This window comes from Pleurodeles waltl, chromosome 11 (genome assembly GCF_031143425.1).
Source record: "Pleurodeles waltl isolate 20211129_DDA chromosome 11, aPleWal1.hap1.20221129, whole genome shotgun sequence".
NCBI classification, from domain to species: Eukaryota; Metazoa; Chordata; class Amphibia; order Caudata; family Salamandridae; genus Pleurodeles; species Pleurodeles waltl.
Genome location: NC_090450.1, coordinates 90,732,639 through 90,854,534, shown reverse-complemented (window position 1 = coordinate 90,854,534; position 121,896 = coordinate 90,732,639). Strand labels below are relative to the sequence as shown.

The window sequence follows — 121,896 nt, the reverse complement described above, 5'->3', positions numbered from 1 at the left end:
ATTCTAACATTGCCATTCGAGTTGCAATTACTGGAATGTCGGTTGGGCTATGTGCTCCGATTACCTGCATCAGAGTAGACATCCTGTTTGTGTTGTGACATGTTAATAAACGTAAACATGATATATCAGGGAGTATAAAACAATGGAAGGTGTATTATGTTGTAGCGTGTGCAAGGAAGTCTATAAAAAGAGGTTTATGCAAAATTACCTATCTGAAAAAAAATGTGTGAACGGAGATACACTATACAAATTGGAGAAAAAAAAAATCCCTTTGCTGAAGTGTTTTTTTCCCTAATAAAAATGAACAAAAATAAGGCGAGTTACAAACATCAAGCAATTTCAAGAATAAGAGTGCTTCCATGCACAAATATTGTTTCAAACATGATTCAGTAAGTTCTCCTTCCAACAAATGACAGACATTTCAAATAAAATTTCAGAACTTTAATGTACAGAGACAAACAATTTTAAATGACAATTAATCCTTTTAAAGAATGGTCACAATTAAATGGTCATTGACCTATCTGTCATTGTGAACTCTGCCTGGTTAACCGAAGATCTAAACTGAACACTAATTTACGTACTTCCTCTGCTATTTTGGTCAAAAATATTCTGTCCAAGAAAAGAGAGACGGGATTCCTCATTCCAGTCATTTTGATGAAGCACGTTGGTTAAGTAAAGTATTTGTTGAACATGTTGTATCCAAATGTTCTGTATAGATTGAGTTTGCACTTTTAAATTACTTTTATACACATCATACATTATATACATAATATGTTCTTAAGACAAACAAAGTCTATGCATCAAGGTGTTTGGTAAGTCTGCGTGTTTTCTCCTTTTTATTTTTGTTCCCATGCTTTTTCCAGGGCTTTCCTGCTGCGGGTTCAGCATTAGCTCCAGTGGACGGCACTGGCCCAGAACCCGGCTTGTACCCCATCACACTCTGAACACCTTTAGTCAGGGCACGAACATTTTCCTGCAGAGAAATATAAATAGTTTAGGTACAAATAGATTTCTTGAAAATATTTCTAACAGCACCAATACGATAATATTTATTTATATGAAATAATTATGCACTTTTTTGTTACACGGCAAATATTGTTTTTGTTTCAAAATACAATGCTTAAAGTAAGAAACTATAGTTGTAGAGCCAGCAAAAATGTATCACTATTGGCAAAACTAAAATTGGTGAAACTACAAAATACAATTGCTTTGAGAAGGTTCAAAGGGATTCACACCCTGACTGCATGCAACAGCTGGGTTCATGGTTTTCTGTGGGTTCTGCAGAAGAACTTGCTATATTAGGTTCATTCATGGTTGTCCGATACATTATGAGTGAGATAATATGTATAGGGTGCATGCCCAATGTTGGTTCATAACAAAATATAACTTGCTTGTAACATTTAAGTTAGAGGACTTCACTTTTGAAGACTTGAGACATATGAGGAACTTTGTGAAGTTGGCGAATTTGCGCCAGGGTAAATAGGCTTTAGGGATTAGAACCACCCCAAAAAATTATCAAATGCAGACTTCTTTTTGAGCAAAATAGATAAAAAATCCTCATAATTGTTTCTTATTTATTTTTTATGAAAATAAAAAAAGCTTTTAGCCGGAAAATAGTGTTGAGAAACAGGATTTTCTGGTAAAAAGTTAGCTAGAGGAGTCATTGGAAAAGAGTACAACTTCGATACATGTAGTAAACTTCAATCTTGCCCAATCCAGATGGCAGATTAGGAAAAAAAAAAAAAAAAACTCCCAACCACAAATGCACATGCTACGCAGAACCCTGCCCTAGCGAAACTTTAAAAGATTCATGCTGCAGAACATCAAGATACTCTGTCTATGGCTGTATTCTTTGGGGGGGGGGGGGCTTATATCTCTCATGTATATTCCAGAAGTGGTGCTGCATTTGGCAACGAGCAAGTCTTTTTAGAATGGTCTACATTTTTCAAAATGGGATAATGTGACCATTTGGTGGAAATGTTGCTTACCTTCAGGAAAGACTTCTGGTGGATACAATATACCTTCAGATTTTCACCTCTTGAATACCCCTTCAGGTGCCAGACTGGTCCGGAAATCTTTTCTCCAAAGCTCTTCCCAGATCGTAGGGGGTGCATACTCCAATGCCAGATGCAACATCCCTGTGATTGTGCGGACCATGTAAGCTCTCCTAACATGGTACCAATGTCAGCTTGCCATCCATTTGTTCTGCATTATCAGAGCAGCAGGATGAGAATGACATCAGATAAGATATGTAGTGCAATAACAGAAAATTGGAACCTTAGTATATTGGTCCATAGCCATTCATCCAAATGGGAGGTATACGCAGACAGACAGAGTATCCACTAGAAGTATCATTACCAAAGATAAGTTACTTTGTCTTCTGTTGATACTTAAACTCTTACAGAAAAGCCAAACAATACCGACATACAGGATGGAGGTCCTTGATGGCTGGTTATACCAGAAAGTCATGTAGCACAACTCACCTACTGGGACTTCCCTAGCCAAGGCAGATTTTGAGAATATGGCTCTCAGAGTGTGCCCTGATGCTATCTGGTGTTGCCTGCCTATATAAATGTGCAATACAATCTTGCCCAATCCAAGGGGCTAGAACGATTCAATATGGCTGTGGCATAACAAAAGGAGGAGGAGGAGGAAACATATTAGTCAAACCTTTCAAGAATCGTAAAACAGTTGGGGACTTGAAAAGGGGTGACTCATCTGGGAGACAAAAGAAAGCAGATAGGGCCACTAGATACCCTTTCACCGTACCAACAGCACATCCACGTGGATCAAAGAAATGTGAGCAGCAGAATGTTAGGCAGCCGCACTGCGAAAGAGTCAATCTGGTAATCTGCACATTAAGTGAAAAATCTGTGCTGCCTCATGCAGTAAACAGATTTAGAGGAGGAATGAGAGGTAGATAAGATCACATCCACCAAGTTATCACATAGGTGGAAGGCATTAAAGTTGCCCTTCTCTATCTCCATGCATGAAGGTGCAGGGTCTAGCAATTTGGGTGGAGGACTGTCTCTCTGAGTTAGAGTGAAGGTCTACCCCAAGAGCAAGACAGAGTAGGGGAACACAAGAATAGGTGAAGAAGTTCTGCATACCACACTCTTTTTGGACAATCTGAAGCCACTAAGGCAATATGGGCCAGGTCTTGAGGGATCTTTTTCAGAAACTAAGGAATCGGGTGTATGGGAAGAAACATGCAATGAAGAGGAAAGTTCCATTCAAATGAAACAGTCACCCCCAAAAAGTCCTTGCACCAGATCCATGTGGGGGCATCCCCATTAATTGGAGATGTCACTTGTGGCTAGCAAGATGACTTGAGTAATGTTTGATGGGTAGGGCATAGCCCTTTTCCAAAAACTGTAAGACCCACTGGCCAGAGGTTATGGGGGAAGAGGAGGAAGGGGAGACTGCCTGAAAGGTTGTACAACCTCTACCCTTTTCATGGCCCCTACAGTGGTACAAAATTGGATTCTGGCCTGAAACGAATGATGCTGATGTTGGCTGCAAGGGAACAGACAAAGTGAAAGGTACAAGTAGCATGGATCAATGAATGACCAAACCCGAGCTGAGGTTTTACTAAGCAGGTAGTTAATATAATTCTGTACGTGAAGACAAAAGTACAGAGAGACAAACAAGTCTGATAATAGTCAATACACTGATTACACCGAGAGAAGGTACAAGCATCACTGGTAATTTAACCAGGTTTGTGCTGCTGGAGAATTACTGAAGCAATAACCCACATAAACAAGGCTTCTGTAGCCTCGTCATTCCCCAAATTAATGGCCCAATATCTAATGCTGGAAAGGGCTGCTGATGGTATTACCACTGGATTCTTTTCTGCTATACTTATAAGCTAACATCCTAACCAGACAATACATCTATTTGGGTAGGGATCTCCTACAGTAGGGTGAGGAACTGAGTTTCCCCCATCTTCTTCAGCTGCTGTTTGTATTTCACCATGAAAGGTCTACCAAAATCTATCCCAATAAAAAGATTTGTGGTGACATGGTTTGCTAGCAAAGTGTCAGAATAAACATCCCATCCAGGAATGAGCTATCACTTCCCTGTGCACAACTGAATACTGCAATAAAGATGGATGCATAGACTACAGTGTACAATCAAACATTATAGTGCATATCCATCCGTCTCTTGGCCCTTCCTTTATACTCAAGGTATGAGTACATCATGCATCTAAAATGACCGTTTCTTCTTTAAAAATAAACTAAGTTTTTAAACATATAAAAATTAATATATTTGTGAAATGCATTACACAAGAGGCCTTAGAGGATATATTAATTTTTCTGCTCAACAGTAGCATTTTGAAGAATTTTTGCAGATTCAATAGCAGCAACCTGCATTAAATCTACAAAAGGTCAAGAAAAAAACTAAATATTAATACTTACACACTACAGCAACTTGAGCTAGACTCACTTAGGTTTGACCTGTGAATCGATAATCAAAAGCAAGGTGAGGACATAGAATGGAAAATAACTGGCCCAAAAAATGCCTTGATGGTCTAATAGGAACTACTTTTCATTGCCCCTTGATAACTTATCTCTATAGGAAGGATTGTCATTGTTCTTACTAAGTTCAGTAAAGGCACAGGTTTGTCTTTAAAAGATACTAAAGGCCAACAATTCTCAGTGATCGGGGATCATTCTGTATTTAAGTGTTTTTAAATATCAGTAGCTTTTTTAATCACAAGAGGTTTCCAACTGTGAGGCTCTGTGGTGGTGGACAGTAGGCATCACTAGTGTTTCTTCATCAAAAACTGGGAAGCTAAGAAAATCCCTGGTTCGAAGTCTCTCTATGCTGTAAGTTGTACTAGATATTCACACGAAAAAAGAAGTACCCCCCCTCTCCCCACATTTGTCCTACTGTAACTGGAATCAGCAACTGGTGCTCTGAAGTAGGATACATAGAGTTAGAAACTATACTTACAAAACCGCACAGTTCTGGTTTACTGAAAACTGTGGAACCAGAATCTGCTCTTTCAACTTTCCGGTCCAGGATCGTACAATCAGAAACTACAATGGCCAAGGCATTTCCAATAACTTCCTTGAATGTCTACCAGCATTGATCAACTGCTTGAGTGTGACCGTACACTCGGGTCTTCTGTTAAGCAAGTACTCTGTGCCTTGCTTATGGTACTCGTCGCCTCAGGCCCATCTGTACGTGCACAAATACGTCCCGGCCTATGTTGCTGACAGTCGCAGACCCCATGACAGAACACTGCACTACTCTCTTGTGACTGTTGCAAGGATGCTGTGTCAGAGGATGAGGACGACGAGACAGGGACGAGAAGTGGTGGTAGAGCGGCGTTGGTTTACACGTACACACTTTACACATTCCCTCGGACATAAGCCAGACTACTCGTGCCAAGCTACAAAAGATGAACACAGGTTAACTTAGCTGTGTGACTCCCTTACCCCGACTACAGTGAGGGTCCCTACTTGGACAAGGTGTGAACCACTGCCAACTAGAGACCCCATTCTAACAGTAAAGAATCCTCAATGGTGAGGAAAGCCTCATGCTGTCCAACAAAGAAGTAACTTTCATTCATTTTAGCAAATTTTGGATCAAAAGTCATACGTAGGTAGTGACAACTGAGGAAACTGTTGTATTACACTTCTTTACATTCTCTGAAGATGTTGTTTGTTCAATGGTTTTTAAATCCAGTTTCCCTCTGGTTTAATGTATAACCTCTGCAAGCAGAATGTCCTGGGTCATTAAACTGCTGTAGGGCTTTGTCTCTATCACTAGATTCTTCCGGTCCAGGCTGCTTTGTTAGTTTATGTTGCTACCCTGTCATGTCAATTATTGGCTACAAATCTTCTGAGGATAACAATAGTTTCCTCCATAGGCGGTGAGGTCTCGTCCCCTTCTGAGTGCTTCCTCTCAACCCCACTTCCACTCTTATAGATGCTTTCTCATACCGCCAGTCCACTTCCCCCTACGCAAATGCTCTAAAACAGAAGGGAATAGACCAGCTCAGTATGGGCCTTCTCAGTTGGCCCTGCCACACTGCATAGCCATGCCCACAGCTACTGCAACAAAGTGGACCCCGGGTGATACAAGACAGAAAAACTCTGGTAGCCTGTTAGAGAGCAGCTACAGGAAACAAGTTCAAACATTAGGGAAAAACATCTCTCTGGTGAGTACCTGCAAAAGACGGGAAAAAACAGGCCGAATGGAAAACACCAAAAGAGCTCATGGCCACAGGGAAAACTACACAAGTTCATAAACCAACAAGACTGGCATAGCCCTTCATGTTGTTGAAGGGATACTGCCTGCCTAGCAGTAGGGATATACTCAGCTAGTTAAGAATCTGATGAGGACGACAGAACAAGGAGGTCATGTAGCCTATTTGTGGCAGTTCTGTTCAAAATGCTAGATTTTAATAAAAACAGTGGTTGAAATAATAAACAATACAATTATAAATGTTTAAGGCAGTACAATGTTAAATTATAGAACAGAAAATCACTGCCAATATGCAATTATGAACCATCAAAAATAATGGGAGTAGAAAACCATTTTGCAAGGTCAAATCTGGGAATACACTTTTGCATCACTATTTCTTACCTGGTGGAAAAAAGTTTTGTCAACAGTATTTTCAATTTGTTTTGCTTTCTCGTTTCCGGTTGGCTTCATTTTAGTTGTGGTCTGCATGCTTTTGCACTCAGAAGTGCTTTTATGTTGGGGCTGAAAATCAGATGCATCAATGCCAGGTGGAGGATGGCAATACAAGAGTTTTCCCTAGAACAATAACAATTACAATTATATGTATTTGAAGCTGATCGAAGTATTTATAGCTAGAAATGTTACCGTTAAAAACAAACCATGAATCTTGGAAAAGTGTTGGAAGTTTATTTTTATTCTGGTGTATATTTTCTGTGCAGTTTGCAACCCTTGATGTAATTTCTCCCTTCTAGAATCAACAGATAGAATGCTTTCTTCTAAGGTAACTTAGATCTTAACAATTTTCAGTAGCCCATGTATTACTCGTGTCCTTTTGTACCACAATGCCTCCACTTCCACGTCATGTGTTGCATACTTCATCTTACACAACAAAATACATTAGCAAACTACAAATCATACTTAGGATCACTGCTACATGCCCAGTAGCAGTTATGCACAAATAACAGAAGGGAGACCTATGAACAGTCAATTACAGTTCAAAAATATACATGCCTTCATCCTTCCATTCTGAACTAAGTTAAAACAGCCTTGCTTCTATCTCCCCAAAGTGGGATATATACTGCACCCATACATCTAGACAGTAGCCATTACTTAGTCTGTACTTCAAGACTGTTCACACTAATGTTAAGAGATGTTTGACAAGCAGAAACCCTGTGTTGGTGGCTGCCAATAATAGAGATGGGGATAAGCCTGGGCCTAGATAATCATTTCTGTTGAGACCAAGCGCAGAGAGCGATTACCTGGCCATGATGAAGAGGAATCAACACTGAATGGAAAATGTATACAATGGCACAGCTGACTAAAGATATGCGTGAAGTGTCACCTCAGTAAAATCAACCACCCAAGAGCCATGTGATCTTTGCAGCCTACACTAGAGATCATGTAGCCTCAGGGGTGATTTCCTATCTGCTTTTGTGGAGCGCCCGTGCTGCTAACTACTCACCCTATATCTTCAGGAGACCTTTCATATCTGCCAATGGGTGGTACTCTGCTGGGTGTGCTAACTGTTAAAAACTAAGGGGGTCATTCCTACCCAGGGTAGGGGACCGCGGATGCACCGCCAACAGGCTGGCGGTGCATCCCAGGGCATTCTGACCGCGGCGGTACAGCCGCGGTCAGAAACGGAAAACCGGCGGTTTCCCGCCGATTTCCCGCTGCCCTGAGGAATCCTCCATGGCGGCGCTGCTACCGCCAGCCTGGTTCTGGCGGTTTTGACCGCCAGAACCTGGCTGACGGTAATGGGTGTTGTGGGGCCCCTGGGGGCCCCTGCAGTGCCCATGCCACTGGCATGGGCACTGCAGGGGCCCCCTAACAGGGCCCCACTGAGAATTTCAGTGTCTGCATAGCAGACACTGAAATTCGCGATGGGTGCAACTGCACCCGTCGCACCCTTTCCATTCCGCCGGCTCCATTCGGAGCCGGCATCCTCGTGGATGGGGGTTTCCCGCTGGGCGGGCGGGCGGCCTTCTGGCGGTCGCCCGCCCGCCCAGCGGGAAACTCAGAATCACTGCGGCAGTCTTCTGACCGCGCAGCGGTGTTCTGGCGGGGGAACTTTGGCGGGCGGCCTCCGCCGCCCGCTAAAGTTAGAATCACCCCCTAAGTGTGTTCCCCTTCACTCTGTACGATTCCAGAAAAATCATAATTTGTGGTCATTTGAATACAAAGTTCTTAGTAATCCCACTTTGAATATACGAAGCCCGAACTGTGCAGGGTTTGTTGTTGCAATGTCATATACACCTCCACTGAAAACATTTATGACCTGGAACAAGCCAGTTCCTTAACAGGTCTCATTCTGGACTGTGTCTCGACTCAACAATGGGTTCCAGATCTCCAGTTACCCCACTGAACTGGACTTAGAGAATTGGGTACCCTATATTTATCTTGTTACTTGGTTGGAGCTTTTTTGATGGGTAAGTAGTTACAAAATATTTGCACTATTTTACTAGCCACTAGGGGGGTGTCTGAAGCCAATGAGTTGTCCAGTTTGCAGCAGTGCTGAATTTGTGCCGGTGGTCGACAACAACCCACCTTTTTCAAAACACTGGCACATATTTATTCACCACGCGGTGGTGGAGTACGCACATTTCTTTTTTTTTAATTTTTTTTAACGAGAATTCCTCAGTGGTGGATTGATATCCGTTTTACAACCTAACAGGTATGTACTGTTGTCACTGGCATTTGGCAGAAGTAGCAGGTGCCAAGATGGCACTAGCTGTTGTGGACTCTCGAAAAACTCTTTAGACCCTAATACTTTTTAATTTTTAAATTAGGCGGTGGTTTGCGGGCAGAGACAACTCTTTGTATCATATGGCCAGATATATTTTAGTTATCATGCCACAAACACTGTTTCTCCGTTAATACATTTGTCTCCCTGTCTGGAAGTGGTTCAATATAATTTAGAAAACTATCATATAACATGTTATAAAAAGTTTAGATATCTCAGCAGCAGCCGGTGTTAGCACTATCAGGTATTTAACTCCTCTTTCACTTATGCTGCCACTGAACAGCATAGCTCCTCATCTCTACCTACCCATACAGTAAGCCTTCAAAACCCATAGAGAGTCCAGTGCCAACAGTATTTCAGTTATCCAAGTTGAGTACAATAGTAATGGTGGCTCTGTGACTGCAGGGGTAAACTACAGCAGGGGTTCTCAACCTTTTGACTTCCGTGGACCTCCACTTTATCATTACTGGAACCGGGGGACCACCACGGAATCATTTTTGGAATCCGGGGACCCTCCCACAGGGTCATTACTGAAAGTGAAGGGACTAATCTGTTAATATTATTAAATTTTTTAAGCAGGCGCAGACCCCCCTGAGGAGGGTTCAGGGACACCCAGGTGTCCCCCGACCACAGGTTGGGAACCACTAAACTACAGTGTACAGACAGGATACTAGCCAGTAACTGCCAACTGCACAAGGAAACATTTTTTTGCACCAGAGGAATTTAAAGATATGTCCACATCCATACTATGTAGCAATGAGCGCCAGTTACCAAAATCATACATGAAGATATTGGACTATTTGAGTAGGCCTATTTCAGAGAAACGTTTCTACAACTCTGTTATCCCCTATGTCTGACTTGACATTTTATCATGCCTTAGAGTCGAACGGTTGGATATATCTACCGACACAGTGCATAGAAAGCATCTGCAAATGGCAATTTACAGAGACAAATTCTGCAAACATTATGTTCACAGAAAAGCTTAGCTAAAGGTTAACTTGCAAAGAAAAACATCAGAAAATTACTTTTCACAATGGCTGTGCTTAATTGGAGTAAACATTAATTTGGTATCCTGTGAAAATTATGCCACAATGAGGAAACACATATTTAGTAGAGCAACAGAGACAGCAAACTCGAAGCCTTCACAACCTTCACGAAGGTCGAAAATTTGCAACTTCGCCTTTGAAGGACAGAGTCCTTGGTTTATTCTTACAGGTCATTAAATATTGACCTTAACCCTGAGAAGGGAAGCATTTATACAGGCACAATTTAGTTTAGATAAACTGTCTCTGTCATTGGGCAATAAGAGGAAAACAAGCTGAGTTCTTCTATGCCTTGATTTGGCAAACTCCTTTAAGCACTCTGTGGCTACCCACAACTGTCTGGTTACCGAAAATGAGATCACAGAGGGTAGAAGGAGGCACATCAGAAGGACAAATGGATACTTGGTCCTCCAGACCAGGAATGCCACAGCTGGTTGTCAAGGAAGGTATTCCTCATCTGGGGTACAGTTAGGTCTAGGGTAAAGCAGAAGGTGCTGAAGATCTAAAGACACTCCAGCATCCTTGGTGAGAGAAGTTATAAGAGCTGACTTTACTACTTATTTTCAATTCTCTGTATCAAGAATTGTAAATTCCTTCCACAACATCAAACAGATGTTCAAAAATATAGCTAGGTACTAACTGCCTAGCCGAGTAGGTCACAAACTGGCCCACTTTAACATGTACTAAGTTTTTAACTAATGAAGCAGTTCGTATAATATTAATATCATTCCAGACTGACAAAGAGTTACAAGAAAACATAAGAATAGTTAATAAACAAGCACTACTTACTGTGACATAGTCCTTCAATACATATCGGGCAGACCGTGGCTGGTCTGGTTGGCCATGAGCAGTCATAAATCCTCTCATATCTGTAAACAAAAGGCTACCAAATCACTTTCAGAAACACAAATTATAATTTTCAAGTTTGCACCTAAAATAAAGAATGTAGGGCCTTATATAGAATTTGTCGGTCAAAATGTCAAACTGTCGCAGATATCATGACGCCGTATTACAAGTTTTATAGCCAAAAGCCATAAAGCACTTGTAGTACTGCAGACGGGAAAACTGCAAGGTTTGCGACAGAATATCATGTCCCCTAAACATCAAATAAGGCCCTTAGTCTAATATGTGTAACTGAAAGTATGTCTCATCCCCATTCTTACAATTGGAATATATCTGTGAGAGCAAGACCAGCAAATAAATTCATTATTCTTGCTAGTTTCTGAGAAACATTATGAGGAACTGTGACTATGAGACTCTGGGAACATTTTGTTCACCTAGCTTATGTTACTCAGTTTACTCGTACACCCGCTACCAGAATATCAAGATAATTTCCACTCACACAAAATTCCATATTTATTGAAATAGTAAATTGCGGTGTGTTCTGTGCACATGTATCTCACGATGATCATCTGCAAGAAATACCTAAATCTACTGAGCCATTTGAAATAGAGTCATCAGCCATTTGCTATTTTGATAAACAATGCTCTTCTTGCATACACTGTTCAATGGTGTGCCTTGTGTCAGTTTACAATTTGAGAACAAAAATGGGTTAAATTGTCCTTTCATAATAAAAATGCTATTTGGGTTGGATGGTCTGTTTTGTCAATATTCTTTTAAGAGGTTTTTGGGTGACAGAGTCTTTCCCATAGGTGCCAATCAATTGGGTCCTGATAAAGGTCAGGATGATGTAAATGTGTTTTTAGGGGGTAGAGACGTCCGCGGGCTCACCTGCTGACTGACATACACTGTAGAGCCAAAAAATCTGAACTTTAAGTAGGTGTTTTTTTTTTCTTTTAACTTAAACCACTAACCAGTCGACAGTGTTGGTTTGTTGTGTCTGTAAATAGCACTGGTGTACTAATTTTAAGGTTCTGGGCGGTTTCCAAATGCATACGGTATGGCAGTAGTTTCAGTGTTTCGCAAACCATGATCCCGGTCTGCCCAAACATATGGGGTGTTGTGTTTATTGTAAGGAATTCTGAATTGCTGAATCATGTACAAATTCCTTATAGCACTTAGTTGAATATTATGCATTTCAGATGCCGTACTGAATGCGAATGGTACAAATATATACATTTATTTTGTTATTTTTATATTATTATTTTTTTTAGCAAAAAGGGCTACATATATTGATTATTGACTCTCAGTTTCAGAAAAAGGAGAAAAAAACGTAACCCTTAACTAGCAAACCTATGTACCTCGCAAAAGTGTTCAACTAAGCTTTGGTGACCTGATTTTGAAAATGAATTTCCAATTCCAAATCAAGTATGGTGGAAACAATAAAAAATACTGACGGATATGGCTAGATCGCTAGATCTGGCTATTGCATTCTCTCGAAAAAATATAAAAATTAAAGTGTCCTCATTGAGGGAAACGAAAAAAAAAAAATCGCTTACATAGATAGACATTTAAATCATATTTTAAGTAAAAAAAATTAAAGAAGCAGGCATTTTACAATAACTTTTCTATTGCCTTTAAAAAAATGTGAGAAGAATCAGTAAAAAAAAATTGGGATACAAATTACCCCTTCCTAGATTTTCAGATTTGGCAACTTTGTTTTAGAAATGTTTGTAGGTTCTCCAACCATTTTTGTACAACATTAAAAGCTGACAAACTATTGCAAAGTAAGTAGACTTAAAGGACGCACTTTTGCAGTGTCTGCTGCCTATTCCACACTGTCTAAAGGACTTCAAAGTGATAATCAGTTTGGAACCTCAGTATACAGGTGGACTTGGGTAGGTTGTTTTTCGATTTCTTTCAAATAGATGCAGGTCTTTCTGGGGTGTCTTGGGGGGAATTTGGGTAGTCCTCCAAATGACTCCGGGTGACTACCCAGTTCTGATGCATTATAATTATGTACTTAAATCACATTCATATCAGCTTACAGCCATAAGAGGTCAGAAACTCCTCCGAGGTTGGTGCACGGTGAGGGTCTTCATCCTCTCTTGGCCTTATGATATTGATTCCATATGTCGCTTCTAAAACGTGTCGAGGGATACGCTGACAAACGTAAAGTTAGTCAAGGAAAGCTAGTTTGGTTTCTACATGCAGTATTTACACGTTTTCAAATGGTTCTAGATCAGTGGTTCCCAACCTTTTGGTTTCTGTGGACCCCCACTTTAACATTAATGGAACCCAGGGACACCCACGGAATCATCATGGGAATCCGGGGAACCCCGCCTGAGTCATTACTGGAAGCTGGGGACCTAATTTGTCAATATTTGTTAATATTTTTTTATTTTCTAGGCTCTCGCGGACCCCTTGAGAAGGCTTTGCGGACCCCCAGGGGTCCCCGGACCACAGGTTGGGAACCACTGTTCTAGATCATGCAGGGAAGATACAGCAGTCATTGATACGCAGTACAGATTACTCATGTCTTTTCACACATCACCAATTAAACTATACATGTGTGTTGAACTCGGTTATCGTGTTACTACAATGCAACAGGACAAAGAGATTGGCTTTGGGGTGTCACAGCAGGCTGAGAGTCTAAGCATGGCCCTCAGGGACACAGGGGCCCTAGCATGCTTTGGGGGCGACCAGTCCCTCCTGTGTACTGCTCCACACACTGAAAATACTGTCTGATCAATATAATCAGATTAAAACTGCATTCAGCTCTAGGCCACCTGAGGGACAGTGGATCTTTAACATGCAAAGCATTCGAGGACGGAACTGGAGATGGACATCTAACAAGCAGTCTGTGGGAAGGTATGTCAGGGCTTCTTCTGAGAACACAAGACTAAACCCACTAACCAAAACAACTGTAGTAAATCATAACTTGAGTTCCGGAGTATCATACCATTTACCATAAAGCACTTCAGCATCGACAGACTTGGTGTAGCCAACCACTTAGGACAAAGGATATCAGAGAAATGGGTGGAATATGGTCTCTCATTTGGTCAATAGGCAAAATTCCACTGCAAATCATTTCCGCTTTTGTGGCAACAAAGGAAGGCATTACTAGACCAGGACAATCACAGAGGCAAAGACCAGGTTCCACATACAGCGTCTGAAAATGAAGATTAAAAAAAGCATTGATATATATTTTACTTAGTTTTATGAAAGGTGCCCATTTTCACGGAAAAAGACCAGTTTAATACTAAATAAGGAGGTTACCTCATTCATTAGATTATGTATTTCTGGCATGTCCTTTGTAGACTCTTCATTTCCTATAGTCACAGCACGTTCTGCACTAGCAACTGGACAAGTCTATGAACAATCAGTAACATCTATTATCCAAACCTAGGAGGAAGACTTCTTTGCTTGACTTCACACAGGACAGCTGTAGGAAAGTGCCACTGTTGGCATGGTTACCTACCCCCCCCCCCCCCAACACACTTTTGCCTAGTGTTGATGCCAACTTTGATTGAAAGTGGGCTGGGACGCTACTAACAAGGCCCCAGCCCGGGGTTCTTTCCCTAAAACTGTACCTTTGTTTCCACAATTGGAAGAACCCTGGCACATAGTTAAGTCCCTTGTAGAAGGTACCCATGGTACCAATAGCCCTGTGGACAGGAAAGGTCTCTAAGGGCTGTAGCATGTATTATGCCACCCTAGGGGACCCCCCCACCAAACACATACCCACTTCCTTGCAGCTTGTGTGTGCTGGTGATTAGGAAAAAGACAATGTCGACATGGCACCCCTCTCAGGGTGCCATGCCCACAAATCACTGCCTGGGCATAGGTAAGTCACCCCTCTGGCAGGCCTTACAGCCCTGAAGCAGGGTGCACTATACCACAGGTGATGGCATAGATACTGTAGGGGCATATGGTTCATGCATCTAAGTCCATTCTTACAAATTGGAAGTGCAGTGTAGCCATTTTGAGTATACAGTCTGGGAGTTTGTCATTACGAACTCCAGAGCACCATAATAGCTTCACTGAATACTGGGAAGTTTGGTATCAAACTTCTCAGCACAATGAACCCATGCCGATACCAGTGTGGGATTTATTTAAAAAATGCACACAGAGGACATCTTAGAGATGCCCCCTGTATGTTAGCCAAACTGCTAGTGTAGGTCTGACTGGCGTGTGCCAGCCTGCCACTTTTAGACAACTTTCTGACCACATGGGGTGAGTGCCTTTGTGCACTCTGTGGTCAGAAACAAAGCCTGTCGTGGGCGTAGGTGCTTCACACCTCCCCCCCTACATAAACTGTAACACCTGGCTGTGAGCTACAAAGGCTCAAGCCTCGGGTTACAGTGCCCCAAGGAACTCCAGCTAGTGGAGATGCACCCCCTCCCCCCACACACACATTTGGCGGCAAGTCAATCTGGAACATTAGGGAAAACAGGGAGGCATGACCACCCCAACCATGACCACCCCTGGGTTGTCCAGAGCTGAGGTGACCCCCTCCCTGCAGAATCCTCCATCTTGGTTTGGAGGGCAGGGACCAATAGGATTAGGTTTGTGCCTCCTCCCCAAAGGGAGTGGGCACAGGGAGGGTGTAGCCACCCTCATGGACAGTAGCCTTTGGCTACTGCCCTCTGACCCCTAAAACGCCCCGAAATCTAGGATTTAAGGGTCTCCCTGAACTCCGCTCACCAGATTCCTGGTGAACTACAAGAAGAAGGACTGCTTAGCTTAAACCCCCAGCAGAGAAGAAGGAAGACGACAACTGCTTTGGCCCCAGCCCTACCGGCCTGTCTCCTGCTTCAAAGAACCTGAAAAAACACCAGCGACGCGTCCAGCGGGATAACAGACCTCTGCCAACTCCAGAGGACTGCCCTGCACCCAAAAAGGGCCAAGAACTCCAGAGGACAGTGGCTCTGTCCAAGAAAATCTACAAACAAGGACTCACTCCGGTTGCATGAGTCTTGACTCCTGTGCACCTGACGCCCACGGCCCGTGTTCAGGTGGTCCACCCAGCAAGAGAGGGTCCCCAGGCGATTGCGAACAAGTGCCCACCCTTGGCTGACCTCTCCACGATGACGCCTGCAGAGGGAATCTCAAGGACCCCCCTGACCGCGAAGCTCAGGACGAAGATATCCAACCTAAAACACACTGCACCCGCGCCCCCAGGTCTTGGAGAAACCGACCCCCTGTGCCTCAACGTTCAGCAGGTGTCCTCTTCCTTGTCTGACCGGTGGTGTGCCCGAAACATCCCCCTGGTCATCGCCTGCAGCCTCTGAGTGACCCCGGGGTCTCCTCATAGACCAGCACTGAAAATCTGACGTCCTGTTTGCACCCTGCACCCGGCTGCCCCTGTGCCGCTGAAGGTGCATGTTTGGTGCTTACCTGTGGCCCCTTCAGTGCTAATCTAACCCCCCCTGGTCTGCCCTCCGAGCCGTGGGTACTTTCCTGCAGGCAGGCCGATTCAGAGTACCCCATCTCCATAGGAGCCCACGTTAAATTTGCTCAACTTTGACATCTGCACCCGACTGGCCAGTGTTGCCGGTGGTGGGTGTTTGGGGGTTAACTTGAACCCCAACCGGTGGACTTCCAAAAACCCAGATACTGAAACTGTAAGTGTTGTACTTACCTGTAAAACGACCCAACATTTCTTCCCCTCAGGAACCGTTTCTGAAAATTGTAGTTTCCATTTTTAAAACAGATTAACAAAGTACTGCTAATACCTGTGTTAAATACGAAACTTTTAAGGTACTTACCTGCAACTTGAATCTTGTGGTTCTAAAAATAAATTAAGAAAATATATTTTTGCTATATAAAAACAATTGGTCTGGAGCTAGGTCATTGAGTGTGTGCTTCTTCTATTGTCTGTGTGTGTACAACAAATGCTTTGTCTACCCTCTGATAAGCCTAACTGCTGGACCCCACTACCACAAAAGAGAACATTAGTATTATCTACTTCAGTTTCTGTGAAGCCTCTGGGGAAGCCCCGGACTCTGTGCACACTACATCTCACTTTGATATAGTATATACAGAGCCAGCTTCCTACAACCGCGAATAAAATGCGTTAGAATTTCAAACTCGGGTAAGTTATTTCTCTAGTACTAAAAATGAAATATTCTTGATAGAAGAAATCATGGTGACAGAAAATGCTAAGACATAATGTGAACCAGTCCTCTTGGTATGGTGGTTATGCTGAGTTTAGAAAATGAGTAATATATTTTACCGCAAAGAATCCCCACTCTGTTCCTTTCCTCAAAAAATATTTCAAATCTGTCCCCTCAAAGTAAATTATTGCTTTGGTTTTGTCCACAGCAACACCACCAAACATTTAATTCATGGAATACAAGCACCAATTTGGTACTGCCTGAAAATACAAGGTTTCAATAAAAAGCATGACCAACCAGCTCGAATTACATGTGGAGAAAAAGTAGAACAGAAGGAACATAGGAATTTCTCCTACTAACTGTTTATCTTTCACTCTATTTCCATTGATTTTAACATTGTTTGAAATATTTCCAGTTTTTCAATTTTGTAAATAGGTAAACCATCTACTAATAAGCTGGAATCACAAGTGGCAATCGCCAGGCTGACCAAGTCTGTTTCTTAATGGCAATATACAGCGAAGTATGGGGAAACGGGGAAGGCATTAGCCCAGCTATTCCTTTGAAAGAATATGTAAACACTAGGCCTATTGTACAATAGTGAGCAAAAGCCATGTCTGTTCAATTCATTCACTAACATGCTTTGTCAAATAGACTGTCAGCGTACAACCATTTTCTACTTATATAGGTTAAAAGTGGCAGTGAGCTTAAATGAAGGCAGAATGAGCTGAACCAGAACAAAACTGAAACTGCACCTTTGAGGCTCAACTACAAGTTGCACTGTGCTGAAGTAACTGTAAAACTGCATGCAATTGTACCATTACAGTACAGTAAGGGGCTCATTACGAGTTTTGAGGTCCCAAGGCTGGACCGCCAAATTCGCGGGGAGGACGCCCCCTTGCTTTATTACAAGGTTTCCTCCGGATTGACCTGGCTGACCAGCGAAAACTTGAAATGGAACGATCTGGGCTACCAGATAGCACTTGGCTCCCTTATAGGAGCCGAGTGCTATCTCGTAGCACAGAGGAGGCGGACAGCACCCTCTGAATGTGCTCTGTCTGCAAAGCCCACTGCACTTGTCCTGCTTTGTCCTTCTCATGGTGGGGAAACCACCATGAAAAGGCTGGCAAAAAACAAGGTTGTAATCAGCAGGGCGGTGCCGAGTTCGGCGCCGACCTGGCTGATTACACCCAAGACTGCTGTCACCCCGTCGGGATCTCTGATACTGACAGGGACAGCGGTCTTTAGGCGGGTCCGCCCGCCTAACTCGTAATGTGGCGTTTGGATCGCCATGGTGGTCAGTCTGCCAGCCTCGTAATGAGGCAGAGTAAATATTCATCAGTACTGTCAATTACAAGTAAGACTCCATGGTGTGGGGTATTGTGGTGTAGAGCTGATTTTTACGTTGGAAAACTACACAGAATTTCCAATTCCACAGAGTTTTAACACCTACAATTACCAACTGCTCTGAGCTCTTAGCGGATAATTCATGTATGTGGAGACCTGTGAGGGGGGAGAAAGAGTAGGGGATGCAAGGGGGAAGTTTTTCTGCTTCTACCTTAACTAAAAAAATTATTTAAAAAACAACCTACACACACAAAATGAGGCTTGCAGCTGCTGCAACCAAAGCCTTTGTGTTATTTTTTCACGCAGACTTACTTGCAGGAAAAATCAGGTACAGTTCTACCAAACCTGGAAAAAGTGATGTGAAAATACTTGCTGTAGGAAGTTGGCTCTGTATGTGCTATTTCAAAGTAAGGAATAGCATGCACAGAGTCCAAGGGTTCCCCTTAGAGGTAAGATAGTGGCAAAAAGAGATAATACTAATGCTCTATTTTGTGGTAGTGTGGTCGAGCAGTAGGCTTATCCAAGGAGTAGTGTTAAGCATTTGTTGTACATACACATAGACAATAAATGAGGTACACACACTCAGAGACAAATCCAGCCAATAGGTTTTTGTATAGAAAAATATCTTTTCTTAGTTTATTTTAAGAACCACAGGTTCAAATTCTACATGTAATATCTTATTCGAAAGGTATTGCAGGTAAGTACTTTAGGAACTTCAAATCATCAAAATTGCATGTATACTTTTCAAGTTATTGACAAATAGCTGTTTTAAAAGTGGACACTTAGTGCAATTTTCACAGTTCCTGGGGGAGGTAAGTTTTTGTTAGTTTTACCAGGTAAGTAAGACACTTACAGGGTTCAGTTCTTGGTCCAAGGTAGCCCACCGTTGGGGGTTCAGAGCAACCCCAAAGTCACCACACCAGCAGCTCAGGGCCGGTCAGGTGCAGAGTTCAACGTGGTGCCCAAAACACATAGGCTAGAATGGGGAGAAGGGGGTGCCCCGGTTCCGGTCTGCTTGCAGGTAAGTACCCGCGTCTTCGGGGGGCAGACCAGGGGGGTTTTGTAGGGCACCGGGGGGGACACAAGCCCACACAGAAATTTCACCCTCAGCAGCGCGGGGGCGGCCGGGTGCAGTGTAGAAACAAGCGTCGGGTTCGCAATGTTAGTCTATGAGAGATCTCGGGATCTCTTCAGCGCTGCAGGCAGGCAAGGGGGGGGTTCCTCGGGGAAACCTCCACTTGGTCAAGGGAGAGGGACTCCTGGGGGTCACTCCTCCAGTGAAAGTCCGGTCCTTCAGGTCCTGGGGGCTGCGGGTGCAGGGTCTCTCCCAGGTGTCGGGACTTAGGATTCAAAGAGTCGCGGTCAGGGGAAGCCTCGGGATTCCCTCTGCAGGCGGCGCTGTGGGGGCTCAGGGGGGACAGGTTTTGGTACTCACAGTATCAGAGTAGTCCTGGGGTCCCTCCTGAGGTGTTGGATCGCCACCAGCCGAGTCGGGGTCGCCGGGTGCAGTGTTGCAAGTCTCACGCCTTTTGCGGGGAGCTTGCAGGGTTCTTTAAAGCTGCTGGAAACAAAGTTGCAGCTTTTCTTGGAGCAGGTCCGCTGTCCTCGGGAGTTTCTTGTCTTTTCGAAGCAGGGGCAGTCCTCAGAGGATGTCGAGGTCGCTGGTCCCCTTGGAAGGCGTCGCTGGAGCAGGATCTTTGGAAGGCAGGAGACAGGCCGGTGAGTTTCTGGAGCCAAGGCAGTTGTCGTCTTCTGGTCTTCCTCTGCAGGGGTTTTCAGCTAGGCAGTCCTTCTTCTTGTAGTTGCAGGAATCTAATTTTCTAGGGTTCAGGGTAGCCCTTAAATACTAAATTTAAGGGCGTGTTTAGGTCTGGGGGGTTAGTAGCCAATGGCTACTAGCCCTGAGGGTGGGTACACCCTCTTTGTGCCTCCTCCCAAGGGGAGGGGGTCACAATCCTAACCCTATTGGGGGAATCCTCCATCTGCAAGATGGAGGATTTCTAAAAGTCAGAGTCACCTCAGCTCAGGACACCTTAGGGGCTGTCCTGACTGGTCAGTGACTCCTCCTTGTTGCTTTCTTTGTTCCCTCCAGCCTTGCCGCCAAAAGTGGGGGCCGTGGCCGGAGGGGGCGGGCAACTCCAGCAAGCTGGAGTGCCCTGCTGGGCTGTGACAAAGGGGTGAGCCTTTGAGGCTCACCGCCAGGTGTTACAGCTCCTGCCTGGGGGAGGTGTGAGCATCTCCACCCAGTGCAGGCTTTGTTACTGGCCTCAGAGTGACAAAGGCACTCTCCCCATGGGGCCAGCAACATGTCTCTGGTGTGGCAGGCTGCTGGAACTAGTCAGCCTACACAGACAGTCGGTTAAGTTTCAGGGGGCACCTCTAAGGTGCCCTCTGGGGTGTATTTTACAATAAAATGTACACTGGCATCAGTGTGCATTTATTGTGCTGAGAAGTTTGATACCAAACTTCCCAGTTTTCAGTGTAGCCATTATGGTGCTGTGGAGTTCGTGTTTGACAGACTCCCAGACCATATACTCTTATGGCTACCCTGCACTTACAATGTCTAAGGTTTTGTTTAGACATTGTAGGGGTACCATGCTCATGCACTGGTACCCTCACCTATGGTATAGTGCACCCTGCCTTAGGGCTGTAAGGCCTGCTAGAGGGGTGTCTTACCTATACTGCATAGGCAGTGAGAGGCTGGCATGGCACCCTGAGGGGAGTGCCATGTCGACTTACTCGTTTTGTCCTCACTAGCACACACAAGCTGGCAAGCAGTGTGTCTGTGCTGAGTGAGAGGTCTCCAGGGTGGCATAAGACATGCTGCAGCCCTTAGAGACCTTCCTTGGCATCAGGGCCCTTGGTACTAGAAGTACCAGTTATAAGGGACTTATCTGGATGCCAGGGTCTGCCAATTGTGGATACAAAAGTACAGGTTAGGGAAAGAACACTGGTGCTGGGGCCTGGTTAGCAGGCCTCAGCACACTTTCAATTGTAAACATAGCATCAGCAAAGGCAAAAAGTCAGGGGGCAACCATGCCAAGGAGGCATTTCCTTACACTTGCCCACTCTAAATCAGGCAGAACAAGGCTCCATGTGGAATTTACCTCCGCCTGACTCAGAATTGGGGCCTATGACTAGGCATGAGAATTAAACACACTACAGTTTGATTTGTGGAACAGTAAAGATAGTGTAACTCACTCTAAAACACCTTGTGAAAGTCACTCAATCTCTTACAGCAGAAGCTTCTGAAGTGGAGGGCAAAAGAGAAAAATAAAGCATCCAAGCTTTTGGCCCTGGCCCCCATCTGTTCCCTTTAATGTTTTTCCACCAAGCATGGCAATCTCGTACTCCATTTCCAACTGACACCGTCTTTGTGGACGGCAGTCAGGCCTGACTAATTTAATTTAGAGATCTGGACATCTTCTGGGACGGTCTTTGGGTCTCCAATTCTCACTGATGTTGCTGTCTGGCGTGGAGCTGTAGTTCACTGGCAGGGAGGTGAAATGACAACCCGTATCTTGGAAGCAAGGATGGTGGACTCTTGTATGGCCCTCGTAGAAAGTGTTTTGGTGTGTGATGACCAGAGTGTTACTATTACTTTTCGATATGTTGTTGCACTTAAGCAGGTAGTGGAGTGATGAGGAGTTAGAGATATCAGGCTTAAGGATTTTATTATTATGTCTTCTTGGAAAGCTGTGGGATGCAAGGACTGACTATGTAAGGCAGTGTGTTGTAGTCCTTCAAGGTGAGTAGCAGATTGCTCTTTTTGTGTCCCTGTGATCACGTACTTGATCTTGTGCACACTATCATTCTGAGGAAATAGGTTCCTGTTCTATCGAGGGTATGGTCTAGTTACACTAGGTCTATACCCTCTTTGTTCGAGGGGATGGTTTAGTTTATAGCTCGCTGTTATTCTGCATCGTCTGGTTGGGGAAAGCAAGGTCTATACCGCCTCTTTGAATTCCAAGTGAACTTGGACATTTCATATCTGTTGAGGGAGGGAATTCCACAATTTTGCCTGTTACCCATGGACTAGTAACTGGCTAATTTATAAGTGAATATTCCAAACAACATTAAATGACAATGCAATCCCTAAAATTAAAATACACTCAGCCAGGATAAGGGTTTCTGTGCAAAAATATAATTTATCAAGAAGTAAAAGATAAATTCAACATTTTAATTGTTGCACTGTCTCCCTAAAACAGCTAGCATTTGCGTGCTTTTTTTTAAATTCAATTACACTCCGAACACCTCAATACCCATTATTAATTCGTGCAGAGTTCATTTGAAGTATTTCAAGCAGACGTACAGAATAGCGAGGACATTACACCCGGGGGTATCTGACATTGACTCACTTAAGCATTCCAGTTAAGAGTGAAAAGGGCAGCCACTCCAAAAATTGATTCTTGTATGGAAATGAAAGAAGTATTGGATAGATATGTCCATTCATGGATTATATTTTTCCACAGATGTTAAATGAAAAGAGCCCTATAAAGTCCAATGACAGTTTACGCCAAGGACTGTTGGGTACCCCAAGTGGACTCAGGGTAGGTATGTTGGTGCTTTTAACCATGTAACTGGAGTTATAAATGGCGCAAACCCTTACCTTGTGAGTGATCAAGGAATCCATGTCTGGGCACCAGTAACTATTTCTCATCCTATTCTTTGTAAGCCTTCTACCGATACGGCCCTCATAAGTCAAGTCAACAATTTTCACTCTCAACCTAGTTGGAGGGACAATCTTGTTTCCCCGGATTACTCTCCCATTCTGAATGCTTAGTTCATCTTAACTCCCTAACAGGATTTCATGATTTCGTCCACATCCTGCGTACAGGACTACCCCTGGTGAAAACTTCTCTCACACTGTTCATGGTGACACCACCCTGCACTTCCTTCAAGTGCCAATCACTCTGAACACAGCCTTCTCATGAGAAAATCAGGACAATATATTATTTCATGACTTCCTCCTCCGGTTCCTTAGCTAGGGTGCAACCTAGACACAATCAGCGTCAGATGTTCCAATCCTTATTTCATGGAAAAGTTGTATCCTTCTAATCCCAATAACCATTTAGCCATTCTGAAGGCAGAGCCTTTCGCAGTAAATACATGGATTAATGGTTTAAGATCCTTGCGAACAGTAAATGCAAGCACAACAAAAAGAATTTAAAATGTCCCATGGTCCACCAGCTTGCCAATGCTCCTTTTTCAACTGCAGAGCATGTATTTTCAAAATCTGTTAAAGATTCTGTAGCAAAGGAGATCACACGTTCTTGCTAGGAGCTAGGGTCAGTAGTAAGGATGGTCTTTCTACTTATATTAAAGCTGCACAAAGTGGATGCTTTCAAAATCTCCCTCTTTATTAAATAAAGTAACTGCGTTTTGGCACTCTTGGGACTATATGTAGGGGGAATTGTTCCTGATGAGACTTTAAACAATTGACAACACTTGTGAATCCTGAGACGAAGAGTAAAATTCACCAAGACCCAGACCTCAGTTAAATCTTAGTCTTGGGGAGAGAGACATTTCTCACTGCCAAAAGTAAAAATAACAGATGGACGAAACGCTGAACAATGCAAACATCCACCCCCAATCACAAAGTTCTGGGTTTAATCTATTGTTGTTTTTTCCCCATCACGCCACCCCCGTTTGGACTCAGCCATATACAAATCCATCTTGACCCTGTTCCCATATGAACAGTCCAGCCCGAACTGCCCCTGCAACCCAGAGCTCGATGGCAAATATGATCAGTGGCCCAATGTGCTTTCAATAATTCCACCAAGTATACAGTCCCAGGCCTGACGGTTCTTATTCCAATTAAAACTAAGTGAAAGGCCCACATTCATTTTTTTAGCATATTTCCATTTAATTCTGTCGGATTTATTTCTTTGACTGTAGTGCATCAGAAACTGCGATCTTTCAAAGTTCAAATCATTGCTGGGTTTCTGGAAGTCACCTCACAATATTTACAACTACATTTATTGAGAACTTCTCTCCTTGCCATCAGTGTGCAGTTGTGAAATATAAATTATACACAAAATCTTTTTGTAGTAATAATACTCTAAACCACAATAATTTCATTTAGGACAGGTACCTGATCAACACTGTTTAAACCTGTGTTCATTTGCACAGGGAAAAGGAAACATTACGTACCTGAAAGTGTTTTGTGTGTCCTGGTGTGGCAGACACGGATACCTTCTTGTTTCCAAGGATTGTGTTGATAGTTGAGCTTTTACCCACATTTGGGTAACCAACCTGGAGAGAAGGGTCAAAGTATTTTTTTTTAATGGCGTTATTGAACGCAACTCCACAAAAGATAAGCCTCTTTATCAACTAGATTGTAATATGAACAATGCAGTTACAATAATTGCTCGGAGGACTGGGTACGCATTTCCAAAAGGAACCACACACAAAGTGTGGCAATTTTCAAAATTTCCTAAAGATTACGGTATGATTCAAGCTTTTAACACACATGTAAAAGCTAGTCATGCTACTGGTGGATTGAGGGTAGATTTAAACCTAGCTGCAAAAAACATGTGGTCTTACATAGGAAAATAAATGGACTATGCTACAAGGCTAGAGATATTAAAACTTATAATGGATTGTTCCCTTTCAAATTATGTAAACAAACTAAGTACATAAGTTAGAGGCACAATTGATCATTAAAACATAAAATTGAAATTCAAAGTATTAAAACCACTCAATATAGCACTAAACCACAGATGCAAATTAAACTTTTCTGAACTTGACAAAAGTCATCGAGGTTTTGAATTTACATTACAAAAATAAGAAACGTGACACCATCCTTTGAAACAGCCAATGGACAGGTAGATCAATATTCTAGCGGTCAGTCTATATATATATTAGACCCCACCAATTACACATCAAGTCTTACAATGCAGAGGTAATTTAAGATTTTTTTTTCTTGCTTTTTGTCGAGTGTGTCAAATAACAAATCACAAAGCGTCCATGCTAGAAAGTGAAGAAATAATAGGTCCACTACTTGCCTTTGGCTTCTGGGTGTCCAGTCTGGCCACTAGAATAAGGAACACGCAAGATGTTGCTTCAAGCACTGATAGTGGATGAAAATAGTAGGTCTGCAGTGAAATATACTCTACACTCAATTTTCCAATATAAACGCACAACCTTTGACTATCATTCGATACCGACAAGAGCAATGAAGCAACAGAATATGCTGTAAAGTCAGTGAGAATTGCAGACAAAAGAGAAAGAGTTGCTAGCAAGTCTTCACCAAATATGTATATTTACCAGTGATGAAGAAGTAGGTTTTGGTAGCAGATTGTTGATGCAGAATGAAGTGAATCCTCCTCCTTCTGAGGTGTAAGTCCACGGTGTATATAAACACAGAGAAAAACGTGTTCAAGCACTCATGGGGCGAGTATGAGCCCAAAAACACTGCAAATAGTGGGGAATCTTACATTCACCTCAAAACGGAGGAACATCAGGATGTAAAAGTGCACATCCTGGACATCTAGGAACAGCATCCATTCTAGGATATCTAAGTCTTGGAGAAGTAGATATTAATTCTTCCTCTTAAAGGAATTCAAAGCTTGTGTTCAAAATGTGAAGCAATCCTCCCTCCCTTTTAGAGAGCCTGCACAGGCTCTCTTCTAGTGTTTGATAAGAACATGGCCTATAAAACATTTGGGAAAAACGTGTGCGCTTCTTATTTCAGAATAAGCAAATGTGGGAGGATGAGGACGCAGAGAGAGGCAGAGTGGTTATAGCAAAGTGAGGAGTTCTCGGGAACAGAACTAATTCCTTCCACTGCATTAAGACACTCTCCACTCTACCCCACAAGTGTACAGAATAAAGGAAAGGGCAATCCGCTAGAAAGGCGTAATGCAAGCATGTATACTGTCACAGTGGTAGTGGGTTGACTTCTGCTGCATCAGCCATGAGGAGGAGGAAAACTGAGAAAGCAAAGAGATTCGGACATTGGTGCTGACTTAGTGAATCATTAGGTTTGTTCACCTGAAACATTTTCCCCAATTCATAATTCTAACATTTTAGATAGAATACTGTTGGCAACCCTTGCGAGAACTACCTGTGCGCTATGTAATGTACTCATGCTTTTACAATATCTGAGGATTATGCTTGAAAGCGTCCAGACCAGCTGTGTCCAATGTAAGTGCAGAAGAACCAGATTTGCAGGAAATAAATCGTGACCAGAAGAAACACTGCATTTATAGCGATAATGGCCAGACTGCCAGAATGAAAATCTGTCTCAATGAGCCTGAACTACTTGGACTTGAAATCAAGAGGCAAGTTCAGAAATGCATTTTTTTCAATGACCAGATTTCCTGGAGCAAAATGTGCTCTACTGATAACTTGGCCAGTGGGACAAAGGTCAGCTTCTTTGCCTCTATTCCGCTCACCATTGAGACTGGACAAGCTTCTAACAATCTGCCAGGATAGGGTCCTATATGATACGCAGACACCTCTGTGTGGCCTCGGAGTTCCAGAATTTGTGTCCATCTATGATACTCCCGCTCTTCAGACTGGATGGGGTTATTTAGGCCTTCTCCATCTATGCTGCCGTAAAATGGAACATCTCTGAATCCTTCAGAACTGCCACAACCTTGCTCTAATTTAAGAAACAACTGAAGACACGCCTTTCCAAATGGTACTACATAGAGACACTTTAGAGAGGAATTACCTGGTTATTGTAGCTCCCTTACCTCTTCTCTGAACAACTATTTTGGGTTATAATCTTTTCTGCTAGCCTGTGGAATGCTCTACTGGCCCCGGCTACATCTGCACCTATAAAAATAGCCACATATATGTGCATTCAACCAGTAGATTTCCTATGTTAGTGGGCGAAGAACATTCCTAAGATGATCCACATAAGGAACAGTCATCATCAGTCGTCCAGCCCACTTTTCTTTTGCAGGCCTTAATGTGGTCATTCATCTGTGTTCATTAGAGAGACAATGTTCCTTCTTCAGGAGAAAAGATTCTGGTGCCAGGGCCAAAGCATTTTCAGCCTAGAATTAGTGACACCAGTGACTCTACATCTGGGCACCAATAGACAAGCAAACCAGTGACAGACTCCGGGTAGAGAAGATGACTCATCTTTGAAGGGTTGCAAGATAAAGGCCTTTAGCATCTCAATCTCGGCTTTACTGCCACGAAGAAGGACAGAAGCTAGTCAGCATTTCCAGAATAGTTTGGCTGAAGCAGAGAGTTGTTGGATGATACATGGTGCCAAGGATAAATCCCCCTCAGTGCTTTTACTGAACTAGGACACGTGGTGCTTTAGAAAAGAGAACAGCTTTGAGCACCACCTATTCCTATTCTTGTGTTGCTTCAATGAATCCTCATTGCATCTGGATTCCCTCCTCTGCGTCCTACTCGGAGCAACTTTGTATTTCACCCTGAAGCAAGCACAAACCAGACATTTTTTCTGGCAGTCCAAACTGAGGAAAACTTCAGCATTCCTTCATGATGGATAAGGGATACATGCTACTGCACAACTCATGCTTCGGAATGATGGTCATGACCCAAGCACCACCACCATGTGCTCGCACTGGTCATCCCGATTCGAGAACAGTTTGAGAAACCTTTCAAAAACGTTACAGTTTTCTTGACAACGCAGTCAGATGCCAGTTCCCAGAAGACCTTTTGGAACTAGACAAAGAAACCTTTCTTGCACGGATACCAGGTTACTGAAAGAAGGTATTTTCTTGTAACCTGACTAGCGGGAGCTTCATCCCTACTGAGCTGTCCAATGAACAACCAGACCCCAAAACTGCAGAAGGCCAGATGAGGCGCATCCAGATTTCGAAATAATATCTTTGTCTGGTTATCTGTGCCACTAGGACTTTGTTGATAGATACTAAAGAAATTCTGAAGAGTCCTGATGTCTTCGGATTTCACACGACCACAGCTCAAATAATAACACTCCCACGGGGCTAATGTTACGTAAACTACAGTGACTGGCGTCTAAAATCCTGACAACAAACGATGCAAACACATCTTGGTGTCCGCTGGGCATGCTCATTTTACTCGTATAAAATAGTCATGTTCTTTCAAGATAGAGCACTAATTGGGCACTCAGTTTAGCGAGTGCTATTTTATTATGTATCATTCTCTTAGATTTGTAACTCGTATTGTTAGCCCTGAATGAGCAACTTTGCTGCCTCTGGAATAGCAAGGTTCTAAATGAAGTAAACTTGTTCTCCAGCTACAGCACAACTGTAGTGTTGGCCTTGGACATCGCTACTCAGAGAGGATTCTACATAGTAGACACTGGTAATAAAAACAAAAAAGAATTTAACAGAGAAGCCAGCCTGCCTCCCCCTTCTAGAATGGCAGAGGCCTTTCATTCCTGGCAGACACCCTCTCTTATTTTCTCTTCTCCTTTGTAATCTTTTCTCAGAACTGTCAGGGGGAAAAATTCAGCATCCAGTGGGCCTGAGGTTTGCGGCCTGTCCCGGTTCTTACGAGAGCAGAACCCTTACTGAATATACACAGGCGTTTCAGGTTATAACTCCTCTCACCGAAGGATTCAGGAAGGATTATTAATTTGTGAAGTTCTCTGTTCAGCTGCACTGCCAACTAATGAATGTTATTTTTACCTGGGTGGGTGGCAGAAAGTAACAGCTTCTGATGATGGTCGAATTTAGAAACAACACCTTAGATGAATCACAGATCCTGGTTTGTCCTTTTACAAAGAGATTTGCAGACATACTTAATTGAAAATTACCAGGCAGAGTTGCCTATAACCACATGGGAGAGATGAAAGCTGGTCTCCACGTCTGATTCGGGCCTTCTGTACAAAAAGCTTCTACCACTTTTCTACGATTGCATTAAAAATGCAAAAATATATATCCTCCTGTACATACCAATAAGACAGACCTGTATTAAAGCCTCACTCATTTTCTAGTGTGACGTGTACGGAGGTAATGGGCTGGTGAATTTACACAGAAGCACGTGAGGAATAATTTAAAAACCGATTCAAGATTTCTTGGAGATTAAAAAAAAAGGCAGATACTTTACTTGTCTTTTATAATCCCTATCTTTGTTCGATCACCAGACAGAAAATAGGAGCATTAGAAATACTGAGGAAGAGATTCAACTAAACCTTGAAAAGGAGTTGTGTGAAGAAACAACTAGGGGGCGCTGCGCTCTAAATTTTGTGGAAATATTCTAAACGAACGGACCTAGTTTTAGGTTTTAGAGGCAGGATGAGTCTGATTTACACATGGCTGTTCCCATAGCAAAGCCACGCTAGAATGATGGAATACAGCCACAATACTTTGTCGGCGGTTTAGAGGGGCAAGGCCAAACATCATATTGTTAACAAACGCTAAGAATGACAGAAACACTGCATTTGAAAAAGTATTAAAAGTAGATGAAGCACTTACCAGCCCCACTGTGAGCTCTCCCTTTTTAATCTTCTGTCCATCGTGTATGCCTTTAAAGATCTGCAGTAACTCGTCGCTTGTCACGAGGTGGCTGTAGTTGCAGATAGTTTTGCATTTCCGTGCATGTCTGCCCGGCTCTGGAGCATCCTCAGGGTGTTCACCCAAAGACTGTGCTTCTTCGTTCCCCCCTTCATCCTCGGAGCAGGTCTGCCAATCATCACCGTCCAAGCAGTCCTCATATTCATCGCTTTCTTCTTCTCCTGGTGGGTCTTCCTGCCCGTCGCTGGGACACAACGCCGAGCCTCTTAAACCACTTGAAAGTCTCGAGTCCTCCTCGCTACTTTCACCTTCAGATTCGGATTCACTTGGTTCTTCGATTGCATCCTCAAACTCGTCTCTCTGACACAAGAAACACGAGTGGAATTAGTGTTCTAAAAAATACAGTTGTTTGATGAAGGGGCTGGAGACAATCATGTGATCAAACAGTTACCGCCGTATATCTTTAATCTAGGCTGCTTTAATAAACATAAAATGCCTGGCGCACGCCGGCACTGCGGAGAGGGGAAAATATGTTTTTTTTGTTCACTGCCTCAAAACCCCTCTCCAAGGCAGAGAGCTGAACCCGATCACTAGCCCCATCCTCCTTAACACCTTGTAATCCTTATCTCCACTGCTATCCGTCCTCTTCTCAAACATAGACATCCGTTATTGTTCCAGATGCTCCCATACTTCCCCATAAGATCCGCCCCTCAATCTTAGCTGAATACCCCTTGGCAAGGTTCGATAGTGAAGGCTGTGTACCCAGGTACACTGAGCTTCCTAGGTGCCCATTCCCCGTATGAGTACACTCCTCAACCTACCAAGTGCCCCGTAGCTTTCAGACCCCCCTCAGACGTCTGTTCTCAGATAACATGCGCTACTACGGAACAGGATCTTGGGGTGTGATGCTCCAGGTCTCCTCCCCCTAAAGTATCACTTCAAGTAGATCTTCTCAATGTCACTTAGAAATATCATGACATCTATCAAAAAGCAAGGAAGTAATTCACATCTCACGCTTAAGGCATCGCAGACACCTTTGCCTTTAATAAAATAAAACAACAAAATGTTTAGATGTGCCTAGTTTATTGTAAGTGCTAAAATAGCATATGCTGCACTTAGGCAGTCTATTTCAAGAATGTATGCATCAGTGGGCCAAGTGATAGGTATCAGTGGACATGTACAGTGCTGTACCAATGAGCATTGGCGTAGCTTCCGGGAAGGGGGGGGGGTTGTTTACATCCCCCTAACAAATAAGCAAATGTATCTTTTGATAAATAGCTGGGTATAGGGGCTTTTAGTCGGTACGGTGAGGTGTCTGTCCGATTTCACCAGGAATTTTACGCACACAAACAAAAACGCACACACTCCCCCTCACCCTGTTTGGGAATATTAAAACAAGCTGGTTATGTCACAGAATAATGTGCTTTCTCTCACTTAGTGCCCCTACCACTCTGTATTCATCTCCCTTTGCGCTGCCCCAACCCCTCTTGTGCTCACTGCTTGTCATATGTATTTACACATTATGTGCCAGCGTGATTGTTGGGGAATCTGAAGCTCACACCCGCCCAATCTTACTGACCAAGCTACGCCCCTGCCAATGACATCACTAACCAGGACCATGTGCAATCCAGTGGACGTAGAAGCGGATGTCGCTGACACAGAGACCATGCGTCTGGGTCTCACAGTGGGTATCGCCGATCACACTCAATGCAGCTTAATATCGGGTCTCACTGGTCCTATGGAGTCCAAGCCTTAATGGGCCTAGTAGGATGCACTGGTGGCCACTGTGCGCGCATCAGCTGCCCGAGCAACACTGGCCACATAAATCATGAATCCGTGGGAGTAGTAATGCGTTTTGCTGGCCCCACCGAGTACCTGCATCAAGGGGCTTAGCAAGGGCATAAGTGGCTCCAAAGCACACACGAGCCGGCCTGTAGAAGGAATCAGTGGGTCCACACAGTTTATGCACAACCCATCAGCAAAATAATCAGCAGGACGAATCGGCATAGAATAAAGTCCAGCGTTACATAAGCAGCTTGAGTTTATATCAACCCGAGTGCCTTAACAATGCCTACATCAACTAATGAGCAGAGCTGCAGGACTGGGGGTGTGCCCTCAAACGGGTCACATGCAAAAGTGAGGAGCACGTCATCAAGGCGATGCGCATCAGAGGGCTGATGAACAAAACCGGGCCTCCAAACTCTAAGCAAGTATCAAGTGAAGGATGAGAAAGTCTGAAGGGCCACGTGCGACAAAATAAGCCACCGGTCTTCCATGCAACCAATCACAAGCAAAGAGGCCATGTAACTGGGACTATGTACTGATGAAATGCTAGAAACCCGGTCACCGCAGTGCGTGCATAAAGAGATCAAGCACATCACCTAATCATGTGCAGCTCAAGTTTAGGGCGACAGTGCCACGAGGAACGAGACCAAGTGCAGGAAGAGTGATTATTTAGGGTTCTGTGCAGCAGGAGACGTGTGATCGTAGAACATCAGAGGACCCCGGTGAGTCACTAAAGAGATAATGCAAGAAGCAAATCATAAAGTTTCAAGTGAAAGAGCACTTCACCAAACCCACCGCAGCAGGGTGTAAAGCAGCAGATCAGGGAGTTATATGGCCATGTGCAGCAACGGATCATCATCAGGGACATGTGCAGGAAGAACTGAGCCCGGTGCCACAGCACATCTACAAAAAGAGCAGGTCACCAGGACTATCTGCGAAAGGAGCAGGGGTCTAGGGTTATGTGCAGCGAGAAAGCGTGTGCAAGAGAAGGTAGCCAGAGGCCTGTGCAGCCGCAGATTTTGTGCACTAAGAGTGTGACCGTAGAACCAATTCCTAGGAACCAGGTAATAGATGTGTTTACAATGAGATTTGCATTTGTGCTTTTATCTTCACCAATCCGATACAGCATGAGGGAGGAACTTCAACTTTGCTTACAGTACAGGATACAATTGCACCCTCTTGCTCTGGGACGCATAACAGCGTGGAAAGAAAAGCAGTGGTTAATTTGTGCTTTATTGTTTCCGGTTTCTTCTGCCCCAAGCATTTACTGAGAGCAAAAGACCCATATGGGAAGGACGGAGGAAGAGAAAAACGAAAAGGCATCACAGTGGGAGAAAGCTGCAGGAGTAAGCTGAAGGGGCAGGGAGTGGCTTTAAATGGACTGAAGAGGCCCGAGATGGCTTCAGGATTACGCTGCCTCTGTATTCTGTGCGCACACATTTAAATGCAGCAGCTGCGTGTTTAAGAGGAGGGCTTTCAGCACTGGCACGTTTTATTTACAAATTAAGCACTGAAGAAAAGCAATCACTCGGTTTCCCGCAAACCATGGCCCAGCAATCACATTCACAGGGGCATATTTATACTCCGTTTGCGCCGGAATTGCGTCGTTTTTTTTGACGCAATTTCGACGCAAAACTAACTCCATATTTATACTTTGGCGTTAGACGCGTCTAGCGCCAAAGTCCATGGAGTTTGCGTCATTTTTTAGCGTGGACACCTACTTTGCGTTAATGAGATGCAAGGTAGGCGTTCACGTCTAAAAAAATCGACTCCGAGGCATGTGTGTCGGATTTATACTCCCGGGCAAAATTCACGCCCGGGAGGGGGCGGGTCAAAAAAAATGACGTACTGCCGCTTTTGCGCCGTTTTTTAGCGCCTGCAAAAGGCAGGCGTTAAGGGACCTGTGGGCTCTGAAGGAGACCAGAGGTGCCCTCCCATGCCCCCAGGGACACCCCCTGTCACCCTTGCCCACCCCAGGAGGACACCCAAGGCTGGAGGGACCCATCCCAGTGACATTAAGGTAAGTTCAGGTAAGTGTTTTTTTTTATGGCATAGGGGGGCCTGATTTGTGCCCCTCTACATGCCACTATGCCCAATGACCATGCCCAGGGGACAGTAGTCCCCTGGGCATGGCCATTGGGCAAGGGGGCATGACTCCTGTCTTTGCTAAGACAGGAGTCATTTCTATGGGGGTTGGGAGTGAAATAAAATGGCGCAAATCGGGTTGAGGCGAAAAAATTACCTCAACCTGACTTGCCCCATTTCTTGACGCCCAAGCCCCATATCCCCCTACGCCGGCGCTGCCTGGTGTACGTCGTTTTTTTTTAACGCACACCAGACGGCGCCGGCGGCTAACGTCATTCAATAAATACGGCGCCCGCATGGCGCTTCAGAATGGCGTTAGCCGGCACTAATTTTTTGGACGCAAAACTGCGTTAGCGCAGTTTTGCGTCAAAAAGTATAAATATGGGCCACAGTATCTTGAAAAAGGAGTGCTCCGATCACAGTCCCCCCCTCCACTCAATGATCAACAGACAGCCTTTCGTGCACCTTTTTCCTTCCATCATTGGATGGATACACTGTAGACTTGACCTTCTTCAGACAGGTCCCTAGAAAAAACACCTCTTGGTAGGGTGTCAATACCCAGTAGCTGGAGCATATTATGCTTAGTGGTTCCAGTCCTCAATATTCCCTCTGCCAATGCTGACTTTAGTAGCCAATTATCCAAGGAGTGGAATGGGAAAACTCAGGCACTTGAGGGGTGCGGCCACCATAGGCCAGAGATTAATTACAAATTATTGGAGCTGAATCAAGCCCGAAGGGAAGCCCTCATAACTGGTAGTATGGTGGTAATGGTGACCGTGAAACGAATACTTATCTGTGTTTGAGAAAGGAGGTTAAGGAAGTAGGCATCATGAAAGTAGAAGGAGACCAGAATCTAACCCTAGTGTTTGACACAGCAGCAGGGCCCGTTTATTATGTTTCTCAAACTATACAGCCATGGTCTCACTCACGGTATGGCTTAGCTACTATTGGAAAAAATATCTTTAAAAAAAAGTTATTTTCTCTAGTCTTATGGCCCCTAAAAAAAATTTGTCAGCTAAAACTAAAATAGAGGTTTAGTGGTACGCAAGCCTATCATACTCTACACAACAAACGCAGGGGCAAGATTAGAACAGCTACACCAGGAGCTCAATACGGCAGAAATTGTTTCCCATGAAGTCCTTACAATAGAATTCTCCATGACAAAACAGGTTAACATCACATAAAATCTTGCTAGCATTTTATAGCAAACATCAAAATCGTCATTGATAATGTGGGCAAAACTTAGCTGCAAATGGCCATTAATCACATTAACGTGACTTACTAATACTTATGACGCAAAGTAACTCAAGTACAACAACCCTAGGCCTTCAAACCCCATGTTCCTGTGACTCATGAAGGCTTCAACAATGTATTAGCCTTAAATTACTCAAACGGAATGAACCCATTATGATCTGTGCTCAGCAAGTTGCTCAAAACCAAAGCTCCTACTGTGGGAGTCAACCTGTGTGCACCTTGTTAGCTCACTCGCCTCTGGAATTGAGTCCACATATCTGAACATTGTAGTTCTCCCCCCTAGCAAATGAACTCTGTCTCCCCTTGGAGGATTAGAACCATTTCTAACAATTCTTCCAGGTGGCATTTCTAAATTAAGTGGTGGAACGAGCAATAACCACCTGGTTACAGCACTATGCACTTGGAAACGTCCTTTTAGGATTATTTTCAAGCATCTGTACCATATGATTTGAAAGTGAAAATTGCTGCTGGATGCGTTTATCCTTCTTAATATTCAAGAACCATTCCACACCAGACACCAACTGATGGCTAGCGTCACTACTAATTAATTAGGAATCAATCGCAAGGGTAGACTGATTCTTTCCTTGCGATTACATGCAAACTAAGAGAAACAAGTTTCACTAGCCCTCAACTCGGTGAAAATGCCATATTGTCTCAATTTAATTTCGACAAAATTCTGAAAACTCCCCCCCCACAAAATAAAGTAAACCATTTCAAGTACCGAATCCTGGGGCAGATATGTAAAACTAAAATGCCATATTGTCCAAATTTCATTTCGACAAAATTCTGAAAATCTCCCCTCCAAAAATAAAATAAACCATTTCAGGTGCTGAATCCTGGGGCAGATATGTAAAACTAAAGAACAATAATAATGTGTAAAAAAAAGTTTGACCCAGTTTTCCATCTCTACCGCAACCTAAGCAGGATCTTCCGGGAGGAGAGCAAAGGAAACAGAGGCCAAATGAGTAATCATTTGAGGATAAATGGAAAAAGACAAACATGCACCACCATGGGGAGAGAAGAAAATAAAGAATCAGGAGTAAGGTTGCCCCAAACACTCAACAAAAAAAAGAAAATATAAGAAAAAGAGGATGAAGAGAACAGCAACGTGAAGGGTGGAGGAAGAAAATGGAAGTAGATGGAAGAGATGGTTTTAGAAATGATGAGGACAATTTTAGGAAGAAGATGGACACAGCAGGCATGAAGGAGGCACTCCTCTTAGAATATCGACAGAATTTGGAAGTGAGGTGAGGTGAGGTGAGAACAATGCGGGTGGGGGAAGGAGAGCAAGGGGACAGGGTAGTAGGAAGAGGAAGAGTGGTGGAGGACAACAGAATGGATGAGATTCCAGAGGATATCCTACAAGAAAAAGAAAGAAAAAAAAAGATACGGTATGGTGGAATAAAGTGATCCTTGATAAAAACTGACTTGTCAATTAATTTTCTTAAGTCATGTATTACAAAGAAGTTCTCAGCTAGTTTAATACCATTCATGAGGAGGGAAACACATTTAGATAAATGGAAATGTCTTATACCAACGTCACCCTTCTGAAGGGGGGAAAAACAAACAAACTGACCATCCATGAATGTGGCTTTTTTCAGGTGGTGAAATATATTCTACTGTTACACATCGATGGGAGGAATTCACTTTCCCTGACCTCACCAAAGACTAATTAACAGCAAAGAAATCCTACAAATAAAAGAGCAGAAGGAGCTAAGAAATATGACCACTTCTCACCCATCCTTGTGGCCCTACAACGACTATCACTAGAACCCGGAATATTTGTTCATGATCCTAAGTATCACAATAAATCTGAGCATTTACCAAAGCCAGCGTATTTAAACTCAACACCACCTGGGACGACGACTATGACAAAAAAGCCTGAATGGTCCTGCAGATTCCAGATACAGCAAAACAAAAACTGAAAACTAGGTCTTTTCTAGATTTACCTCAACACTGTGCACCTTCCTGCCTGAAATAGTAAGGGTCTGATTACGACCTTGGCGGAGGGGGTTACTCCGTCACAAATCTGACAGATATCCCGTCCGCAATATTACAAGTTCCATTTTATCCTATAGAACTTGTAATACGGCGGACGGATATCAGTCACATTTGTGACTGAGTAATCTCCTCCACCAAGGTCGTAATCAGGCCCTTTGTCCTTCTCCATTGCTTTTGTCATTTCACAACAAGCTGAAGACCCATCTTTTCAAAACAAAGTTTTAAAAGATCGGAGACCTATCCTCTACCTGTTGCTTCAACTCTTATAGTTCAACTCCTTAATTCTACTGTACAATGTAAAGCACGATGATGCCTTTTGGTTGGTTTCCAGCTCCAAAACATATATTATAGCCTTAAAGCCTGCAACAGCGGGATATACAGGCCATGAAAGGCTGCGGCGAGGGCCTTTTACAAGGGAGCGGGCTGGAAGGCTTTTAGAACATTCCACCCCATGAGGGCAGAATGTTATAATTAATAAAACAAAGGCCTTGCGGAGCCCAATGGGACTGAAATCCCCCCAGGCTCTCAAAGTCCTTTGTTCACAGCAACAGCTGTGAACAACAAACATGGGAATGTTGATGCTCTATGCTTTTATCAGTCACTAGAAGCCAGGAGCACTCCATTGCTTTCAAAGAAGCTCCCAACATTTCAATGTTTAAATATACATAAATACATTTGGAAGCCAAATGTACGCTGCAGGCAGTCAACATCCACGCACTATAATTCCAACAGTAGGGACCTCCACGAACACCAACATTCTCCACTCTCGAACAGTCACTGGAATCAATGAGTTAACCTCTAAGAACCTTTCCCATCCAAAGAGGAAAACAGTGGAATGAGCTCCAATGCTCGTGTACAAGGAGTATATCGATTTTAACTTCAGCAGCGCTTAGAAACTCTTTACAAACTAGATCTTGTAGCAAATGTCCTGCACAATGTCGTCTACACTTACAGCAGCATGAATCTTGTAAATGTGCCTTTACAAAATGACTGTAGTGATACATTTATTAGATAATTGTTAGCAATGACTTAAGCAGGCCACAATTCATGTGAAGTTCCTAAACTAAGAGACCACGCTGCACCTGTACTTGGTCCATATGAAACCTATTGCTAGCTGAACATTGCCATGTGCCCTCACCGCTGAAAGATATAATTTATTCAATAACTGGTGTCGAGGAACCAATCGAGCTGCAAAATGGAACAAAATCGTAAAATCCTATTGACGCCACATTCAGAAAGCTGCCCTCGCTCCGAAGCAACCTGACTGGTAAATGATAAGGGATCGAGGGAGCATGAATGGAACACCCCTCCTCACCGGACACCTCACCCATGAGGTTCTCGCCTTTTTGCCATATGGTCTCTGCATCCACTTGGAAATCTTGAATTACCGCAAGCCTCGCGCTGTGCAGTAGGAAAGGTAGCGAGAGAAAGCAACACAGCAGTGTACAAGATGGCGGAGGGCTTACACAAAAGAGAAACCTAGGGAAACAGGAAGAGTGGGGACCTTGCAAGACCTTGTATGACAGGCCTGTTATACCACCGAGCTTTTTCTCCGGTGGGATGCAGCCCTTGGAGGCCAGTTTTGAAAGCCCAGAGCAGTTCCATGCGTCTGTCACTTACCCCAGCTTCCCGAGGTTAATTGCAGAAGGCACATGATGGAGAGTGAGAGAGAGAGGGAAAGAGTAACGAACGGTATAAAGAAAGCGATTAGAGAGGGAGAAGAAAAAAAAAGAGGGAGAAGAAAAAAAAAAAAGAGGCTGCATGGATGGAAAGAGAAACTGCACGAGGAGATGGCTGGGAAATGGGGAAGGTTTGAGCATTTTTTTCGGGCTGGTTTGGTTTCACCCATCTGACCCTGCTTGCACCACAGACGATTCTTTATTTGGAAGCCCCGTACTGGGGCAAATCTTGCAGAGGGGCTTGCATTACTGAAAGGTGGGTTGTCAGAACTGCAGGCGTGATGGGGTGGATGCATTGCAATTCTTCAAGGGAGGGCCTGCATGCTGTCTGTATCTTGGTGTTCAGATGTTCGTTGGTTCAAAAAAGGCCACTATTGTGCTTTTCAAAGTTAACAGATTTCCTGAACATTACAAAAGTTAAGCGCCACAGATCGACTCCGAAACCGACCAAGAAATCAGATAAGATAAGAAAATTAATGTATATGACCTTACGCTATTATCTGCAATTTGAAAGGATAAAAAAAAAAAAAAATTGAATATGAAGAACGACACTTCCATTTGACTAAAAACAAACTTATCACTGCCACGTTATCAAAAAAAAAACTGAATGTGGATTTAAAGGCTCCATTATTCATGAGTACAAATCAAATTCACAAGATCTGACTGCCGACACCCCTTACTGATGGGGTCAGCCACCGGCTATTTTGCTTTAAACGACTGTCCCCCAACACTCCACAAGGTGTCAGTATTAGACAAAGGATATATACACATTTATTACACTCGCAGCATCCGCACCAGGGCATTCGAGGAGCAACAGTATGCTCTGTTTTTTTGGTGCTAACATATTGAGCTGTTTTACTCCCACAAGACATCCCTCAAAGGACAAATGAACAAGATAAGAACTGAAAGCTCTTGTGTGCACAGTACAGTCAAGCTGCTGTAAAGAAATCCCAACTTTTTTTTAGGACGTGTAGTTTTTTTTTTTTTTTTTAAATCAAGCTCTACTTGTGTTACTTTCATGCTAATAAGTTTGTGTAAAAAGCATTTCAAATCGGCTTTGTGAGGTCAGGTTTACAAGGCAGAAGTTTCCCGGGCATCACCACAGTCGCACGGTTCTGAGTGAAGCGTCATAACAAGCCATACCTTCGCCTCTTCGGCCAGCCTCAGGGCTTCGGCCAGTGCTGACCAGAACACCACTTTGATGCCTTCCTTCTCAAAGAACAGGGCCCACGCCCGCCGCTGCTCCCGGGTCATCAGGTCAGCCTTGTTTACAAGGATCATGTTTTCTTTCTCGACGCTCACTTCCTTCACATAACACTCCTGGAATCAATGAGAAGGAAACGGGACCAGGGCCTGGTCAGATGGTGTCACGGCTGAGCACAGAGATAGTAAAAAGAATTGACAGTTTCGATCAAATGTTCTAATACATAAAAATTGGCATCACTCGAGCTTTCATAATCCACCCGAGGAACTCAATGAAAAGCCAAAGCGAAGGGACACACAAAATAGGAGAAATCATACAACAACGTAGCGATGGCGTTTCCCTCCGCACTGCCACACAATGTTTCTTTATAAACGAGCCATGAGTGCACGTACATAGAACTAAAGGAAAATAAAATCACATACGAGTCGATACATATTTAAAAATATGACTAGATAGGTTATTGCTCTTTTCTAATCGAAAAGTTCCAGAAAGGCTACATCTGTGGATGTGTTAGGACCGACAGATTTCATTTGCTTACTGCTTCAGTGATATTATAAAACATGCTATAGTTAAATAAAACAAACATAAGTAGGGCAGTTAGCACCTCTGAATCCGTGTTTTTGCATGCATGCAGTGACCGGATGATACCTGGAGCTATATTCTAAGGATGCAACAATAATGTTCTCCTGTCACAGGAGCACAATAACTAATTTAAACCTTTTTTTATACGGCTGGATATGTCAAAAATGGGTCTGAAGGGTCCGCTCCACACAGGTTTACGGGATTTACCCATAAGACATTCATATACAATTAATCTACATAAAACTACATTATAGAATGGATATCTTAAAATGTGGTGTGGATCTGGCCCTCTTGGACACGGATTAGAAACCTCTGTTCTTATATGACTTATCTCCGACTTGTGCCCTGTAAGATCAATGCCTCACGATGTTCTGTCAGTTTATACCAGGGCCCTCTTCTCACTGGTATGAGACTTACTATGACCAATAAATGGGGTTGGAGCTCCAATACAAAACTGTGAAACATCATCCTCCGATGAGTTCAATCGTAGATTTAAATAAAGCCCATGAAGGCCCCTTAACAACCCCTGCCCTTCCTCACCCTGCAGACCCAGTGGTGACTTATGCATCAAGGTCCTTAAATGGAACAACTTGAGCACATTTACCATGCAAGTGATTTAAGTCAGATCCGGCAGGAGGACCAGTACCATCAGAACATCTTGGGTGATCCAGTCTTTCTTGATCCCTGTAAGACTGGATTTAGTTCAAACCACTACTGTTGAGAATCACTAGAGGAACCACTCGGATGACTGAGGCTAAAAGGTTCAGGAATATGTGGGGCGACCAGGCCACGTGAAACACGTGGGCAGTAAGTGGAGTGTTCAGCTGATCTGGGACCAGACTGATTCAGGACTATTAAAGGCCCTCAGACGTAGAGAGGTCTGACCAGAAAAGGAAAGGTTTTGCCAGATCTAAGGAGAACCTCAATATGTTAATGTTCTCCTGAACTCAATCTGGGATGGGTCTTTGCTGAGGCCCCAAATGACAGATTGCTGGATGCAGCATTATATGCCTATCAAATCAAATCATTAGCATTTGTAAAGCGCGCTACTCACCCGTGCGGGTCTCAAGGCGCTAGGGGGGAAAGGGGGGGTTATCGCTGCTCGAACAGCCAAGTCTTTAGGAGTCTCCGGAAAGCGGAGTGGTCCTGGGTGGTCCTGAGGCTGGTGGGGAGGGAGTTCCAGGTCTTGGCCGCCAGGAAGGAGAAAGATCTCCCACCCGCCGTGGAGCGGCGGGTGCGAGGGACGGCAGCAAGTGCGAGGCCAGCGGAGCGGAGGGGGCGGGTGGGGACGTAGAAGCTGAGGCGTCTGTTGAGGTATTCCGGTCCCTTGTTGTGGAGGGCTTTGTTTGCGTGGGTGAGAAGACGGAAGGTGATCCTTTTGCTGACTGGGAGCCAATGCAGGTGTCTCAGGTGTGCGGAGATGTGGCTGTTGCGGGGTACGTCGAGGATGAGGCGGGCCGAGGCGTTTTGGATGCGTTGCAGGCGGTTTTGGAGTTTGGCGGTGGTCCCGGCGTAGAGGGTGTTGCCGTAGTCCAGGCGACTCGTGACAAGGGCGTGGGTCACGGTTTTTCTGGTGTCGGCGGGGATCCAGCGGAAGATCTTGCGGAGCATGCGGAGAGTGAGGAAGCAGGCGGAGGACACGGCGTTGACTTGCTTGGTCATGGTGAGAAGAGGGTCCAAGATGAAGCCGAGGTTGCGGGCGTGGTCTGCGGGGGTCGGTGCGGTGCCGAGGGCCGTGGGCCACCAGGAGTCGTCCCAGGCGGACGGGGTGTTGCCGAGGATGAGGACTTCCGTTTTTTCAGAGTTCAGCTTTAGGCGGCTGAGCCTCATCCAATCTGCGACGTCCTTCATACCCTCTTGTAGGTTGGTCTTGGCGCTGGCGGGGTCCTTGGTGAGGGAGAGTACAAGTTGGGTGTCGTCGGCGTAGGAGGTGATGATGATGATGTCGTGCTTGCGTACGATGTCGGCGAGGGGGCTCATGTAGACATTGAAGAGTGTCGGGCTGAGCGATGAGCCTTGAGGTACGCCGCAGATGATCTTGGTGGGTTCTGAGCGAAACGGAGGGAGGTAAACTCTTTGGGAGCGGTTAGCGAGGAAGGAGGCGATCCAGTCCAGGGCCTGGCCTTGGATCCCGGTGGAGCGTAGGCGGGTGATTAGGGTGCGGTGACAGACGGTGTCAAAGGCAGCCGAGAGGTCGAGGAGAATGAGGGCGACTGTTTCACCGTTGTCCATCAGGGTTCTGATGTCGTCTGTGACTGAGATGAGGGCGGTTTCCGTGCTGTGGTTGGTTCGGAATCCGGTTTGTGAAGGGTCGAGCAGGTTGTTGTCTTCCAGGAAGGTGGTCAGCTGTTTGTTGACGGTCTTTTCTATTACCTTGGCTGGGAAAGGTAGAAGAGAGATGGGGCGGAAGTTTTTCAGGTCGCTTGGGTCAGCCGTAGGTTTCTTTAGTAGGGCGTTGACTTCAGCGTGCTTCCAGCATTCGGGGAAGGTAGCAGAAGAAAAAGAAGAGTTGATGACGGTCTGGAGGTGCGGGGCGATGATGTCGTCGGCTTTGTTAAAGATGAAGTGCGGGCAGGGGTCCGAAGGGGCGCCGGAGTGGATAGAGTTCATGATGGATTTGGTTTCTTCCGTGTTGATGTGGGTCCAGTTGTTGAGGGTGATGTCCGGGGAAGCGGGTTCAGTGGTGTATGGTTGGGTCTGGTGTCCGAAGCTGTCGTGGAGGTCGCTGATCTTGCGATGGAAGAAAGTGGCGAGGGATTCGCACAAATCCTGTGAGGGCGTGACGGCGTTGGCGCTGGCGCTGGGGTTGGAGAACTCTTTGACGATGCTGAAGAGTTCTCTGCTGTTGTGGCTGTTTTTGTCTAGTCTGTCGGTGAAAAAGTTCCTTTTGGCAGTGCGGATCAGGTGGTGGTGTTCGCGTGTAGCGTTCTTGAGGGCGGTCATGTTGTCAGCGGTGTGGTCCTTGCGCCAGGCCTTCTCAAGGGCACGGCAAGTTTTCTTTGATTCTTTGAGGGTGTCAGAGAACCAGAGAGGTTTTTTGGTGTTGGTCTGTCGATGCGTGCGTTTGAGGGGAGCAAGGTTGTCAGCGCAGTTGGAGATCCAGTTTGTGAGGTTGAGAGCTGCGTCGCTGGGGTCGGTGGTGAGGGTGGGTTGGTTGGCGGCGAGAGCGGAGAAGAGTTGCTCTTCAGGGATCTTGTTCCACTGTCGACGAGGGATGGGTTGAGTGCGGAGGTGGGAGGTCTCGCGTCGGAATGTGAAGTGGACGCAGCTGTGGTCGGTCCAGTGCAGGGCAGAGGTGTGGCTGAAGAAGACGTGTTTGCTGGCGGAGAAGATAGGGTCGAGCGTGTGTCCGGCGATGTGGGTGGCGGTGTTCACCAGTTGTTTGAGGCCGAGGTTGGCGAGGTTGTCGAGCAGGGTGGTGGTGTTGGGGTCGTTGTTTTGTTCCAGATGGAAGTTGAGGTCGCCTAGGAGGATGTAGTCCGGTGAGGCGAGGGCGTGCGGGGAGATGAAGTCGGCGATGGCGTCGCTGAAAGAGGCGCGAGGTCCGGGAGGACGGTAGACGAGGGATCCTCTGAGGGTGGTCCTTGGGTCGGTGCGAATCTGAAAATGCAGGTGTTCAGCGGCGAGGGGGGGGTCTTCGGTGGAGGTGGTGACGCTGATGGAGTCTTTGAAGATGATGGCGACACCTCCTCCTACTTGGTTGGTGCGGTCTTTTCTGGAGATCTTGTAGCCTTCGGGGATGGCGGTAGCGATGTCTGGAGCAGAGGAGGCGTTCATCCATGTCTCCGTGATGAAGGCGACGTCCGGGGCTGTGGAGTCCAGGAGGTCCCAAAGTTCAACGGCGTGCTTGTGGACGGAACGAGCGTTGACCAGGATGCACTTGAGGTGGTTGATGGCGCGTGGGCTTGTGGTCGTGGTAGTTGCGTGGTGGAAGATGCGTTTGCAGGAGTTGCAGGCGAAGGGTCCATGGGTGCGTTTGGGGTGAGCTAGGAAGCAGGTTTTGGAGCGCCCTGGGTTGAGGGCGTGGAGGGTGGTGGGGTCGTAGCGGATCAGCGGGGCTTGGGGGAGCTGGGGACCAGGGGTCGTGGCGCTGGGCGCGGGCCAGGCGCGGACGGGCGCAGACGGGCTTGCCTCTGGCGCGCCTCCGGCACGCCAGCGGCGTGCCCGCTGCGCGCGCCCGCTGCGCAGTCGCGCAGCGGCCGCCATAAGAGGTAGGAGGGGGGGGGAGGGGTCAGCTGGGGGCGAATGGGAGCTGGGGGGCGGGGGCGTGCAGGAGGTCGCGGCGGGAAAGCGCGAGGGAGGGGGGGGGACAGGTAGAGTGAGAGGAGCTGGGGGAGGGGGTTTAGGGTGGAGGAGGGTGAGTGTTAGGAGGTTTGGAGATTAGGGAGAGAGATAGGAGTAGGGTTGTGAAGATAGGGGAGGGGGGGTTGTAGAGGTGGGTGAGGGAGAGAGGTAGAGTGAGAGGATAGGGAGATAGGTAGTAGAGGGGGTGGCGGGAGGGGGGGAGAGATAGAGAAATAGATAGAGAAAATAGATAGAGAAGTCGATAGATAGGGAAATAGATAGATAGACAGATAGGTAGGTAGGAGGAGGTGGAGAGTGGGGGAGTTAGATAGTGAGATAGGGAGCTAGAGGGAGTTGATACGGAGGGAGTTTCTGGGAAAATATTACTCCGTCAAGTATCATTAAAGTTTATTTCTGGGATTTGTTAAAATCTGGTTGCTGTGTAAGGTATTACTGGATGTGTACACCACTTCCAAGTTTCGCCTACAGTCTTAGTTCAAACGAGGGATACTAATGATGCACCAAATCTGTTTACATAAACACTTGTCCAAAAATACAGCACTTGGAGTGCAGAACGTTTATGTCTTGATTAACTTACCAAATCTTGGCACCTGAATAGGAGAGGATTCCTTGCATCGACAATCTGAACTACAACATCACTGAAAAGAAAACACAATATTGAAAATATTGGGCATCAGCCTACCTTATAGCTAAAAAAATAGTCTGAGAATCACCTACAAATGTAGGTAACAGGTAGCTATCAGGACTTGTAGCCACTTTTCCAAATATTACCACTGTAATGGGAAAAATGGATGGCAATTCATGAAATAAAGTAATCACCTATAATCATTTTACTCAAGTGTTAGATAGAGGTAATAAGCAGAGCACAAACACAAAAACAGAGCTTTTCAGACTGAGTTTTGAAGCAGCGAAGGACGGCATGACCAATCGAGCCATATTAAATGAAACCTTCAGAACATAGAAAGGAAATATCTAACACATTTCAACACAAGAATTTCTTCACTGCTTGTGAAACGCTGAGTCCCCTGTTAGAGAGCAAACATTATTAATAAAATATGAGTAACTAAAGCAAAATAATTAATGTGTACTAATAGGCCTAAATAGACACTCAAGTGGGGTAGTGTTTTTATCAGGACAGGTGGGGAAACACTGGGTGGTAGGAATTTTGTGGATCCCAGCATATTCCTGTAGTTTGTGTGACAGAAATACAAGAAAATATTGAGTTTTTATTCAACATTTCACCTTTGCAGGGTATTCTGGGTAAGAAAACTTTGGGGAATCCACACAAGTCATACCTCTGTAGACTCCCCCGGATGTCTAGTTTCCAGAAATGTGTGGGTTTAGTAGGTTTCTCTAGAAGGCCGCCAAGCCCAGGACCAAAAACGCAGGTGCGTGCCTTACAAAACAAGCTGGTTTTGTGATAGATAATTTTGATGTCTCCACAATACTATTTGGGCGGTGGAATTTGGGGCTGAACTAAATTGGGGAGCTCCCAAGAGAGCACTCTTCTCTGTGCTTGCCGTCGCATGCACCTGCTCTCTGGGTTGGGCTAATCCACTATTACCCCGTTGCACAGACTGTGCTTGCGATGGGACAGCAGGACTGTCCTCATCACCTCCCTCAGAATCAATGGAAGAGGAGATATTGAATGGGACTCCTCCAACTGAAAAATCACTCCCAGAGTCAGCGCCATTGTCCTATCCTTCAGATGCTGTCTCAGTATCTGTCAGTCAGGTGAACTTTATTTTGGCCACAGGGACCACAAAAGCACATAGCAGCAATAAATAAATACAGAAGGTTCTATAAAATAAGGACAGTACATTTAACTAAATAAAAAAAAATAAATTAGGTGCACTCCCAGAGTGAATTGATACATTCTTATTAAACCATTATATAGATAAAAAATTTACTCTAACAATCCAACTAGCCCCAAGGAACTAGGCAACAACAATCACTAACGTCAAGCGAATGACTGATCTGAAGGGATATGTCGGACCATTTCCCTTCTCTAGGCACTGTGATTATGACCAAGAAGGCCTCAGATTTGCATGTCTCTTTTAGGTTGGCAAATTCACATGATAGTGTGGAGTGAAGTGCAACCCCCAGATCTTCAGAGTCTACCGTTTGCCAATACAATTTTTTGAGGTCGATTTTTGATGGAAAGGAGGCAGCAGTTGGAGTCCCAGAGGTCTCTAAGCCCAAGAAAAAGTAACCCCTTGATGTGTCTGAGCCAGGGGATACTATGAGAATGGTCAGCTTCTAAAATGATCTGCAGGGCTACAGTAAAGGAAGCAAGCTCTGGGGTAGTCCAAAGATGCCACCAGTACAAGAGGGGACGTAGGTGGGCCTTGTGGCCAATACGTTTCATGCCTAGTTCCTTAAAAAGGGGGTAACAGTTGAGTGCTTGGTGGGAGGGACACGAGATTTCATAGGAAATTATTTTTAGAGATCGTTATTTCTTGGGCTTTGGCATAGCCCCATAGTCCAGCCCCGTAAAGAGCAGAGCTCACAGGCTTGGCTTCATATATCTGGATTGCAGGGCGTATTGGTTTGGTGTGCGAGAGATTAAAATCCTTTATTAAAGCCCCTATTTGCTTTAGTTTTAGTGCCTGCTTTGCAATATGTGATTTCCAATAATTTTTTTCAGTTAATATTAGGCCCAGGTAACTAAATGTGCCCACCTTTTCAAGTGGGGTACCCTGGAGGATAAACTTCCCTCTGAAAAATCTGTGGGGATTGAGCATCATTATCTTTTTTGGAGGCATTGATTTCAGGTCCCCGCATGCAACAAAATTCCTCAAAGCATATGAGGAGTTTCCATAATCCGCTTGGGGTCTTCGATATCAGGAGTGTTTCATCTGCAAAGAGCAAGACAGGAATGTTTTTGTGCCCAACGATGGTGCATCAGCCTCCTAGTAGAGAGGGGACAATATCATTAATGTACAAAGAACAAGGTGGGGGCAAGGACACACCCTTGCCGTACACCCCTAGATTCTGTCAGTTAGCTGCCACTTATCATCCAACCTACCCACCCTATATGCTACAGATATGATTCATGATGGCCGTGGCGTCTGAAGGAATAAGCTGCTTGACTATTGCGGTTAAGTAATTAACCACAGACTTGAGTTCTGACACCTCACCCTTTAAATCTTGTATGCATCAGATGTACTGTGCATGTGTCTGGGCTAGATTCACATTTACGGCTACTGACCCACCCACTCTGATGCCTGGGTTGTCATATGGGTCTGAAATATTGATTAAAGGGCTAAAGCGGTTGGTACACTGAAAAGTGTCACTAAGATCTAGTGATGGCTCATTCACTGGGAATGAGGGAGCGTGGATGATTACATTCCCACCCTCCCCCTGCCCTAAAGTGGCTGTGACCTGTTGACCACGTTTTACAAATATGTCAGCAATTTGCGTGTGACCCGCCCCCTTACTGACTGGGGAGCACTCTCCCCAAGTTTCGTTGGAGCCACTATCCAGGGAAGAGGTTAGAATTTCTTCGCATTCACCCAGAAGGTTGTCATTTCTGTCCATAACAAAGTTATTAGCTGCATGCTAATGCCTTTTCTGCTTGGTTTTTAACACCGTCCCCGCCCCACCCTCTGTTGCTTTCTTCCTTTTACCCATCAAAGGACTGTAATTAGTGGATAAATGTTCTATAGAAAGTTAGTTCAATGACAACCTGCAGGAGGATACAAAGATAAAAAGGAGAGAGTCAACAAGGCCTACTTGGAGATTGATGTTAGGGGTGTGTCCCAGCCCAGCCTCCTCCAGGCGTAGACGGGCCCGTCCTTGGCCCGGGCGCAGCCCACGCGCTACGAAGTGCTCCCACACACTTTATAGCGCTCGTTGGTCTGGTCCAGTGGATGCAGGTACTGGTGAAAAAGGCCGCCTCCTGGGGCCACAAAGCACTCTGGGATATGTAGTCCCACTCTGGAATTCAGCACGTCCAGTGCTGCGAAGTGCCCCCACGCGCTTTAGAGCCCTCGTTAGTCTGGTCAAGTGGATGCAGATGCTGTTGAAAATGGCCACCTCCTGGGCCCACAAAACAGTCTGGGATATGTAGTCCCACTCTGAAAGCGTCCAGTCAACAGTCATGCCTTTGGCATAATGGTTTAGTATCATTAAGGTATTGATTTTGAAGCAGTTTATATACTTTAGGTGAAGTACCTTGAGTGCAGATGTCCACCTTGAGAAAGAGCAAAATGCAGCCACTCACAGTGAGATTAGTCATTGGCTTCCACAGGCTGACTCATTGCCCCATTCGGTATGCTTTCAGATTGCTGCGTCCTATGCAGATTCTTTCGTTGGACTGGGAGCGGTACAACCTTTAGAAGGGGACTGAGACCCAACCGCCTCTAGGTGCCCAGCACCCTAGGCCCAGCTGCAGACATGGAAGAAGGATGAGGATTAAACTCCTGCACCCGAGACCCTGTATCTGCGGTCTCAGTCAGTGATCCTACGTCAGAGCTGTACTCTATAACCAGAGTGAGGACTTGGGCAGCAGTAATCCAACAAGATGCCATCTCTGCTACTGGCTAAACTGTTGCTCTAAAACACTAGCCTACGTCGACGGTCACAACATTGTGGGGGGAGGGGGGGGGGGCATAGTGGCCCCCAGAGAAACTATACAACTATTTTAAAAAATGATTGCCCCCACAGGAGGTCGCCCTGCTCACGGGTGACCACCCTTGTCAATTTTCTTATTCCTTAAAAAAAAATACTAATTAAACCCCTGGGGGGTGCGATCGGGTGTAAACCTACCCTTACATTTTTTTTTTTTTTTTAAATATGGCGGGGAGGGTGGGGTTTGGAGGTGGTGGAGGGGGGGGGGGGGGGCTTGGGGGGGGGGAAATGCCTGTTTGCCGAGGTGGCCAACACCCCACAAGTGAAATCCCTGGTATCTAGTGAGGGCCAGGAAACCCATTCGGGAAGGCCTCATTTGAAATGGGAACAGTCTGCCCTTTTAAACGAGGACTTCCTGATTGTCGGGCAGGCCATTTGGGCTGTTTTCCCTACTGGGGCAGGAAGCGGCTGCAAAGCCACTTCCTGCTCCGGTGTAGAAAACAGATAGTGACATCAGCGCAGACGTCACAAATGGCCGGGTGGGGGTTGGGGGATCGGAGACACAGAAGAACTTCTGTCTCTCCCGGGGTATTTTTAAATAAAAAAAAAATAAAAAAAATCCTCAGCTGCGATGCACCCGTGGATTTTTTTGTAAACTCCCTCCCTGGTGTCGGTCACTGGTCATGACCTGCACCAGAGAGGTAGCGTGGTGTCGGCCACACTGTAGGGGTTAATACATGGATTCATTTTATTATGGTACCCAAAAGGATTCTCTGGTGTAGTGCAGGTGGTGCATTAATCACAAGTAAGCAATAGGAAACTTTACCTTCACATACGATGAGAAAACAATGGCGATGCTTCCATAGTATGGGAAGGACAATAATAAATTGCAGACAAGGAGATGTAAGTGACGTCTGATCAAAAATCAAAAGTGGTGAAAATAAATTTAGTGGGGGGGGGAGACATATCTAAAGAGACTACCAAGCACTTCCCCCCCCCCCCCCTCCTGACCACAGCATAAATGGACATGCCAAGATAGTTACCAGTTTACAACCTTTCAGGAACAGTCTCGTTTAATAAACTGCTTAGGATGCTCCTATCACGTAACTCTCAGAGGACACATTTCCACTGAACAGTGAGAAGAGAGGTAAAACGAGTGACGTAGGATTTCCACGATATGTTGCACAGTGCCCTTTCTATTTTTGTCCTCACGTCATCGCTGTAAAATTTCCTTTTGCAAGCGTCATAATGAGACCCCGAGGTATTCCCGCAGAAACTACTCTCATGAGATCTGCTGCCCCTAAGTAGGCCAGATGCAGTAGTGATTCCACGAATCTAATAATAACTACCAACAAGGTTGCTCATTAGCATGTAGGCAGAAACAACTAACAGGCAAAGCTTTTGGTACAATGACTCAAAGGAAATCTGACATTCTGCGCTCAGCTGCTGGAGCACTCTTTTTATGCCTGGATCCACGATTTTCATGAAACTCATAGCAAAATTAGTATTGTGTGCTACAAACAATGAGTGCTCACAACCATGTGCAAAGGATGTCTTACCTGTTTACAACTTGCCAGGAGGCTACAGGGCAAGCAGGGTTACTGCCCCTCAATTGGTGTGGTTGATATATTCTCCCACTGCCGTCCCAGGGTCTGACCTTGAGTGTTCACTTAAAGTGAACACCAACTACAATCTTTCAGCATCAGACCCTCAGCGAGGCAGGGCAAGCACCGTGAGGCCTCCCAGGGAGGTAGCATGGGGCTTGAGACTCCAAGCTCAACAGGAACCATGAGGCATGCAATAAGGATGGTCCAATCAGGTGCTCATCTTTTCAAAGGGAAGTACTTTACTGTATTAAATGAAATACCTCACATAGGAATGTGTTAGGGGCCACAGGGTTTTATTACTGATACTACAGGGAAAACAGCCAAAAACGTATCAGGATTAGAATAATCTCACAGGTGAAGACTCACTGTGAATAGTGTGCACAGACCACTCAGTGAAGGCCAGTGGGCCATTCCTTTAATGCCACACCCACTGGCAACCCCACCATGTTTTTTCCTAAAGCCAAAAGAGCCCTAATGCGTGTTCAGTAAAAGTTCATCACTGCAGTACTTACCCAAATGTACCGACAGTGAGGCTTCCACCTTGAGGTCCTCTCTTTGAAGTGTGTATGTGACTGTCCTGCCCTTCTCCAATGTTGTTTGTCAGCACCGACCACATTGCAACGGATGAGGATGCTGCTGCTGGCTCCAGCAAGGAGGGATGGTGGAAACACGGACACAAAGCAATGGTCCCTGCACCAAACAAGTGAAGTTCCCACCTTCCAGTGTTGGCAATTCTTCAGTGAGCCTCCTCATGCTGATTGAGTCAGCCCTAAAAGTGTGGTGCCGAGCTCAGTATCTGGAGGCTTTAAATGCAGTCACTCATTCTTTTGGTTGGCACACCGATTATGGTTTAAGCAGAGATTGGGCGGTAGTCAGGCTCATTCCAGCACTGTAGTAAGCGTCTGCATTGCTTCCTTCCCTGCTTCTTGGGTACAGTGCCCTGATAGAGACCTAGCAGTGATCAGTGAAGCAGGAAAACCAACTCCATAACTTGGTTTGGCTACTGCATTGATTTCATGCAAGTCAGCACGTGAGCTGTTCCTTCGATTCAAAAACATCAGGAATACTCTGGGCAGTCTCTTCCTGCAGGGGTACCCTACACTCCCCTCTCTTAGTAGACAAGGCATGCTCCTGTACTGAAGTAGTCTCACGGCCCCATCAGAAGCTCCATGCACAATTTGCAGGTGACGCTATGCCCTCTAGGAGACTGGCTATCAGCGACAACAGCTCTGGATCTCATGAATTCCTCTAGTACACTGCAGAGCACAACAACTTCAGTCAGCAGGAAATCAGGAACACAATGGGGAAAGTTCAGTCCCACTTTTAAAGTCAGTTGCAGACCAGGAATCTTGATTCCACTGTTAGGGTCCTGGGACCTGTCCAAAGCGTTTTCCTATGTTAGAGTATTGCTCCACTGTAGAGGAGACACAGTCAGTTTCAGGTGATGGTTCCCATAGCTGGCAGTAACAAGTGGTGCTTCAAATAGGAGCACAACAATGTATGAAGAGCTTGCACCAAACAGCCATCAGCCTTTGTAAATATCACACCTCTGGGGCAGGCCTGTGTATTGAGGATTCCCTCTGCACAACAAAGGAGACTACTGTCTACACCTTTCTACACTCTCCATCAAGTGTTCAGGAAGAGAATCATCCGCCCTCTGGTGGAAAGATCACTGCTGCAGAACTAAAGCAAGCATGAGCCAGTCTCTCCACAGCTTACTTAGGTTATGAACACAAAGTTCAGCAATACACCTTGGAAGTCAGTGAAGATAGTCACTCAGCCTCAATATTAGGTCATGCTTTACAAAGGGCAATACAAAATAGATCCCACTGGCCTCACTGTCACATACTTGCATTCAACATGCAGCATCAGTACCCTGTCACCATATACGTTTCCCGTGCACACAAATACACACATTCGTGCAAGGCTGGTAGGCATCTTGATCCTCAAGAAAAGGAAAAAGGTCTGTTGAGTACTAGCGATTAGAAAAACGGAATGCTGGCAACACTCCATGATTATGTCCAACAGACAGTAGCCCGGTGTACTAAAAAGGAACACTTGGTGTATTCACCCAAACATTAGGAGTCATGCCATGCATGCCAGAACCTCAGCATGTGCATGCATGATTGTTGTATTGCTAGTGACAAAATATATCAAGATACCAATGAAAACAACAGCTGTGTTCACTAGGTGCTAGGGCAAACATCTAAAATCATACAGAGGCTATTCTTGTCCCAGCACATCCTAATACCCCATTTACTTTCAAGTGGGCGGTCTTTTTATATGTTTACATATATTTTTGTGTTTGTCTTCGTAATAAAAGGGAGGGACTCACCACTGAGACTACCATGCCTCAGGTTTAGGGCAAAATGTAAGCTACAAATGCGTGTAGATTTGTCAAAAATAGCCTGGTAGTTACTGAAGTTCAGGTTGTAACTAACAGAACATGCGATTCATTGTTTAAAAGCAAATGACCTCGACTAAGCATAAACCTATTTTTCTGAAAAAGGATTTTATTATTTTTTTGTTGTTGCATTGATTACATACAGCACTACAGCAGATTTCTGTGGCATTTATTGCAGGTAAGCAATTCTAAACATAGGTGACATGCAACAATATAGAATTGGGGAGACATTTGGCGGGGGTAGGACACGGGAAGGTTAGAGGAACTAGCTGAGGGACAGAAACTTGAAGGAAGAATAAATGATTTTAGACTAGATAATACTTATGTCTAAGGGACACAAACTCTAACAAGGTCTCGTGTTTATTTATACTACAAGTCGATTATGACAAGAAATGAAGTTACACGCCCCACCACGTTTCTCCCAGGACATTAGCAGTGGCAGAAGATCTGAGGGGCAGGATGCAGGCTTTGCAATCTTTAAAAAATATTAGTTAGTCACAGAAGATGCCTCTGTAACCAGTAAGCTTTTATCGAGTCACGAGATCGAGCGACACCTCCTCTTTGTGATAGTGCGCCTGGGCATCGAGTCCTTAATTAGATTGTTTTCCCGCAGGAGGGTGAAGTAAGGAGTGAAGAATTGTACACGTACAAATATATATAGTAAGTAAAGATGTCCATGAAAAGTATATACATATCTACATAATAAAGTAGAATGGCTAAAGGCTTCTAGGGAAGAGGGAAGGTGCATGTGAATTTGAAGCACTACATGCCACGAACAGATGTATACTGGGTAAGTGACATTTTCAGTTTGACAGCATATGTAGCTGCATAGACTGAAAAGCAGTCCCTCACCTAAGTAAGCGGTAGCTAGCCTGTAGGAGTTAAGGTAGTCTGAAATAGTGTTTTAAGCACTGCTTGACCAACTTTGATTGTTGTCAAGATAACACATCCACACAGTATTGTTTAGTAAATGTGTGTGGTGTGGCCCACATGGCTGCTTTGCATATGTCTGTCGTTGGTATATTTCCTAAGAATGCCATTGAAGCTCATTTCTTTCTAGTAGAATGTGCTTTAGGAGTTACTAATAGTTGCCTTTTAGCTTTAAGATAGCAAGTTTGAATACACTTTACTATCCATCTGGCCAATCCTTGTTTTGAAATAGGATTACCCTTATGAGGCTGTTGGAAAGCCACAAAAAGATGTTTAGATTTTCTAAAGTCTTTCATTCTGTTTATATAATACATGAGAGCTCTTTCGAGATCAAGAGGGTGGAGAGCTCTTTCGAGATCAAGAGGGTGGAGAGCTCTTTCAGCAACTAAATCGGGCTGTGGAAAGAAGACTGGCAATTTCACGGACTGATTAATGTTAAATGATGAAACATTTTGGATTTGTCCTAAGTACTATTTTGTGTTTGTGTACTTGGAAGAAGGGTTGTTCTAAAGTGAATGCTTGAATTTCACTTACTCTTCTTAAGGAAGTAATTGACCCAGGAAAGCAACCTTCCATGAGAGAAATTGAAGAGCGCAAAAATGCATGGGCTCAAATAGTGGACTCATAAGCCTTGTGAGCACAATGTTAAGATTCCATGCAGAAGCAGGTGGAGCTCTAGGTGGAACAACTCTTTTAAACCTTCCCTAAAAGCTTTTATGACAGGAATTCTAAAAAGAGCGGTATGTTATCTGTTTTGGAGGTAGGCCGATATTGCTGATAAATTAATTTTAATAGATTAATATGCAAGATTTGCTTTCTGTAAATGAAGCAAATAACAGACAATATCCTGTACTGATGCTTTAAGTGGAACAGTGTTTTTAGGTTGTCAGGAATATACAAAACGTTTCCATTTATTTGTGTAGCACTGCCTGGTTGTAGGTTTACGTGCTTGTTTTAGAATGTCTATACATTCTGATAGAAGCTGTAGGTATCCAAATTGTATGACCTCAGGAGCCAAATCGCCAGGTTGTTCATACGAGGATTAAGATGCCTGATCTGACCTTTGTTTTGAGATAATAGGTCTGGTCTGTTTGTGATGTCGTACTACCAACAGATCCAATAGTGTTGTGTACCAGTGTTGACATGCCCATGTGGGAGCTATGAATATCATAGTGAGGGAAGTGTGACGGATCTTGTTAACCAGAAACAGAGTTAATGGAAGAGGGGAAAAGCGTAAGCAAATATCCCTGACCAACTCATCCATAGAGCATTGTCCTTGGATTGAGGCTGTTGGTATCTGGATGCAAAGTTTTGGCATTTTACGTTTTCGCTTGTTGCAAAAAGGTCTATGTTTGGTGTTCCCCACATCTGAAAGTAATATTGAATTACTTGTTGGTGAATCTCCCAATTTGTGTATTTGTTGCTGCATCCTGCTTAAGAGGTCCGCTAGCTGGTTGTGTATCCCTGGGATGCATTCCACTAGCAGGTGAATGGGATTGTGAATTGCCTACTTCCAAATTGTTTGTGCTAGAAGGGTTAATTGTGATGAGTGTTCCCCCACCCCCCGTTTTTGCAGCCAATACATTGCTGTCATGTTGTCTGTTCTTATTTAGACTGTTTTGTGTAGATCTGTGGTTGGAATGCTTTGATAGCTAAGAACACTGCCAGAAAGTCCAAGTGGTTTATATGGAGTTTGCTGGATTGAGTCCCATTTCCCCTGCAATGTAAGATTGTCGAGCTGGGCACCCCATTGATCATTGATGCATCTGTGTTGATTATGGTCTTTAGCACAGGGTCTTGAAATGGCCACCCTTTTGGTCAGTTGGTTTGATTCCGCCATTGCAGAGAGTTGTATGTTTGGCGGTCCAACAACACTAGATCCGGTAGTTGACCCTGTGCCTGAGACCATTGTTGCGAGAGACACTGTTGCAGTGGTCTCCTGTTTAGACGTGTATTGGGACACTACTGCTATGCATGATGCCATCATTCCCAATAGCCTCATGACAAACCTTACTGTGCAGGTTTGATTGACTTGTAATTGGGATAGGAGAGTGTGGATTTGGGGAGGCTAATGCTGACAGTATTCAGAATTGCTCCTAGATATGGTTGAATTTGTGCTGGCTGAAGGTGAGATTTTTGGTAATTGATTGTGAACCCTAGTTTTTGTAGGTTATCTATTCTGTATTGTGTGTGCTGTTTCTTAAAGCCTGAGGACCTCAACTAAGCATGTCTTCTAATGGGGCCGCTAGTGTTTGTTCCCCTAGCTGCTGTATCAGCCGCATCTAGTTCTGTTCGGATCGGATTATTAGCAATGGCTTGTCCTTTTTTCACTACTTGTTGTGCTCTTTTCTGGTGTTCCCTTGGGAGGTATTGAAGGAACTCGTGCATCTCGCCCCAATGTGCCCTATCATACCTGGCTAAAAGAGCTTGAGAGTTAGCAATTCTCCACTGATTTGCAGCCTGACTTTCCACCCTTTTGCTTGCTGCATCAAATTTGCGGCTTTCATTTTCAGGGGGAGAAGCATCCCCTGTGGACAGGCTATTTGCCTGTTTCCTGGCTGTACTGACCACAATGGAATCTGGAGGCAATGGCTGTCAAATTAAGACTGGATCATTTGGTGCCGCTTTATATTTTTGGTCTATTCTAGGTGTCAATACCCTGGCCTTTACTGGTTCTTTGAAAATGTCACTGGCATGTTTTAACATACCTGGTAACATTGGCAAACACTGATATTGTTTGTGAGTTGAGGAAAGTGTGTTAAATAGAAAGTCCTCTTCTATCGGCTCAGAGTGCATCTGTACATTATGATAGGTGGCTGCTCTGGAAATGACCTGATTATAGGCTGTTGTATCCTCAGGTGGAGACTGTCTTGTGGGATACAAATCAGAATCATTGGATGGGATAGGGTCAGAGTCATACATATCTCATGGATGCATACTGTAAATACTATCACCCATGTAATCCCCATGTGAAGAAGCATGAGAATGTGTGGAAAACTGTGTGGGTGAAGTTGGTGGTCGTGGAGTATGGGATGGTGGAGAAGAGGGACAATAAGACGAATGCGGTGGAGAAAGCTGTACAGTCTTTGGCTTGTCTTTGTGTTTAAAGTTCATCGCCAGTGAAGGGCCAGTTTCCAAGCTTTTGTGGAATGCTAGTTCTCTCTTTGTAATTGAAGGAGAAGAGGCAATAATCTTTCCAGTCTTTCCTCCTTTGTTTTTGGTCCATGACCTCAAGAATGGGTCTAATGTCTGCTTCATCTGCTTCCTGTTCTGAAGATGAAACTTGTTTGCTCCCCACTAATGAATACTCTGAAAGCTTGGTGGTAGCATGCTTCATATGGCCCAAAAGTGGGCTGATCGGAGGGGGAGAGTTTTTTCAGCTCAGAAGAGGAAGCTCCGCCCTTCGACTCAATGCCAAAACAGGCGTGACAGTCTGTTTGTGGGAATGAGTCTTGGCCTTTTTCGGCGCCAGACCTGAGGGTCGGTTGATGATCTGTTGTTTTCAGGTTGATTCATGGCCAGCAAGCAGTGGTAGACCCAAGGCCTTCTGTGGTTTTTTAGTTTGTTGCTGATGGGAAGGAGCTGGTGTACTCATGTACTGCGCCGCAGGGAGTATGTGGCTGTCCTCATCTGAATCTCGGTTGGAGTCAGAGTCTCGAATGGAGACTGCAGTCTGCGCCTGTTCATCACCAAAGATGTCGGGTGTTTGTTCTGTGGACTTCAACGCCATCTCTAACTGCCTTGCTCTTAGATCCTGTAAGGTCTTCTTTTTCTTTGATGGAAAGGACCGACACGCCTCGCAGGTATCTTCCTTGTGTTCAGGAGAAAGGCAGAGGTTGCACACGAATGCTGGCTGGTGTAGGGGAACTTGGCGTGGCACCGAGAACAGAATCGAAATGGAGTCTGATTCATGAGCTTGTGACGCAGTAGGCCCGAGAAGAGTGCTGGTGCCCAAAAAGGCGTTTACTTGATCCCGACGCTACAATTGGATCAAGTGTAGTCAGAAACACGTTTGAAAACAATACCGATGTTGAGGAAAAAGAAAGAGAACTTCAGATAGTAGCAAACCAAAAGTTACAGGAGCGAAAGGGAACATGTCCAAATCCGACAGCGGAAAGAAAACAATCTACCAAAGGACTCGATGCCCATGTGGACCGAGAGGAGGAGTCTTGTGACTCGAAAAAAGCTTCTTCGAAGAAAAACAACTTGTAACACTCCTAGCCCAACACTAGATGGCGATATATGCATAGCATGTGTATCTGCAGCTACACATGCCATCAAACATATATATGCACACACAAATTCAAACATCACTCTTTGTACATGTATATATTATATATACTCTACAATATGAATAAACAGGTTATATTAGTTGAATTCCTGCTCTGGTTGGCTGCAGGAAATGGACTGCGGCCAAACTCTGCCCAACTTGCACTACGTGCCCAACCCCCTCCGTGTACCGCCTTAAACCTTGCACATCCTGTGGCCAGACCTTGGGCATAACCGGAGTGTGAGGGCTGCACAAAGCTAGACACTGTTTGCCTTTGCCCGAGTGGTTGAGCTTTTTTTTCCCCACTGTATGAAAATTGCAAGTTGGCTTTGACTCCAGAGACAGGAACAAGACAGTGGTCGAATCCAGCACTTAAAGTGGTAGCTACTGAATTCAGGAGTCAACTCTGGTTTGACGGTCAGGCACTAAAAACAGCTCCGCTTTCCTCAAGAGTGCCTTATATTTCCTTGTGTCTAAGTACCTCTCACCACTGCCCTCTAGTCTCATCTTTCGTGGTCATCCCACACCCCATGGCTGTGGAAAAATTTGTTTACAACACAAAACTCAAGTCAGAGCTACCTCTTAAGTATAAATATGGCTGAAGAAAAAAAAAAACAGCCCTAAATCAATCATATTGTGCCAAAAATACAAAACGTGATTGACAAGATTGACTCACGAGTTGAAGTGGCAGAGATAAACAGAAGTGTTAACCCCTTAAATTCTGCATTTTCACCTTCTCTAAATGTGAATACTTACTGAACTGATCTACACTAAATCACAATCAGAATGCTTTGAATAAAGTTCCAATTTAATTTCAAATTTGGTGTCAATTCGTTCAGCAGTTGTTCTATCTTTTGGTAGCATTTCATGTGGGCGCTAAAATTTATATTCAACCAATAAAGTTTTTTCCCCAATGGACAGACCTTCACAAAACTTGGCATGTCGAAGTTTAGCTGACTGATTTAGTGGATTGTTATACTTCTTTTAAATCTGCCTAATGGGTCAAAAATTATAGGCAAATCAAAAAAATGCCTGTTCAAGAGAAAGTGTGGCTGAACCAGACCTACAAGTGGAGACTGTCAATACATGTAAAACCATCAGGGATCCTTGAGAGCACCCTCTATCTGCGTTCATTAACACTAATGTTGCAGAATCAGATGGGGAGTGTTCTGTTACCACAGTCCTCAGAAAAGTAGGACCTATGGAGTTTGAGAGTACAATTTGTTAGGACTGGGAGATGAGGTTTGTGAAGATTGATCTGGTACAGCATGCATGTCCGCTACGCTTTTCTTTGCCCCTTCTCGTGAGCAAGTCTTTCTCTTTTTGCACTTACATTTTCTTTTTACATAGTGCAGGGAAGAAAGCATGGATAATGATCTCAGGAAATTCATATTTTTTAATCCCGTCGGAAATTAAACTGGAGTCTCTGAAAACAGGCCACAGCCAGGAGAAGTAATCACATAATTGACGCATGATGCCTCTTTAATATTCAGCAAAGCTGGGAAGTTCAGCCTGAAAATATGCAATTCTATTGTCGATACACAACTGCGAATGACCGCTCATCAGACAGTGGCATTAAAAGATAAACTGAGGGGAATGTGTGAAATACTAGTTCCTTGGTTAATAAACAATGCTCACTAATCACAGATGTCAAATATAATGTGCATATGTGGCCTCATACGGTATTATTAACAGTTGTAGTGCTGTGACAGCACAGTGTTAAACAGTACAGTGATACACCTAAGCCTGCACTGTAAAAGTCAGTACACACCTGCTCACCTCAAACAATAGTTGGTGACCAGCAAAGAAAACTGTATCAACCAGTATTAAAGCAGAAAAAAGATTAACGTCTCCAGTAATATCCATGTGGACCTTTTAGCGGGAAACTAAAGGTTTGACAAAATGGATGTTGCCAAACAGACACCATAAATCTTTGAGCCAGGTGTCTCAAAATAACCCAAAAGGGACATGGAAGGCAGAAGCCGGGAAAGAATCAAAAAGTTCCATAAATAAGCATGCAACTTAACAGCACTCTGAATACTGTGAAGCAGCTCTTCTCTACCTGAAATCCTAAAAAAATATTTCTAGTGCAGGTGTGAAAGAAAAGGGACACAAAATACCTTTTTCTACAATTGTAACTCAGACTATCTCTCCCAAAAATGTTTGTCCTGTGCACAAAAATGCCTATGTAGGGTTCTATTCTCTAAAGAAATTTTCAATGGAGGTTTCTGCTTTATTTGAATCACTTAAACTTAGTGTGTGTGTGTGGTCACCTGAAATGGAAAAATCCTTTAGACTATGTAGATATGGGAATGTCCCCAGCATGATAAAGCCCTGCCCTAAGTAACCGAGCTATTTGGTAACTAGTACCATGACCTTATCTAGCTGTGCGCCTGGCAATGTGGTCTTCAGGGGTGCAGCAAGTGAAGATCTAGCTGACACAACAGTGTGTCAGTCTCATGGGACATATAAATTAAGCAGTGGGGGCAGCATACAGTTGGCAGGGCCACGGCAATTATGCATTTGTGCTGCGATTTTTGTGCAATTATAAATTCACTGCAAGTGTCATACAATCCCTCATCTGCCATACAATCTGCATATTTTAACAAAATAAAGTTTTTAGCTCCAATGGTTCAAAAGTTACTAACAATTTAGCAACACATGCTGCCGCTTAGTGGAAGGCCTCTTGCATAGCTGGACATGTCACCTTTGTGTTGCTTATTGCTATATTTGGTTGTTAAACTGGTACTTATGAAGTGCAACCAATGCCCAAGACAGTGTTAGCCAAGTTTTAAAATGACAAAACAATGCAGTAATACTGTTACAAAATGTGCAGGATAAATTGCCTTTCTTGCTGCATAATTTACTCAAGGCAATAATTTGGCCCTCTCTTGCTGCAAATTTCCAGTGACTCTGACCATAGGTTTCAAATAGATAGCCATAAACAGACCATAAAACTGTTTGGGAAAACTGTGGTGCCTTCCAGCCTCTCTCAAGTTCTCCTTGACTGTAATGCTCAGATCCTCCGTGGACATCCACAGTGAATGTGCATGTGTACTGTGAGTATGCCATGCTGTTAGCAGGGCTGCGTGTTAAATGTGAGTGTGAAGCCTAGGCGCTGCGCACAGGAGCATCAGAGCAAGCTCAAAAATTGCAGACTAACATAGTGAGTGTAATCAACACCTACCCAAGCCTGAGGTGGGTTTTCAAGCATCCTCGACCTAACATTTATCCATTTATCTTATGAAAAGGTGTGACAGCTGGTATGATGGTTACTGGAGTGTTCCGCAGCTACCATCCACCATGGCTTGTAGTACCCCCGCAGCTACGAGTGACTGACATATAAAACACCTCCAGCCATGAGGGACTGTTCCAATCCGCCAAAGAAAATACTCCGTTCATGGGTCGAAGTGACCGGTGCCAACTCAGCCGACCAGTGCAGTTTCCAGTCAACGTGCCAGCAGCGTCCATAAGCAGATCAAAGGGGGTGGTATCCTGTGAGATGCTGACCAGTGTATCGGCACACAGAGAAACCTAAGATGGCAGGGTGGCTCTGTATGTAACCTAGGAACCTGGAGACATGCTCATCATATTTGAAGAGACTACCCAGAGAAATCTGGGAACTGTTGAACTCACACAAGTGCCTCATGCATTGAACTAAAGTGGTATTACTTTAAAGATTCAGTGCTGGTACATTTTAAAGACTGACTTAAGAGTTACAGAACCCTGGAAGGTGCTCACAGTCTAGAGTAGTGGTTCCCAACCAGTGGTCCAGTGACCCCCTGGGGGTCCACAAAGCCTCCTCAGGGGGTCCACGACTGCTTAGAAAATTAAATGATATTAACATAGTAGGTCCCCAACTTTCAGTAATAACTCAGTGGGTGGTCCCCGGATTCAAATTATGATTCAGTGAGGATCCCCAGGATGCTGTAATGAGAAAGTGGAGGTCCACAGAAGTCAAAAGGTTGGGAACCACTGGTCTAGAGTAAACCTGTGATTGTGTTCAACCTGTGTAGAAATCCCCCTAGTATTGTGCAGAACCTTATAAATTTGTTATCTCTTTGTTTAGTATTGCGTTTTAGAGTGTAGTTTCACAAAACTAAACCCAGGCTGGACAGTAATTACTTTGTCTCATTCATAACTGTTGAGTTTTGAGATCCCATACATCCGCTCTGGGAAACCTTGAACTGCAGGTCAATTTCTGAAGGGATGTTCAGTTAGCAGGACCATAGTATATTACGCTCCAGGTCCACAGAGGTAAAAGGTCTTAAACTATTACGGTTGGGGTCCACTAACACCTGCATGCTTCAAGATCCCAAACCATTTCTGAAAAACAGTTTTTACTATTTCTAAACTCAGTTGTAAAAGGTGTAGGAGAGATAATTGAACGCAGTCAAGGGTAGGAAGTTGCACTGCAAAGATTTCAGGCAAAAACGTACGCCAGGTTCCCAGCAAATTTCTTCCTAAACCTTATAGAGTGCTATGGGCCCTGCCCTTCAGATCATGGATATGAAGGAATTGATATGTAACAATACATCTGCTGATTTATATAAAGACCTGTCTGGTGGAACAAAATCTAGAAAAATCAAAAGTGAAGAGCCCAAATGGTTAACATGATGCCATGTCATTGATTTAACATGCTTTAGGACTAAAAGTAGTCTATGAACATTTTGTTCAAGAACCCAATTGACCTCCTCCGCACAGCACACTATATTGTGGGGCTAATACCTTCGTTCTATGACTCTCCAAAGCTGACGCCAGAAATCCAAATTACGTTCAAAGGGTGTCAAAATCAGCTTCTGTTCCTCTTCCAGCCTAGCATTAAATAGAAAAAAAGATAATTTAATCAGCTAAGTAATGGAGCTCAGTTTCTGACTCTTTAACCATGCACACACTTGAAGTAGCAACATTAATTAACATTTTTCTAGCTATCGTAACGGAAAGTTTCAATTCTATTAAGGACTCGGAGGCGAGGATTATGCTTATCTTTCTCCACTTTATTGAATAGCAGCCAACAACAAACAATAGCTACAACTCCCATGAGAACTTGGGAGAATGGAGTACAGTCTCAACCAATAAAAAACAGGTATTTGGAGCCAATCAGGAACAGTCAGTCCATATGGCAGTCCTTCGTCTGTGTTTCATCCTCCTCTTTCGAAGCGCGAGCCAGTCAGAGAATCGTCAAGTATCTTGTTTTACTGTGCAAGATCCTAGAAAGAATGAAAGAGTTTAAAAGAGGAACAAGCTTTTTTTTTTTAAATGTCTGATAGAAAATAACTTCTACAAGTAGAGGTCTTCCCTCCCTCTCTCTCTATTCTTTTTTTGGTAAAACAAACAAATTTATGCTAAATGACAACTGAAATATAACCAAAATTACTTACTGAATACAGGGAGGGATCCATTAAAATTGCAGTATTATAAAGGTGATCAGGGTGGGATAATCCTCGCCGCAGTCTTTAATAGAATTGAACCTTTCCGTTATATCATCTAGGAAATTTGTAATTCTATGTAAGGACCGAAGGCGAGGATTATGCTAGTTCAAAGCTTGTTCACAACTAATTGAGTGACATTCAAAACTGGTTTGAAATAAAACGTCTTAAAAGTAGAGTCTGAAGACCAGTCTGCTGCATTCATGATATCTTCCAGACGAGCACCTAAGCTGAATGCTTTGGAGGCCATAGCCCCACGAGTAGAGTGAGCACCGAAAAGAGAAAAGGTAATGCTTCAAGCATGATCAAATGAACCCAGCGAGCAATGGTAGGAGAAGTAACAGCTTTGTGTTGTTTACGCAATGCAATAAGGAATTGACGTTCCCCAGGAGATCGGAGCTCTGAGGACATCTCCTCATATGCTTTGAGGCATCGTACAACATAGTTTTGGGGCGTCTGGAAAAGCAGGATAGGAGATTATTATGGTATTTGTCTTTGTACGTCTACTTACCGTAAATGAGACTCCTGAAGGGGAAAAATTTCTGTGTGAGATATCTAAAGCACAGGCGTTGAAGTAAGCTAATAACAAGCCTTTGGAAATACTGTGATGTAGTGTATATGCGATGTTCTATAATTCAAAAATTAATAAACAGATTTGATCCATAAAGCACGGGCGTCAGAAACTCTTCTACAAGATATTAAACAAGGTAGCATGGCTAACTTACCCAAGAGCTCTTTCCTGGAAAGATACTGGTTATGTTGCCAAGTTAAAAAGAGATTCAAAACTTGATTGACATCCCAAAGGGAGGAGTAGCGGGGTTCAGGAGGTAAAGAAAGTCTTATGCCCCGGAGAAGACGACACCCTAGTTTGTTCTCCCACAGGAAAACCATCCACCAAAGCGTGTCCAGCTGAAATAGTGGATCTGTATGAGTTAATAGATCGATACGCAAAGTCTTTTGAAGCGAGGTCCGCAAGAAAATTGGGAATATGGACTACATCGGCTTCCACGAGATTGAAAGCCCTTCGCAAACACCAACAGTTCCATCTACCCATGCTGATCTATAGCGCTTACAGGTACTGGGAGCCCATGCTTTGGATAGTAGCTCTTCAGCTTGTTGCGAAAGTCCCGGGACCGACCATCGTCCCCGGAAATCCGCCATGCCATCAAGGATAAGGAGCCCTCTAGAACCATTTGATGAGGTGTACCGTTCAGACTGAGAAGAAGCGAAGGAAACGGGGGGAGTCGGATTAGAGAATCCCACGAAAGTTCCAGAAGAACTGGAAACCAAACTTGAGATTTCCAAATTGGAGTGATCAGTACTATGGACGCCAACTGACGACATAACTGGGCAGATGTTCGAGCGATCATCGCAAAGGGAGGGAAAGCATATGCTTTCTCTTGACTCCAGTCCTGCAGAAAAGCATCCGTGGCAGTGGCCAATGGATCTGTTCTCCAACTGAAAAACCTGTGAAGTTGGTGATCCAATCTGGATGCAAAAAGATCCACCAAAAACGGACCCCAAAGGTGAAGTAGACGAGAACACACTCCTGGGTGAAGTTTCCACAAACGGGAGTCACTGAGGTGTCAGGAATAAAATTCGCAACCTGATTCCGATTTCCCGGAAGGTATTGTGCGGTCACCGAAACTTGATGGTCCAGGCAATATTGCCAAAAACTGGACGCCAGATTGGAAAGTGCCTTGGATCGAGTGCCGCCTAGATGATTGATATATCGGACCACAGATATATTGCCCATCTTCAAGAGAACGCTCAAATGGATAGTCTTTGGTCCAGCACTCGACTGGAAATGAACCAGCTAAACGCTTGAGACAATTTATGTGTAGATTCTGTTCCTCCAGGGACCAGGTTCCCCGGTGGAGAAATCTCCACACCGAGCACCCCAACCTGACCTGCTGGCATCTGATTTTATTATGAAATTCAGAGCGGAACCGAAAACAGCTCTGCCGTTCCAGGCTTCCATATGTGAAAGCCACCAATGAATCTCCACTATCACCTCTTGCAAAACGGGTACTTTTTGAGAATACATTAGACCTTTGCGAAGATGAGCTGCTTTGAGACGTTGAAGAGCTCGATAATGCGGAGGACCCGGGAATATCGCCTGAATGGAAGAAGAGAGAAATCCTATGAGGCGGGCAATTTGACGAAGGGAGACTTTTCGTTTGACATGAGTACGATGCAACTCGTGACAAATTTTCGTCATTTTGCGAGATGGAAGGCTTAGAGTGGCCCACACTGAATCGATAGTGAAACCTAAAAAGACCGCTCTTTGAGAAGGGGTTCAAAGGGATTTGGACTCTTTTATGATAAAACCTAGGCTCTTCTGCAAGTTGACTGTGACTTGAAGTTGGGCTGAGAGTTGCTTGGGACATTGGGCCAAAAGTAACATGTCGTCAAGATAGATGATTAGTCGAATCCCTTTAGCTCTGAGATGTTCCACGACAGGTTTGAGTACCTTTGTGAAGCACCAAGGTGCTGAGGAAAGACGGAACGGAAGGGTAGTTAACTCGAATGACTGATTTCCCCGAAATGAATTGAAGAAAACGTCTGTGAGGTGGGAAGATAGGAATAGTGAGATAAGCGTCTTAAGTCGAGACGAACCAGCCAGTCTAGAGGATGCAAAACATCTTGAAGGTGAATCCCTTCCGTTTTGAAATGACCGTAAATTAGCCACTTGTTGAACTCCTTTAGATTGATGACAGGTCGCCGACCGCCATCTGCTTTGTCTACCAAGAAGAGATTGCTTATGAACCCTCGAGGATGCGGCACCGCCAGACAAACTGCTCCTTTGTCCAGCAAGGCTGCAACCTCTTTGTCCACCAAAATGGCATCTTGTGAGGAAAACACCAGGGGATTCGGGTGGGAAACCTGCTTGGGAGCCCCTACAAACTATCTGGAAGCCATTTATTGTCTGCAAGACCCATGCATCTTGTGTAATTTGTCTCCATGCGTGGATAAAATTTGCCAAATGACCCCCTACTCTTAGAAGGGAAGAAGGGATAACACTTACTGTAAGAGGATGTTGATGCAGATCCTCTACCACCGCGATGTCTGAAGCGTCTGCCTCTGGTTAGGTAGAAATTGGCAAAACGGTTCTGGTCTTGAAACTGTCCTTGCCTGGAGCCTTGTTCTCTGAAAGAGTTGACTGACTGTGCAGGCCTGCCTCGACCAGCCCCAAGGAAAATCCAGGTAAGAAGCACTTTTTTCATAGAAGACTGGGCTTTGTCCAAGGAGGTGAAAGTATTTACAAACTTCCCTAACTCTTTTATAAAGAGTGCTCCAAATAAGTCTCCTCGAGCTGAAGCACCCTCGGTAGAATCGGCTAGATCTCCTAGCTTAGGATCCACTTTAACAATGAACGACGACGTTCAGTAAAAAGAACACAGTTTGCGTTCCCCAATAAAATGATAGCACGCTGTGCCCAACCAGAAAGGACTTCGGGAGAAATTAAACGCACTGGAAGATTTAGCATCCTCAGCCATATCAAAAATCTTTGTCAAAGTACCTAGGATATCAAGAAGCTTATCTTGACACGCCCTCCAAGATCTATCAATTCCTTTTTTAGGATCCTTTATAAATTTTTGTAAGAAGGTGGACATCCTGGGGTCCAAATTCGGCGTTATGGCAACTTTGTCGGTCAAAGAAGGTCGGGGGCACTCTGCCCTGCGACAGTTACGAGTCTTTTTCCAGTGGTTTTTTAATGCGTCCTGCCACATAAGTCGCCTCCTTGTCAGACGGGGCCCATTCGGATGACCTAGGATGGACAATTTCATCTGGGTCTAACATATCTGAAATTGCCGGAGCAGACTGGGAACCGGAAGGAAGCCAAGGCCTGGATGGACTGGTATCAATATCTTGATACCCAGAAGAATCACTGTTATGTAAGGATGGGGGATAGGGGTCTTGAGGAATCCAATGAGGATCAGAGGGGGAAATTAGGGAATTCCTGACACGATCAAAAAGATCTGTATCAACACCTATTTCGCGAGGACTCTTAGCTGGAGGTGCGTCCGCGAAAGGATCATTGGAGGCAGGAGGGGATGAGTATTTCGCGCACTCATGTTCTGTTTGTTGAGAAAGACTGTCCTCAAGAGGACCAATTGCCTCCGAAACAGCCCTGTATATAGACGCGTCAACAGCGTAAAAAAAATCCTCCTCCTCATTAGGATCCATAATTAAAGTATGAGGAATAAGATATGGAAATAAAATAATTAAAACCAGTAGGTATGAAGAATATAAAGCGGAGTGTCAGCTTAATATTTTTAAGTGTGTAAATACACTCCGATTATGAGAAACCTAGAGCCAGGGACACTACACACTGGTGCACAGTAAAATTAAAATGGGTAAAAGTGCAATATTTATTGCCTTCCTGGGAGTGTGTCCCATAAAAAAGGCCAATAATGTTAAATATAGACCCAAAGGGTTAATTTATTTAAGATAAAGAATAAGGACCCCAGAGTAGAAACGGGCCGTCCAGGCCTTCTGCCATGTTACTGACCCTTAATTACTAAGGGCGTCTCTCTCCAGGCAGAGTCAGAGAAAAAACAAACGAACGCGCTGAGGAGAAGCAGAACTTTGTGCTGAGGAAAACGAAGGCGCGTCTCCCTCAGCGCATCCATTGCCAAAGGAACATTTTAAACGAGCGCCCTCGGGCTCCCAAACTGCACAAAAAAACGCTTGCAAAGAAGCGAAAAATGCTCCTGCGAGTGAAGATATCCACAACAATCAACTTCAGAATATAAAAATACAAGTACATGAAAGAAACACCGTAAATATACAATGAATTTTAAAAGAGAGAAAATGACGACATATCTTGGCTGCGAGCAGCAAAGAAAGTGGAGAAAGATAAGCATAATCCTTGCCTCCGGTCCTGACATAGAATCAGATAAACAAAATGGTGACTGCAGGATAGCTTCACATTGGCAACAACACCATGTGATTACAAGAGTCCATTTAGGAGCTAAAAAAAACTTGTGTATACTTTATCAGAAGTACTGAAACACAAAAAACGTTCTTCAATTAGCACCTAGCTCTTCAAACTACCAAGGTATTTAATCATTTAAATGCCCTTTGTAAACTGGGGTATAGGAAATTAAAAAAATACAACCGAGCAACCACATCTTTTTTAAAGATTTACTGCACACCAGTAGAAGGATTCTAATCGAATGGGCTGATATAATCCCATGGCTGATGAGTACGAATCAGCTGGATACTAATTTAGAATCAGACAATCTCTGGAAATATCCCTGGATCATAAATAAGTTCCATGACCAGCTAACCATGAACCAGATACTGCAAGCAGCGGTCACAAACGCTCCTAGTAAGTGTGAGGAGTAGTATCATGGCACTGTCTTATTTTTAAATCCTAAAGGCCAAGGACATTTTTCTTGGACATCTCAATAAGCTTTCAATTCCTTCCTGGAAGTTTAAGGTAAGCATCCCTCCTTTGAGGTATAATATGCAGGAATAGAATGGACTATCTCCAACCGGCTGAGTCAGGATAAGTTATGTAACCACTTCCAAAACTACATACCATATACTATACTTTCACCCCCTTTGCAAAACGGAATGAAGACATTTCCTCATATCATTGTTCTGGCTGTAAAATACTTGCACAGTCCAGGATGACCTCTTGTGCAAAAGTGCACACACTGCCCCCATGGGCATTGCAACCACAAAGTTACTTGAGCTAATATGCGGCAGCCAAACATAATTGTCAAGAGCTCTATAAGTCTAGGTGAAATCATATAATCGGGCTGCAGGTCTTTAAGAGATTTAACAGTTAGTGCCTACCACTCTGTATTTCTGAAAACATTCACAACAGTCACAAGTACTGCCGAGAGGACACCATCTTCTTTAATAGTAATAAACCAAGGGATATTAAAATGCCTCACCTGTGGTAAAGTGTAAAAGGTAAACAGAGGCACAGTCTCATACATTTTCTTTTAATGATCAACTATGCAAGTGGCACTTTGTTGAGCTCAACCAAGCACTGGCTGAGGGGTGCTCCATTTAATATGTTAAGATTTGATTTTAGTTTAATTTGAATGGATCTCCAACTCTTAGTCGACATAGTTAGAGTATGTCATGCTTGTTTTCATGAGCTGAGTCTCATTTCAAATCACCTTTCGCAGGGTGAATTGACTGACTGTTGACTGTTTTCTTTAAGTAATGTAAATTATTCATTATGTTATTGCAATACGTTGTGTAATATTAACCTGCTGATGTGCACTTTGATACATGCCCTTTTATGAAGTCGTACTCCAAGCAAACACTGGAACTGTAAATATTGCCATGTGTTGATGACAATATTTGATGATTAACCTCTTCTGTGCCTTGGACGAGATGATCTCATCCAAGGCTACAGTTCCCCTGTGCCTTGGACGAGATCATCTCGTCCATGGCACAGGGGAACTTGGGGGCGCGCTAGCGCGCCCCCCGTGCACCCCCCTACGCCCCAGAAATGCAAAAGCATTTCTCTTTCAATCACTGGGGAGGCCAGGAGGGGCTTCAAAGGGAAGGAAAAGTATTTCCTTCCCTTTGAAGTCCCTCCGAGGGTTTCAAAAGCCGGATTGCTTGCAATCCGGCTTTTGAAACCCCACTAGACACCAGGGATTTCTTTTTTTTTTTTTTTACTAAACTTCACATAAGGGAGCGACCCCTTGGGCAAGGGTCGCTCCCATGGGGGGCATTTTTTCAGGAAGGCCTTTTCTGCCCCCCCTGGGGGCAGAAACCTCTAGGCACCAGGGACCATTTTTAATTTTTTTATGTTTCATTTTTTTTTTTTTTTTGGTGGATAGTGACCCCTTAGGCAAGAGTCGCTCCCCTTGGGGAAAAATTATATTTTGGCCATTTCTGCCCCCTTTGGGGGCAGATTGGCCTATTTTGATGAGGCCAATCTGCCCCCAAGGGGGGTAGAAACCACTAGACACCAGGGAGTTTTTTCTTTGCATGAATTTCACGCAAAGGGAGCGACCCCTTAGGCAAGGGTCGCTCCCTGGGGGGGGAGGGCAATTTATTTTAGGCCATTTCTGCCCCCCCTGGGGGCAGAAACCTCTAGGCGCCAGGGCAATTTTTTTTTGGTGTTTTTTTTGTTGTTGTTTCTTTTTTTAGAGATGGGGAGCGACCCATCAGGCAAGGGTCGCTCCCCTGGGGGGCAAATTGTATTTAGACCATTTCTGCCCCCCTTGGGGGCAGATTGGCCGATTGTAGGTCAATCTGCCCCCAAGGGGGCAGAAACCACTAGGCACCAGGGATTGTGTTTTTTGGCGCCAATGTCACGCAGGGGGAGTGACCCCGTAGGCAAGGGTCGCTCCCGGGGGGGGCAAATTTATTATAGCCCATTTCTGCCCCCCTGGGGGCAGATCGGCCTATTAGGCCGATCTGTCCCCAGGGAGGGCAGAAACCACTAGGCGCCAGGGCAAATTTTTGTTGTTGTATTTTTTTTTTTTTTTGTTGTTTCTTTTTTTAGAGATGGGGAGCGACCCATCAGGCAAGGGTCGCTCCCCTGGGGGGCAAATTGTATTTAGACCATTTCTGCCCCCCTGGGGGCAGATTGGCCGATTTTAGGTCAATCTGCCCCCAAGGGGGCAGAAACCACTAGGCACCGGGGATTTGTTTTTTGGCGCCAATGTCACGCAGGGGGAGTGACCCCGTAGGCAAGGGTCGCTCCCGGGGGAGGGAAAATTTATTATAGCCCATTTCTGCCCCCCCTGGGGGCAGATCGGCCTATTATTAGGCCGATCTGTCCCCAGGGGGGGCAGAACCCACTAGGCGCCAGGGCAATTTTTATTTTTTGTATTTTTTGTTGTTGTTTCTTTTTTTTAGAGATGGGGAGCGACCCATCAGGCAAGGGTCGCTCCCCTGGGGGGCAAATTGTATTTAGACCATTTCTGCCCCCCCTGGGGGCAGATTGGCCGATTTTAGGTCAATCTGCCCCCAAGGGGGCAGAAACCACTAGGCACCGGGGGATTTGTTTTTTGGCGCCAATGTCACGCAGGGGGAGTGACCCCGTAGGCAAGGGTCGCTCCCGGGGGGGTGGGGGCAAATTTATTGGCACCAGGGCCAATTTTTTTTTTTTGTTTTTTTTTTTTTGTTTGTTTGTTTTTTTAGAGATGGGGAGTGACCCATCAGGCAAGGGTCGCTCCCCTGGGGGGCAAATTGTATTTAGACCATTTCTGCCCCCCTGGGGGCAGATTGGCCGATTTTAGGTCTTGGGGGGGGGGTCAAATTTATTTTAGGGCATTTCTGCCCCCCCCCCCTCTCCCGGGGCCGGCTGAGCTAGAGGCCAAACTCCACAGGTAGGCACTTTGCAAAAAACACCTCTGTTTTCTGTGAAAAAATATGTTGTGTCCACGTTGCGCTTTGGGGCGTTTCCTGTCGCGGGCGCTAGGCCTACCCACACAAGTGAGGTATCATTTTTATCGGGAGACTTGGGGGAACGCTGGGTGGAAGGAAATTTGTGGCTCCTCTCAGATTCCAGAACTTTTTGCCACAGAAATGTGAGGAACATGTGTTTTTTTAGCCAAATTTTGAGGTTTGCAAAGGATTCTGAGTAACAGAACCTGGTCCGAGCCCCGCAAGTCACCCCTCCTTGGATTCCCCTAGGTCTCTAGTTTTCAGAAATGCACAGGTTTGGTAGGTTTCCCTAGGTGCCGGCTGAGCTTGAGGCCAAAATCTACAGGTAGGCACTTTGCAAAAAACACCTCTGTTTTCTTCCAAAAATTTGGATGTGTCCACGTTGCGCTTTGGGGCGTTTCCTGTCGCGGGCGCTAGGCCTACCCACACAAGTGAGGTATCATTTTTATCGGGAGACTTGGGGGAACATAGATTAGCAAAACAAGTGTTATTGCCCCTTGTCTTTCTCTAAATTTTTTCCTTTCAAATATAGGAGAGTGTGTAAAAAAGACATCTATTTGAGAAATGCCCTGTAATTCACATGCTAGTATGGTCACCCCGGAATTCAGAGATGTGCAAATAACCACTGCTCCTCAACACCTTATCTTGTGCCCTTTTTGGAAATACAAAGGTTTTCTTGATAGCAATTTTTTACTCTTTATATTTCAGCAAATGAATTGCTGTATACCCGGTATAGAATGAAAACGCACTGCAGGGTGCAGCTCATTTATTGGCTCTGGGTTCCTCGGGTTCTTGATGAACCTACAAGCCCTATATATCCCCGCAACCAGAGGAGTCCAGCAGACGTAACGGTATATTGCTTTCGATAATCTGACATTGCAGGGAAAAGTTACAGAGTAAAACGTAGAGAAAAATTTATGGTTTTTTCACCTCAATTTCAATATTTTTCTTTTTCAGCTGTTATTTTCTGTAGGAAACCCTTGTAGGATCTACACAAATGACCCTTGCTGAATTCAGAATTTTGTCTACTTTTCAGAAATGGTTAGGTTTCTGGGATCCAGCATTGGTTTCATGCCCATTCCTGTCACTGACTGGAAGGAGGTTGAAAGCACCAAAAATTGCAAAAATGGGGTATGCCCCAGTAAAATGCCAAAATTGTGTTGAAAAATTGGGTTTTCTGATTCAAGTCTGCCTGTTCCTGAAAGCTAGGAAGCTGCTGAGTTTAGCACTGCAAACCCTTTGTTGATGCCATTTTCAGGGGGAAATCCACAAGCCTTCTTCTGCAGCCACTTTTTCCAATTTTTTTGAAAAAAACGAAATTTTCACTGTATTTTGGCCAATTTCTTGGCCTCCTTCAAGGGAACCCACAAAGTCTGGGTACCTCTAGAATCCCTAGGATGTTGGAAAAAAAGGACGCAAATTTGGCTTGGTTAGCTTATGTGGACAAAAAGTTATGAGGGCCTAAGCGCGAACTGCCCCAAATAGGCAAAAAAAGGCCTGGCACAGGAGGGGGAAAAGGCCTGGCAGCGAAGGGGTTAATAACATATTGGAAAAACAAGGCATCTAGGTGAAAAGGAAGATATTGGCAATAGGTAAAGAGTATTTCTTTTTGGTGGTCATTTCTTACCAAGGTTATCTTTTAAAAATAGAATGCTGCATCCAAAGTGTCAATGCCAAACAGATGTCACATTCCTGTCAGACCCTGACAGGACAGATTCATGTCTGGCAAACTAATCATATATAGTGCAATGCAGGAGCATATTACTGCTAGGTTAATGGATTAAGTTTAGAGTGCTGCATGCTACAAACACTATATGTGTTGTGCAGACCAAGGAGATGCACAAACTGTCGATAGACCACCCTCTACGTAGCCTACAAAGTAGAGCCTAAATAAACCCAAACCAATATTAAGTTAGCTATGGTACATCGAGGGAAAAGTGCAGTGCCAAGAATGAAAGCTATTTAAATGATCTCCTGACAAACCCAAAGTGAAAATGGTCTTCGGGACACTATAGTATTCCCAGTGAAGGACTGATACGAAATGTATGGAACTGGCAGCAGTGCCAAGTGTATTCGTTCTGTACCAATTATTTTGTGAGCAGTAATCTCTATTGTCATTTGGGGAGGAAGTGCATCACTTGAATCACTTAGAAGAATCTATCACCTGCATTTTTTTCAATAAAAAGCCAATATTCAACAAGAGAGTTGACTGTGTTTTACAACTTGTTCTGTGATGTATTACACCTTTATGAGCTGCCTCCTCAAACCTGCGACACCTTGGAAAGCTCCCAGTTTGGATAATGCAAAAAAGTTGGCTTCATCTATGTTCTATACTTACAGGGCAAGCTGCCGTCTCCATTTCAGAAAGCTGTCTCTCTCCGCTTGCTGCAGCGACTCTGGACTGGTATTCTCATCCCAGTACGGCCTGCAGTACCAGACAAAAGAATCAACAACCTCAGTACTTTTTTGTTTTATTCAATGCAGCCAGAAAAACAATAACATACACTGAGCTTTAATCTTTGCCTATGTAGTGAAGTCAGAAAGAATTGATTCTGCCAAAAAACAAACAACAACAAAATAAAAACATTTTCATTGAAGGTTTGTCCACTACTACACCAGCAGCCCCAAATACATAGCCATCTCTCTGCTCTAACCATAAAGTTTGCAATAAATCTTTGTTCATAAACTGTTGAAAAATTGCTTTGTTTTTAAATCTGTTTTATTCAAATTATAACTTTTAAGTACAATCAAGGTACAGTAACCCCTCTGGTGAAGAAAACTGCATTTGTGTTAAAGATAAAATAAAAGTACATGCAGCATAATCCAACAGATAGGCATCGTCCTGTCCAAAATCACTCTGTACCTGGGAAAACAACAAAACCATGATAGTCAGTAGCTCAATCCCAGTACATACACCTGCCTAGCTGAGAAGTGACGTACTAAGCTACTGTAGCATCCACTCTTCGATCATGAAACTTCAAGCCTGCAAATCTTTAAAGAACCCATTTCAAAATAAAAAAAAATTATAACAGCACTTTTTAAATAAAATAATGCACTCTCCTTTTCAAGTATCAGAAACCCTGCGTTAAACCCTAAAATGGTTCAAAAGTATAGTAAATATGTTTAAGAAAATATATGGGCTAAAAACATTTAGGGCCATATTTATACTTTGACGCACAACTGCGCCAACGCAGTTGTGCGTCAAAAAAATTAACGCCATTCTGAAGCGCCATGCGGGCGCCGTATTTATTCAATGACGTTAGCCGGCGGAGCTGCCTGGTGTGCGTGAAAAAAAATGGCGTACACCAGGCAGCGCCGGCGTAGGGGAATATGGAGCTTGGGCGCCAAAAAATGGGGCAAGTCAGGCTGAGGCAAAATTTTCGCCTCAACCCGATTTGCGCCATTTCTTTTTACTCCCAACCCCCATTGAAATGACTCCTGTCTTAGCAAAGACAGGAGTCATGCCCCCTTGCCCAATGGCCATGCCCAGGGGACTTCTGTCCCCTGGGCATGGTCATTGGGCATAGTGGCATGTAGGGGGGCACAAATCAGGCCCCCCTATGCCACCGACAAAAAAAAAAAAAATTACTTACCTGAACTTACCTTATGTTCCCTGGGATGGGTCCCTCCATCCTTAGGCGTCCTCCTGGGGTGGGCAAGGGTGACAGGGGGTGTCCCTGGGGGCATGGGAGGGCACCTCTGGGCTCCTTTCGAGCCCACAGGTCCCTTAACGCCTGCCCTGACCAGGCGCTAAAAAACGACGCAAAAGCATCTGGACGTCATTCTTTTTGACCTGCCCACTCCCGGGCGTCAGTTTTGCCCGGGAGTGTAAATACGGCGCACATGCCACGGAGTCAATTTTTTAGACGGGAACGCCTACCTTGCATATCATTAACGCAAAGTAGGTGTCCATGCTGAAAAATGACGCAAACTCCATGGACTTTGGCGCTAGACGCGTCTAACGCCAGAGTATAATTATGGAGTTAGTTTTGCGTCGAATTTGCGTTTAAAAAAAACGACGCAAATCCGGCGCAAACGGAGTATAAATATGGCCCTTAATCTTTAAAAAAGTAAAACCACCATCTTGGTAAGGTTAGGACTAGACCAGTTCACAAGGGAGAGAGCGCAACATTGCTTGACCTAAATGATTAAAATTGGTGGATCCATAAAGCTGCAATTATTCACTTCTGTATTTCTGTAGGAATTGCAAGGAATGTTTGTTGACTGAAGAGATCATAAATCAGTACTCTTCAGTGAAGGGAGTTAGATGGGCTGGCTTTCTACAACCAGATTGTCCATATTGTGTTCAAATGCATGTTGGGTTATGTTGGTGTCTTGGATTTACTTTTGATTCTTTTGACTTAAATGGTTTTATTTTCATGGCTATGGTGATTTTTCAAGCATTTCATTTTTAAAGGATAATTGATCCTGTTGTCCCATTAGACGCCAGCATTTTTCAAGTCTCTTTTTTACTGGCTTAATCTAGATTCTACTACAGATTTCTCCAACAACAGCTTAAGGCATACAAGGATAGATGGATTTCGTGGACAGAGGCCTCAGCTGCAGAGGACTCTGGACGTTAAGTCTATATCTTATATTGGTAGTTTTCAATATTTAAACGTCTAGTTCTAAAGTAAATGCAATACTCTGAAGATCGACAGATTGTGCACATTCTCAAAGTTTTTTTTCAATAAGGTTATTTTTGATCATTTTATGAACACCTTCTTTATTGTACTTTTATTCTTACAGTCCCTTGGAGGGAATAGTGTGGTGCATCCACAGCACTGACCACAAATACTTATTACCTTGTTCATATTTTTACCCATGTCTTGTAAAGTGCTATAATCACTTTCTTTGTAATTAGTCTGCACCCCCTTTCCCCACGTATTTAATCTATTAGGATTTCTTTATAAGATGTGCCTTAGAGTGATTATTATATGCGAGTTTTTAATTTATCGGAAGCTATGACAAGTGCATGCTTTTATGAAAAGCTATTTGTTTCTTTACATTTCCATTAACTCAAATGTTACTTTCTTTACTTTAACCCATTATTTTAGGTAGCTTGTTTTTCTTGAGAGATTATCATTCAGATACCTAGACAGAATGCAAGCAGTGTGAGGCTGTGACCTTTGCGTCCCAATATTACCATGTGACACAAACCCATTACCACAAAGTCTGCGTGGGTGACCCTTATATCATGCAACAGTTCCCTCTAAAAACTAACAAGATCGAAGGAGCTGGGCCCCATCTAAGCAGGATGACTATGCCTACACTCCCTGCAACATGATCCAACTGATCTATGGAATATAAGTCACACCACTCAGAATTGTCTACTGCATGAAGTAACCGATCTGCCATGAATACCCACAAACTCCCTTCTTAGCCTCTTCACAAAGTCAACAACATCCCATTTCACCCTGTGCCATTTCGAAGCCTGAGCTAGCCAGGCTACTCACCAGATACTCACTCATGGTTCTTCTCCAAGTAAACTAAGGCCTAAGCATAATTTTGAGCTGAGAATAAATAAGAATCTATACTACTTCTAAGTGTCCTCTAAAATGCCTTTCTTTACATACATGTCTTACATATGCAGCTGAACATTTTACTCACCTCCTGGGTATACTCAAATATTGTTTATTTTCTTCATGGAGTTTATTGATTCTATTTGTTTCTTCAGTGCTCAGAAGACCTGTCCGTGCTTCAGCTGGAACAAACTTTATATTAAGTTTCTCTGCAAAAAGAACACAACAAATTAGACTATTATTATCAATACCGGTGGGGTTTCACGGAGTGATTAATTCTGAAAGACACAGTGGAATAAATGTATTGGGCGCATTGGAGTACTACTAGACAAAAAACACGCCCTTGGATCATTGTAGCTATGATGATGGTCTAACCACTGGGATCCGAGGAAACAAATTTACCATTCAAGTTACTCCACTTTGTTCATTAGCTAAAAAAAAAAAATCACTTATGTTACATTGCACTGTCCAGTTTGAAATTATTATACAGCGCATCACTTCTAGACATTTTACAAGAGCAGAAACCACTGAATAAGAATTAATGAGTGCATGTTTGGAAGCCAATAATGCTGGCAAAAAATTGCATTGCAACAGTCACCCAGAGACCCAATAAGTAAGGACATGATTAGTAAACTGCGTTCCACCATCCAAACACATTCCCACAAATACAGCAAATCCCATTTTCACTATGGGTTTTGTGCAAATGTGCAGGAAAAAACAGGGTGATCAGAAGATATGAAGGCTAAACAGAGCCGTATTATAGGGTGGAACTCATCATACACAGCAGCAGTAGGCTCAGGAGGGAGGCTCATTTTTGCCAATCTATATATGCAAACCATGCAACTTGGCAATGTTGTAAGCCAGTTCGGTAGCTACAGGAAGAGACAGGTTTCAGATGTAAACAGCATTTCAACAGCTGACAGTTTATTTATTTTAATTTTGTCCTCTAGATTCAAGAGCCAGAGTTTATTGGGGACAGGGGTAAGCCAGTAAGGATTTGTAGGTCAGCAAACACAGCAAGTTTGTTCAGGAAACTCATTTATAATTTACAGACGTTTCAATGACAACACTATGGAACTTGTTGAATTACTTTTCATATGCCTATATTATGTGAATTTCATTGGATGAGGTGTACGTGATAAGACGTGGTAAGGTACTAATGGAGAATAGTAATAGGGTTACAAATTAAGAGGTGGGAGGTCAGAGACAACGATGACAAGTAGGAGCCAAGAAGTCCTGAGGAATCTTGTTTATAATAATTCAGAATCTTTAACAGGTCTGTTGAGTGCAGAAATATTGGGTGTAGGAGTCCTAAAGGAAATGGAAAGGAAATGACAAGGCATTAGACCAGTTAAACTGAAAAATAAATTTGAACATCCAAAGATGAGATCAGCAGAGCCCTCAAGTTTCCCAGGTTCATGCATGAGTTGCTCATCCAGTCCAGGATTTTTATTTATTCTATTGTGATGAAATGAACACCACAATCCAGAATGTTAAGAAAAATCCTGGACCTGCTGAGTTACTCACACAGGAACTGGGAAACTTGAGAGCTCAGATCATGAGTAATTTATTTTCACGCCTGGGAAGAGATTTGTGTTGCTCATGGCAAAATTGGGTGCAGGAGTCCTGTAGTTGATCCTCCGCGGTTAATGGAATTCCTGCTGGAGACTGAGTTAATGTAGATGACTTTCATAAGTTAGTTTGTCCTGCACAAATAACCCTGTAAATGTATTTGTAAAAATAAAATGGCAGGTCTGTAAGCTTCATGTAAACTATAATAAAGCTAAACCCAAGAAAAAAAAAAACACTCATTGCGGATTGTAAACATATTGTTACTATCTCCAGTGTGTTGATGCTACAGCTCCATTTCTCAATGTAATAGACTGCACCCAGAAGGTGAAAAACCAATTCCATGACTGAGCCTGAGTCAGGGGAACTCTCCCTCACGATTACCCTTCCTCTGAAACCCTCTCTTAGGCTACACGCTGTACAAGAGCAGCAGCCAGCAAAAGTCAGGGAGGGTTTTTCTTCAATGTTGTCATCCAAGGACAACTACCTCCTGCCATCCTCTCGCCTCTCTACAGAAGCTCCATTTGTGCCCAAAAGCTACACTACAATGTTAATATACATGTACAGCAAAATATTTCAGAATTATTATTCATTAGTATATTGGGGGAATATAAATTACTTTAGATATTATCGTCCCAAAATTGACATTGCTTACGATAGAACTGTAGCTTCAGAGAAAGGGAAGAACGTGAAATAGTTCTGTGATTGCAATTAACCTGAAGGTTAAGGGGCTCAACAATTTTTATTTTATTTTTTAAATGGAAGGATGTCGAGGAATATCAATTTTGGCCTAGAGTACAATACAGTAAGACGGGGTAATTAATGCACATGTTGTACTAGCATGCACCTGTGGTGCTAGCATGTGGGGTGGTGTAAAAGGCCTTGATCAGGATAAAACTGACCCTTGACTCAGATGCACTGAACAGAAGGGAGGGTTACAGTCTAAAGGAGGTTGAGCCAGGAGCGCCCATCCTTCAGCATAACAGAGAACATCTGGCCCATCAGCTGTCCTTCATTGCCTACGATTCGGTCCTAATGTTGAATTCTCACAACACACTCCACTGCGGCAAGCTGTTCAACTGAATGCACCATTTTAGTTAAAATATAAGATTCTTATTTTCTTTCTTGGTGGAAAGCTCTCCTTCAAGTATCACGGACTTAAAAAAATAACAGTGCCAGAACTTCACAAGGCATTGTTTCCTCTCTAAACCATTTTTGACCGATTTCCTATGAAAAACACTGACTTTCCATTTAGCTAGAAACTATTTACTTTTCTACACATCTTAGGTATATGAAATGTTTTCTGCTTTTTTTTTTTTTTTTATATTACTGTGTTTTAGTATTCCATTGAAATATTTATGAGAAGGTGTGTGACACAGAAAAAGCCATAATGTTAAACTGTTCATGCTTTTCAAGGTTTTAAGGAGATGGCCTGCCCATGGAGCTTTAGATTCAATCAGTTCGTTTTCTACTGCCGCACAACGAATCAATCAATCAATCAAAGTATATGTAGAGCGCACTACCCACCCATAAGGGTCTCAAGGCGCTGAGGGGGGGTACTGCCGTAGGTGCTGCTACTGCTCGAATAGCCAGGTTTTAAGGCATTTCCTGAAGGTCAGCAGGTCTTCAGTCTGTCGTAGGGGCAAAGGAAGGGTGTTCCAGGTCTTGGCAGTGAGGTGGGAGAAGGATCTGCCTCCGGTGGTCGTTCTTCGGATGCAGGAGACGGTGGCGAGCGCGAGGTTGGTTGAGATGAGTTGGTGGGGTGGGGTGTAGAAGGTGAGTCGTCTGTTGAGGTAGGCTGGACTGGTGTTGTGGAGCGCCTTGTGTGCGTTGCTGAGGAGCTTGAAGGTTATCCTTTTGTTGACGGGAAGCCAGTGTAGGTCTCTCAGATGGGGGTGATATGGCTGTGGCGGGGGCATTGAGGATCAGGTGCGCAGAGGTGTTTTGTATGCGTTGCAGTCGTTTGAGGAGTTTGGCCGGGGCTCCTGCGTAGAGGGTGTTTCCGTAGTCAAGATTGCTGCTAACGAGGGCCTGGGTGACTGTTCTTGTATCTGTGGGATCCATCTGTAGATCTTGCGGAGCATGCAGAGGGTGTTGAAGCAGGATGAGGAGACGGCGCTGACTTGCTTGGTCTGGGAGAGCGTTTAGTCGAGGATGATGCCCAGGTTGCGTGCATGGTCGGTGGGTGTCGGGGCTGCTCCCACAGTGAATCAGTGTGTAAAGAAACTTTGAGCACCGTACTCACTACAAGCCAATACGATAGGTTAGTGATTTAAGTATTTCATTCTAAAACAACAACAAAAAAATGAGTGTATAGAATAGTGTGTGTCAGCCTGTGGATTGGGTATGGAAGGCTGTCCTTGTATGTGTCTACCCATCTTGTAGGAGACAAGTTCAAATCCCAGCAGGGGCACTTCAGCCCTTTCCTGTTCTGGAGTTTTGACAAACTGATTTCCATTAACACGGGTCAACAGTAACACAACTCATTTAAATCGCTATAAAATAGTAAACCATGGATGCCAGTGCTTTATAAGACAAGATACTGTAAATTGCTGATAAGTTCTAGATCTGAAGTCTCCAACTTCCCTATAAATTACAGAGAATTTTATGAACTGCTGTAGCCATTGTGGTCCACCATCCTATCCCTTACAAAAATGATTCTGTATCTTAATTAAAACAATTGAAATATGCCATTATGCATTTGGAGTGAGGCTGTACACCACAATAGCAACGTATAGCCACACACATCATTTTCATGGATAACCCTAACTGGGGAGAAAAGGATGAGTCCTTAGAGCTTCAAAACCAGAAGACAGGTTGCATTTTAATTTCACCATTTTGGAACTAAGCGGGGTCCAAATGATTTTACGTTCCGATCATTGGAAACTCTTATAAACTGCCGAAAAGCACATCTGTCACACACACGTATGTGATGTTATATTTTACACTACCTACCAATAACCTTAAATGTGGTGCTTCTTTTTTATTTTTTTTATTTTCTTAGTGCATTGGTCGGACCCTGAAATGTATAAAATAAACATAGCTGCACCTTATAGGAGAGGCAGTAGATGAATAATGGGTCGGAAAGCATATTATATACGACAGCCTCAAAGCAGTCAGTTTTAAACAGCATTGGACATCAGAAAATAAGACGAGTCTCTTAAGAAAAGACAGTGAAAATGCAAGCCTGTAGATCCAGATAAAGTAAGGGACTGCATTAAAAAGAAGGAGGGAATAAATTCTCAATTTATAGTTAGATGGGAAAGCTTTTTTTCCCCCCCAGAGTCCCCTGTCAGTCGTGCAAGAATAACCCCGAGTTGATACTGTGCTACATATCACGTAAATTCTCCATCAAATAACATGCTGCCAAGAAACCACAGGCAGCTTGGTCCGAAGCCATGTCATAATTTATTGACCAGTTATTAATAAAAAAAACACACAACAGTAAGTAAATTAAAATAAATAAATAAGATAAAACAGAAAGAATAAAATCACTCCTAGCATTCAAGTTCTGAATCCAAAAGAAAGAGAAAGAAAGCAATTAATTTACCAATCAGTTACCAACTGCAACACAATCTTCACATATCTGACAATATTACACCGCGCATAAGCATGAGTTAAAGCAGAAACAGAATCCTCAGTACCTCGAATCTCATGTGCAGGAGGGATACTGGAAATGCAGAAAACGTACATTCATCCAACACGGCAGGACAGATGCAGATTAACCACATTCAAGCATGAAATAGCACAATGTGCACAACTTCTCTGTTCGAAAGTGAATCCCACGTGCTTCTAAATTCAGCAATGGATATTGAAAAAAGTCTCAGTCTAAGAATCCTGAAATGAGTTATCTGATTAAGTGGAACACCAAGATATTCTTCTTTCCCACCCTCAAAAAAACAGCAACCTGGTACCAATATTTCCCTCTGTGCATGCTAAAGCTATGGCTCCAGGAACCAGTCTACGACAAACCATCGGGTCCTAGCCTTTTTTAAGCTGGGCAGTGGAAATGCCTTGGGGATACCAAGCTCACCACTGGCACCAATAAAAACACACGTCGTATGGCAGTGAAAATACGAAATTTCCTAGCTATCGTGAAGGAAAGTTTCAATTCTATTAAGGACACGGAGGCGAGGATTATGCAGATCTTTCTTCACTTTTTATTAAACAGCAAGTTCAAAGTCAAACAAAACATGAACAAAAAACTACAAGTTCCATGAGCCCGCCGCCATGGTAACGAGTATCCAATGAGGTGCACTCCTTCATGTTGGTATAAATATCCCGAAATGCGTCACACTTCCTCGACTTCACTGCGGAAGGAATCCTGGTAGAGTCAATTGGTTGTAGTTTCGAAACCTACAAAAGAGGTATAATTAGATGCTAATCCAATAGAACACAGAAACATACCGAAGGCAATAAAGTCATGAACCTTAACATACATTTAAATATAAAATGTAAATACATCTGAATCAAGTGCTGCCTAATGTAAATTAGAATATGAGCAGAATAACAATAAATAAAGGTATAAACGCAAGTATACTACCTTGCTACGCAGATAGATGTAATCGGGAGGGAACATACCAGCGTAATGTATGTGGGTGGGATAATCCTCGCCTCCGTGTCCTTAATAGAATTGAAACTTTCCTTCACGATAGCTAGGAAATTTCGTATTCTATCACAGGACCGGAGGCGAGGATTATGCAAGTTCAAAGCTTACTCACCACTAGTGCGGCTGCTTCATGAATTGGTTTAAAGTAAAACTTCTTAAAAGTAGAATCTGAAGACCAATCAGCAGCATGCATGATGTCCTCTAATCCGCCCCCCACTTGTATGGCTTTGGAAGCCATAGCTCCCCGAGTAGAATGGGCGCCAAAAACTTGAATATCTATTCCTGCCTCAGAGAGAATCCATCGAATCCATCTGGCAATGGAAGGAGAAGAAACCGCCTTGAACGGTCTCTTTATAGAAATCAACAATTGATTCTCACCTGGAGGTCTACAAGAACTGGTCACTTCCTCATAGACTTTGAGACATCTAAACACAGATAGTTTCGGGGAATCAGGAAAAGCGGGATAGGATACCGACCTGGTATTAGTCTTTGTCCTCCTTGCAATAGTAAACGTGACTCCTTCTGGAGTAAAGACTCGAGCGGAAACATCCAGTGCTCTGATATCTGACACTCGCTTACAGGAAATGAGGCAGAGAAGCATGGCTAATTTGGCCGACAATTCTTTCGTCGACAAATACTGGTTGTCCCGCCAAGAGGATAAAAGATTAAGAACTAAGTCCACATCCCAGAGCTCCGAATATCTGGGTTGTGGAGGTCTGGAGAGTCTAATACCCTTAAGAAGTTTACATATCCAGGGATGCTCCCCGATCGGGAGATTGTTCAGGGGAGGGTGGCCCGCGAAGATGGCCGAACGAAAAGAATTGATCGTGCGATACGCCTAGCCGGATTTTGCTAATTCTGCAAGGAAATTGATGATGTCGGTAATACTGGCCCCCATGGGATCGCAGTGTTTGCCCACACACCAACGAGACCATCTATTCCATGCTGATCTATATCGTTTGCATGTACCAGGGGGCCCAGGCCTGTGCGATGAAGTTATTAGCTTCCTGCGAAAGTCGGATGTCTTGCCAACGATGCCGGAAATCTTCCAAGCTATGAGGGAAAGATGACCTAGAAGGACTAGAGGGTGACAGAAACCCGACGGATCCAGGAGTATTGAGGGAAAATCCGGGAGGCGAAGAGGACATTCGCACGAGAGTTCCAGCAGAGTCGGGAACCACGCCTGTGACCTCCACCAGGGGGTTATTAGAATCACCGTCGCCTCTTGGCGGCGAACTTGAGCAGCAACCCACGGGATAAGAAGAAACGGGGGAAAAGCATAACCCTGAAGGGTCCCCCAATGTTGGAGAAACGCATCTACTGCCGCCGCTCCCGGATCCGGACGCCAGCTGAAGTATAGGGGAAGCTGAGCATTCCAACGAGACGCAAAGAGATCCACTGAGCAGGGACCCCAACGATCCATGATCGCCTGAAAAACCGAGTGATGTAGTCGCCAATCGCTGGGATCCTGGAGAAACCGAGAATTCCAGTCTGCCCAGATATTCTGGGATCCCGGAAGATACTCTGCTGTGACTGAGATTTGGTGTTGAAGGCAAAAATGCCAAAAATCTTTCGCTAGTTCCGCTAGGGCTCTTGATCTTGTCCCCCCTAGACGATTTATGTATTGTACTGCCGATACATTGTCCATCCGTAGAACTACACATGAGACTTTGTCTCTCGTGAGAGATTTGATCGCAAATGATCCCGCCAGGAGCTCCAGGCAGTTGATATGCATGGTTAGTTCCTGCGGGGTCCAGCGACCCCCGAACGAGATGTCCCCGCAACGAGCCCCCCATCCCTGGCGAATGGCGTCTGACTCGATCACCAGATCCGGGGCTGCTCCAAAAATGGCCCTGCCATTCCATGCCTCCATGTGGTCCAGCCACCAAAACAACTCCGTCCTTGCCTCCTGAGACAGGGAGATCAGCTCGGAGTACGTCACCCCTCGGCGAAGGTGAAACGCTTTCAAGCGTTGCAGGGCTTTGTAGTGTAGGGGACCAGGAAAAATGGCCTGAATCGAAGAGGAAAGCAGGCCGACCACTCTGGCTAACTGACGTAGTGAAATCTGGTCTCGTCGAAGGACTTTTCTCAGTTCCTTCTTTATCTTGGAAATCTTCGTCGTCGGGAGACTGAGAGACGCCGATCGGGAATCCACTAGAAACCCTAGGAAGATTAAAGATTGTGCTTTTATCCAAAGCTGAAAAAGTAGCCACAAATTTTCCTAACTCTTTCACAAAAGGGACGCCAAATAAATTGCCTTGGGCAAAAGCCCCTGCCTCTGAGTTAGACAGTTCCCCTAACTTGGGGTCGATTTTGATCAATAAAGACCTGCGTCTTTCTGCAGAGATGGCACAGTTCGCGTTGCCCCGGAGACAAACAGCTCTCTGAGCCCATCCTGCTATGATGTCTGTCTGAAGGAGAGTGTTTGCTTGCTTGGCACGCTCCGCTAATTGAATAATCTGTGTGAGGGGACCTAACACATCAAGAAGTTTATCTTGGCATGCCCTCCAGGAGCGATCAATCCCTTTTTTTGGGATCCTTGGTATACTTGGCAAAAAACGTACACATTTTAGGGTCAATGTCAGGCGTAAAAGCGACCTTATCCGATAAAGACGGGCGTGGGCACTCCGCCCGTAGACGAGCTCGCACCTCTTTGTCCAGAGGTTGCCTAATTTTGCTGGCGACATATTCAGCTACCTTGTGGTCTGGACGTCACTCCGAGGAACGCGGATGGTAGATACCCTCCGGTTCAAACATATCGGAGTCAGAATCGCCGTGATCCGAAGGATCTGGTAGGGTAGCACCAGGACGCCAAGGGCGACCTGAGTCGTCATCCAAAGATGATGAGTCCTCATCTGAACCTCCCATGAAGCCTTTAGGGGATCCCAAATCAGGGTTCCATAGGTGGTGAAGCATGTCACCCATTACCCCGGGCAAACGGCCCTCCCGGGAGGGTAAGCGCTTATGCGCGCGCGCGCACTCTTGGGGTTGGATAAAAACTCACCATCCTCCAGGTGCCCCGCGTCGCGCTTGCGCATTTTCCTGGGAGCCGAAAGGGTAGAGGAATCACCCTCCGCTCCCGTCACACCAAACATGCCCGTACCCCTGGACACCTGTTCAGTAAGTTTAGCTACAGTATCCCTAAGAGGGGCTAAAGCGTGAGAAATAGCCTGTGAAAATAAAGCGTCCACCCCAGGGGGAAGGGTACGGTGAGAGGGACCCTCACCTGGGGACATGTTGGTAAAAGGTTCATTCACTTGAGAGGATTGCATAATGAGGACTGGACAGAGTATACACCCAACAAAAATATATATAATATATAGGGTAAATCCCTACCCTCTCTGTCACTCAAGTAAAGTCAAGAAATAATGCCTTCCCAATGGGGTAATCCTTACCCAAACGGGTGTCACAGGTAGGGAAAAAACTGCACCAGAGGCACGAAAACGTGCTACTGAGGTAAAAACCCTCAATTCTTAAAGAAAATAACAAACGCGAGGTGCGAGCGCCGAGAGCTGAGAGTAACACGCTCTCTGACGCTGAAAAACGCAGCGCGCGCGCCCTCTGGTGGGTCCGACGCGTATTTAAACACGCCGAGGGCGAAACAGAAAAATGAAACGCTCGAGCGGAAACGTCTGTTCCGGACCGCTCGTAGCAACGAACGTTGCTATAACAATTAAATACACGGAAAACACAATTGAAGCAGTAACGCGAGCCAACAAACAAACTTCTAACCGGAGGCAGAAAAAGGCACTTATCTGACTCGCAGCAGTGAAGAAAGAGGAAGTGTGACGCATTTCGGGATATTTATACCAACATGAAGGAGTGCACCTCATTGGATACTCGTTACCATGGCGGCGGGCTCATGGAACTTGTAGTTTTTTGTTCATGTTTTGTTTGACTTTGAACTTGCTGTTTAATAAAAAGTGAAGAAAGATCTGCATAATCCTCGCCTCCGGTCCTGTGATAGAATTCAACCACCCATCCTGGTCATAGAACAGTGTTCCTCTGCATGGCTGCATCTATGTGGCAGTGATGATGAAACCCTAATCATGTCTGGCAAGAAAGTAGTTCATCTCCAGAATATTCAACAGCATCAACAACTTAGCCCTTGCAAGATTGGTGCTCCAAAGTTACGGGGATGGAAAACCCAGGGGTCAAGCATTCTCAACTATATCTCTCAATAGCACACTGGTACCACCTCACTCCTGAAACTTAAAATAAATAAATACAAGAAACCCTCAAACCCCACGTGCTTAACCAGACCCTCTATCAATGAATGAAAGAATTTAACTCGGTGAAGAAGATCCCATTCGACATCCGAAGGCAGCTACTAAAAGCATTTCTCCACAGCTTTAACACGCTCACTTCCATTCACCCCACCAAAAGTTCATAAAATTGTTGCCTAACTGCTTGCAACTATTACATGTATTTTAAATCCACCCAATTCCTCTATACAGAACTCCAATGTATCCAACAACCAGCTCTGCACCTAAAATAGACATCTAAAATAAAAAATAGGAGCCAATAAACTTTAGGGAAATGGTACATGAAATGGGCCTTACTGTAAGAAAACTTGGAATAAATCACCAAGGCATACTGGACTTAAGTATAATTCATGAAAGAAATAGTCTCTCTGTAGAGGATGCATTGACCATGCAACAAGGCAAAGAAACAGAGTGTTTGAATTGCAATTTTGTGGTGAAGAAGTTAGGGCCACGCATGACCTGTAATGTTGCATAAGTAGAATAATGGGCAGGCTGGGTGGCCGAGATAGTCCTAAAGTGCTTTAAGTGTCTATGGAGCATGAAGGCATTTAACCACAAGCGAGATACAAGTACATAAAACACAACTTTTATATGAAAGGCAAGAGTTAATTAGTCAAACATACAATTTAAAACACTTTGTAAATGTCTTTATCCGCTCAGTAGAACAGACCTCAAAAATAAAGAACACTTGCTTAGTGTCTTCACATGAAATTTCTGACATTGCTCGTCTTTTTTTTCCTTAGAGGTTAAGTAGATTTTGTTTTTACCAGCAACAAATTCTGTTCCTGCTAGCTCTGCTGTTGCAAGGAAGTCATCCAGCGAGCTCTGTTCGGTCACAGACTGCAGGTTTAACCGGCCCCAGTCATAGCCATCATTTAGTTCACTCGTATGGAGCTGCAAAGACAAAATACTTGATTATCTTTTAAATGAACACACATACAACAGTCAGAGGGGATTTATTAACCGAATGTGCAATTCCAACGTTGTAAACTTAATGCCCGCTGCATGACTGTTGACCAAGAAAAAGTATATGCCATACAATCAATGAGGTTGTGCTTGAATTAAGAAATTTCTGTATTCAATTTAGATAAATGAAGCAACTTGTAATGCAGCTGGTAGGAAATGTAAATTATTAATTGTTTCAGAAAAGGGTGGAGAAAATATACCACCCCACATTCACACAACCCTCTTAGTTAAAAAAAACTTTCCCCCCTTGTGAAATTGGATAAGTCATAAATACATCCATGCCTAGTACTTCTTAAGAGAAAAAAAGGCTTCATATTTAGATATAGAAAGCTGGGAGTAAATTATAAGGAAGGAAGCTCATAGTGTGATGGTGACAGAGAGGGAAAGAAAATAAGCCTTTTCTTCTGACTTACCATTCAGGTTGAGAGCCAATACCTCAAAGTATTTGAAAAAAAAATTGTAAAAAAAAAAACTTTTAAAAAAAAAAACCCAGCAATATACTTTCCCACCGTTCCCAACCAACAAATAACTTTGGAAAAGGATGCAGAGCAGTGGCTCCGGCCTGAGAAGGAGGGAACCCCAGTTCATTAACTAATTGTCACTGCCTTTGGTACATTGGAAGAACAAGTCAAGCAAATAGAGTTTCTTGCTTCTGGCTCCAAGGAAGGACAGAGTGCATAAGGATTCCCAAGAATGCAACAGGATGTATGCTTGGGAACTGCAGTAATATTCCTGATGGACTATAATCTATGAACAGTTTACACCTGAGCTTTGAGCCTATGTATACTTGTCACAGTTAACTATGTGCAATGGTTGGAAAAGATTAAACTTTACTTAACTGTTGTCTTTGAAATGCCAATAAAATGTGTTTAAAAAAAGGGATTCCCACAAATGTATTAATTTCTAGCACTGATTCTTCCTAAGCACCAGTTCCATTAACATAAGACAACTTACAGAGGATTGTACCCTACTCTAAAAAGCAAAAACAAAAAAAAGTAAATCAATGCAAAGGTTTATCCAAGCCTTAAACACTGGGAAGTCTTGTAGGCATAACTTTGTTCAAATGTATTTTCTTCTTCTGTGCCATTACAGAAAGGGGTGAATGGTAGTGCTGCAACTAATTTCACTGTGGGGGTGATGGTTAGCAACCTTGAGTTGACAATGCCAAAAGAGCAGTGAAAAATCGAAAGACCTAAAAGAGCAAGGTTCCTAAAAACGGTAAACTATCACTGGAAGCATACCTCACAAGAGAGAACAGGGAGCTGGTAAAATAGTCCCCTCCCTCGCTACATCTCTTGTAAGTAAATAATCCCATTTACCAGTCTTTGAAAGAGAGAATGTGCAAAGATTTGGCAGTTCTTGCTAATGACATTGGGATTGTGGAAAGTAACTCACATATTTATGTTGATGGGAGTGAATTAGTTTTCAGTATCCATTATTGTGCTTTATCCAGTGTGAGAAGTTGGTTTGTTGGTTGAGGGGTGTGAAACCCTAATAAAGCAAACCCTCATACTTATCAGCGTAAACTACAATAAGGCACAAAATTAACCTGTTTGTAACCCTCTCATAGCTTGGCACAAAAGCATTCAGGCTTAACTTAGAGGCAATGTGTAAAGTATTTATGAAGCACTTCAAACATCAATTAAGTGAAAACACAACATAAGCAAAATCCCAAACCAACTTAGAAAAATAGAGTATAATGTAATACATGAAATTATTTCACACTAAAACAACATCCATCCTGTAAAAAATGAGATCTGCAATGTCAAAGATTTAAGGTAAGTATAGCACCTAAAAGCAAAAAGCGTCACTTGCAATTATCTGCCCATGCAAAACTGGGTGAAAGTCACAAGTTCAGACTGACCGTGATGGAGCGTGGGCAGCATACAGGAACAAGGTTAGTCCTGCTTAAAGAATTACCTTCAAAAGTTTGGCACTAAGACTCCAGTTTGCAGTGGAGGAGGCTGGGAGGACCAGGAAGAGCCTCACGGACGGTCGTGCCTATAGTGCAAAGAGCAGGCCGAGAGTCTCGGACAGTCGCCGCTGTAACAGGAAGATCCTGTCAAGCGTCGTGGATGGTCGTTGCTGGAGATTCACGTTGGCAGTCACTGCAGGCTATCGATGCTGAAGCACAAACTGAAGATCTTGCGCTGGCGGTCACTGTAGCACGATGAATCGGTTCACTGGAGTGTCAGGTTGGTGGTCAGCACAGGCAGCAAGTTTTGGCGCATATAGGCCTGCTCGGGTTGCAAAAAAAAAAAAAAAAAAACATAAAAAAAAAAAAAAATTGAAATCACAAAACATCACGATTTCTCCTTTTCTTCAAGGAGTTAAGCTGATGCCACACACCAGGGGTCCAGGAACCAAAGGGCGGCTCTTGGATCAGGAAGTCATTCAGGCAGAGACCAGCAGGGCTCAGGAAGTTCCAGTTGCAGGTCCTGCAAGAAGGTCGGCTAGGCAAATGCAGGATGACCTCTGGAGCTTGTTATGTCCCTGTAGCTCAGAAAAGGAGGTCAGTGAGAGGATCCTTGGAGTCACTTCAGCCTGGGATGAAGGATGCAAATCCAGACTTCTTTCTCAGGAAGCAGGGCAGGCCTCAAGCAGCAGGGTGTCTTTTCTGTAGAATCCACAGGTCCAGGAGTGCTCTGAACAGTGGATCTTTGGGTTCCTTTTTATACCTGGTGCCCACTTTGAAATGGCAGAATATTATGGAGTTTGCTAGCATAGAGGTGTATGGAATTTTCTGATTTCCTGTCAGTGGGCAAAATAGGCTAGTGTGAAGTCCTTCGTGTGTGCTGCCTAAGTCCCGTTGATCTCCAAGTGTGGTAGGTGACAGCTCCACCCCTCATCCTGCCAGAGATGGCCCTTCCTGCCAACACCCAGACTCTCTATTATGTGCTGTCTAGCAGGAAAACACAAAGGGCAACTGCACCAAGTCATGTGACCCAGGCACCAAATGGTTAGGACAAAAACATGCTAACTTTCTAAAAGTGGCATTTTCAGAACTGTGACTTAAATTTTGACTTTACTATTAAAGAGGGTTTTAAATTATATTTCTTCAGACACCAAATATGTTCCTACCAGCTCCCATTTTAAAACGGATGCCAATCAAAAGCCATTACTTATTAAATGTAATAAGGTAACCCAATGTTATCCTATCTGAGAAGTAGGTCTTGCAGGAGAGAAAAACTAGAGTTTATCCACACAACAACATGTAGAACTTAAATGTACATGCCTTGCTTTTTAAATACAATGCACACTACATTCTATGTTGTCCAGGGCACCTACCTAAGGGGTGACATATGTATTAAAAAGGAAAGTTTAAGTCTAGCAAAAGGTTTATTTTGCCAGGTTGAAAATGGCAGATTCTGCACACACATGCTGCAACAGCAGGCCTGAGACATGTTTCCAACGGGTACTTAAGCGGGTGGCACAATGAGTGCTGAAGGCCCACTAGTAGCATTTAATTTATAGGCACTGTGTACCTGTATAACCAGTTTACTAGGGACTTACAAGTAAATTAAATGTGTCAATTGGGTGCAAGGCAATTTTAACACGTTTAAAGGAGAGAGCACAAGCACTTTAGCACTGGTTAGCAGCGGGAAACTGTGCAGTCTCAAAAGGCAACAAACATGAGTTCAGAAAACAGGAAGGGCGAGGGCAAAAAGTCTGGAGGGTGACCCTGCTGAGAGAACCAACTCCAACATCCAGCAAGCTCACTTGAGCCCTAAGAAAATCTAACAGGGCTTTATTCCTCTGTATGTCCAAATGCTGTGTTACTGAAAAAAAAGAAATCAAATATATGTTTTGCATTCAGCACCAGTTGGAGCTGGTTAGCCTACAATACACTGAAACAAGGGACTTGCACACCACACATACAGTGTAGAAAGTGAGACCTTCAGCAGTGCTGGAAAGTAGGGGAATCCCAGTTCTAGCAGCTATTTCTTGGCTGTATCAGGGATCTGCCTGACCCAGGAAAACCTGCTTCATTTGTCCTGGTATATTTTTTTTAAAACCAGGACACAATTCAACAGCACCTGAATGTTGTCTGCTTTCCGTTCATTCAAGGTGCAGTATCTCTGTCAAGCAGCGCTGCCAGCCTGTTCCAGTGCAGTGCTCAAAGCTGCTCCCACCCAGCAGACCAAAAGTTAAGTTGCTCTTTCCCCCATGAAGAATATGCGGGGGGACTGGTGTGATCCTGTGGCTCCTGACCAGAGCTCCTTTGAGTGTATGAAGTCCTTGGCAGCGTCTTGGTGATTCTCTGGAATTTGTCAGATGCAGGTCACACCATGCTGGCTTGATCCACTGATCACAGTAGTAGTCCTTCGGTCCGGGTGACAACGTAAACCCTTGGCCAAAGTGGGTGACAACACGAACCTTTGGCCAAAGTGGCACTGGCAGCCCTCCTGGCATACGGGTTTGCCACGGTACTCAGGATCAGGGTGCAGTATCTCCTAATGTGATCGCCCCCACTATGGCAGCCCCTCCTTGCATCGAGGGTCGCCGATTCCTACAATCATGGGTCCCTTACTCCTGGCCCAAAATCAGTTCACAGGTGACATTCTCTGGCATATGGGGTCACTATGGCACAGCCTGGTGATTCCCGGTTTGGCTCAGAAGAAGTTGGGCCTCCCCTGGCTTATGAAGGTCGCAGAGCCAATAGTGCACAGGGGCAATGGCCCAATTAAGTGCACAGCCTCACACCCCGCTCTGAGAAATTCTCATGCAAGGCTCCCCAAAGGACCTCGCTCCTGCCGACGCTCTCCTCCCCCTCACAGTGCACAATGGTCTTGGCAAGCAGACAGATGATGGTGTTCCAGGTTTCACAGCAGGTGATCTTGGTGTCCTGTGTGATGTTCCCTCAACCCGCAGGGAGAGCAGCAGGCTTTGACTCCTAGTCCTGGTCGCAGGCAGAAGTCTTGCAGAGCTTTCCCTTTTCACACAGCCCATCTGGCTGCTTGGAAGATGAATTTTGGTGGACTCAAATTTCCCTCTCTATATCCCTTTTCAAGACACTAAATGTGATTTAGGGTCTGAGTCTTTAAAGTTTAATGTTGGGGTTCTGCTTCTTTTGAAGTGGACACTTCTCTCTATCTTCTTCCCTTGTGAGATATGTTTGTCACAACAGGTACTCCTCCTAAGATTATTGTCCTACAACACTACTCATGGGAGTGACTAAAGTTCACACTTGGATGTCAGCCACAGTGAATCCCAAACCCCCACACAGCCCTCATCTTTATGATTCCCTTATCAGCCTCATCTCCTCTACTGGAATGCATCCAGGCCCTTCCTTCTAATCTATCATTGAAACAAAGAGCAGTCTTTTGAAGAGTGTCTCCAACCCAGCTACAGGAATGCAGCAATACACAAATCTGTCTGGGGTTATTCCTCCCCTCATTATGTCTTCATCAGGCAGGCACAGGCTACCCATAATGGAACCCAGGGTCCTCCGGGTAATGTACCACTGCAGGCACTCATACTCCGTGTACGTTTACAGCACAATTTGTTTCCAGCACTGTTACCTTTCTGCACTGTACCATCAGCACGCACACACTCAGTCTGATTGACCTGATTTAACCAGGCTGTGGTATTTACAAATATACACACACTGCCAGCAAACACACGCACCATGTGCACGCTGTAATACACTTTACCCTTCATGTATTTTATTTCATGCACGTTGTTAGACACAACAGCCTTAGGGTGGTCTTCCCCCAAACATTTTGCTGGCTTGCCTCCAATTTTGCTGTATTTGTTTTTGTTGGCCTTAGGACTGTGTGCACTTTGCCACTGATAAAGTGCTTTTGCTCTCTCCCTAAAACATGGTTCGATTGGTATAGACCTAATTGGTATATTTAATTTACTTATAAGTCCCTAGTTAAGTGCACTACATGTGCCCAGGGCCTGTAAATTAAGAGCTACTCGTAGGGCTGCAGCACTACTTGTGCAACTCACTTAAATAGCACTTTCAAATATTTCCCAGGCCTGCGGCCATTCCAACCTGAATACAGTGTTACTCTGACATGTCGTCTAGGCATTTAAAACCTATTGCCAAGCCTTAAACTCCCCTATTATTTTATAAACGTCACACCGAAGACAGCCCGTAGGTAGCCCGTGGGGCAGGGTGCTATGTTATTTAAAGGCAGGGCATACACTTTTAAGTATTCCATGTCCTGGTAGTAAAAAACTCTCAAATTTGTATTTCACTTCTGTGAAGCCTACCCCTCTCATAGGATAATATTAGGGTTTCCTTATTATATTTATAAGCTGTAATTCCTGATTGGGGAGGATGTAGACCAGTCATGCTTGGAACTTATGGAATTGTAATGCTAAATCCTCTTTAATGGTAAAGTCAGATGTATTATTACAATTTTGAAAAGGCCACTTTTAGAAAGTTAGCATTTTCCGCTCTTAGCCATGTGTGCCTGCAGCCTGTCTCCAATACACATCTGGGATGGGTGACAGCTGGGCTTTGTACATTCCCTCTTGACAACCACACACAAAGGGAGCTTAGGTGTGACTGATGAGCCATCCACAACATGATGGGCCGCCTGGGGAGTATGGAAGGCTGAGCAGGCTGTGTCCTGCCCCCCACACAAAAGGTTGCTTAATTGACACTGGAAGGATGAAAGGCCGAAGTGACCTCGTTCCTATTTGAATGTGTGGCTTTCACATCACCGGTTATCAGTGTCAAGCATTTAAATTGCTGATTGGTTAAAAAGGCAAGACGTGCAGTGAGTAAAGTGGTGGCCGTCAACACTATAACACTTAGCTCAGCATTTTATCCATCTGAGGTTGCTAACCCTTTTATTAAATGTCTGCCTGTAAAGTGTTAAGAAAATCAAATGAGTTAGAGCTATTAGTGTTGTAAACTTTTAACCAGACTTTTCTTGCCACATAAACTGATAATGAAAAGTAAAAACAGTTTCATATATACGAGCCGACGGTCACCATGAGCGTGAAAGAGACACAGAAAAAGAAACAGAAGTTCGCTCACAGTGAAACATATTGGCATAAGTGCAATTGTCCACGAAACGGCAAAACTAGAATTATCTATGCAAAAGGGTCGATGTCATGCAAAGCGTTCTACTACTGCCCAGCGAGCTTGCGCTGCGTAGGAAATAAAAAGAAAAAGTAGCCCATTAACCACACGGAAAACACAGAGCCTTGTATGTTTTCAGTAGTTGAACGGTGCTCTCAATGAGGGCTAAACATTGGAAAAGGCATGGCGTAGTAATGAAATCAAGCGAATTTTGAAAGGCAAGCCTGCGAACCAACCAAACATGGGCATGGTGGAAAGCCCACAGAGAGATTACAACAGGGGCCAGAGCGCTTGCGCGCGCTCGACCCTAAAAATGTCCTGTTCACTTCTTCTGATCACAGTTGTCTTTCTTGCCAATTCATGTGCAGCTTTTTTTTTTTTTTTTTTAAATAAATGCATAAGTTGACTGTCAGACCCTGCTTATCAAGCTACGCCTCTCATGACTCCATCTCTTCCCTCTGCCACATCTTGATCCCCTAGTTTATGGGTTCCCGGAATGCATTGCTTCCAATTCCAGCACTGAGCTACAAGTAAAATAAAACACACATACAAAGCGTTAAAAAGCTAGCACCAACTGAAAGGATACGCCACGGAACGAGATCAGTCCAAGTGTGATTAACATAATGTGGATAGCATTAACGGCTATCAGTACAATTTAACACACACCAGTAATGTTCATATGTTAAAAGTCAGCCAATGAAAATTGAAACTTGTCGCATGGAGACATCAAACAATCCACAAAGAACATAGGTGCATAGTTAAGAGCCCCTAGTGCCATTCGAACCCCACATTACAGTAATTTGTTTTACACTAATGTGGCGTTAGATGGCCAAAAATGCTGTGCCATATTTACAACGTGGCGCAATGCATGCACTGCACCACTCTGTAACCCTTTGCTCTACATTATGGCTGCGCCAGGCATAATGTATGTATGCTCAGAGCAGGCGTTAAAAGGAGATTGACATTGGTTACAATGGGCCTCTGGGTGCTTTGCAGGAGTAGCATCAGAATCTTTGACGTGAATCCTGCAAAGCGCCAGACTAGCGTCAAAGATTCTGACACTAGTCCTCTAACTACTGCCAGGATGCGCTGTATTTTAAATACTGCACACACATGGTGGCTTTAGGGGGGGCACAAGAAAAGTGGCGCTGCACTGTGTGCAGCACCACTTTCCTTAAATATGCCCCACAGAGCACTAGCTGCCAACTGAGCACGTGATGACATGCCTGACAACTTCAACCAGTTTAGGCTTCTAAACCAAATATACTTTGCAAGCTGGGGCGTCCATGCAGATCATACAGAAAGCGAAATTACACGTCTGGGAACGCAAGAGGTTCTTGGCCAGCGTAACAAAGAACGACTGAAGTTGCAACAAGATGTATTCGTGTCACTTTTTCTCTCTGGGTGTTCTATTACCTTAGTGACGTTTATTTCTACTTCTGTTAAACATTTACTGGAAACAGTGCACCTCTTGCACGTGTACTGGCAGGTAGTAACTTACCCAGGAGTCCTTGCTCTTCTGGCCTCGGCTACCCAAATTCCTTTCTTTAATGATGGCTCGACCAAGCCCGCTACCTGCTGCCTTTTTCTTCCCCATGTTCAGTCCGCAACCACTTTGTTCCCAGTAAAGTTACAGACCAGAGGAGGAGCGGAAGAAGCTCTAAACATGCCTACTGTGAGCACTGTCACCCAGCATGCATCGCGAAACGTTATCACGTGGCGCAGGAGTCAGAGCCATCTTAAAATGACCTGCAGCCGGGAGAACACACTTGCAAATGGGAACAGGGCACTATCGTATTTTTTGGTAATTCGTGGCTACTGAAATAGAATCTCAGATAAAGATGTAATATTTTCAACTGCTACACTAAGACAAATAGAGACGGCACAAGTCAATAAAAACAATAGCAACGTATAATGTAAATTAGTGACCTAGAGGAACCCGTATTGCTTCATTCATTTTTGCTTCATCAAAATGTGTTTCTATATTGAAGTTTGATTTTCTTCTGTATAGGGAATCCGAATTGCTGGGTGTCGAAGATGGCCGCTGTGCAGACTGCAATCTGGGGGCGGAGTTACGTCATTCTTTAGTCAATAGAAACGAGCGTGTGTAGTGAGAACCTGATAGTTGCAGGCTTCTCCAACGATCAGCACTGTCAAGCATACCACATCCCATGTTAGAATAACGCATAATAGGTGCATTTACCACATTCTGGCAAGTACAGAAATTGTCACTCAAATCACCTTATCAAAAAATCTGAACGTGTTTTCTTTCTCTATGATGTGGGTCTGCCTCCCCGGAGGCTTCGGATTATGCTTCTCCTTCTTTGCGTGTATTAACCCCTTCGCTGCCAGGCCTTTTCCCCTCTCCTGTGCCAACCAAGCCTTTTTTTTTGGCTATTTGGGGTAGTTTGCGTATAGGCCCTCATAACTTTTTGTCCACATAAGCTATCCAGGCCAAAATTGCGTCTTTTTATTTCAACATTCAGGGAATTCTAAAAGTATCCAGAGTTTGTGGGTTCCCCAAGTAATTAGCCAAAATACAGCTAAAAGTTTGTTTTTTTGACAAAAAAGGGAAAAAAGGACTGCAGAAGAAAGCATCTATTTTTTCCCTTGCATGGTGGTGCTGAAATCACCATCTTCCCAGCTTTCAGAAACAGAGAGACTTGAATCAGAAAAACTAATTTTTCAACAACTTTTTGGCATTTTACTGGGACATATCCCATTTTTACTATTTTTTTGCGCTTTCAGCCGCCTTTCCAGTTATTGACAAAAATAGGTGTGAAACCAATGGTGGATGCCGGACAACTAAACGTTTCTGAAAAGTAGACAAAATTCTGAATTCCGCAAGGGGTCGCTTGTGTAGATCCTTCAACGTTTTCCGATAGAAAGTAACTGTTGAAATAAAAAAATATTGAAATTGAGTTGAAAAAAACCCAGCCATTTCCATCTACATTTTCTTCTGTAACTTTTTCCAGCTATGGCAGATTTTTTAAAGCAATACATCGTTACATCTGCTAGACTATTCTGGTTGCGGGGATATATAGGGCTTGTAGGTTCATCAAGAACCCAAGGTACCAGAGCCAATAAATTAGCTTCACCTTGCAATGGGCTTTCATTGTATGCCAGGTATACAGCTAATCATTTGGTAAAATATAAAGAGTGAAAAGTAGTCATCAATGAAAACTATGTATTTCCGAAATGGGCACAAGATGGAGTTTAGAAGTAGTGCTTACTTGCACATCTCTGAATTCGGGGGTCTCCATACTAGCATGTGAATTACGAGGTGTTAGAAATTGGGTCTAACACCCTTGTCCAATTAGAGATCAGAATCCTAGTCAGGGTAAGTCACACACAATTCAAATTATGCTGTGCCCACCCTCTGGTTGCTTGGCACTGAGCAGTCAAGCTTAACTTAGAAGGCAATGAGTAAAGTATTTGTGCAATAAATCATGCAATAACACAGTGAGAACACCACAGAAAGATACCACACAGTTTTAGAAAAATATAGGATAATTATCTGGTTAAATGAAGGTCAAAAAGATCAAGATTCGATAATCACAAGTTGAAATATCACTTTTGTAATGACAAGAAGTGTCTTTAGTTCTTAAAAGCAACAATTGTCTCTTGCAAGCACAAAGTACCTGGTTTGCATCAAAATTACACACACAAGGACACGCAGAGGAGGAGATGCGTGGAAAAAGGGAGGTGTGCATTGGATTTCCAGGCGCACGCAGACGATGTGTCAGTCCTTTTCCACGTGGCAAGGGCTTTGTGACGAATTCCGGCATGCAGGCTTGAATCCTTCTTTGCGATATGGGGTCTTTTGATGCCCAGGGACGATGCTGGGAAATCCTGGGCATGCTGGACGAAGTCACAGGTGCTGCGTCGATCCGGTGGGCGATGCAGGGAAGTTTCTGTTGCACGTCTGATGCTGCGTCAATTCATCTTGCAGGAAGTTGAGCTGCGTCGTTCCGGCTTGGTGATGCGTTGATCCAGTGGGCTGTGTGTCAAAGTTCCGGTCGCAATGCTGGCGCTGCGTCGATCTCCACTCGGGGAGTCGGGCTGTGTCGTTCCAGTTCAGCAATGCAGTGATTTTCTCACAGCTAGGCAGGCTATGCCTCAATTCCCTCAGGCTGTGCATCAGTTTTTGCCGCACAAGGAGTTTCTTTGCAGAGATAAAGTCTTTTTGACTCTCAGACTTCAGGAACAGGAGGCAAGCTCAGTCCAAGCCCTTGGAGAGCACTTCTCAGTGGCCAGCAAGGCAGCAGGGCGATAGCAAGGCAGAAGTCCTTTACAGCAAAGCAGTCCAGGTGAGTCCTTTGGGCAGCCATGCAGTGTCTCTTTGCAGGTTGCAGGTCCTGGTGAGGAGTATCTTTCCCAGGAAGTGTCTAAGTTGACAGGGTCAGGAACCCAGTTTATATACCCAAATGTGCCTTTGAAGTAGGGGAGACTTAAAAGGGTAGCTTAGAAGTGCACAAGGTCCCCTTTCAGTACAATCCTGTCTGCCAGGGTCCCAGTAGGTGGTTTGTCAGTCCATTGTGTGAGGGCAGGCCACAGTCCTTTGAAGTCTAAGTGTCAGGCCCTCCACCCTTCCAGCCCAGACAGACCCATTCATTATGCAGATGTGTGCAGGTGTGACTGAGCATCCTGTGTTTGTGGTTGTCTGGGTGAAATGCCCAAGGGAGCTGTCAACCAGCCCAGCCCAGACGTGGATTGGAGACAGGTTGTAAGGCACAGAAGGATTTTAGGTGCAGAGAAAAGCTCTGTTTTTTAAAGTAGCATTTCTAAAATAGTAATATTAAATCCAACCTCACCAGTCAGCAGGATTTTGTATTACCATTCTGGCCATACTAAATATGTCCTGGTTACCCCTTTCAGATCCGAATCTACGACTCAAACACTATAAGAGGGTAGCCCTAATGGTAGCCTGTGAAAGGAGCAGGCCTCACAGGAGTGGAAAACTAATTTAGGAGTTATACACTACCAGGACATATAGAACACACATGTTCATGTCCTGCCTTTCACCTACATAGCTCCCTGCCCTATGGGTTACTTAGGGCCTGCATTAGATGTGACTGATATGTAGAAAAGGGGGAGTTTAAGGCTCGGAAAGTACTTCTAAAGCCAAGTTGAAGTGGCAGTGAACTGCACACCGAGGTCTTGCAATGGCCGGCATGAGCCATGGTTAAGGGGCTACTTAATTGGGTGGCATAACCAGTGCGGCAAGCCCTCTGGTAGCATTTAATTTACAGGCCCTGGGCACATGTAGAGCACTTTACTAGGGAATTACAAATAAATTAAATATGCCACTTGGGTATGAGCCAATGTCACCATGTTTTAAGGGAGAGAGCATATGCACGTCAACACTGATTAGCAGTGGTAAAGTGCTCAGAGTCCTAGAGACAGCAAAAATGAGGTCAGAAAAACAGGAGGAGAAAGGCAAAAAGTTTGGGCGTGACCTTGCAGAAAGGCCATTTCCATCACAGGGCATTTCTCAAAATGGTTTCTTTCTTACACACTGTCTTACATTTGGAAGGCAACAATGTAGAGAAAGACAATGGCAATAACACTTGTTCCTCTATACTGTGTTCCCCCAAGTCTCCCGATAAAAATGGTACCTCACTTGTGTGGGTAGGCCTAGTGCCCGCGACAGGAAATGCCCCAAAACACAACATGGACACATCACATTTTCCTAAGGAAAACAGATGTTTTTTGCAAAGTGCCTAGCTGTGGATTTTGGCCTCTAGCTCAGCCTTCACCTAGGGAAAGCTACCAAACCTGTACATTTTTGGAAAGGAGACACCTATGGAGAATACAGGAAGGGGTGACTTGTTGGGCTCTCACTGGGGTCTGTCACCCAGAATCCTTTGCAAACCACAAAATCGGGCTAAAAACACTTTTCCCTCACATTTTGGTGCTGCAAAGTTCTGGAATCTGAGGGGAGTCACACATTTTCTTTCACCCAGCATTCCCCTAAGTCTCCTGGAAAAAATGCTACCTCAGTTGTGTGGGTAGGCCTATTGCCCGCAGCAAGAAATGCCCCAAAACGCACATCAAAAGTATCTATTACAAAACGACCTGTTTTTGCAAGGTGGGGTCACCTGCGTTTTTGGTCCTGGGTTCGGCGGTCATTTAGGTAAACCTATCAAACCCAGACATTTTTGAAAACTAGACACTCGGTGAAGTCCAAGGAGGTGTGGCTTACATGGATCCCCCAATGTTTTCTTACCCAGAATCCCCTGCAAACCTTAAATTTAGCTAAAAAATCACATTTTCCTCACTTTTCTGTGTAGAATCAATGTGCCTAGGGCCGGTTTTAGGGCGGTGCGAGCGGTGTGGCCTCACTGGGTGCTCACCTGGATTGGGAAACTACGACCTCAGGGGACCACTGTGTTCAACAATATCTATGAAACTTGCGAATTAAATTCACCAGATGAAAAGTTCCTTGTGCGTCCAGCCTTCAGGAAACAATTAAATTGTTAAGATACCTTGTGTAATTAATGTTCCTGCTAGGGAGAGAGATGGGAGCTTTGTCTAGCGGCAGCTCTGACTCGATATAAAGTAGCACAGAGGGTTAATATGCCTGCTGCAAGGGACAGAACTATAATTTATGTGGACAGCTGAGTGGGTTAGTAAAGCCAGCCCTTACAAGCGCTTTAAAACAAATGAACGTAAGTGAAAGGGGGCTATTGAGAGGTGAGGGGCACATTTGCCGTGTGGTAGTGAGTAAATCCAAGGAAGTGGTCATGGGTTGGCGGCCTAAAAGAAAAACTGTTGCACAGTGCACCACCAGAGCTAAAGCTGGCCCTGACAAAAATTATACCTCACTTGTGTGGGTGGCTGAAGTACCTGCGACAGGGAAGGTCTAAAAACTTGTAGAGATTGAGGAGATATCACAGCGAATTGATAAGCATAATGTTTGATACATTTTTAGGCTGACTCAGCTTTGGGCACCCACACAAGTGAGATATCATTCTACTTGGGAGACCGAGGAGAGTGGTGGGTGGTAGGAAATTTGCACTGACCTAGTGTTCCTACACAGAAGAGTGAGGAAAATGTGCTTTTTTTAAAGCTAAATTTGAGGTTTGCCGGGAAGTCTGGATAAGTAAATGTTGGAGGATTCATGCAAGCCACACAACCCTGGACTCCCAGGGTGTCTAGTCTTCAGAAATGTCTGGGTGTGGTAGGTTTCCCTAGATAGACGCCAGCCCAAGACAAAAAGCATAGGTGCCCCCCCTAAAAAAAACAGGTTGTTTTGTAATAGATAATTTTGATGTGTCCACGTTGTGTTTTGGCCCCTTCCATGTCGTGGGCACTTGGCCAACCAACACAAGTGAAGTAGCATTTTTATCAGGAGTTTCAGAAATGGGGTCTCTAGTTGGCAGAGGTATACACTGTTGTCCAAGTAGGGACCACAATCCTAGTCAGGGTAAGTCACACACAGTCCAAATTATCCTGTGCCCACCTTCTGGTAGCTGGCACTGAGCAGGCAGGCTTAACTTAGAAGGCAATGTTAAAGTATTTGTGCAATAAATCATACAGTAACACAGTGAAAACACCACAAAAATACACCACACAAGTTTAGAAAATAAATAATATTTATCTGAATAAAATAAGGTAAAAACAACAAAGACACAATAAGCACAAGTTGAAATATCACTTTTAAAAGGTTTAAAAGAGTCTCATTCCTTAGAAATAAACAGTTGTCTCTTTGTTACACACAGTACATGGTATGCGTAAAAAATAACGACGCACAGAGACCACAGAGGAGGAGGCACGTGGAAAAATAAGGTGTTGCTTTGGATTTTCTGACGCGGCACAGACGCTGCGTTGTTTCTTTCCGCGCGGCAAGGGGGTCTGCGTCATTTTTCGGCACTCAATCTTGGTTCCTCACTACAATGCAGGGCTATTTTGATGCCGAGGGACGATGCGTGAAAATCCTTGATGCGCTGGACGAAAGCACATGAGTTGCGTCGATCAAGCAGGCGATGCATCTAATTTCCACTTGCGAAGTCGGGGTGCGTCGTTCCAGTCGGCTGTGCAGTGATTTCTCAGTCGCAAGGCATGCTTCACGTTGTTTTCGGGAGGCGTAGTGTCGATTTTTGATGCACAAGGAGTTTCTCTGAAGAGATGAAGGGGCATATTTATACTTGTTTAGCGCCGAATTTGCGTAATTTGTTTTTACGCAAATTCGGTGCAAAACTAACTCCATATGGTCTAGCGCCAAAGTTATGGTGTTAAAGTCATTTTTTGGACGTGGAAACCTACCTTGCGTCAATGAGATGCAAGGTAGGCGTTCCCGTGCAAAAAATGACTCCATGACCTTAGCGCCATATTTATCCCCGTGCTAAAATCACTCTTGCTTTGCACCATTATTTAACGCCTGGGTCAGGGCAGGCGTTAAGGAACCTGTGGGCCCATTCCCATGGTGTAACACCATGGAAAAAGCCCACAGGTGCCCTCCCCAGGCCCCAGGGACACCCTCACCCATACCAGAGGGACAGCAGAGGATGGGGGACCCTATCTCAGGTAAGTATAGGTAAGTAGAGGTAAGTATTTTTTTTTTAAGTGCCATTGGGGGCCCTGAAATGGGCCCCCCCCTACATGGCACTGGTTGCAGTGGCCATGCTCAGGGGATCCTGGTCCCCTGTGCTGACCATTGGGGTGGTGGGCATGACTCCTGTCGTTTCTAAGACAGGAGTCATGTAGTATGGATGGTTTTGCATCAGAAAATAATGCTAGGCTGTTAGAGTCATTATTGTTTACTCTAACCTGCCTAACATCATTTTTTGGTGGAAAACCCCTAACTCCCATACCGCCAACCCGACCCGGCTAACGGCATTTTTTTTACGGAAGCGTACCCTTTGCGCCAGCTTGCACCATTCCATAAAGATGGTGCCCGGCTGGCCCTCATGAATGGTGCAAGTCGGAGCAAAACATTCTGATGCAAAACTGCATTAGTGCAGTTTTGCACCAAAAAGTATAAATATGCCCGAAATCTTTGTTGGCCCGGAGACTTCAGAAACCGGAGGCAAGCTCAATCCAAGCCCTTAGAGAGCACTGTTAGTGGAAGGCAGAGTCCTTCCAGCAAAGTCAGAGCCCAGGAGGGCAGAGGAGCAACAGCAGGGCAGCAGTCCTTTCCAGTAAAGCAATCCAGATGAGTCCTTTGGGCAGCTAGGCAGCTCCTCTGACAGGATGCAGGTGTAGGTCCAGAAGTGTTTGAGTTGGTGGGGTCAGAGACCCACTTTGTATACACAAAAATGCCTTTGAAGTGGGGGAGACTTCAAAAAGTGGTTTTGAAGTGCACAAGACCCCCTTTCAGTCCAGACCTGTCTGCCAGGGTCCTAGTGGGGGGTTGATCAGTCTATTGTGTGAGGGCAGGCCACTGGCCTTTAAAATGTAAGTGTCGGACCCCCACCCTTCCAGCCCAGGAAGACCCATTCAATATGCAGATGAATGCAGATGTGGCTGAGGCCCATACTTATATTCTGTTTGCGCCAGATTTGCGTCATTTGTTTGACTGCAAACTTAACTTATATCTATAGTTTGACGCTAGACACATCTAGCATAAAAAATATGGCGTTAACGTCATTTTAAGGATGTGTGAAACCACCTTGCGTCAATGAGATGCAAGGTAGGTGTTCTGGTCCAAAAAATGACTCAAACACCCTAGCGCCATATTTATCCAACAGGGCAAAAATGACACTCGGGTGGGAGGTGGACCCAAAAAATGACGCTCACCCCAATTTATGACAAATTTTAATGCCTTGCTCAGGGCAGGCGTTAAAATGAGGCAAACACACCACTACTTAAGGAAAACACGCAGAAGCAACATTACAGACCAACAGGACAACATGGAGGTGCTACTGATGCAGGTTTCAAGACAACGCCAAGCACAGGACCAACGGCGGCAGCCACCACCACCCCAATGTGGCCCACAAAGGTAACGCAGAAAGCAGGAGAGACTTTTCAGAAACAGGACAGCCCTCCATGGCCTCACTGAACAGGACATCATTTTGGAAGTATCGACTCAACTGGCAAGCCATACAGCAGCTGCTGCGCCATATTGATCCACAACTAACAGCTAGCCTGCAGACACCACACAACATACCACTGGTGACCAAGCTGCTAGCTGTCCTGCATATGTTGGCAAGTGGCTCCTTCCAGACAATGGGTGCCCTGGTCGCTGGGTTATCACAGCCCTCATTCTCGGCTTTCCTGCCCACGGTGTTAGATGCCATAATCTCCCTCACACTCCACCACATCAGCTTCCCCAACACCCAGCAGAAGCAGCAGGAGATAAAACAGGGGTTTTATCAAATCCATGGCTTCCCGCATATGCTCGGTGCAATTGACTGCACCCATGTCCGGATCGCCTAACCTGCAGCAACAGAGCACCAATTCAGGAACAGAAAGCACACACATTCTGTCAATGTGCAGGCCATAGGTGACCAGAAGGGATTGTTCACAAACATCTTGGCCAAGTATCCTGGGAGTGTCCATGACTCATTCATATTCCGGCACAGCAGGATCAATCAGCACTTCCAGGATGGACAATATGGCAATGGCCTTCTTGTCGGTAAGTTAATAAACCTAGCAAGATACACACAGCACAACAACCCTGTAGGACATACAAGATATACACCACCACATTGACACGTGGGCAGGGTGACACCAAGGTGTGACACTGGTAGTTATGTTGTACACCCTGACACATACCTCTAGACAAATGACGGCTGCCACAAACATTAGCTGCCACTCTAGAGCACCAAGGGACCAATGTCAAAGCCTACAGTGACAATGACATGGCCTGCACTGTAAGTACAACTTGAAAGATGAACCATTTACAATTACATTAAGCCACATAGTCAATCGACCACCCTCCCAAGCAGTATGTAGCGTGGAAGGGGTGTGCAATGTGTGTTGCAACAGGTCTAACACCATGAGACTCATAGCATGTTGATGCTGACTCACATGTAGGTGACACGGAAATACTGAGACAGTCCCAACATCATACCCCACTCCTGGGGTGCCATTTTCAGGTTGCAATAAGGAAGTGGTCTGTGCAATGAGCACATTGATCTCCCACCAACGCAAACAGCACACTGCTGCACACACTGAAAGAGCCAATTGTCCATCAAACTAGCATATGTACAGAGAGATGGCCCTTACTGCACAGATACATCCACCTCCACAAGGCAGTTAGCCAGGTTCCCTGGAGTAAGTTCGGTAGTGTAGGTGCACGGTTGCACATGAGCTACTGGCAGAGGGAACAACAAAGGCTTGCTTAGAAACAAGTCACACATGGGACAATCGTGCATTGTCAATACTGAACAGCTCAGTGCTGCCAACCTATGGAGATGTGTTGTGCATTGTCACCTACCCAATTCAGAGGTCCTCAGTGTCGTATTTCATCTGCAATGACATATGTCTAAATGGATAGGATGTCCAGGTCATGTAGTGCAACCATGTTACCACCACATCTGAACCTATTGTGTGTGTGGATGTATCATGTCCCCTCCAGTGAAAGCACACTGATACATATGGGACACTACACAACGAAGTACATACATACTGACCAACAGTTAGGAAACCAAATCATAGATCCCAGGTCCATGAGCCAAACACAAGTTGACATGTAAACAACCCAGTGCTGAGAAGACATCACAGATGCCCAGGAACTCACACCATACCACAAACACATCTGAGTCACAGACAATACAAGATATCAACTGCCATTCTACATGACATTCCTGTTGCAAGCACTTACAAAATACTTATTCCTATTACCTTTTGTAGTGGACCAGGGTTATGGGACCAACAATGGATCATGACCCCATTCCCCAACCCAAGCACAGCAGCAGAGCTTGCCTATAATGAGGCACATCGGAAGACATACACCATTGCGGAAAGGAGTTTTGGCATCCTGAAGACCAGATTCAGGTGCCTGGACATCACAGGACGCAGCCTCCTATATGCCAAACACATTGTGTGTAAACTTATACTGACCTGTGCTACCCTGCACAACATTTGTGTGAGGATGAACATCCCATTAGAGGAAGAGGATGAAGGCAGGGAAAATGAGGGGGAACAGCAGAACACAGCTGCAGGAATACACCACAGACAGCAAATTATACACAATGTTTTCTCTTTATAGTCACTCTATATACCTTGTTAAGATATGTAAATAAACACCTTACTTGATCACACAATCCTGCTTTGGTGTCTTCATTCTCCATTACATATACCTTAGTAATATGAGTATTACCTCAGGGAGCATGTTACAAATACAAATCTGACTACTTCTGATGCAACATGTGATGCATATGATTGAACAGCAACCATCACACACATAACAAAGAGACTCATCTCTTTAATGTCACAAATGAAGGACACAATCAATGGACCCCAATATATGAGTCACATCCACGTTGCCAACAAGATCAATTGTAGCACATGACACACAACTATGACAACTCCAATCATAAGGTAAATAAGGACCCCATACATGAGGCAGTAGATGTGAAATATCAGAAGTATGAACATACTCCTGACATTATTAAGTGTGACACTTGCAATGTCTGCAAGGAGCTTGTGTGACAAGGGGGGGCATCATTTGTGTCAATGGATAGCATGATTGTCCCAGGTATGACAAGCAATGCGCAGTCCATCCCTGGAAATAAGTCCTGCATTGCCATAGAGCCCAATCCTGACGCAGGGTACACATGCCCACACACTTGGACTGGGCACTTCTATGGAATGCACATCTGAAAATATGTGAACACGTGCAGCTAGGGCAGCAGGTCCACCACTGCAACACAAGTAACATAGCTAAGTGTAATGAGTCAAACTGGCCTGTACAAAACATTTTATGGGTAGAATTTAGGTGCAGTGTTTTAAACACAGTGCGTACCATATATGTACACATGTCAGACATTTGTGTAATCCACATATAAGTCACCATGAACTCATAACCAACAATTAGTGGCATCAGGGGTAACATATCCTACATAGCACTCGTCAACCATCCTCAATGATGCCTGAGTTGTGTTTGTTGTCGGAAATGTAATGTCTCCTAATTCAAACAACTACACACATCACGAGTCAACGCATTTCACATACACATACCATGACTGTTGTAGATCACTGACTGCCATCAAATGTAGATACACATTTGGCACACATTCATACATATGCATGACGTCAAACGTATTGCAGCCGTTCCTTCAGAAACACACACATCGTTGTTACAGACCATTCACACCCAACTCACCAAGTTGCATGCTCTACCACATGTGACCATACACTATATTACACACTGCAGCCCATACGATCCTATCTTCAAGTTGATATAGGGTGCATCCATGTTAAATATTAGAAAATCACACAATCACAGATAGAGTCAAAAGTTTGATGCTAAAGCGTTGAAAATATCTGCAAACGCAAACTACCCATACATGGGCCCTTAACGTGAATTCCACACACACACCACACTCATGCAGATGTCCAGTGAAATTGAAGTATACAGATAAAGCGTTGTACATTGCCGCACATGTAGGTAATGCGTCGAAAATATTCACACAAACATCGTATGCATCAAAAAAATACACGCATGACGTAAAACGTGTTGCAAGGGGACAGGAATTGATGTAATAGGAAATCCTGTTTACAGGCATGGTACAGTGGGTGTACTTTCACTTTACAGTCCGTGCATTTGTTGACTGTGGGCCTCATTACGACCCTGGCGGCCGGCGGTAAGCTGGCGGTAACACCGCCAACAGACTGGCGGTGTTCCGCCAGCTATTATGACGATGGCACAATAGCCACGGCCATACTGCCGGCCCCTCCAACATACCTCCAGGCTTCTGCCTGGTGGTCATAATCCCTGCCCTGGGGATTATGAGTCCCCAACCGCCTGCCTGGCAATGGCGGTAAACACCGCGATGGAAAGGCTGGTGGTAAGGGGTACTTGGGGTGCCCCTGGGGGCCCCTGCACTACCCATGCACGTGGCATGGGCAGTGCAGGGTCCCCCATGCACAGCCCCATCGCGCATTTCACTGACTGAATTTCGGGCTGTGAAATGCGCGATGGGTGCTACTGCACCCACTGCATATCAACATTGCCGCCGGCTCGTAATATTGATGTGACTTGTCCGTTGGGCCAGCGGACGGTAACACTGTTTCCGTCCGCTGGCCCAGTGGAAAAGTCAAAATAGGGAGCCAGATATACCACCAGCACTGGCGGTATACTGGACCGCAGCTTCGGCGGTCTTTAACAAAGACCGCCAAAGTTGTAATGAGGCCCTGTGAGGCTGTCTCGGATTGCGAATATTTTATCTTGTGGTGTCTTTCTTGTTGTGTCTGTCGTGAAAGCTGTTTGTTACTTGTACCAGTGTATGTGATTTTTTGTAGTTTAGTGTATTTCACATTGTATTTGTACTGTCGGGTGTCTGTCTAGGTGTTAGATTAGTTGGGTTAGTTGGGGCTCTTAAGTTTGGGCAGTAAGTTTCCTTTGTTCTCATTTTTATTTTTCAATATTTACTGTTTGAAATTGTGGGTGAGGGACATGTCAGGAAGGAGTGACCGTAGCAGATGTGTTGGTGTGCTGCACGGAATGTTTGTGGCCAGGTTGAATGCAACCAGAACAAAGTGTTAGTGTACCAGTTCTGAGATGGAATCCACATGTCTATACACGTTAACAATGCAGGTCAGACGTTTGTTGAGTCATGTATGACTATCACTTAGAGCCACATGTACTAAGCTCTTTTTTATTGTTGCATTTGCAGAATTGGGCCGTTTGCGACGAGATAAAGCTTTTTCCAATGCACAAACCCAATTTTGCCATTCAGTAATCACATTACCGAATTGCAAAAAGGGTTTGCAAGTTGAATTTAGGAAGGGGCGTTCCCTTCTTAATTGCGAGTCGCAGTCTGATTATGATTGTTTTGTGACTGCGAATGCCGTCACAAAACAATTGCCGTTAGCACCAGTTTCAAGCTGGTGCTAACCCATTCACAAAAGGGAAGGGATCCCCATGAGACCCCTTCCCCTTTGTGAATGCATGCAAAAACATTGGTTCAGAGCAGGCAGTGGTCCCACGGACCACTGCTTGCTCTGAAAAAAATGAAAAGAAAAGTTATCATTTTTGTTTTTGAAATGCATTCCGTTTACATTTAATGAAAACGGGTTTGTAAGGAAATGCCTCCTTGGCATGGTTACCCCCTGACTTTTTGCCTTTGCTGATGCTATGTTTTGAATTGAAAGTGTGCTGAGGCCTGCTAACCAGGCCCCAGCACCAGTGTTCCTTCCCTAACCTGTACTTTTGATTCCACAATTGGCACACCCTGGCATCCAGGTAAGTCCCTTGTAACTGGTACCCCTGGTACCAAGGGCCCTGATGCCAGGGAAGGTCTCTGAGGGCTGCAGCATATCTTATGCCACCCTGGGGACCCCTCACTCAGCACAGACACACTGCTTGCCAGCTTGTGTGTGCTGGTGAGAACAAAACGAGTAAGTCGACATGGCACTCCCCTCAGGGTGCCATGCCAACCTCACACTGCCTATGCAGTATAGATAAGTCACCCCTATAGTAGGCCTTACAGCCCTAAGGCAGGGTGCACTATACCATAGGTGAGGGCACCAGTGCATGAGCACTGTGCCCCTACAGTGTCTAAGCCAAACCTTAGACATTGTAAGTGCAGGGTAGCCATAAGAGTATATGGTCTGGGAGTCTGTCAAATACGGACTCCACAGCACCATAATGGCTACACTGAAAACTGGGGAGTTTGGTATCAAACTTCTCAGCACAATAAATGCACACTGATGCCAGTGTACATTTTATTGTAAAATACACCCCAGAGGGCACCTTAGAGGTGCCCCCTGAAACTTAAACCAACTACCCGTGTAGGCTGACTGGTTCTAGCAGCCTGCCACACTCGAGACATGTTGCTGGCCACATGGGGAGAGTGCCTTTGTCAATCTGTGGCCTGTAACAAAGCCTGCGCTGGGTGGAGATGCTATCACCTCCCCCAGGCAGGAGCTGTAACACCTGGCGGTGAGCCTCAAAGGCTTACCCCCTTTGTTCCAGCACCGCAGGGCACTCCAGCTAGTGGAGTTACCCGCCCCCTCCGGCCACGGGCCCACTTTTGGCGGCAAGGCCGGAGGAGATAATGAGAATAACAAGGAGGAGTCATTGGCCAGTCAGGACAGCCCCTAAGGTGTCCTGAGCTGAAGTGACTCTAACTTTTAGCAATCCTCCATCTTGCAGATGGAGGATTCCCCCAATAAGGATAGGAATGTGACCCCTCCCCTTGGGAGGAGGCACAAAGAGGGTGTACCCACCCTCAGGGCTAGTAGCCATTGGCTACTAACCCCCCAGACCTAAACACGCCCTTAAATGTAGTATTTAAGGGCTCCCCTGAACCTAAGAATTTAGATTCCTGCAACTTACCGAAGAAGAAGACTGCTGAGCTGAAAACCCCTGCAGAAGAAGAAAGAAGACACCAACTGCTTTGGCCCCAGTCCTACCGGCCTGTCTCCTGCCTTCTAAAGAAACCTGCTCCAGCGACGCTTTCTCCAGGACCAGCGACCTCTGAATCCTCAGAGGACTGCCCTGCTTCAAGAGGAACAAGAAACTCCCGAGGACAGCGGCCCTGCTCCAAAAAGACTGCAACTTTGTTTCAGAGGAGCAGATTTAAAGACCCCTGCAATCCCCGCAAGAAGCGTGAGACTTGCAACACTACACCCGGCGACCCCGACTCGACTGGTGGAGAAACAACACCTCAGGGAGGACCCTCCGGCGACTCCGAGACTGTGAGTAACCAAAGTTGTCCCCCCTGAGCCCCCACAGCGACGCCTGCAGAGGGAATCCCGAGGCTCCCCCTGACCGCGACTGCCTGACTCTAAAATCCCGACGGCAGGAAAAGACCCTGCACCCGCAGCCCCAGCACCTGAAGGATCGGAACTTCAGTGCAGGAGTGACCCCCAGGAGGCCCTCTCCCTTGCCCAGGTGGTGGCTACCCCGAGGAGCCCCCCCTTGCCTGCCTGCACCGCTGAAGAGACCCCTTGGTCTCCCATTGATTTACATTGCGAACCCGACGCTTGTTTGCACACTGCACCCGGCCGCCCCAGTGCTGCTGAGGGTGTACTTTTTATGTGAGCTTGTCCCCCCCCCGGTGCCCTACAAAACCCCCCTGGTCTGCCCTCCGAAGACGCGGGTACTTACCTGCTGGCAGACTGGAACCGGGGCACCCCTTCTCTCCATTGAAGCCTATGCGTTTTGGGCACCACTTTGAACTCTGCACCTGACCGGCCCTGAGCTGCTGGTGTGGTGACTTGGGGTTGCTCTGAACCCCCAACGGTGGGCTACCTTGGACCCCAATCTTAACCCCGAAGGTGGTTTAATTACCTGCAAAACCTAACAATACTTTACCTCCCCCAGGAACTGTGAAAATTGCAGTGTCCACTTTTAAAACAGCTAAATGTGTTTTATGTAAAAAGTATATATGCTACTGTAATTATTCAAAGTTCCTAAAGTACTTACCTGCAATACCTTTCAAATGAGATATTACATGTAGAATTTGAACCTGTGGTTCTTAAAATAAACTAAGAAAAGATATTTTTCTATAACAAAACCTATTGGCCTGGAATTGTCTCTGAGGGTGTGTTCCTCATTTATTGCCTGTGTGTATGTACAACAAATGCTTAACACTACTCCTTTGATAAGCCTACTGCTCGACCACACTACCACAAAATAGAGCATTAGTATTATCTCTTTTTGCCACTATCTTACCTCTAAGGGGAACCCTTGGACTCTGTGCATACTATTCCTTACTTTGAAATAGTGCATACAGAGCCAACTTCCTACAAAGAAAAGTTATAATTTTTGTTTTTGAAATGCATTCCGTTTACCTTTAATGAAAACGGGTTGCATTAAAAAAAAAATACTGCTTTATTTAAAAGCAGTCACAGACATGGTGGTCTGCTGACCCCAGCAGGCTACCATCCCTGTGAGTGCCACCATTCCCAATCGGTTTGCAAATTGAGGCCTACCTCATGAATATTCATGAGGTAGGTCATTTGCTGCCCCATCGCGAATTGCAAACAGTGTCATTGACAGGGTTGTACATCAGGTTTTGCGACTCGCAAATTGCGAGTCGCTAAGTCTCACAATTTGCGACTCACAAAACCTGATCTTCGTACATGTGGTCCTTAGTCACACATTTCAGGTGCCATGGCAACACCTGTGCCCATGCATTCTGTCAATAATGATCAGGCAAGATACCAGCAGCATACCATATTTCACTGGATCCTGACAGCAAAGTGGGCAATCCATGTTTAGCGCTACATTGTCATCACTACACACACATGATCCCTGCCATTATGTTGGCAAAGGGGGCATACCCGTCTTAGGGGACACTGCCAATGAGGTATTTGTTACCAACATACAACTGTGCCCCATCAGTCATGGACCACTGAACGCATGATAATTGCAAGACTGAAAATTGAGCCCCATGTCCATTACACAGTAACTCAGTGTGCCTTGAAGCACAAGCTACAACACCTGAGTCACTTGTATTGCAGTACATCAGGGAAGTGCCATGGATGTTTGACCCAAATACAAATCATGCCATGGAGTACCATCTTAACTGGATTAGCCACATTTGATTGTTGTAGGGTTTAGCACCACATGAGTGTTAGGCCCAGTGCATGTGGGCAGATGTGTGGTTCTCAATCACCGGAGTGTCAGTGTCAATGTGAGTTTGAAGTGGTATCTCTGTTGTACCATCTTCATGCAGGATCACTAGCTCACTCATGTAAAATGTTACACACTGTGATATGTTGTCCACTCGTATGTACAGTGATATGACATTGAGCATATATTTCCATCCATGTCTTACAGATGGACCTGCCCCCATACCATTGGAGAAGTGGCAAGATTTCAGGACCCAGACGTATCAAGTAAGTTTGATGATGGCTGTCCCGTGTAGTGATTGCGGCTGTTGTGTGAGTGACCCTTGTGTGTTGCACTCAATGCAAGATATGATGAGCTGGCACGTGATCAGATATCTAAGTAGATTGGATGGTGACATTGTGTCCTGTACAAGGGTTACCCATTCACAAGTACAGTCATATCTTGGGAGTCTTGTGCTGTGCAATAGGCAGCAGTGTGTGAACAAGGTGATTAGTAGCCACATGTAGGCCTACATGTGACTTGGAAGTGCACCAGTGTCAGTATATTGGCACTAGGTCATACCGTCATTCTCAAAACACAGTGATGCACCACTTTTCCACACAAATTGGTGCATCCTGGTATTGTAATGTACATGTAGGACTGGGTGGGTAACTGTCCCCCAGCACGTAGCCCCATAAGTTGTACTCCATTTATGTGACACTTATGTGGTATGTAATAGGCGTGCATGTAAGTCAAGGCCAGACGTGTGCTGGCACCAATTTCCTAAATCCATGTATAAGTGGACATGCCTTCATGGTTGACCTCAACAGTTGTTATGATGTATTGCATGTCCATCCCCCCTGAGGCACAGGGTTAGGGGAACAACATATATGTAGGTAGATGTGATGGTCACAGTGTAGATGTCAGTCATCTCATTCAGGCTTACATGTGTCCCAATCAACACTGACCCCTTATGATTAGCAACTGCATACCATACTCCCAAAGACATCTACTAGTTACTGGTGTGTGCTTTAACGTGCAGATGATGGAGATTAATGGGCCTGGGCCATGTGAAGTAGTTTCTGCCTTTGCATTGTGAAACATTACACTGAATCAATGCACAGATTAGTTTATTTGGTTCCAACTCTTGTTATGCCTTACTTTGGTGTCAATGACATGATGGGTAGGCAGCATTGCCGTTACATTTATCAGGGACATTGTATTATCTGGACTGTGATTCAGAGTGCATGTGCAAATCGAGGCAGAGTGTTAGAGTATCATCTGTACATACATCACACATTGATGACACTGACGGTTGCCTGTCTCAATTTTCCAGCTGCCAACATGGATGTTGCGGAATTCAGGGGGGTTCCAGAGGAGGGCAGTGCGCTGTCGCCAAATATTGGATGTGGAGTCTGGGTACCGCAAGATAGCATGATGCTATCGGAAAAAGCGAGCCACTGGTAAATGGCGAGTGTTCAGCCAAGGGGGACCCGCATTGGCCACATAGAGTGGACCCAGCACCACTACTACACAGGGGGCTACAGCCGCCACCGTCACATGTGCCCCACCTGCAGCACCCTCAACATTGACACCACAGCCCACCACGCCTGCTGCAATGGACATGCCAGCAATAAAGAACCTACAGAGGGACATAAAACAGGTCCTCAACAAGCTGGACAGCCTAAAGAAGGAGGGGGACCACAATACAAAGAGACTGAAGGCCATCAAGAGGACACTCATGAGGGCCAACCTCTAAACTGATGCCTCCCTTCACCCCTAGTTCAGTCCCCTCCTACCTCATTCCTTACCATGTTTTGTAGTGGGCTTTAAGGGTGTTAGTGATAGGTTAGAGTAGGGTAGTTGTTTAGATAGGATAAGTAGGTTTGGAGGTGGGTTTTCATATTATTATATGTTAGTTTGTGGGTGGGTGGGGGTTCATGTTGGAGAATTTGTGTTTATATATTTTTTTTAATCTGTGAAAAAAAAAATATATATATTGGTTTAGGATTAGATAGTATAGGTTTAGGTTAGCATATGTTGTCCTTCATGTGTCTTGTGATATGACGGGGTTGGGGGGGGCAATGTTTAGAGTGTGTTGTTAAATGTGGTAAGTAAGCTTAGCATAGGGTAGTTAGGGCTAGTTGTGGGTGATGTATAGGTAAAATGTAAATGTAAATTAGCACTTGTATAGCGCACTACTCACCCGTTAGGGTCTCAAGGCGCTGTACTCATACCGCTATGGAACCCCTCCTGGCTTTTCCCTGTGAGGCGCCCACTTCTGAGCACCCCCAGGGTGAAGCCAGGCATCCAAGTGCTGTTGGGGCCGTTGGGGAGATTAAGCAAGCTATTGCCCAGAGTTGCAGAGTGGGACCCATGAATTAGATTAGGCACCGAGGCGAGAATTATCTGGTCAAGGGGAATTGAGCCCAAGACCTGCCGAAGCGGGACTTGAACCCTGGTCTTGAGCCAGATCTCTGCTTCAGGGTCTGCCGCTCTAACCATTGAGCCACACTTCTCCACTAGGATAGATTAGGTTGGGATAGGTGTTTAACATAGTTTTCAGTTCAGTTTTCTACATATATAATAAAACTTTGGGTACTCCCTTACTGCATGTGCCATATGCTTGGGGTTCAGGGTCTTCGCATGAGTGTACAGTGCCAATTGTCTGTTGGCCTGGGGATTCCATCCTGCATCCAGATCCCTCTCTTGACATGTTCATTCCCACTTCCAATTGAGCTGTCACATTGGCAGCTACAACAAATCTACTTCTCAATGCACCTGCCATCCTATGTACCCATCACTCAAGGTGACTATGATTCCCATGTATTGGACAGGTAGGTGTGGTTTTTAAGCTGTCGTTGTTTGGGTCCTGTGTCGGAATTTTGGGCACTGTGGGACGTCTGAATGCAGTCCGAAGTTCATGTCAACACTGCTAAACGAAGCAGTGCCAAATTCAGATGAGGTCAAGTATAACTATTTCACACCAATGTGTTTCACTGGTACTCCCAGCTGACGTTATCGCCCGAGCACTCTTATACTGCCATTCCTGCTGTATGTAGAGGGTGAGGCATACATGTGTTAAACAAATGTTACATACACAGTGACTTGCTTGTAGGGGATGTGGCCAGCATTGACGTTCATCATGTAGGCATCTTGTGCGTAGATATCTGCCCACAATATTTCTGCACTCCTGTACTGACTCCCTGTGACTATAGACATGTTACACACATCACAAATCTACACCAAAGTAGATGTCTTACATTACACAAGACAAAGTGGTTGTGTAGATGCTGTTTATTTCAAAGTGCTGTAGTGCAATCTTTACATTGTCCAGGTCTGTGATCCCATTAGTGAAAACCATTCTATTGTGACACAGCACAAGTGCAGGGTTGAGGGACATGTCATTGGACATGCTGGGGTGAAGTGTCGTTCAGTGCAGGGGAACATGAATTGCCAATGGAGTTGTGAGAGATAATCGCTGTCCATAGTGGGATGGTTAACAGAGTGTCGGTGTAGAGTGCATGTCACCAACTGTAGCAACATCGGACAAAGGGAAATCACTGCCCATGTGGTGTGGGCTGGTGCTACCGGGTACTTCTACGGGTGAAGATGATCTGTTCCACATCTCCATCCTCTGATGTGTGTATTGTCTCCTCTGCCCTTGATGGTGGTGGTGGAGGTGGGGTAGAGGGGGCCACACACACTTCAGTGGTTGGAGAAGTGGACACCAAATTCCTGGCAGCTGCCATCTGTGGAACTACATATGGCATCACTGTAGCAAGGAAGAGCTGCTGATTATTGAGTATGATAGCAACATCCCTGTGGTAGGCAGCCATGTCTGCCCTGAGAGAGGCCAGTTCCCGGTACATGGAGTCCTGCTTGTTGTCATGCATGCAGCAGCAAGATTGGGATGGCAGGTGTTGTGTCAACTCCCTCACAGCAGTGGTTAGGTCTCTCACACACTGTTGACTGCAGTGGGGATTGTGTGCCTTGTTGGGCTGCTGTCTGTTCAGTGGCCATTATGATGCACATGCGCATACCCTCAAGGCTGGCTGCCATAGTTTGCATCCCCACCCGCACCTCCTTCGCCAGCTCCCGCTGGACTTCCACTACTATCCTCTCAAAGGTAGTCCCTGTGTCGTCAGAGCTTCCAGCTGTGTTTGAGCTAGCAGGTCGTACTATTGGGTTGGTAGGTGGGGCCTCTGGGATGGCTGCTACATGAATGCTCCTCCTTGCGACTGGAGGTGGCATCTGGAGGGTTTCCAGGACATCTTGGAGGGTGTCCTGGCTGATGGTTGTCTGCTGGTCATCCAGGTCATCATGGTAGACCAGGACAGGCAGATCCACAGGAGAGCTATCATCCTCTGCAATGAGATATTGTACAATTAGTGTGTCTTTGTTATGGCAGTTGTAATATGACGTCAATGACTTCCTATTGGTGGCACATTGTCATCTTGGTTCCCATGCATTGTTCCTGTACTTAATGTTTGCAGTCTCTCAGCCCTATGCCCCACCTGCATGTCACATGAAGGGAAGGGCAGTTTGCGCTATTGTCTGCGTCACATATTCCAGGTGTGGGTTCTGTGCAGTTTGTGGCTTGCCACCTTATTGTCCTCATCAACCCTCCCTCTGCTTCCATTTGCATGGTGAGGCCTTGCAATGGGTGTTGGTGTGCTGATGCCGCAGCACCACACATGACAATATGGCCCTGTCCCAGTTTTCATTTTTCACATACACCTATGGGGTGCTGAGACCTAGTACCACCCTGTGCATGGCATTGCCAGGAAACAAGGCACTTGTTACCATTGGTAGTTCCACATGTTGATGTTTGCGTATGCGTGCTATATTGCATTACACTGATGGACCTGGCAGAGTTCCATTTCCTCTTGTGACTGTGCTGGTGTGTTCAACTTCCTACACACATATGTCCTCTCCCTCAATGCAATTGTCTTTGCACTATGATACCTGAGATGTGGCATGGCGCATTGCAGCTAATGTGACACAGGCAAAGGGGTAAACCCAGGGATGGCCAGCATGGGTTTCTGTGTACATCATTATGTATGTGACAGTGCCTGATGATTATTGAGTCTATGGACATGACCAGTTGACATGAGTTGCACTTGGATAGGGATTGATGGGGATTGATCACGTAGTCATACTGAACCCTCATTTCGAGTGTGTTTGTTCTATGGGCACCTAACTGCCCTTTCCTATGACCAATGCCAACAGCACAGGTGATAGTGGCAACTGTTGACGATGGGGAATGCCCCTTAGGCCAATGGCCTGACATTGGGCAGTTTCCTACAGTTTACATTCTGGGAATACCAGCTGTCCTGTGATACCAGACCAGTTTTACGTTCTACCTTACCCTCCTTGTCTGCTTCAGCATTTCCACCTGCCTTAGCATTGCGGTGTACCCCATGCAAAGGTTGTTGGTGTTGTGTTGTGCTGTGCCCCTGGATGGCCCCGCACAGCCCACTCACCTGGCATGGGGAGTGCAGGGGGGCCCATGCCCTGCCTCTTTGCCCTTTCCACTGCCTGATTTGCAGGGCTAACATGCATTGTGTAGTAGCTAGGTGCCTTTCTCTTCTTGCACTTTACATTTTGGCATTTTTGTCCCCCATACAACTAACCATGCATATGTGTTGTTCCTGGTAGTCTGCACTGTCTTGTCCTGCGATACCAGTGATGATTTCTTCCGGGATGACTGCTGTAACCTTCTCCTCCATCTCAATGAGGTCCTCTTGTGGGGCTCGACTCCCACCTCCGGTCTGCAGTGCTGCCTTCCTGTTCTCTGCCATTTTCTCCTTTGTCCTCCTCTTGCAGTCATGCCAGTGTTTCTTGCACTCAGTGACAGTTCTCCTGACCTCTGCCACACTGTTAATCTTGTCCATGATCTGCTGCCAAATTGCCTCTCTCCTTCCAATTGGCAATTTAGAGGTGATGAAGAGTTGATGTTGGTGCTCCGTCACCTCTCTCACCAGTATTTCATGCTCCTCTGCGCTGAAACGTCAGTTCCTCTTTTTCTTGTCTCTTCCCTGGGTCCTGTCAATGTCCTTCTGGCTGGTTCCTGGTTCTCTGGGGTATCTCCTGGCTTTGTGTGTCCGTCTTGCCTCTCCTTTGCACTGTTTGCTCTGTTCGCATCACCTTTCGATGCTTTTGCGGGCAAAAAGGGCACATTTCCGTTTTGCGAAGTGTTTACATGTCGTAAACCGGATTAGAGTAATTTTTCCTGCGTTAACGTAATTTTGCCTTACGACAAGGCCCAATGGTTAGCGTCAGGAAAAATGACTGTAACCTATTCTTAGTGCCACCCAGCATCATATTATGAATATGATGCCCCGGTGGCGTTAAAAAATGGCTCTAGCCAGCGTGAAACTTTTTGACGCAAAACTGCGTTTGCGCAGTTTTGCGTCAAAAAGTATTAAACTGCCCCTGGGTGTCCTGTGTTTGTGGTTGTTTGGGTGAAATGCACAAGAGAGCTGTCAACCAGCACAGACCAGACGTTGATTGGAGACAGGCTGTAAGGCACAGATGGTTTTGAGTGCAGAGAAATGTTCACTTTCTAAAAGTGGCATTTATAAAATAGTAATAATAAATCCAACCTCACTGATAAGCAGGATTTTCTATTACCAGTCTGCCCATACTAAATATGACCTGGTCACCCGCTTTCAGATCAGAATGTACCACTCAAAAAGTATATGAGGGCAGTTCTAATGCTAGTCTATGAAAGCAGCAGGCCTCACAGTAGTGGAAACGAATTTAGGAGTTTTTCACTATCAGGACATATAAAACACATATGTACATGTCCTGCCTTTTACCTACATAGCACCCTGCCCTATTGGTTACCTAGCGCCTACTTTAGGGGTGACTTATATGTAGAGAAAGGGAGGTTTAAGGCTTGGCAAGTACTTTTAAATGCTAAGTCGAAGTGGCAGTGAAACTGCACAAAGTTCTTTCAATGGCAGGCCTGAGACATGGTTAAGGGGCTACTTATGTGGGTGGCACAATCAGTGCTGCAGGCCCACTGGTAGCATTTAATTTCCAGACC

General features: G+C 44.7%; 1 protein-coding gene across 1 annotated transcript; it reads right to left on the bottom strand.

Annotated features, from left to right (window-relative positions):
• Positions 1 to 426: 426 nt before the first annotated feature.
• On the bottom strand, positions 427 to 97,877 carry LSG1 (large 60S subunit nuclear export GTPase 1). Its single transcript, XM_069213163.1, has 14 exons — positions 97,671 to 97,877; positions 88,929 to 89,055; positions 77,807 to 77,927; positions 74,535 to 74,621; positions 63,120 to 63,206; positions 45,186 to 45,246; positions 39,661 to 39,837; positions 29,675 to 30,073; positions 24,438 to 24,539; positions 13,850 to 13,993; positions 12,870 to 12,993; positions 10,771 to 10,850; positions 6,598 to 6,771; positions 427 to 973 (listed from the first exon to the last, which is right to left on the bottom strand). The coding sequence occupies exons 1-14, from the start codon at positions 97,764 to 97,766 to the stop codon at positions 794 to 796; spliced, it is 1,959 nt and encodes a 652-aa protein (XP_069069264.1). The 5' UTR covers positions 97,767 to 97,877; the 3' UTR covers positions 427 to 793.
• Between the last annotated feature and the right edge of the window lie 24,019 nt (positions 97,878 to 121,896).

Coding starts and splice junctions, on each gene's coding strand:
- LSG1 (XM_069213163.1), bottom strand. CDS start 97,766: ATGGGGAAGAAAAAGGCAGCAGGTAGCGGGCTTGGTCGAGCCATCATT. Junction 6,772..10,770: donor TATTGAAGGACTATGTCACA/GTAAGTAGTGCT, acceptor TTATTGTTCTAG/GGAAAACTCTTGTATTGCCA. Junction 974..6,597: donor ACAAAACTTTTTTCCACCAG/GTAAGAAATAGT, acceptor ATTTCTCTGCAG/GAAAATGTTCGTGCCCTGAC.